Source organism: Prosopis cineraria, unplaced genomic scaffold (genome assembly GCF_029017545.1).
Source record: "Prosopis cineraria cultivar Desert tree isolate PC_DT_omini unplaced genomic scaffold, ASM2901754v1 PC4, whole genome shotgun sequence".
In the NCBI taxonomy this organism is placed as follows: Eukaryota; Viridiplantae; Streptophyta; class Magnoliopsida; order Fabales; family Fabaceae; genus Prosopis; species Prosopis cineraria.
In genome coordinates, this window is record NW_026555335.1 from 38,922,567 (window position 1) to 39,065,735 (window position 143,169).

A 143,169-nucleotide genomic window follows, 5' to 3' on the forward strand; every position below is an offset into this window, starting at 1 on the left:
TGCCGAACTTCAGCCGAGTTTTGAGAGAGACATCTGAGAACCTGGGTTCATGTGTTTATTATTTTCTTGATTTTGTCTGTATCCAAGTGTGATGATTGATGAATGGGCCTAAATGTCACACCAGACCAAAAAAAATTGATTTTCAAGTGAGAGAAAAAATAAAACTTAGAACAATTTGACACATGATGGAAATATATTAAAGAAGTTATGGATTGCAGAAGAAAGTGACAGTTTAAAAAATGACGGGGACTTTTCAGGAACTCACTTGTTGCCCTTCTCAAGCTCCCACGTGTATCCTTCCACTGCTATGGCTCACCCTGCTGCTTGGAACGCAGAAGTTAGGCTCCACCACAACCCTCATCATCAACTCCATCACTTAATTGATCATAAACAGGACCTCTTTCTGGGATCTTCATCGTCGTCCTATTCAGAAGCAAGTAATAATGATAACAGCATTAATACTAACAAGCAGCAGCTAGCTTGCTTGCAAGGTGACAACTCAGCATCAATGGAGAACAACCAGAGTAACAATCAGCAAGCTCTACCACCACCTGCTTCTGTGTGTCCAACGTTTCTGAGACCCACACCATTGCCGGCAGCTCCACTTTACGGCGGGGACCACCATGACTCTCACTGTGCTCTCTCTCTCTGTCATCCCCACAGACGAGGCACACAAGTGGGAATGGTTTGAGCCAAGTGGTGCAGTCTCATCAGCATCAACAAGCCATGTCGATTCTGCAGCAGCAGCAGAACCAACCCTTGGGACTGAGCCTGCACGATCATAGCCTGGAGGCGATGGACCCGGTCTTGGGTCACCATTGTCCGACCATGTATAACATGAATGAGACCCCTCCCCACCTCCACCGTTTCTTTTCATTGGGAATAATAGAATCGCGAGGATTATTAATTCATCTTGTATCTCCAAAATTCTGTAGAACTTCACGGACTATTTGATTGTTGCTTTTTCGTTTGAATGAAGAGGAGAATTAATGAACAAACCAAAATTGGAAGCATATAGATTCCGTGGTTATATCTGCGTCCGTGTATCGTATGTCAAAAATATAAAAAAGTGTGATGATCTGATTTGTCCTAAGCAAAATAGTTACTTAAATGCAGTTTTAGGTGTTGTGAGTTTAGTACTCAATGTTGTATATTGATTGTCTTTTAAAAAATTTATGTTGTAATTCAATTTTTTTGTTTTTGCATCACTTATCACTTCACTGAAATATTTTTTTTGTTATTATTTAAAATCAGACTGATAACGGCGTAAGATTTAATTTAAATGAGTTCCTCTGATTTCCATAAAATAATTGCAAATGACTCATATAAGATTGATTGATGTAACTAAAAGTAGAGTTTCATCGGTTCACTTCACTGAAATATTTTTTTGTTATTATTTAAAATCAAACCGATAACAGTGTAAGATTTAATTTAAATGAATTTTGCAGCATTGTCTATTTTGATTTAGTACTTTATATTTTTGGTTAGTACAAATATATTTAAAAAAATTAAATCGAGTATTTTGTTCGATGGAGTCTCTCATTTTTTGTTGTTTTTTAGCATTTATTGCAGAATACCTTTTTTTTTTTTTACATTTGTATTCTGATTGACTTCGAAGGGGGGGGGGGGAGCACCTCTGCTCTAAATATTTAGAGTACTGTCCTCTTCGGTTCTTTGTATAAGTAACTTCAAATTGGTAGTCTTTTTTATAATTATAAGTAACTGCATAAAATGATAAATAATTAATTATTTTATTCCAATTTTATGAGTAGTGTAAAAAGTTAGGTGAAAAAGTAAATTGACCTGTATTAAACTATATATTTAAGAATATTTAAAATTTTAAACTAAATTTTGGTACACAATTTCCTTTTAATTTTTTAAAACGATGCAATCTAACTCTTATTATTAATAAAAGTTAATTTTAACTGTTAGCTGACAAGAAAGTAATAAAAAATGACCTTAAAAATTACATAAAATGATCAAAAAATTACACTAAATAATTTAAAAGTTACAGATAAGGACATAAAAATTACAAAAAATGATCAAAAATTTTTTAGTTTTTTTTTGTAATTTTTAAAATTTTTGTTTATTATTTTCTGATAAACTAACGGTTAAAGTTAATTTTTGTTAATAATAGAAGCTAGATTAGACCGTTTTCAAAAATTTAAAAAAAATATTGAATCAAAAATGAATTTAGGGTATTTTTTTAGATAAAATTAATAATTAAACTACTTTCCCTCATTTCCATAAAATAATTGCAAATGACTCATATATATAACATCGATTGATGTAACTAAAAGTAGAGTTTCATTGGTTCACTTCATTTTTTTTATTGTTATTATTCAAAATGAACAAGGATGCTTCGGTTGCCACCGTGGAAGGGGGGATACAAGAAGAAAGGAAAAATTAATATCGAATTTGAGACAGTAAAAATTTCTGCCTATTAGTTTTTTGACCTCACAGCTGATTAGTTGAAGGCTTAATTATTCAAAACAATATGTCAGAAAAAAAAACTTATTATGACTCTACAAATAACGAATTAAATTAGCACATTAATTAATTAACTTCTTGATGTATCTATAAATTATAATTGGATTGAATGGAATAGATTCAATATAGGAAAGGTTTTGTAGTCAAACATTATGTATGAAAAAAAATTATGTATCTATAAATTAATTATGGAAGAATTATATTACGCTTATATTTCAGTTTGAACCTTTATAACACTTGAATTTGAATTGATTGTTAGTATTAGATACTCCCTTCTTAGAAAAATATTAGATATGTTTAACATAATTACACTCATCAATAAATTAATTAATTATCTTTAAAGTGATATTCCCTCCATTTCTATTTATAGGAGAAAAATATATCACAAGTTTTAAGAAAATTAGTTAACTATATTAATTATTTCTGAAAATAAAAGAATTAGACTACAATGCCCCATATTAATCGTGTTAATCAAGCTTTCATTAATTATTTTTATGATTATGAATGATAAAATTATGAGAGGTAATTTAGAAAATTTGCAATAAATGCCTATTAAAAAATATAATTTTGCTTATATAAAAAATAAACTAAAAATAATAGTTTTTCCAATAGATAAAAATGGTGAGAATGCTATTTTTTAATAGTTGCCCTTATTTAATAAGGCATCTCACTCAATTGTGATGGATTGAGGAGTTTATTCATTAATTGTATTTTTGAAAAAATATTAATTATTTATTGAACAACTAGATATATCTTTTATTTTTTAATATCTAAACTTAGAATAAATGCCTAACATTTTTAATAGAAGGAGTATTTAAAAAATAAAAAGTAATTTTGGGCTATTCATTGATTTAATTAATGTTAAATTGACCATTTTTAGTTGTTATATTGAATTTTGAATAAATTGGCTGGCTTTGAACTGTATTTGTCTCGGACTAGATTTGAGAGTCAAATAAATTGATTGTCAAGCTAATTCATGGAACCTATACCTCAATCTTAATTCATGATGTATGTTCATGAGACAAAAATTATTCATTACTATTATTACATTATAATAAAAATAAGTAGACAAACTCATGTGAATGATATCCATAGTCATTACTCATTACTTGATTCTGTATCTAAATTGAATGAATGATTAACACGATTCAAATATAATTAGTTGATTCTATTTACGTTTATGATTTTACAATACTCAATTCTTATAAAAGTAGCTTAATGCTATGCGTGCGTGTTGAAGAGTGGATAATCATCATGGATCCCTCAAATTTTCTGCTTGACCGTGTACTAAAGAATTGACTTCATATTATCAACTGGTGTTAATGATAATAGAATGGGCCATGACTCTTTAAATACGAGATTTCGGATTGAGTTCATGTAAATGAAAAACAATATTTTTTAAAAAAATTTTCAATTAAACTAAAAAATTTAAAATATGACACAATCAAAATAATCATATAAAAAAATTAACTTCAAAATTTTTTTTTTTTGGGAAAAACGTCTAAATTTCCAGACCAAAATGAAGAACCCGAGATGTAGTGCAATTAAATGCATTTGACCAACCCAAAAAATGACGAGAGGTGTGATTTTAAAATACGCCTGAGGAAAGGAACAAAACATCCAAAACATTAAATGGAGAATCCCAAGGGAAATCTGAAATGCAGGAGTTTCTTAAATCTCATTTACAGCTAATTAAAGTTAGGAAGCGTTAGGAATCTCAAGTCATAATGATAAGATTTAAATATCCCCTTTGAACAGTGACGCGACGTCACTGCCCGCGAGACCGTTACCCTCAAAAAATGCTATTTATATAAACTCATCTTCCTCCTCTCTCGTCAGCCGTATCAGAGGAACACCAGACATGGAGAGCAGAGGAACAACAGCCCCGATCAATGGCTGTAAAGACGACATTCTTCACAACATTCTGGGCAGATTACCTGCCTCGACCTTTGCAAATGCCGCTTGTGTCAGCAAAACTTGGTATAGAATCTGCTCTCAAATCCTCTCACGTCCCATGCTAGCCTCAGCTCTTTCACTCAATCCTTCTCTTCTCGTAAGTTCTTCTGCTTCTCATACGTACCCTTCTGTTCATTTATTACAATTACGACCCTTCATTCTTGATTTTGATTTTGATGACATGCAGGGTGCAGTTGAAGAGGTTATCGAGAAGGTTCTGAGCAAACCCATTCGTCCACACTTTGCCATAGCTTGCATCAGTGAACAATTCGGCTTGAGAGGGGCTCACCTTCTTGTATATATATAATCTCTGTCTTGCTTTCTTCATGATTTATATGTGCTGTTTATCATGATTTGGCTTTGCGGGATTGCAGCTGAGTCAAAGGCTAGGAACCAAGACTCCTCTAGTCACTCATATTGGGAGTGGAGTGATGGGCATGGAAGCTCTCACAAATCAACTACGAGAAGTGATTCGTTTTTCTATGCCGTGTATCGTCTTCTTTTATTCAGCTTCCTGTTCTGCAGACACGTGATTCAGATCAGTATATTTTTGAGAAACTGCAGGTGAAATGGGATTACTTTGATTACCAAGGCCCTCATCCTCGCGAGGCTAATGGATTTAGCGACTTTAACCGAGGGATTGTTTTGGTTGTTGGATATGTTCCTGGCCTCAAAGTGGATGCAATACCATTGATCCACCCAAAGAATGTAAGCTAGATTCATCATTTGTTTACCAGCTCTCATGAAATTTTCATCAATAAATTCGACGGTGAACAGAACATTTATGTGATATGATCAGAATCCTGTAATCAACATGGTTGATGAATTCGTGAGAAGTATTAAGACCTACACATGCTCTGTTTCTGGACATCGTTCACCTGCTGCTGTCATAATATTTGGAGTGAGATTTTTTTTTTCCTGAAAAAAACAATTACCATGATTTGCAGTTTTTGGAGTTACTAACACTACTTTTCCCGTCACTTAGGACCGTAGGAGTGACATGAACGACATTGTGGCAACAATGGGTGAGTCATCATCACCTGCATGTTTGGGGGAATCTGGTAATATGATTTACGACATAACATTGTTTTTTTTAACAAGTACTATAATGTCACGTTACAGATCATGCAATGGGAAAGGAAACAGTGATGGTCGGGGATAGTGGAGGCTGCTTTCTGTTCACCAGTGGGAATTACACAATCAGTCTTCCTCCTGATTTATACGTGCTCGATGCTGTTGCCCTCGTCTTCGCCAGAGACAAACACAAGTCTCCTGGTAATCAACACTCCTGATTTCAATTTCACCGTAGCTTTTTACCAGCCCAGTTTTATGTATATGCTTCATTCGGAAATTGAACAGACGTAGGAGAGACTAGGTTTCATGTAGCCATGGCAGGAGGTTTAGTCCCGTTTGGGCCGAGGTTTGAGGTGATCGACGTCATAGTGAAAGGTGATGTAAGATGGACCTGCCTCTCCGCTCTCGTGGAAGGATTCGATATGATCTTGAATTTCGAGGCCGTCATAGAAACTCTCCTTGAAACGGTATCTATCTATCTATAAATATTCAAACACTCTTAGCAGTGCATTTACTGATCCATTACGTGATGCAGGTGAGTGATAGGCGTCCTGATTTGTACATAGGAGTGTCACATCGAAGAAGATATTACACCAGCAATGGAAGACTGATGAACCCAGACAGAATAGCAGCATGCACCTCCTTCCATCAAGTTCTTGGGTGAGATCATAGACCTGAGTCTTTTTAGTAATCTTTCAATTCCGTTGCTAACGTGTGTGTGTGATGTGGAATGAAACAGGGGAGAGGGGGAGTACTTTGTGGTGGACGGAGTAGGGGTGAGACCTGGGGACAAATTTCTGTTCTACCACAGAGACCTGGAAACTGCGAGGGCCACGAGTGAGGATGTGTTTGATAATCTGAGGAGGATGAAGCAGAGCTTAATGGAGAGTGAAGAAGAAGCAGTGTTTGGAGGGTTAGTATTTGTTTGTGCGTCTCGAGGTCAATCTTACTTTGGAAGACCTCATGTTGACATCTACCCATTTTGTGGCAACTTCCCACGCGTTCCGTTCGCCGGAATATTCTGCAAAGGAGAGATTGGTCGCATTTCTTCTTCTTCTTCTTCTTCCTCAAGCCTTGGGAGAGACCAAGAATGGCAAGAGCAAGCCCCTCCTCATTGCTCTGTTCATGCCTCTAGTGCTGTGTATTTGGCCATGTCCTATCTTCCACCTCCACACACACAACTCACACACAACACCACTCCGTGATACAAGTTATCAGCTCGCAATTGCAATCTTTTAATCTTGTACTGCCATATTCTTAGGCTTAATTACTCTATTTGTGCCATTTATTTGCAAGAAAATACAAGACAATGTTCCATTATTTATTTTTCAAATAGATATAGATATTACCTTGAAAATTAACCAAATTACATAATCTCTAACCATGGCGTTTGCACAACTAGAATGTGTGTGTGTGTGTGTGTGTGTGTGTGTGTGTGACGAAAATGACAGTCAATTGGAAGGGGAAAGGGATTATATAAACGAATAACCTATGAGTTAAACTCATTTTAGTGTCTATTTCATAAAGTTTGAGGAATGTAAGCTAGATTCATCATTTGTTTACCAGCTCTCATGAAATTTTCATCAATAAATTCGACGGTGAACAGAACATTTATGTGATATGATCAGAATCCTGTAATCAACATGGTTGATGAATTCGTGAGAAGTATTAAGACCTACACATGCTCTGTTTCTGGACATCGTTCACCTGCTGCTGTCATAATATTTGGAGTGAGATTTTTTTTTTCCTGAAAAAAACAATTACCATGATTTGCAGTTTTTGGAGTTACTAACACTACTTTTCCCGTCACTTAGGACCGTAGGAGTGACATGAACGACATTGTGGCAACAATGGGTGAGTCATCATCACCTGCATGTTTGGGGGAATCTGGTAATATGATTTACGACATAACATTGTTTTTTTTAACAAGTACTATAATGTCACGTTACAGATCATGCAATGGGAAAGGAAACAGTGATGGTCGGGGATAGTGGAGGCTGCTTTCTGTTCACCAGTGGGAATTACACAATCAGTCTTCCTCCTGATTTATACGTGCTCGATGCTGTTGCCCTCGTCTTCGCCAGAGACAAACACAAGTCTCCTGGTAATCAACACTCCTGATTTCAATTTCACCGTAGCTTTTTACCAGCCCAGTTTTATGTATATGCTTCATTCGGAAATTGAACAGACGTAGGAGACACTAGGTTTCATGTAGCCATGGCAGGAGGTTTAGTCCCGTTTGGGCCGAGGTTTGAGGTGATCGACGTCATAGTGAAAGGTGATGTAAGATGGACCTGCCTCTCCGCTCTCGTGGAAGGATTCGATATGATCTTGAATTTCGAGGCCGTCATAGAAACTCTCCTTGAAACGGTATCTATCTATCTATAAATATTCAAACACTCTTAGCAGTGCATTTACTGATCCATTACGTGATGCAGGTGAGTGATAGGCGTCCTGATTTGTACATAGGAGTGTCACATCGAAGAAGATATTACACCAGCAATGGAAGACTGATGAACCCAGACAGAATAGCAGCATGCACCTCCTTCCATCAAGTTCTTGGGTGAGATCATAGACCTGAGTCTTTTTAGTAATCTTTCAATTCCGTTGCTAACGTGTGTGTGTGATGTGGAATGAAACAGGGGAGAGGGGGAGTACTTTGTGGTGGACGGAGTAGGGGTGAGACCTGGGGACAAATTTCTGTTCTACCACAGAGACCTGGAAACTGCGAGGGCCACGAGTGAGGATGTGTTTGATAATCTGAGGAGGATGAAGCAGAGCTTAATGGAGAGTGAAGAAGAAGCAGTGTTTGGAGGGTTAGTATTTGTTTGTGCGTCTCGAGGTCAATCTTACTTTGGAAGACCTCATGTTGACATCTACCCATTTTGTGGCAACTTCCCACGCGTTCCGTTCGCCGGAATATTCTGCAAAGGAGAGATTGGTCGCATTTCTTCTTCTTCTTCTTCTTCCTCAAGCCTTGGGAGAGACCAAGAATGGCAAGAGCAAGCCCCTCCTCATTGCTCTGTTCATGCCTCTAGTGCTGTGTATTTGGCCATGTCCTATCTTCCACCTCCACACACACAACTCACACACAACACCACTCCGTGATACAAGTTATCAGCTCGCAATTGCAATCTTTTAATCTTGTACTGCCATATTCTTAGGCTTAATTACTCTATTTGTGCCATTTATTTGCAAGAAAATACAAGACAATGTTCCATTATTTATTTTTCAAATAGATATAGATATTACCTTGAAAATTAACCAAATTACATAATCTCTAACCATGGCGTTTGCACAACTAGAATGTGTGTGTGTGTGTGTGTGTGTGTGTGTGTGTGACGAAAATGACAGTCAATTGGAAGGGGAAAGGGATTATATAAACGAATAACCTATGAGTTAAACTCATTTTAGTGTCTATTTCATAAAGTTTGAGGAATGATTTGTATTACGAATAGATTGTTTTATTACACCTTTTTTATGTATTGGCAATGGCAATTATGGTTATATTTTTGTCAGACAAGAATTTAATTTAATAAAAAAAATTTACGACATTAAATCGCTCAAAATTTCAATTTTTATTGCTTCCTCATAACTTAGGAACCGATAGTTGGCAGTGAAAAAGTGCACGTGAACACAGATAGGATTTCTTCCAATCACATGCTAACGAGTAAAGAGGCTTCGACCAGTGCAAATGTATGAATAGTTGAATACAAAAGGCAGGGTGCACGCAATGCCAAAAGGGGGAAAACTGAATGCACAATGGTAGAAAAATAAATATTATTATTGTTACTGTTATATAGAAAACAATGATTTTCCAGTATATGTAAGGCAACACTATAGTTTTTACCACACAAACAAATATTGATTATTAAATTCAGACGAGTGCCTGCGATAAAGGCTTTTCCCTTATTATAATAAAAAAAAATTAGGCTCTCAAATTTGTCTTAATTAACATTTTAATTTTTATTAATTAATCCCTTATCTTTTCTTAAATCATCATGTTTTAAAATACAAGTTAACCTCAAATTAATATAATGCATAAAATATATTAATAACTTGATAAATATATATATGATGATAAATGAGAATAAATTAACTCTAAAATTTGTTTAATTTACATCAAAATAATCTCTTACGCTATATTTTGTTCTTTTTTAAAAAAATAAATTCCATATCATTTTTTACATAGATAATTACATTTGACTGATATACATGTTGTCAATTCAATATTTAGTTATTTATATTAGCAAATTTTAACGATATTACCTCGTCTTGAAATAATAAAGACTTGATTGGATAGCTACAATAAAAATCTAAAGAACTAAATTAATAAAAAAATAAATTAAAGGGACGAAATTAATAAGTTAAGTAAATGGACTGAGAATTTCATTATCATTTGATTTATATTCAATGAAAAAAAAAATTGAAATTGCAAATTAATACTCAAGACTGTCTCAGTAAGGACGTGTTACGATGCAAATAGTGCTAAAGGTTCACACTCTTGATGCAAATAAAAAAAAAAAAAGTGGCAATATTTGTGCAATTAATAAAAATATTTGTCGAAAAAAGAGGGTGATCAAAAGCTAGGCTGCGATATTGGCACGGCTCAATCAAATTAAAGGACCCAACCCTTAGGGAGATTTGATTTGATTGAGCCGTCCCAACATCCCAATCTTCTCCCCCATTCCAACAAATCATTCATTACTCTTAACACTGAGACAGAATCAGATCACTACCTCTACAGCAGAATTCAGCCTTGCTTAGCTTCTTGGTTTGCCCTCTCTCTCTCTCCCTCCACGCAAGACGAAGAATAATGGAGCTTAGCTTCAAGTAGGCTCACTGTCCCAGAGAAGAAAGCAGTGGCAATTTATAGAAGAAAATCTGTCTGCAGAAGGTTACAATGGTTGAGACGTCTAAGTCTATATTTTCTTTCATTATTCCACATATTCCTCATCATCACTATTCCCAAGCTCACGTCTCCTTTTCCTTCCTCCCCAATTTTTCAATTTTTCTCTCTCTAATCCAGATAATGAGATTAACAATTATTGCTCAACTCTACTTCACCAAAGACAACGAAATAACTACATTATATTACTTCTGATCTTCTCGGTCAGACTCACATTTTCCCCAACAACTTCGAAGTTATTTATGGTGGCAAATCCTTTTTCATCATATTTATAATACTATACCACTTGAACTGCTTTTGCACCACCTCCTAATTCCTCATTATGTAAATGTTTAATGCATGAGTTTATTTTTTTTAAAAAAAGTGTAATGTCATGAAATGGTCCAGAGCTGCCACTGAAGTACTATAAACTTTGTCAGCAATAAGGGAAAGAGAGGTACAGAGAATATCCAAATAATCGAGATTTGATCAATAATTTATAAGATCCTGATTTTAAATCTTAATATTGATATAAGGATGATTTATAAATATTTTTATAAGTATTTTTTAAATCTGGTGGTATATTCTAACCCTGATACATAAGACTGCGAAATTAACTCACCTAAACTCTTATTGCATAAAAAAATACAGAGAAAGTGGCATCTAAACTATACCCACTCGAATCAGGGCCAGTGACGTGCCAGTATTCACATTTGTGGAGTCACACGAGACTTCTCAATATGTTGCAAGGTCACCAACATTATTTCCCACCGTATGCTTATTAGAATAAATAATTAAGCAGACCGAGAAGAACTTCGTACAAAATGATATAGTTTTTTTCATTTAATATGCTATCCGTATTACTACTATTATTTAATTTAAAGATATCCCTCTTGTTTTTTTTTTTAAATCTAAAGGGGAATATTATGATATTCTCCACCACATTTTCCATCTTTTTTATCTTATCCTAAAAATTTTAGGTATCAAACCTACCCGGCGACCAATATTAGGTTGTGTTAGCCACACAATTGATTTTTTTTTTTATATAACTATTTGATAGAATCAGTTTCAAGTACTATTGGTTCAATTAAAAATAATTTTTTTAAAAATATTTTCCGTATTTAAAATAGCTCAAATTCAAGCTCAAAATTTAGCGTTTATATTTTCCTAACTTATTTTATTAGACCAGTATTTAAAGTTAATAACATACAAATGAATGACTTTGGGGGTGGTGGGAAGCCTCTTGACATGGGCTTGGGCCCGTCGGTACCGACCCACCAAATTGTGGGGTCTACAATGAGACTAAAGAATGCCTTCTTTTGACCGGCAACTAAAGAATGCCTTGCCCCCTAAGTATAGACTATTAATTTTAATATGGAAAACTTTCATTTACAACCCTTGATCATACTTAATCAAAAAGAAGGTCCCTTAATCTTAAAACTTTACTTTAAACCAAAAGCCATGAAATAAAATTAAAATGTTGAGAAAAATTTTCTTATTATCTTTAGTTGTTTATCTGTATATTCGCTTTTAAAAAATTTGACAAGTCATTTTTTCTTGTTATTTCCCTTATTGGCTCCTATCTCACCAATCCACTTTCTTTTTTCTCTAGTTTTCTGACCAGCTTATCAATTAAAGCTTAGACATTCATTCATTGACTTATTGCTAACCCACTATCTATTCCCTTTTCTTCCTCCTTTTTGATAAAGTTTTCCCTAATTCTAGCCTTTTGTTTGCAGTTTCAAGTAGAAAGAATGAGCCTTCTGCTCTCTACTATCATCTCCAAAATCCTAACAAGAATAATCCCATTTTCATTGCTTGAGACTTCATTGTTTTCACTTCCTTTTGCTAGTTGTCCAACATTTCCACTCTCAATTGTCGATAATTGCACATCTTGGAACTTCTTAGTTCAAGGATGAGTTCTCATTTACCAAGAATTGTCTTTTCTTGGCTTTGAATAGATATGCAATGTTTTAGTTTAACTCTGAAGCATATCCTCAATTCAATTAGATCAATTTCCTCTAGCATGGTTCATTGAGGAGGACTAATTATTCAAAATGTTCTTGAACAATAAGCTCAAAGTAGTCCATACCACTAAATGAGAAAGAAATCAATCAAGCAGGTGATATCTTGAACTCTAAGAGTGAAGATGATGCTGGCATCAAAACAATAACTAATAATCACAAATAATTCCTATAGAAAAAAATAACTACTTCAACATGAGCAATGAACAATTATAAAGTTTTATATATTCTTAGTATTGTTATCAAGGCAAAAATAATTACAAATTTCTTATATTAAAGTTGTTCATTTTTCATATTGAAATAATTAATTTTCTTATAGAAGTTGTTAGTGCATATTACTTCACTTGTTTTTATTTAGAAAAAAATGTTAATAAAATCCTAGCGAAATATATAAATGAGAATCATATCCCTCAAAAAACTATAATTCTCTAAATACATTTATGATATTAATGATTTTAGGCTAAATGACTGAATTATCCATTGTTTTAAGTAAAAATAATAAGTATGGCTTCATTTTCTCAATCACAACTTTTGTTTAAGTAATCATAACTTTTGTTCTATGAATCATAAAAATTGAATAAGAAATTACAACTTTCAATATGAAATTTCTCTTATGATTGACAAACAACTTTTGAAAACAACTAGTTCTAATCACAACTTTAATTATGTGAATCATAAAAATGCAACAAGAGATCATAACTTTTCACATGAAACTTCTTTGATCATTGAAGCCCAAATTCTTAAAAAAAAAAACAAATAACAATTTTTGGTTGAGAGATTATAACTTTTATTATTTAAATTGCAAGAATTAAACAAAAAATCATAATTTTTCATGTGAAATTTCTATTATCATTAAAATTTAAGTTCTAAAAAATTTAGTTATAACTTTTATTTAAGCAATTACAACTTTATTCTATAAATTATAAGACTTTAAATAAGAAATTACAACTTTCTATATAAACATGTTATTTTTTTATGTTAAACAAGGAGTTATTTAGTCATTTAACAGTTAGAAAGGTAATTAAAGACTTTTGAAGAATTATAACATTTTAAGGAACTTGATTGTCATTTATATATTTCGATAAAATTTTATTATCATTTTCTCTTTATTCAAATTGCGGTAGGGAAATGGATAACTTTTACATTTTAACAATGAATAACTCATTTTATCATAATTACGATACTTAAAATAAAATTAATATTCAATAATGGTACAAATAACTCTTTGAAATTAATGAACAACTTTATATAAGAAAATGAACAATTTCAATTGAAAATTAGAGAGGATAAGGGACAATGAATTAATTTTACTCTGTATTTTAATTTCACTTCAATACCCTTGGTTTGAAGTGAATTTTTAGAATTTAGAAGGCCTTCTTTCATAGTAAGTATGGTTAGGGGCCTTAAATGGAATTTTCCCTTTCAATATTGATTGCATTAGAAAATTGACTTTGGGCACCGTTTCGTGCAACTTGTTCTTTATTTGATGCCCACCAAACGCCTCTCCTCCAATCCTTCTATACTGATTTAGATGCTTCTATTTCCCCCCGTTTTTGGTTAAACTTATCACTTTTCATGCCATGATCTTCACAACTTAGCTGATAAATTGAATTTCATTTTGAGTGATGAGAAGGCAAGGGACTTGGAAAGTGACAGCTGGATAGTTGATTGTTTAAGATCCTAAAGAGATTAAAAGCACACTCTGGTTCAAATCATTTTGTGAACAAGTAAAAGTTCAATGCAGTGCTCCAAGGAGTATGTAAGACGCTTCTCCCGATTGATTACTTGAAATCTGATTCTTGAAAGAGGGGAACAATTTTCAGAAAGCAATCCAGAGAAAGGAACAAAAGCTTAGCTTGCTGTGTGTGTGTGTTTGGGATTCTTATTTCTTGCAAGCAATATCTTGTCTCTATTTACAAGCAAAACTCCAAGCACTTGTTCAACTCCTCAACTTCCAAAACATACTCTGGAATATCTAATGAATTTCTTCAATGTAATTACCAGGAATTGTTCTGATCTCTGTTGGAAACTCCCTGAAGAGTAAACACTTACCACGCTACTTTCCGTACAAGTTCAAACAAGTTCCCAAGGAAACTCAACCAACAACAGTAAAACCAAATGAAAGATCGAGAAACTCAGATTCAGTGGCTTGGGCCTCACAGCAACTAGACTTCAAAATAAAATTATACGAACCCCCGGGCTTTAAACAGACTGAAACTGAATGATGACAAGTGAGCGAGTAACCATCCCTGTCATGGCTCAGATAACTGGCCCTAACAAGTATTGCTCACCCCTGAAAATGAATAATTATGGCTCATGTTACGAGATCTCTGGTCAAACTCACGTTAGTGGCAGGGTACGATTTTAATTTTTTCATGATAATATATTACTTGAACTACTGTTAGACAATGTCCCACGAATCCCTCATTAATTAGAAGTTCAATGCAAGAAATGGCCCAGTGCAGCCATTAAAACAGTATAGAACTTTATCTGCAGCTGAGGGAGGCAGAAGTATAGAGACAACATCTAAATTATATTTGCTTGGGCTTGTACCAAATTTGAAAGAAATATATATTTCCTTCACATTTGGTGGAGTCATAAGCAGCGCGGGAGCCCCATGGCCCCTCGCTTGTAAAAAAAAAAATATATATATATATATTTATGTATTTTGGGTAAAAGTTTTCTTTTTTCGGCCAAAGTACGGTAAAAGTTTCACATTTTCCACTTTCTCATCTTAATATTTTAAATTTCAATCGGATTTAAATTCTTTATAATTGGTATTGGTGAATTTTTGTAAAGTTTTACTTTTTTTAAAAAGGGAGAGAATATTTTATATTTTAATTTATAAAAAATGATTAAATGAGAGAAAATATTAAAAAAAACAACTTCACAGAAATTCATCATCCCCGACTTGAGAGAACTTAAATCCACTTCAATCTCATTTGATTCTTAAATAACAATAAATTATTCAATAATTCTATGAAAACATGATAGAGAACATTTACAGGATTTTTGATTATTAGTTAGTTATTTTTTAATCATTGTCACATATTCATCAACATAAATGCATTTTTTTCACATGTTCCAACACCATTAAAAGGATTCTCATATCACCAATCTATTTATTCATATCAAACATAACTTCGTAACTCTTAAAATACCAAAGCAATAGTTTTGATTCCCCATAAGAGGCTTTTCTTCTGAACTCATTTTTTGGGTACAAGATGAATCAAAGCCCAAAATAGAAAACTAGCTAAACAAGCAAGCTAAAAGCAGCAGAAACAAAGAAACACCCAAAAGACCACACTTATCTGGTGAGTGGGAAAGTCCCACCCGCTTCAACCATGTCATGCCACACATGGAATTGTAAGATAATTTTATCTTAAAATATAAGATAATTTAAAACAATAAAATTTTATTAATAATATTTTGTTAATATTACCTTTTAAATGGAGAGATAATTAAAATAATATTGTAGCATAATGATTAATTATGTGAAGATATTTTTAAAATTTTATAGTTCTATTTTGATAAAGCAAGTTAAAAAAGTGTTAATATCGTGCTTTATTGATATGAATAAGTTTATCTCATATTATCCTATAATTTGAGATGAAATGAATGTTTAAATTAGCCAAAAAATTAGCACATTTATTCACTTAAAGAGCCACATGACCCACCTGAACTTGCCAATCCCTCCTCACCTAAGCTATAAACCATTTGCAAAAGCATACTTATCCCTACCATCAAATTCTGGATTTTGAACCTGCTGTACCAAATCTAATGAATCCAGTTCCACTTCTCCTTTCCCAGTCTCTGCCTCCCAACACTGCTCAAGACCAATCGGTAAGTCCCAGAGGTCAACATTCATAGCATTGCAGTGGCCAATATACTTGGGGAATCCCAGTGCCCAATTACCCTCCTCATCCCTTATTACTCCACACCTTGCCAACACAAGATTTTCCCTTGCTCACGCCATCCATGGTGAGCTTAACCCAGCCCAACTTTGGCAGTTTCCATCTCACAACCTCATTAACTTTTGCTAACCTCAAGCATACCGCATACTGTATCAGTAGCCTCCTTCATCTTATAGCAAAAATCCCCCTTTCCACACAACCAGCTTCAAACAACATTCTATTCCCCTCTCTCTATAAACTCCACGCCAATCCAAATCCCTCCTCTTACCTCCCTCCTGTCCTACAAAGATTGCATAAACTAATTAATTATGAATATAATTGATTATGTTATGTGATAATTTGATTAATAAGATTGATTATAAGTATAATCTGAAAACAAAATTTAAAATAAAGTGAAATTATGATTTTCTTAAAGATATTTAAGCATTCGTATGTACATAAATTAAAAATATTTAAACCCAAAAATTTAGCGTATCAGCCTTGCAATGTGTAACTTTTCAAGCCAATTTAAAAATTCTCTGCTTTCTTACAAAACCACCCAATTGTTGTAGCCTTGCATAGGGGAACAAAGTTTCCAAGTTATGAATATCTATAAAATAGGAAGAATTTCAATAATGATCCTTTGATTACACTTGTTTAAACTTAAAGTCCCTGAATTTTTGAAATTTTATTGTAGTTTAAGGATATTCATTTGATATTAAATTTTTGAAAAAAATAACAAAATTATCTTTCATTTAAATTAATATCAAAACTGTTATACTTCACTCATTAATTACCATATTTTATTTGTTAATTTAATTACAAAATATTATCAACTGTGCTACTCCACTTGTTTATTTTTTTTAGAATGAAATTAAGTGAAGGTCTAGCAGTGAATTAGTGAAGTAGGTCAATAAACAACAGTTCGTAAGTAAATAAACAACATACAGTATATAAATCAATAAATTATCTTAAGATAATTTAAATCTCTAAAATAAAAATAAGTTAAATAAGGTAATTAATGACACTTCATAAGTAAATTAACAAATAAAGTAGAATAATGGACAAGAGAAGTAAGAAAATTTTGATATTAATTTGAATTAAATGTAATTTTATCATTTTTTTAAAAATTTAATATTAAATCATTATCTCTGAACTACAGCATAATTTTAAAAATTTAAATACTTTAAATTTAAATAAGCATGATTAAGAGTTTTTATTGAAATTCTTCCCTGAAAACAAACGAGTGTAGTCCAAGTTTTGAGATGGGGGTATCCCTTCATGCGGCTCTTGGATCACTGCAAATGTCAGCCATCCATCTCTTGTGCGAATTTTGGATAGACTATCACGCTCACTCCCAGACCCAAAACCAGATTCTCCTGATTACACATTCACAGACAACTCCAATTTTATTAAAATTATATAATTAAAAAATTTATAAAATTCATTCATATTTCAAATACGGTTTAAAATGTCGTTTGGCCATAAACTTTGATAACATGTTAAATTTATTCCCTTCTCTTTCATATTTCCATTTATCGAAGAGTAGTTTAAGTTGCTCGAAAAGCTTAAAATTGTATGCAAAGCTTATCTAATTCACTCCATATATTTTATATATTTTTATTCAATCAAATTAAGATAAGTAAATTTTAACATATTAATAATATTAATAATTAATAATAAAAATTTATTATGAAACAAGTAATATATAAAAAAATTTACGTGCTTTTATCCAATGAGAAAAAAAGTATTGTTGAATTACCATATTTCTCTTAAACATTGAGTTAGCTATAATATAAAAAGATCACCAAAAGAAAAAAAAAAAAAAAAACCCTGCCATATGTGAGGCTTCGGAAACTTATTGCATTGTGACGATCTGGTGACAGATTGTTATTGTTAATTTAATTAATAACCAAGTGCAACTGTTAATTTGAACTTTGGAGTTACTTTTCTTCTTCACACTCGGAACTGCTTACGTGGACTCCTATTATTGCTATTTGCTCCCGTTTACTCGGATTGATTTTTCTCGCTCCTCAATTCCTGTTTTGTAGGGCTCCTTTCTTTCTTTCCCTCGTTCTCTTTTCTCCTTGTTCCCGCTCGCCGCCCGGCCGGTGTGATTCTCCGGGAATCTTTTGCCGTCGAGGTTCCCGAGAGCCATTGTTCCCATTTCTAGATTCACCCCAATTCAATACCTCTCTCATTCTCTCTATTTTTGCTTGGCTTCCCCCACTTTGCAGCTCAAAATCTTCATCGATATCTTTTGAATTAACTTCTCCCGGGATTGAGCTGTATTGTCTGTTGTTTTGTTCTTCCTTTTTTTTTTGTTGCCCCCGATACAGAAGCCTAGGATTATAGTTCCAGGTGAGTTTCTTTCTCTTGGGTTGTCTCGGATTTTTATTCTGCTGCATCGCGCCCTTTGAATTCACTGGAGCGCACCGAGATCGATATATAACTATCGACAGCGGGGATGTCTTTTTTTCTTCTTTTGGGAGAAGAAAATCAAATTTCTTCCCCCCTTGAAATACTTTTTCTTCATCTAATATAAAATTTGATTATGTATTTTGATGTTGTTTGTTTGTTTGTTTTTTGCAGGAACAGATGGCTAGTCAAAGCAGTTCTTCTCGAAGGAGTCTGTCGTCGGTGCAGGGGAGGAAAAAATCCTCTCAGAATGGAGCGTCTGAGTCTAATTCTCGAAAATCTCTATCCTCTGCGCGCCCCCCGTACGTTCTTTAGTCGCTATCTTATTGAGTTTCCTACCATTTTTGCCCCGAAAGTGAATTTTGGTTCTCTATTTTACGCTTATGGTTTCACGAAGAGAGGGTCCTCGTTGTTCAATCTTCTCTCCTTTCTTTATTATCGTTGGTTTCCTTTAACTTCCTTGCCTTAGCTCTCGTTTGGTGAGATATGGATTCGGAGAATCAATTTTTTTTTTATCGTCGTTATCATCTGAATAATGTTTTTGAAACTATAGAGAAATTTAAAATGGAAACTTTCTTAAATATATACATAGTCTGCAATATGACATTATCTGTCATCTTGATCGTATGACTTTCGAAGTTAGCTTTTTGCTTATTAGAATAGAAACAGATATTCAGGTTGGCAGTGAAAATATCAGACTTTTCAATATGTCAGTGCTCAGCAAAATAATAAATTTGACTTTATATTGCCTTGTCTCATTAATTGGTTCGATTTTATTAATTCCAATCACTTCATAACACCTTCCTCTGTTTGGACTTTGATTATCAGATTAACAGGAGAGCGTACAGTGAAATCATTACGACTATCAAAGGCTTTGACAGTACCTGACACAACCACTGTGTCTGAAGCTTGCCGTCGGATGGCTGCCCGCCGAGTTGATGCTCTGTTATTAACCGACTCTAATGCTTTGCTTTGTGGAATACTTACAGACAAGGTACGAGTCATATTTATCTTTGTTTCACTTTGAAGAAACTACATAGAACATATGGGTTTTGCACCTGGTTTTGTAGGCTAACAAATATTAGTTCCTCTTTGTGGTTAAAGGATATAGCAACAAGAGTTATTGCCCATGAGCTTAATCTTGAAGAGACACCCGTTTCAAAGGTTATGACGAGAAATCCAGTATTCGTCCTCTCTGATACTCTTGCTGTGGAAGCCCTCCAGAAGATGGTACAAGGTTGATATTGTGCTTGGAATGTTGCTATTTGAAATCTCACTGTTTGAATACAGAGCTGAAAGCTGATCTTTTTTGCAGGGAAATTCAGACATTTACCAGTGGTGGATAATGGAGAAGTTGTTGCCTTGCTTGACATAGCAAAGTGTTTGCATGATGCTATTGCCCGCATGGAAAGGGCAGCTGAGAAAGGAAATGCCATTGCTGCTGCTGTTGAAGGTGTTGAAAAACATTGGGGGACATCTGCTTCTGGTTTGTTCAACATTCTCTGTTTTACTCTTTGCCTCTTTGGTTTCTGATCGGGTCATTATTGGAAAAATCTTAATTGTAGTTAGGCTCTCACTTCTTAGTAGCTGAGTTTAATTTTTGGTTATTGTGTAGGCCCTAACACATTCATTGAGACTCTTCGGGAGCGGATGTTCAAGCCCTCTTTGTCTACAATCATTTCTGAGAATTCAAAGTAGGTAATACTTTCTCTTTGTTTAGATTTTAGAAGAATAACCTTGTTTGCATGTCTGCAACTGCTGTACTGGCTATTTTTAACAGGCTCATGAACTTTTCAGAATTGTGACGGTTTCACCAACAGAATCAGTTTTGACAACAACTAAAAAGATGCTTGAACTTCGTGCAAGCTGTGCAATTGTGACAGTTGATGGAAAATCTCGTGGCATTCTAACGTAATTTTTGTGCCCTTAAAATTGCCACCCTCCTCTTTTTTAATGATAGACTATATTTTGACTTTTTTTTTGGCACCCTTGTAATTTCAGAATAATTTTCTTTTGTGGTCATTTATGTATCATTTTGTTAATTTAAACGCTTTGGCATTTAAGTTCAAAGGATATCTTGATGCGGGTAATTTCACAAAATCTTCATCCAGAATCAACTCTTGTTGAGAAGGTATTTCTTCCTTTCATTTCTGGTTTGACCATTATTGGATTTTGCTATATGTATTACTATGATAATATGTGCAACCACTTCACTCTTCTCATGTACTTGAAGAAAGGAGTGGTCATTCTGTAGTTAATTGGTTTCATTTTTCTGTTTTTTTTTTTAAGACAATTCAATATACTCTGCAGGTCATGACTCCCAATCCAGAATGTGCAACGATTGATACTCCAATTGTTGATGCACTTCACACTATGCATGATGGAAAATTTTTACATCTTCCTGTGGTTGATAGAGGTAGCACACTGATATATGTGATTCTAAAGAGGGTTTTTCTTTGGCTAAAATGTTGAAGACGTTTATAGATGAGTATTTCTTATTTGGCTTGTTGAAACAGATGGCAATGTAGTTTCTGTAGTTGATGTGATTCATGTTACTCATGCTGCTGTGGCAACAGCTAGTCAGGTGTGTTATCATAGACTGTGATGTCCAGTGATATCATTTTAGTCTCTTTGGAATACAAGTTGCTTCAATTTAGATGAGTTGATTGATTTTCTAGAAATTTCAGTGATGATTGAGCAGTCCAGAGATACCTAGATGTTCTCTGGTGCTTTTATTTTGTTAACTTCCAAAAGAATCAGATTACAATCTTCAAGATAACATCGTCCAAGGTCTTCTAAGATAATGGGAATGTAAATCCCTTGTTTCTAGGAGTCTAGAACAGTAAAATAATTATTAAATAAATAACCTAAAAGCAGATTTAAAGTAATCTATATCAGATATCTCATCTTGTAAATTTCTTGTCTGTGAAATTGTGATTATTCACGTCCTTGCTTTGGCCTTTATGCTAAAGTTAAACTTATGCTTTTGATATCACTTGTGAGTTGAGGATCATATCCCAGCATATCTGGCTAACTGGCTATTAATGATTGATAAGAAGCTCTGCATTCTGCATTAAGGTCATCAACCTTGCAGAAGGTTGATGCTATTCTGCAGTATCAAAAGATTAATCAAGATAATAAACTAATTTAAAATTTTGTTTTCCTTTTAAATTTTTCTTAATTTGCAGGTATGAGTTTTTCAAGGGCATAGCCTGAGCATGTCTCCTTTTTGCCTCTTCTATATCATGTTTTTACACAGCTTAAAGCGAGCTCTAGAGATTTTAAATTCTGCTGCTCCCTTTTCCTAATCCATCCAAACTACAGTAAAATTTAAGAAGCATGAAGCTTTTTTTTTAGGGGATATATGTATTAATTTTGAGGTGATTTTGGATGTTTGTTCCTTCAGTTTTGTGGTCAATATATGTACTAATATGTTTTCGTTGCATATTTTTGTTTTCCAGACAAATCAATCAATTAGTGTGTGTGTATATTCCATTTATCTTAGCTCGAATACAGGCAAATGTTACTATTTATTGAAGTTGTCTTTTTCCTAAATTTCAAGTAAATGTTCAAGCTCTAGTTTAGTGAACAAGTAGGAAAAAAAAAACTCTTGTTCGTTCTAATATTTTCTGTCATTAATTTATCACTTTCTTTTCTGGGAATGTTAATTTATTACTATAATAGCATGTGACAACTATTTTTCTCCACAGCTTTTGTGATGTACTGTAAAATTAACTCCCAACCCCCTCCCCCCCCCCCCAAAAAAAAAAAAAAGACGAGGCTGTCCCTGTCATTGTTTTTGTGATCAAGTTTCTCAGTATGTCACCAAAATTGTTTTTTTGGTTCATGTTTCTGTAATATTATGATATGACGCTTTTTCATTTTGCTTTTTAAGCAGGTTGGAAATACTGGCAGCTTTAACACTGAGGCTGCAAGCACCCTGATGCAAAAATTTTGGGATTCAGCCATGGCATTAACTCCAAATGATGACGACGACGATACCAGAAGGTTATATATGCATTGATGTTGCTACATTCCAATTTTTAAAGCACTTGTTAGTACTTACGCATTATTAATAACGTGCCAGTGATGGTTCCTTGAAATTGGCTTCCGATGGAGGAGATACTGCAAAGTCTCTTCCTTATCTTTCGTCAACCATGACAAATACTTTTTCCTTCAAAATACAAGATAAGAAGGGGCGAATGCATCGATTCACATGTGGTATGCATTATTGTGTTACAGATTAGAGCTTTGATTCAAATGTGATCTTCCTGTTATCTTTGACAGCATTTAGGTGGTGGCTTCAACCTTTTGTTTATTCGTTCCCTGTGGTTCTTTCATGAGTCTCACTCTTTCTTGAATATGACTTAATCATATTTCCCTGATAATTTGATTCATAGATGTATTTCTTGTTATGTTTATAGTTCTGACTTTTGTAATTCACTAACGGTAGGACAGTACTGTTGTAGTAAGTTACCTCTTCTCTTTTGAGGGATCTGACTGACTAATCTGCCTGCACTTGTAATTTTTATAGTTGATTGTTTAAGTAATTATTGTTTGATTAACTTTATATGGTTGCTTGCAAGTTCAGATACTCGGAATTTGACAGAGGTTATAACTGCTATCATTCAGAGAGTTGGTAATGAAATTGATCCGAACAACCTACCCCAAATTCTGGTATCTCTCAGCCTTTCAAGATGTAGTATTTACTATTGTAAGGTTGGGCCAATTTGTTTTTTCCCCTCTGATGTTAGCCGGTCAAATTTTTGTTTGTAGTATGAAGATGAAGATCATGACAAAGTTATATTGGCTTCAGATAGCGATCTTGCTGCAGCTGTTGACCATGCAAGGTCTACTGGCATGAAGGTATGCTGGTTCTGACTGCTGTCCTTGTTCTGAATGGATTGTTGTTCGGAAGGATGGTTCGATTTTGACTAAACCAAGAAAGATTCAGAGATTGCTCCGCCCTGACCCTCCAAAAAAAGAGAAAGAAACGAATTGGACGTAGGATAGTTGGTGCATGCTTCAATAGAGTGTTGACTTTGGATAGATGAATTTTTGCAGGGATTGAGATTGCATTTGGACTACTCAGGAACAACTGCTGGTCGTAGGCGGGGTTCTGGTTCGGGAAGCTTGGATTACGCTAGAAGTTCAGATGCATGGGCTTCAGCATACAGCGCTGTTGCAGCCGGAGCTGCAATCGTTGCCGGCTTAGGCTTATTAACATACTTGAAGCGTGCTTCATGAGAATGAGGAGCGTAACAGAATCTGGATTTGTATTCTAGCAGTGGTCAAAACGAAGTTAGATTGGGATCTACGGAGTGACGCACTCCTTGCGCTTGCCAATCTGTATGTGCTGGATTTTTGAGAGAGTGCATGTGTTTATATGTGAAAAATCCAAATATATTTGTCATTATTTTGCTTCCGCTGCTGGTTATTGCGCCGTCTGGGATGCATCATCGTTGGATGCTTTGTTTGTATATTTATGAAAATAAAGCTTGTGCAGCTTCAAGATTGCTCGGGATTGTGTCCTAGAAACAAGGATACAATCCATTAAGCGTACGGCTATTTTTCTGCCATTGTGGGCTCTCAAAGAATCACGTGTAGTTTTTTGAGTTGATTGGAATTATTTTTTTTATATAAAAAATTGCCCTTATGGTTAAAGCATCTACCAGTTTGGAATAAAAATTTTATGTGCAACAGTGCAGGCATTGTCAATGAAGGTGGACTTTTCTTGTTTTTTTTTTTTTTTTTTAAAGTGGGAACTCATATGCGGGGGCCTTTGAGCTAAACTTTGGGCTTTGTTTAAGCTGATTGAAAGCCTGTTCGGTTGAAAGAAACGAAATAAATGGAAAATGTTTGTGATCTTGAAAAGAATGAGAATATGTTTGGTTAAATATTAATAAAATTAAATTACAAAAAAGGAAGTCATGAAAAAAAAAATATTGCATCTCTCTTTTGTGTCTGTGGACCTGAATAACAAGAGTTTTTGTTCCCCCAAAAGAAAACTATGAATGAATTATTTTTGTGATCTTGAAAAGAATGAGGATATGTTTGATTAAATTTGAATAAAATTAAATTTCAAAAAAGTCAGTCATGAAATGACAAAAAACCAACTCTCTTGTATGCGTGTAGGCCTGATGGCTCATTTCTTCTCTTATAAATTGTACATGATCTTTAATTGTCTAACCAGTTTGGGTTTTCGGGGGAAAAAAATGGAATCAAACTGCAGGTCACGGTCAGAGCACTAGCACGAAATGAAATAAAGTGCGGAGATTGAATCAAAAATATTAATGATTTATGATTCTCATGATCCAATTAATTGGACTTATGATAGGATAGATAATATAATAATTAAATTAAAAAATTATTATCTATATAATAATATAAATGTAATAAATAAATGTAAAATTGTTACATAACTTAAAAATAAAGTTAAATATTTTAAGTTTATTACTCATTCATAAATCTCATGATATAACATAATATTAAATGATTTAATACAAACGTTCACAACAGATATCTCTATACCAATTTAGATTTTTTGACTTGAATATTTATTCAAATTAAGATATATAAAAAAAATAAAAATGATTTATAAAAAAGCTATCCCAAAAAAATGAGGGTATTATTTTGATATAGGGTTAAAATTAGAACAAAATGCACAAACCAAATTTGTTTTCACCTTCTCAAGGTATATGAAAGTGACAGATATTTTCTTTAAAGTTAAAATTCAAACAAAATAAAAAATAAAATAAAATTGAGCCATTCAGTTTTTATAAAATTGCTTCGATTTGTGGTTTTTTAATGGTCCCTGGTCTAACAACGATTTAGAGCAACCTAACCTCATTCAAAAGCTAAAATAATTTTGTAATTCAAATCGAGCTGAAACAAAGATTGGTTGGCAGTTCAACCGATTGAATTGTCCTATTCGGTTCAGTCTAACTTTAAAATCATTGTCAATAGATTTAATTTGAGGAGGGTATTTTTGAATTATTATATTGTAGTATAGACAGATTAGTCACAATGCAATAAAATTATAGCCCTCCCTTCCTCATCCCCTATTTTCACATCCTAAACAAATGGCCTCCCCTCCCCGTGAACTAACCAAAGTGTCAAAGTCAAGAAATCTTATTTCTTTTAATTTTTATTATAAGACACTTTCAAACATTTTGTATATATTAAAAAAAATTTATTGATATCATGAAAAAAATGATATGTATTTTTATTTTTATCTTTAATTTTAAATAATAATATAATTATATTAAATATCTTTACACAAATTAAGAAGGAATAAAATTTAAAAAAGTTATTTAATTATTACAAAATTTTTTATATTTTAAATAAAAATTACTTATAAAAAATGCCTTATAAATAGAATAAGAAAGAGTATTTATTCTTATCCCATCTAATTGATGGGTGTTGGTTAAGGGTTTACATTATACTGCGAAGAGCAGTCTTCAAAGTCCATACCACGGACCAAATCCAAAACTCCTTGACATTTATTATTTCCAATAAATATTATTTTTCAAAATTTATGCAAAGGGTTCGAATGCTCTCGCAATATAACTGGTTTCAGTCTGCTTGTGTTTAGCCTTGGGTACTGTGCATAATTGCAGATGACGATTTTATATTATATTTTGCAGCCTATCTATAACCTTTTGTTGCTTTTTCATTGACTTGTGAAATGATCAAATCTGTCGATAATTTTTTATGACAGGATACTGTCATTTTTTTTTGTCATATGAGATGATACTGTCATAGTACTCTCGCCATTAACAGTGTACCAAAGAACAATACTCTTGGAAGAAAATAACTGGCAATTTCCATACCTTATATTACATTAGACCCGTCAATAAAATCTAGACCGAACAGAAATTATGCTCTGATCCTATAAATCTAAATTGAGGACAAAATCATGATCTAAAACTTATCACCCTCTAAAGTTCTTCAATTACTACATAAATAAAAAAATAACTCGAATAGAGATTTTGCCACCTTATCTCTGTTGGCAGCAGTGAAGGACAAACCTGCAAAAGGACACAAGATTTCATGGACAGCACCAGAAGATTACATCTCTGAATAAGGCAATCAGAGATCGTGAAGCTGTTAAAACTGCCTTCTCATAGCAACGCTTCTGTCATGAGCTACACTCCAAACAAAGGAAAAAAAATTAAATAACATAAACCCCATTGTAGAGAACAATAGAGTTCCGGTATATGCCACGTCATTGGCGAAGAAATTGGATCAGTCTCACATACAGGCCTAAACCCTAATTTGGGCTTTAGTCCATCTCTGTTCAGTTGAAAGTTTCTCTCTGTAAGGGCAGGGGCCGATGGCCATTTTTTTTTTTTGAAGAAAAACATTTGCATGATTGGTTGTCTTTATCAATTAATTCAGTTTGTTTCTGAATTAAAAGAAAAAAAATGATTGCCTCAGTGGGTAAGATTTTCTTTGACAACGAGCACCGACAGGACAGCATGTCACGTAACTAGGGCTTTTAAGTGAGAAAGTATTGTTTGGCCAATGTTCATTTTCAATGTGGTGAGCAAAATTCGTGTTAATTAGTTTATAAGCCACTACAAATATTCAACATTCGGGTTAAAATGAGATTCAATCCATATGCCGCGCATGATCTGATCCAAAAAAAAAAAAAAGCCAATAAAAATGTTGTCTAATTTGGAAAACGCACATTGTCATATTGATACAGATAACAGGTGTTACCATTTTAATGGGAGTTCAGGTTGATTCAAATCAAGTCAAGACATGACTTTTTTGTATGGAAGCTTTATCATTAACATCAAAGATGTACCTACATGCAATATAGAGGGGACAAGTGCTCCCACAAAAGGAAAAAAAAAAAAAAATCACTTTGCTCAATTTTATATGTACAATGTGTATAAATGATTTAATTTTCAAGATTTAATAATATTAGTTCTAACGCCGCTATAAAATATATGTATGTATACATTGCCTCCATAACAATAACAAGTATTATTACACTATATGTATATGTATATAATGCATATTGCCTCTACATTCTAAAATTTCTAGGCTATCACTGATTAACTTTGTTGTATTTTTAGAATTTGACCTCGTTAAAAAATGTATATAGATGTTACTTTCGCAAATCCATAGGAATGCATAAAACCCACGGTAAACGAATCCAAATCATACCCAAAAGTTCACGTGAAAAATAAAACCATTCCAAGCTTCACATGCATGCGTTGCCACTTATGCATTGGGCCCACCAGACTCGTCCACGTTGACAGTTTGTTAACTTTACTCCATTAACCTCCTCAAGTTTTTATTGATAGTAATACATGTATGGGAGCATAAAGCCGCAGATTCAGTGCCTTAGTCCATTGTTCCCCAAAAATAAAATAATATAAACAAGTTGAGAGTGAGATAGAGTTCAATTCTTTTACAGCTTTAGTTTACCATCTGACTGTAAGTATCAATATGGGTCCAAAGAACAGTAAGTATAATTAAACCCAAAAAAGGCAGGGTTCGACAATGGAGGACGTGAGCTATAAACGTTAAAGTTACTTTCCGTTCTCGTTTCATCATTAACTACTTCTCCTTATCTGCAGCCACCATTGATGGTAGTGCCGCCATACACGCAGTAACTTGCACAACCACAAGCTTCTCCCCACTTCCCTGCTTTTTATTCTCTATATTTCACACCAACGAAGTGCAGATCTTGCACCATCGAGAAAACTTTGCACTGTGTCTGAATTCACCTCGGGTTCCTTTTCTTCCTCGCTCGCTGGCGTTAACTGGAACCAGAATCCGGAAAACCCCAGTTCTCAAAATCTGTCTTTTCGAGGGACAATGGGAGGTACCAAACCCAGATTACTTCACGCAATTCGCTCCATTCTCTTTCTCCTTCTCACTCTGCCATGTCTGCTTCCATCGACCCGCTATGTGTCTGCTACCTCGCAGCAGCAGCAACCCATCAAGACTATTGTAGTTTTGGTTATGGAGAACCGCTCGTTCGATCACATGCTGGGATGGATGAAGAAAGCCGTCAATTCAGTGATCAATGGGGTTACGGGTGAAGAATGCAATCCGGTATCCACAAAAAGTCCGAAACCAGAAGCAATTTGCTTCACGGACGATGCGCAGTTCGTGGACCCGGATCCGGCGCATTCGTTTGAAGCAGTGGAACAACAGGTATTCGGCTCTGCTTCCTTTCCTTCCATGACTGGATTTGTGGAACAAGCATTATCTGTGTCTCAAAACCTCTCTGAGACAGTCATGAAAGGCTTTAGACCTGAATCTCTGCCCGTTTATGCCGCTCTAGTCCGAGAATTCGCTGTATTTGATAGGTGGTTTTCTTCAATTCCGGGCCCTACTCAGCCAAATAGGCTTTTTGTGTACTCTGCTACTTCTCATGGTTCAATAAGCCATATCGCCAAGCAATTAGCAAAAGGGTATCCACAGAAAACCATTTTCGACTCTCTCCATGAGAATGACATAGACTTTGGGATATATTTCCAGAACATTCCCACAACCCTGTTCTTTAGAAATCTAAGGAGATTGAAATACATATTCAAGTTCCATCAGTATGATCTGAAGTTCAAAAAGGATGCTAGAAATGGGAACCTTCCTCCCTTGACAGTGATCGAGCCTAGGTACTTCGATTTGATAGGCTTCCCTGCCAATGATGATCACCCATCTCATGATGTTGCAAATGGACAGAAGCTTGTGAAAGAGGTGTATGAGACTCTGAGAGCAAGCCCTCAATGGAATGAGACTCTTCTGGTGATTACATATGATGAACATGGTGGGTTTTATGATCATGTGAAGACTCCTTTTGTCAGTATTCCTAGTCCAGATGGGAATACAGGACCTGCTCCATATTTTTTCAAGTTTGATCGGTTAGGTGTTCGCGTGCCCACTATTATGATCTCACCCTGGATTAAGAAAGGAGCTGGTAAGCTCAAATGATGTTCCACGACATAATGGGATTGAGAATACTAGGTTGAGTAAAGAACTCGTAATGGTTATGCATTATATAATCTTGATCAATTCAGCTGTATTTCTGGTTGGTTTACATTGTCTACCAGTCTACTTATTGATGTGGTCTGTTTTGCAGTTGTAAGTAGCCCCAAAGGACCAGCTCAAAACTCAGAGTTTGAGCACTCTTCTATCCCTGCCACCATTAAGAAGATGTTCAACCTTTCCTCTAATTTCTTAACTCACAGAGATGCATGGGCTGGCACATTTGAGAGTATTGTTTCAGAGTTAAACTCACCCAGAGCGGATTGCCCAGGTATTCATTTCCTTACTTTTGGATGTCTATTCGGTTAAAATTATTCACGTTTAGGTAGATTCTAGAAACATATACCTGAACATGAATTCTAAATTAACAAAGGAATATAACCTGTAAGCTATTGCAAGCAAGAAGTGGGGAAAAAGACACATCTTCTTTGACTGAATGATGAGAAATTACTGGTGAGGCGAATTATTTGTCAGACAATCACCATTATGAACATAAACTGATGAAAGCTTGAAATTTCGTGCTGCAGAGACTTTGCCAGAAGTTACGCCTCTAAGTAGGAGTGAAGCAAAGGAAGATGCAGGGTTATCAGAGTTTCAGAGTGAGCTGGTCCAATTGGCTGCTGTTCTGAATGGGGACCATTTCTTGAGCAGTTTCCCAGAAGAAATGAGCAAGAAGAAGAGCGTAAAGGAAGCTGATGGATATGTTAAAGGAGCTGTTTCAAGATTCATAAGAGCCAGCAAAGAAGCTATCAAGCTAGGGGCAGATGAGTCTGCTATTGTAGATATGAGATCATCCCTCACCACCAGATCTTCACCTCACAATTAAAAAGAAAGAGAATAATAGATTATTGCAGTGTGGTTTGTGCCTGCCTTTGTAATGTATCTAGTTAAGAACGGGTCATGTAGTTAAGTAATCCTTTTAGGGTTGATACTTGAAAGATGTAGAAGAGAAGTGTGCGATGCTGAAATTCTGTTCTTTACAATTGAAAGAGGAAAAGGAATAACACTAAATTTAAGTGATTGCAGCAAATTAGCAATCACTTTATTCTTTCTGCTTTTGTAGTTATCATTCCCCCTGTTTTCGCTAAGAGTGCTTTATAAATATATATGGCCTGATGAACTTCGCAAGGAGAGTTTGTCATCCATCTTTGGCTATCATTGCATATGAGAAAAGTGTAGTCTTCGTCAGAGTCACCAATGGTTGACCCATATACAGGGAGTTCGGTTTGCACTTGAGCAAAATTTAAAGATGTAAATCCGACATACAACCACCAAAACATAGAGATACGAATCCATCTTACACGTTTATTTGGGCCAACAACTTGCAATTTACTTTGTTCTGTAGCTTCTCTGTTTCGATAAAGGTAAGCAGCGGCATACTCATAGATGCCTAAAATGACTCTTCTCAGAGCCAATTGTGCTCAAAAGAAAATGCAGCATTGGATATTCAACATGCAAAAAATATCCTTACCAATCTTTGATCAAAAACAGGTTCAGAGGACGTAGTGCATACTGCGAATAATACTCTCTCTCTTTTTTCTTTTTGGTTTTCCGGGGGGTAAACAGAGTCTCAAGCAGTTAAGCAAGAACAGAGACTACGAGCGTGCTAAATTGTGACCTGTCTTTCACAATCTGGGCAGAGAACAAAATCTAGCCAGAATTCCACTGAAAAAATGATGCACTGCTGCCATAGAACAATGAAAGCGGATTGTCAGGCCATGGATCGGAAACTGAAACTTGGGAAAGCATATTAAAAATATTCCTTATCCATCGAATGAACATACACGAGATTAGGTAATATGATAACCAGATACAGAAGTTCAATGCTCCCACATTGGATTCAAAGAGGGGAAAAACAAATGGGTCGGTTAAGAACATAGTTTTAACTTTTGATCAATTAATGCAACTTCAAGTGTTAAAAGTATCAAGAATCATTATGAGCACTTACAGGTACCAAGACCCAACTTTTCCATTGCAATGCACCACCTTCACAATGAATGTATTATCGCTCAAACTTCAGACTGAACAAGGACTTTGCCAAGTGGATATATCCTTTATAAGATCCCGCAATTGATCCATGAGAATCTTCAGGTGCATATTCTTGTTGGCAAGCTCCTGTATTTATTTATAAACAAAAGCAGTTTAACACAGTGTAATATTGTTCTCTTTTTCTCTGTGTTTTTTCCCCTCCAAACAAAACAATGACAGACTGTTAACATATTGAGTTTGGAACTGAAAGGCAATAATAGCATCCGCCAAAGCTAAGGGATTCCAGCTTCAGCTTTAAAAACCTTTTTGAAAGAACAATGTTAGATTCAATTGAGACTAGATAACCTTGCATGGATTCCAATGTTCATACAATAAAAAATAATGTGACAGCGTGCAGAATTAAAATTTATACTGCTATTTCCAACCAACCTTCCTTAGACAAGAGGCTCGCTCTTCCAAGTTCTCAATTTCAGCTTGATCCGAAGGGCTAGCAGCTAAGCCACTGTCAGATGCTTTGGCCTATTATATGCCAAAAGAATGAGTTAACCGGGAAAACAAAAGATTTACTACTTTGCTATTGTGCAATTATATATATATATATATATATATATTTAAGAAACGTGAAATATTGTGCAACGATATTCTTTAATGTCATGAAACCACAATCTTACACCGCATGATTTCTGAATTCCAAGCAGGTCAGACATTGTGACCAAATTTTTCATTGGCCGCTAATATCCTTCTGGAATTACTTTCATTCATAGAGTAGAGTGTTCGATGGGGAAAAACAAAGGGTAGTATTGCAGTATCTGCTAAGTACGAACGACTTCCAATTCCTTATACAGTTAATTTAAAGAAAAAAACTTAATTCAATGTTTGAAGAATTAACAATAAATGACTAAAATGTACTTCCAGAACAACGCAAATAGAGTGTTAATTTAAAGGCAAACTAGGGTTCGTAATTGTACCTTCTGAGCGTTGGGAATAGCAGCAAGAATGGCACGTAGTGCGGCCACAGAATTCTTATACCGAAAGCGAGCATCCTCCAGAGCACCGCCAGTAGCGCCACCACCAACGGTATTCTCAGCGTTATCAGTAGGTGAATCCGCCGGTACGACGCCGTTTGGGACCGAAGAAGGAGAAATGGGTGAGCGATTAGACCACAGGGCGGCATTGCAGAGCTCGCGGTTGATGGAAGAAAGGATCTGGAAAGCGTAGTCGATGGTGTCTTGCAGATGCTTCTGGCCCTCCAACGCCAGCTCCTGAGTCGTTTTGGAGCTTGAACCATTGCCGCTTATCGACTCGTCTTCTCCCATTTCCATCCTCACTGGTTCAGAAATAGTAGTATCCTCTTCCCTTCCTTGAATCCTTCCCTCGCCAACTCCGATTATCATTCAATAAACAACGCAATTTTTCCTTAAACCTTGAAAAGTAAATAAATAAATAAATAAAATTGAAAAGTAAATATGATCCTTTCTTTTTTGCGTGAAAAATTTAATCCTTTCTTATTAAAATCCAAAACGATTTTCCATTTTTTGTCTATTAAATATTTATCCCGAAACACATCTTAATAGCATGTAAATGTTAGAAATATAATATGGCAAAAAATGTTATAAAGATAGTATGTATATATTTATTATTATGCTAAAATACATAAAAAAAATTTAAATTTTGAAACAATTGCATAATATTTCTTTACATTTTAAAAATAACTTCTCTAACCTTTATTTTTATTTTTCTAAACCCCTACATATTATTTATTAATTAATATTTGAGGTAAACTCTGTTACTAATATAACAGAGTTAAAAGTAAAATACTTTCACCTTTTCTCTATTTTATCTTAACTATAAATGCTTTTATTTTATTTTTAAAACCTATACAAATCTCATAGATACAAAACACAAACACTTTTTTTATTTTTAAGTTTTCATTTTCATCACAAAATACAAATACTCTCTCTATTTTTAAGTTTTTATTTTCATCCATCAAATTATTACTTAACCATAAGTTATATTTGTCAAATCAAAATACCCTTGTTTAAGTACAACTGAATTTATTTATTTATTTATTTATTTTGCTAGCAACAAAATAATCATTTGATATAATAAATTTCTTAGCATATGTTATATTTATTTTTAAAATTTTATTAATTTTAACACAAAATTTTAAACTTATTTATTTACATATCTATATACTTAATTATTATTTTTTTTAAAATTAGGAGAGAGAGTAGAAAATTAAATTTAAGGGAAAATTAATAATTTCAAAATTTTTAACATAATTACAAATAAAAAATTAAGTATTTTAAAATCTTAAACGAAATGTTTATAAGGGTGTTAATAATTGGATTAAAGTGCATGTTTTAAAAATAAATGAGAGGTCATTATAATTTCAAAAAAATGGAATAGAGGTCACTATATTTTATTGTAGAGTTAATTAACTGTAAGGGGTTTGAAAAACAAAAATACAGGTTGGGGGTTAATTTTAAATGTTTATGTTTGGCAAAAACAAAAAATAGGTGTCATAAGGCGTGCCAAAAATGTGGGATCTCAAAAGGACGGAAGAATCTAACTTTTAATTGAACGGGGAGAGCCTAAGCTCTCTTACCATAGTTCACTTGAATGTGAGAATGAAAAGTGAAGAAATTAATATAGATACAGGGAAGTAACGATACATTGATTAAATAAAAAGGTGATTGGCTATGTTAGCCGTATAAAAAAAATTAAAGACTAAAACTACATGATAAAAAATTAAAATAAAATAAAGTAGTAGATGTGGAGTTTGAAAATTTGACTAATAGTTTGTTGATGCTGATGATGATTATTATTGAGAGAGGGCTCCTCTATTTATAAATAATTCTAACTTGGTATCCAAGCCTTATGATCGCCACTTTCCTTGAACTTAAGAAGCACTTTCTTTATTGTGGCTACCTTCTCAACTTCCATAACTCAAGCATCATGGGTAGAGATGATAGCCTAGACCTAATCTTAATTTAGTGGCTAAGGTTTCATGAATATATTTTTAATTATTTTAAGGTTGATTAAATTGAGTTGAGCCTATGCTTTTAAATTCACAATTTAGGTACTAATAATGTCCCTCACATACCAATTAGCTAGAGCCTTCGTAGGCCAATTTTGTACAGATATTTCCATTGGCCCTACTTCTAAGCGTTGCGTGAGTAGTATGTTTTGGAGGATTGGCTCATTCTCATTTTGATTAATAGTTGATCTGGTACTTTCCTTGGAGGACACTATTGTGGTTGAGGATCAGGGGCCACTTGATCTAGCTTAGGATCAAGTTTCTTAAGGTTTGGGACCTCAAGAGATGGTTTCAAAATTGGGCCTTTAAGTTTTAGGACCTCAAGAGCTGGTTTTGCAAAATCCAGTTGCTGTAGGGCTCAACTTTATGACTTTTACCCTTGTAGAGAGAGCCCTTAGGGGAGAGCTCCTTTAGAGAGGGCCCTTGCAGAGCTCACCTTTCTGACTTTAGGCCTTGTGGTGTTCCTTGTGGAATTGGTGGCTTAGGATCCAATCTTTTAAAATATGACTCCTTTATATTAAAGTCATTTGAGTTTGATAAACTAGGGGCTATAGGAAATGAAGCTCAAGTACTGGGGCTGCAACAAGTGACATCCCAAGACTTAATGATTATGACAAGCCAAGCTCCATGGTTTCAAGAATTGACAGTCTAATTAGGGTTGCAGCAATTATTAGCCTAAGATCTTACTCATCTCTTTTTTAGAGCCTTGAGTTTTTTACAGACTTTCGAGTTTCTTCCCATATCCTAGGTAAAGTTGTCAACTTCTCCTTAACCTAGAAATTGGCCTGGAAAGACACTTTAGAGATGGAGTCTTCTTAGTGAGCCCATACAAATTGCCCTTGAGCTTTTTAATGATGACTTGACTTATAGGCTCGACTTTAGCCTTGAAATCTCTTTGTATTTCTTGGAGAGACTTGTTGAGACCATTAGCTGAGTGGTGCCACTTATGAAGAGCTTTTATGAAAGGTGCCTTAATGGTACTATCGTTCTTCCTCATAATGTCTTGCCCTTTGTCCTCCCTAGTGACTGAACGAGCCTACCATTGGTTAAATCCATCATTTCTCCTTTGAGGGATGAACAATCCTCATAATTGATCTTCTAGTCGAAGGGCACGTTGGGAGACTACCCCTGAGTCTATCTATTCTCTAAATGTGCTAGCCAATTGGAGCTTGATCTTGTGATGGTTTAGACAACATAGTGAAAATGTTCCTTAGCTTATCCTTCAGAGCTTGCAACAAGGCTTTTTGCCTCTCATCAGCCTGGCATTCCAACTTCTCCAAAGCTTTAGTTTGCTTTTGTAGCTTTTTTAAATGTTGTCTCTCGAGTTCCTCTACAAATGCTTGTGAGGTCATTGGTTGCTTATCAATACAGTTCTGCATCATTATCATAAACAAAGCTTGAACATCATTGGACACAATAATAAGAGGTTTACTTGAGCAAGAGGATTTGAGACTCTCGTCTCAAGCTAGTGAGCATGGCATTCCTTGAGGAGGTGTTACCTATCACCCCATAGTCACTATAATATGAGAGGCTTGTACTTTATGTTTTACGTATGTAGCCACATTCTCTGGGTCATAAGACTTAAGTCCATTCTTTCCAATAACATTTTGATCCTTACGCATCCTAGGCATTCCATTCACATTTGTCCTACCAAACATGCCAAAAATTGTTCAGCAAAAATGAAAAGCAGTGTCACGAGGTATGCTAGAGATGCATGGTCTCAAAAGGATGGAAGAATCTAACTTTTAATCAAACATGGAGGATCCAAGCTCCTTTACCATAGTTCACTTGGATGTGAGAATGTGAAGTGAAAAAAATTAATGTAAATGCAGGGAAGCATAAATATATTAATTAAAGAAAGAGGTGGCGGGCTATGCCGGCCATACAATAGAAAAGTAAAGACTAAATCTACATGATAAAAGAAAAAATAAAATAAAGTAGCAGACGTAGAGTCTAAAAATTTAACTAGTAGTTTTTTAATGCTGATAATGATTCTTATTGAGAGAATGATTCTCTATTTATAAATGATCTTGACTTAGTGCCTAAGTCCTATAATTGTCACTTTTTTCTACTATGGCCACTTTCCCACCATCTATAATTCAAGTATCATTAGTAGAGATTTGACCTAGACCCGATCTTAACTTAGTGGCTAAGGCTTCATAAATATTCTTTTTTAATTATTTTAAGGTCAATTAAGTTAAGTAGAGCATGGGCCTTTAAATTCATAATTAAAGTGCAAACAGTTTAAATGTGAAAGGTTCATATGTAATTGCCTCAAAGTTTAGAAGAGTTTTATATATTTTAGCCTTATAGTTATAATATTGAAAGAAACAGCTGAGATTCAAGAATAAACTATCATTGTGTGATGTATTGTTACTTGTGGAATGGGATAAGACCCATTAAGTATAAAGTTCTAGATTCAAGTTCGTGTGAATGTAAAAAATATTTTAAATAGATTTATTTTTAATTGGATCCATTTGAAAATATAATTTAATTAAATAATCATATAAAAAAATGAGCTGTGAAAAAAATGGTAATATCCTTTGAAAAAGGAAATGCCCATATAACACGTTATTAGTGGAATGAGTTATTGCCAGTCAAGCACGAGATCCCATATTTAAATGGGGCTTTTGCACACATAACTCATATTATAAAATCAAGTAAAAGAAATAGCCCATTATTTCTTAAATTTTAAAAATGAATTTTTTAATATTTAGTTTATATTTAATTTACAAAACCACTCTTTTAATATATGCTTTTTGCAAATACCAAAAGATTTAAAATCTAATAAATCTCTAAAAATAAACGCAATGAATGTGAGATATATAGTTTAAAATGACCTTTTTTAGAGATGAATGTGAGAGAGAAGACAGAATATTTAAGAGAGACGAATGTGAGATAGCAGAACAGTGTAAGTAAGCCATAGTCATGATTGCGATAGACAAATGCAAAGTGAGATACATTGACGATGCTCGATGGAATGGAGCACGTCGGTGGGGAAATGGAGCAACAGATTCATGATTTTTTATTTTATTAATTTGAGTATTTGACTCTCTATGATAAACTAAGAGTCCAAAATTTTTTATGGACTGTGTTTGATCCGTTTTAGACGAATGATTATGTATATTTTGTCTTACTGATTCGTGATATTATATCATTGATATACTATTATATATCACTGATATACTATCACAGATCAACATAACTAGATAATTAGACAAAAACTTAGTTATCATTTATATATATATATATATATATGTATATCAATGATGTAGTATTGCATATCAATAATACAAAAAATGCATAACCATTTGCACAAAATGAATCAAATATAGTCCGTAAAAAATTCACTGTTTCCGAGAGATGTGAAGATGGTGAAAATCTGATGATAAATAATAGATTCTAGTCTACTCTTCTGCTCTAGAAATGAAGATTCTTCTTCAATATCTAATGTCCTTTTCATAGTATTCTTTAGGAAAACAAAGAAAGAAAGAGAAGGAAAGCTTTGCGATAAAGAAATGCATTGGTAGTTTTATATTCAGAGAAAAAAAGGAAGGATTAAGAGAAGAAAAGGAAAGATTCAATCAATAAAGGATTAGTTATAATAGATATATTATGTTTTAATAATAAATTTAATTTGAGGATAAAAAAATAAAATATATTTAATTGATTTTATGAATGGATCACATTTCAAAATATTCAAAAATCTCATTCATAATTTCTAGGAGCTGTATTTTTTTAGACTATTAAGCTAATTTTTTTATTTAAATTTGTGTAAATGTAAAAAATATTTTTACAAGAGTTATTTTTAACTAGACTTAGAATATGACCCAATTAAATAATCATATCAAAAAATGAAGGGAGAATGACAGCTAGGTTTTAAAAAAGTGAATTAATTTTTTTTGGCCAAACAGAAAGGTGAATTAATAATAGTCAAGTTTTAAATGAAATTTTCTACAAAATAAATAATAAATATTAATTCAAATAATTATAAACAAAAATTTTTATTACAATCTATAAACGTTATATTTGATACTTAAATATTTATTTATAATTAAAACTCTTAAATTTATAATTATTCAATATTTTTAACTTATTTTTTAAAAATTATTGAAAATTTAATTGTAATTAATTTAATATTTTCGGATTTAACTGTCATTTTTTTATAACCATGAAAATTCTAGCATCCATTGAAAAAGGAAATATCCTGAAACCAAAACAAACAAAAAAGAGAGGAGACAGCAGACGACCACAGTGGGAGTCGAACCCACGACCTTCTGATCCGAAGTCAGACGCGCTAATCCACTGCGCTATGCGGTCTTGAAGGACCGTGTTTCAAATAATGTTAATAATATTAAAAAAAAAGATGCATTTACTTGATATGGTTTGGTCCCAATGAAGAAATACGCAATGAATAGAGGTGTTAGCTAATTATAAAATAAAACTCAACATTAAGGTCACAAAGATCATTTTTCTCAGTAGTTCTCATTGCTAACTAACGGTCGGATTTGATTTTGAAGAGAGAGATTGCTTCAAACATGCCAAGATTCATATTTGTCAAATTTGGGGCTCCAAAAGTGTTTTTTTCCTTTTAACTCTGGATTTTGTTGATAATAAATGATTTAGTTGGATTTTTAATGCAACCCAAAATGTCCATTTTCCAAAATAGTATAGTGACATTAATGTTACAAAGAAAAAAAAATGTTGCATAAACAAGAGGACTGCAAGAGTCTTCTCCCCCTCATAAAACTAGTCAGATTACAGTTCGTCTCCATTCATTCTTGGGCATGGCTTTCCTATCTTACGTATCAGCGAATAAAAGAGGAAAACAGATTTCATTTTGAGCTGTTGATAGCACACAAGCTTTGGCTTAACTTTTACCTACTGTTTCGGTCTTGTTCCAGCAGCTTATGTTGGGACTCTTGCAAGTTGACAATTTGCTTGATGTGAACGCTCCATATATATATATAGTTGCACTCTGTTGCCAAGAAGCAGGCATATTCTCAGTGAGGTTTGAAGGTGACAAACCTCCTGAAATGGATTATCTTCAATTCTATCATCAGAAGACCAAAAAGGATGGAATAAGGAAGAGTTAACGTCATTCAGGATTATATTTGATCACGTAGAAGAGAACATGTCACCTGCAAGCAAGCCTGGTTAAGACCGAGTTTGAGTTTTTAACCTTTATATTCTTGTCTCTGACACAGGATGTATATTTGTCTTGCATGTCCACAATGCATCAGAAAATTTTCTATTGAAGATTACCGACAGTGGCTACAATTAAGGTCAATTAAGAAGGCATATTGACCTTTCTATGCTTTGACAAGAACAATAACCTTTTGCTTTTGCGAGTGCTTCTCACTGGGAAATCGTTCTAGTTTCAGTTTCAAAATTATTTGGTTTTAGGTATTTCGAAGAAATACTTGTGTATGAAGTATATAAATGTACATATATGGAGCAATCCAGGTAAGATCAAAGTTTAGACCATTGCATGTAAGAAAGCAGCGTGTATACATAGAAATTTTCAGTTTTGAGATCTTCTAGATGTTCTTGTTCTAGCTCTTCCCATTTCTAGCAGTACACATGATTATTTTGCTGAGAAGCAATCCAGTCTCAGCTGACTTATTTTTGGGATATTGTCACGACTTAACATTGTGGCAATTATGCTGCGTTATATATATATATATATATAAGCAAGAGAACTTTTTTGCTTCATCAAGGTTTGAATCTTGTTCATTATCCTGACTAGACTGAGGTAGTTAATATTTGGGGAGTTTAAGCCTAACTGTATGTGAAATCTTGTTCACTATCCATTAAATAAGTTCTCTCACTGATTATGCATGAACCCCGGTGAGCCCTGTGCTTAAGAAATCTCTAAGATTTTCTCCATGTGTAAAGTTTCCTGGAGAGACAAGTCGGAAAGCAAACTCCACCTTTGCTTGATTTGGTCGTTTTCATAACATTGCTCTGAACTTGTCTAGCCTGTTGCGAGGTATATCTGACAATGGAGGAACATTAGTTTGTGATTATGTAATCCATCTGGTTTCTTTGTGTTGGCAACTTCAAGTGTCTTTGACTTTTACTATCGTTTCTCATAAATGATTCCATTACAATATAAAAATAAAATGAAATTCACCGAAGCGAAAAAATCCTAATGACAGTACAACAAAGGAGAGCTCCTTTATCTCCTGAGGCGAGAGTAATGAGAGAGTATAATATAATTTACTCAAAAACTTTTCAGATTAAATGATATTAATTGCATCGGTGAAAATGAGCATGTCATAGCAAGAGCATGAATTTCATTGCAGAAGCATCTTATATGTAAGAGCCTGGGAGGTCAATAGTACAGAGGTCTCTGGAACAAAAAAAGGAGGGCAAGATCAGCGAAGCACTCTCACAATGGCAACCACATTGTGGATTTCTCACAATGGCAACACTTGTTTGCTTCAATGGAAAATGATCAGAATCTCTAACTTGTCTCTGTGATACGTACATGTCAAAAAAAACTGATGCTCCAATGCTGGTAAGTTGCATGAAAAGATTAAGGTGCAGTGCATAGAAAGATCACAATGTTAACGTCAAGATCTGACAGTTATTGCTGATCTTTCAACTATTGAGGCGAAAAGTTGTGTCTGCTGGCAAATTTGCAGAGCATTATTGAATATTGACTCATTCATGTATGTCTGGTCACAATCTTTTCAAAAAAGGCCAAAATTCTCAAAAGTAGTCATAGAAAGAAGTAAAGAACATAAATAAGGGTACGAAGCTTCTTTCTCAACAAGACTGAAAAGGAAAAACACTTGGTGACCTTCAAATACATTTCAAAACAGTATGTCGTCAAAAGATTCCCATCACAATTTTTACGTTTAAATTTAAAAAGTTTTCATATCCAGACTGATTTACTGTAATCATTGGCAATCTAAATGAATAACAGAACAAAATCCTGCCGTGTCAAGCACTGCAAAGGAAACTAAATGATCAGAAACAAGAATAGATGGATACACTGTACCATATATTCCCAGGGGAATATCATTTTAATATTCTTGGATGTCCTTAAATGCCCCTCATATATTGGCATATTGGCATGAAAATGCATGTATAGGGTTGCAACAAATATGATGTATATTTTCCCATAACGAGAATATATAAATATTTTCAATTAAAATAATGGAATTAGCACACAAATGATTTAATGTTTTACAAATAGGATTTTGACATAATTTTAAATAAGATGAATAAGCATTAAATATATGCATCTTTGAAATTCCCCCCACTATCCTTGCCTAATGTAGGGAACTAGAGACTGTTACAATGCCGGTTACCATAGTTAAAATATAACTATAGTTAGGTTTTTGACTGTGGCAAAAAAATATTATAAAATTAGAATTTATAAGGAATTGCCATGCTATAAATACTAGATACATCCTAATGCATTTTTTTGCTTATTTTACAGGGCATATCTTTCTCCTGCTCAGGGTTAAAGGGATTTCAGTTTTTCACAAAGAAGCACTCGAAAGTTGGGTTTTTTAATATATGAGGGTGATCTCGGCGGTGTAAGCGGGCGCAAAATCAGAATTGTGATTAAAGCTTATCAATGGCATTACTGCACATCAAATCGCCGATAACAGGTAAATTTTTGTATCCCTCTTTACATTAACTCTCTGTTAGAATGGATTATCGTCGCTATTATTGCTGTACGGTTATGAAGTTTGCTGGTGATATATATTATCTAGGGTTTAAAGTCAAAGACACTCAAATTGGGCATATTCAACGTAAAATCTATAATGTTGCGCAGACCTGGTTGAATTTTAAAATAAAGATAGTAGATTTGCATCCTTAAGATACTCTTCAAAGAATGTTGGCTAAAAACACACTCTTCAATGAACTTATTTATTTGAGATGTTTATTTGATCCTTTTCCTTGATACTTTGTTCATTGGAACAGAAGAATGACCGAGCGTTCGCTTCAAACAGAAGCAAGCTCTGAATTGTATCCCAAATATAAAGCAAATCAACAAAAACTGTTGTTTTTATCCCACATTTTGAAAATTGACCATACTTAAAGTTTTTCCTTGCAGTAAAACATGCAAGTTAAGATTTTAATTCATCAAAAAGTGTTTAGTTTGATCGTTCTATAGTTTGTGATTGAACGGCATCCAGGAAGTAAAAAATCCATGCAGAATCTGTTATGATTGTTGAAATTTAGTAGTAGTAGTCGAATAATATGTGTTTACTTGATCATTTAGCGGTTCCATAGTGCTTTTGTATCAATGAACGAAAGAAGCATTGCACATAATTTTGGTGTTAATTGATCATTGTTTATGTTATTCAACTGATTAAAAGGCCTTTGGTCATACAGCTAAAGGTTTTAATTGATTACAAAGGGTTTGGTTTGGTTGTTCTATAGTTTGAAATTGATAGGAATCCAGATGTGAAAATCCATGGGAAATCTCTCATCATGAAATGTGTTATGATTATTGTCGAAATTCAGTGTTTTATGGCTGAATATGTTAAATATCTAGTTTACCTGATCATTTAGTCATTTACATAATGGCTCTGCATTTATGAATCAAAAGAAGCATTAGACATATAACATATGTTAGTTTTCTTTAATTGTTATTTTTGTTATTCAATCGATTAAATGGACTTTGTTCCATCGTCTGTTTAATTTTTCTTTCCTTTGTTGCTGCTAAAGTGGGTCTATTTATTTTATTTATTAGGCTTCTATATTTGAAGAAAGTACTTCTATTCTGCATGTGGAATTTTGGTCACTTTGAGCAACAAATTAGCAAGCATGGAATGCAATAGAGATGATGCCCTTAGGGCTAAGGAACTTGCAGAGAAGAAGTTTTTAGAGATGGACCTTGCTGGTGCCAAAAGACTTGCCTTGAAAGCTCAAGAGTTATATCCAGGTCTTGATGGTCTTTCTCAACTGCTGGCAACTCTTGAGGTGTATGCCTCTGCTGAGAAAAGAATAAATGGAGAAATTGATTGGTACAAGGTCCTTGGAGTGGATCCCTCGGCTGATGATGAAACAATTCGAAGGCATTATAGGAAAATGGCTCTTACTCTGCACCCTGATAAAAACAAATCGGTTGGTTCTGATGGGGCTTTTAAACTTATCTCTCAGGCATGGAGTTTGTTTTCTGATAAAGGCAAGAGAATGTTCTATGACCAAAGATGCAACTTAAGGGGTTCATTTCAAGAAGTTTCAAATGGGAAGCCTTCTGTACCAGCAAGTCAAAATGGTTTCTTTAATATCTTCAATACTGCTAACTGGAAGGCTAGGGACCATACAACTGCCGTTCATCCAAATCCTACTCCAGCATCTCCTGTGCCATTGAAGCAATCGTTCTGGACCATTTGCAGTGCTTGCAGAACACAGTTTGAGTACCCTACAGTTTATCTCAACTGCAACCTTATGTGTAACTGTTGTCATAAGCCCTTTTTGGCCAGAGAGATACCACAACCACCTATATACCGCAATGCTTCGTGTGCAGAGACACAGACAAAGAAATTTAAATCAACAAGAATGGAAGAAAACAGTTATGTTTCTGGAAGGACACCAACTTCTTCCATTAACTCATTAGAACACTTATATCGGTCCAGACCTTTCACCATGCCTGCTGGTACTGCTAATGTTCTGAGATCAGCTTCTTCTACTGCTGAAGCTCCTAGTGATTTTGGGGTCACATCTAAGAATTTGAAGAGAGGACGTGAGGATACATCACCTCCTACCATGATGGGAAAAGCCCATTGTGGGAAAACTCATGCGACTGAGACAACTGCTTACAATCCAGCCTCTCAATCTCCTTCCTTTGGTTTAAATACAGTCCTCAAAGAAGATAGGCCAAGGAAAAAAAGGAGCATTGATGAACATAGAGATGATAGTGATAAAAGAGAGGCGGAAACCAAAACGGCATCTCAAACCAATGGAATAACGTTGGCTGGTGAATGTGGATTTTTGAAGGGTAATATAGGGACTGGAAGGGTTAACCCTGGAGGAAACTATAAACGTAATGGTATGAGAGATATGTCCCAGCAGAAACTAAAGATGGTGTTGATGGAAAAGGCTAGGAATGATATTCGTAGTAAGCTTAAAGAATTGAATTTTGCTTATGTGCCAAGGAAGATAGACAATTCAAAAACACCTGATAAGAAAGTCAAGGAAAAGGACAATGAAAGGTCTAGGAATGGTGTGGAAAAACCTCAAGGATTTGTTGATTCTGAGACCACAACCAAAAAGTCTTCCTCTGTTGATCCTGATATGTCTACTTTGAAAGTGGCTGATTCTCTATCTATGAGTGTTCCAGACCCAGACTTCCATAATTTTGATAATGACCGAACAGAGAAGTCATTTCAGGAGAACCAGGTCTGGGCTGCTTATGATGATGACGATGGCATGCCTCGCTACTATGCTATGATTCATAGTGTGATATCCCGCAAACCATTCAAAATGAGGATGAGTTGGCTTAACTCTAAAAGCAATGATGAATTGGCCCCAATAAAGTGGGTCAGTTATGGGTTTCCAAAGACTTCTGGGGACTTCTGGATAGGCAAGCATGAATTGAATGGCTCACTTAATTCCTTCTCTCACAGGGTAAAGTGGACCAAAGGCACTAGAGGGGTGATACAAATATATCCCAAGAAGGGTGATGTTTGGGCTTTATATAGAAATTGGTCCCTTGAATGGAATGAACTCACTCCCGATGAAATTGTACAAAAATATGACATGGTGGAAGTGCTTGAAGACTACAATGAGGAGAAAGGTGTGAATGTTGTTCCACTTGTTAAAGTTGCTGGTTTCAAGACAGTATTTCGCCGGCATGCAGATTCAAGGAAGATCAAGAATGTTCCAAGAGAGGAGATGTTTCGTTTCTCACACCAGGTTCCATGCTACTCACTTACTGGTCAAGATGGTCATAATGCCCCTCCAGGTTGCTTGGAGCTTGATCCTGCTTCTGTGCCTATGGAACTTCTTCAGGTAGTAACAGAAGATCTGGAGACAGTAACAACAGTTGAAAATTCTTCAGAAGATAGATTGGGGGTTAGAGAGATTCCGAGGGATGGTGATTTGATCGAGAGCTGCCAGCTGACTAAGGAAGGAGACATTCCAGAAAAGGTGATGGCTGAAACAATGAGAAAGGAGAGCAGGCTGGAGAACTTGATTGTATATAGGCGGAAACGAGTAAGGGAAAAGAGAGTGATTCAAGTGGCAAGTAATTGCTAATTACTGAACTGACTTGAGGAGATTCATAGTTCCATTGATAGTCAGAAAGTTGCAAAGATAGAAGTTTATTTGACAAATCGTTAGATTACAATAACCAATTCTATGTAAATCAATGATTTGAACTTTCTATATTCTTTATTTGCTTTTTGCTTCTAGTGGAGAAAACAAAGGAGGATTTAGATACAGGTTTAGAGATTGATAAAGCAGCTTTTTCTATCTGCATATTAGTTGTGGAGTTGCCCTTGAGACTAATTTGAGATGAATGTGTGGCTTGAGGGCAGTCTAGAAAGCTGATGTACATGACTTACCCTTGCTTTCATCAATCAAGATTCAGTTGCGGGACTTTACCTTTTCTTTTCTGATAGTTCTTAGACAATCCACTGCTTACCCTATCTTTATCATTGGTCAAATCCTGCACGTATACTACAGATTTCTTGTTACTTTCCTAAATCATAATACTTCATAACTTTCTTGGATGTCGTGATTAAGTTTCATTATCAATCTATCATTGTCTCCTATCTTTTCTCTCTAATTCACACTTGCTCAAAAGCTGCTACTTTTGCTATATCAGTTAGGCTGAGTTCGCCCCTGGAAGATGGTTACTTGATTGACACTAAGCCTTTTCTTTTTTCCAGTTTGAGGGAATTGCAATATGGTTGTGGATTTTATTTTGTTTCAGTTTTGGAAGATCTAAATTTCAAAACCAACACACATGTATTAAAGAGATGTAAATGCTCCTGTGAAGTTTCATAGGTTAAGACAGTAGGGCAATAACAGTGATCACATTGGAAGCAAATACGTGGAACACTTGTTTGTTTCAAGTATCTAGGTGCTTGTTGGGCTGTTATTGTGGTGGTTTGGGTGTTTAACAAAAAGATACCCGAAAGAGATAGCAAAAGCTTTACTCAAATTGGCTTGGTTAGTGGATTTGTTTTATCATGACATCTGGTACTTGCATTTGCATGCCCCCTTGTTCTTATTACCTAAGCTAATTCACGTCAAAGCTATACATTTATTATCATCACAAATGTATTATATGCATGTGGTTTTGTGATGAATTAAAGATGTGAGTTGATGCGTGATGTCTGTGTTAGGAGCACAATGGCTGTATAAGGTGAACAGATGTACGATGTGCTTATAGGAAATGCCCTGGTTTAGTTCACAAGTGCTCTGCTGGTTGGTTCCCCTCCTCCAAGTTCTCATTAATCATTTAATTTAATAATTTGCTCTGAATCACCATTATTACTTTGTTTTATAATCACGTATTAGTAAGTACACGGTGATAAGTGATGATGGAGTTAAAATCCAACATCCCTGTTAAAAAACAACACTTTATTGATTTTTTTGGCCAATAAAAAAAGGCATTTTTTTGGCCCGAAAACAGGCCTAACAAATTATGCGTCCCTATTAATTTAATGTCAGCGTGTAATCTTTTCTTTATTGATTTGGCTCCCGAGGGTGCATTCAGAAAGGGAATAAATTATGCGTCCATATTGATGTAGTAATGCCATCAACATCAACTAGATATGTTTCTCCCATCTAAAAGGCTTTAATCCATTAGAGATACAGTGATGGTTTGTCTAAAATTAAAAAATCCTCTCTCTATTTAAAAATATAAGACATTTTAATTGAATCTCACCCTCAATAAAGTAGTTATTTAATTTCAAATTAACCTTATCTTTTTATATTTACCTTTACTAAACACCCTATAATAAATATAAAATCATTCATCAATAGGAATACTTTTGAAAAAAAAGACAATGATTATACATTGAAAGACTAAAAATACCTTATATTTTTTAATGGAGGGAATAAGTAATTTTTAAATAGTTTAAAAAATTTAAGAAAAGAAATTTATTTTATAAAAATTTTATAAAAAGAAAATATTATTTTATATTTGATTACAATAATTAAAAATAATTATTGGTTAGTTATTTAAAATTTTATGTTGTCTTCCTTATTTTGTTTTATAAATTGATTTGTTATTTTAAAATTTTATGATATTTTTGCATATCTCATCTTTTTAAAATATTTTATATCATATATCGTATTAGATTATTTTCAAAAACTACTCAAAGTAGCTCTTACAAATAATAAAAAAATTTAGAATCTAATTATTTTCAAAAATCTAAACAAACATTATAAAAATTCATAAAATAGGTTTTTTTTCCAAAAAAATAAGTTAATTTTTTTATAAAATAAGCTGAAACAAGTAGGCCTATAATAATTTAAAAATTATTAAAAGTCGTATCCGTACCACATTTTTTAAACATTTAATTTAAACATTTATGAAACAAATAAAGAAAAATTGAAAAAAAAATTAATACACACACAAATGACGCAAAAAGCCTAATAAAATGCTGTATTAAGAAAGATTTTAATAAGAGAAAGACTATGAATGCTCAATCCTCTGTGGGTGATATGCTAAACAGATAAATAGCTTGAATGCCTATCTATTTCATAATTTATACATGTTATATGTTGTAATTTGTTGATATCAACGTATCAATGTTAATTAATATCAAAAAAGAAATATAAAATTATAAAAATATATAATTTACAAGTAGTTTTATTGTTTATAAATAATAAATAATATAATTTTTTAGGTTTCATGTAAATTTTTTTAGGGTTAAAATGCATTTTTCTCATGTACTTTCTTATGAGGAATGCTAGGCACTTGTATTAATAAATGAGGTATTTTTTTTAATTATTTTCTTAAGAAGCAACATTCCCCCACAAATTAGAGCGTGCATGTTTGAAATAAAAAAATCTACAATTGAGATTAGAAATCAACTGAAATTAGTAAATTGATGTTAAAAAAAAGTTATTAATTGCAACATAATTTATGTTTGGATACATTTTTTTAAAAGTCAGTTAGATAAATTAAAATTTATTTGGATGATTTAATTCAAAACCTGGTTAAGATGTATCATGACAAAAATGAATACTCCCTTCGTTAAAAAATATAAGATATTTTTAATCAAATTTTACTGCCCAATAAAGTAGTTTCCTACTTTTAAACTAACCCTATCTTTTTATATTTGTCCTTATTAAATGCCCTACAATAAATTTAAAGTCATTCACTAATTAGGGCACTTTTGGGGAAAAAAAAGCAATGATTACACCTCGAAAGACTAAAAATACTTTATGTTTTTTAACATCCAACTCTTTAAAAAATGCCTTACATTTTTGAATGGAGAGAGTATGGGTTTTGTTATATACATTTTTGTGACTAATTTGATTTTTTTAGAAAAATATTAAACTTAAAATTATAGTTTTTTTAAAAAAAGTAGATTAAAAATATAAATACATTCATAAATCAAAAAATCTTAATTTTTAAAAAGATAGAATTAAATGATGAAATTCAAAATATTCAATTAGGAAAAGCTAAAATAGATTCATAAATTACAAAATATTTAATTTATATGATATATAATTTGATCTTAGATTGCAAACTTCGGTTCATTCTAATCTTTTTTGATAAGATTTTATCATGCTTATTTTAATATTAAACTTTCCTCCTTATTATATTTTCTCTCTCTATTTAATGTTTCATAAATAAAATTATATTAAATAGAGGGTATTTTTAGAATTTATATTTATGTTTTAAAAGAATAATATTATAGAGTATATTTGATGAATTTTATTGATATATATAATTTTATTTAAAATTATCTTATAAATGGAGAAATTAGAAATCGTAAAATATTAAATTATAAAAATTAACATAAATTAATAAATTATAATTATAATTAAATATGAAATAATGAAAAACAATCAACTTGTCTCTCATCCATACCTATGCTTCCTCTTTTCTTTCTCTTAATTTTTTTTAATCGCGCTTTACATAATTCATTGTCAAAAGGATAAGAAGCTGCTTGTTCTTCACCCCTTATTATCTCCCTCTCCCCACCACCAAATAATCTTTCCCACCCCTTCTTGCCTGCATCTCCTTCCTACCAACAACACATCCGTCATCTCCCTCTCTACTTTAAGGGATAAAGGAAATCAACCAATATGGAGCAAACATGATAACCCTTAACCTTCATAAATAGTGGTTGCAGTTAGCGACGGCAATACTGGAGGTGGCAATTGATGCTTATTGAAGTAAAGATTGTGAGATTAGGTGATGTGAGAGTATCATGAGAGGAATCTAATAACAAATGCACCACCAACATTCTTAACACGCGTCAAAAAGCTCCCACATTTGGCTTCAACATCGACGCTCATTCTGCTTTTAATGTTGGTTTGGAATTTTTTCACCTAAATAAGATTTTAGATCTTATAATGAGCTTTTTATCCTTTAAATAAGGTTTGGATCTCTCCAAACCTTAGTTAGAGGGTAATCCAAACACATACTTAGCTGTGAACTCATATATTATCTGATGACATAGTAGTGATAGGTAGGATTCGTTTGAAATTTTACCCCTTTGTTAACTCTGCAATGTGGCTTATCTTTATCTTTAAAAGTGAGAAGTCCTTCATGATAGCTTTGAGCTCAACATACAAGAATCGTTTTGGGTCACCAGCAAAAAAGAACTTGAGTCTGGTAGCCATTTTTTGGGGTCGATTATCACTATAGTTGCTAGTAAGAAAAGCATTACTTTGCACAATCATCTTGCCGAGGGCGTCTATGCTTATCAATGGGCATAGGATGTTATAGTAATTGGCAAAGGTGGAATAGAGAGTTAGATTTATGAAATTGATGAATTTGAAGAGTTTGTTTTTCAAATGAAGCTCAATTCCTGTGACATTTTAGTTCAGGAGAGTGGTGTTCATTGGACTAGTGAAGCTATTCTAGTCTCCAAAAATAAAGTTACCATGGTCACTTAGGTTGAGAAAGGGTAATGTGGAATTATAAGTAGACGAAGCATTTACCAAAAAGGTATTATTGAAAAGAAGCTTACCTTTAGAGGTGATGATGAGGAAAGCAAGGCTAGTGATCAGTAAATGAAGTTCACAGACCATATGTATTTAGGAAAATTTAACCTAAAATTAGCTAAGTAAATTAGGGTAATTAAGTAAATTTATGTGGTGTGCAGTTACAGAATGCTAACAGATATTTTGGGTTGTGATTTTGTAACAATCCTCACCCCACCCCACTGGGGGTCTTTTGGACTAAGCCAACCCACCTCACAACAGCAAAGCCAGCTTTCCTACTGATATTATTATGGTTATTCCTCACCCCACCCTCATAGGGGTCTTTTAGAGCCTTCGTAGACCTAAACCTCTAACCTCTATCACTTTAAAGAAGTTGAGGCTAAGTCTCAAACCTGTGGTTATTTATATTTTTCAGGTTCTGGCATTAGTGGTTCAAAGGAAAAAGACATAGGCTGAGTTGACACCTTTTAATAAAGCTTTTATAAGAATTTGGTGTAATGAATTTGTAGATTATTAGTTACGAACTTATGTATAAATTGCCTTAGGATTCAAAACATGTGTATAATGTGGTGAATATTATATTTTCTTGATTTTAGGTCCAAGCCCTGTGTATATGTGTGAATATGATGAAACGATAATGTGGACTAGTAGATGGAGTGTATTGTATGAAGATATGATAAACGTGTGAAATTTAAGTTAAATTTGGCCTCGTATGAGTTTGAGAACGAAAGATGAAAATTGGCTCAAGTTGTGTGATATGGGCAGTTTTTAAGCCAAATCTGTATATGTGTATTATAATGCCCATGTGATTGATCAACTAAGTGTGCATTGTCCATTTAGACGTGGTTAAGGCCTAAAAAATGACTAATGACATATGATTTTAAATTGAGATGCTCGAGTGGCAAATTTTGACTTAAAACGGTCAAAATACACTTGGGTGTCTAACTTTTAAACGGGATATCGGATTAAAACGAAATCAGTGTCATTAGTTAGGATATGAGACAAGTATTGTGTGGGTGCTTAAACACCCCAATCATACATTAGATATGAAAACGGTGCATATCCAAAGTTCATACTCAAATCTGCAATATGACAACAAATTCAGGTATATGCGTCGCAGAACATGTATCTGTATGCCACGATACAGAGAGTCACATTGTGGTCTCTGTGCCACATGCTGCGATGCATGTGGCATGAGTCACAGCGCACAGTCTTAAATTTGACTTGATAATATTGAAATGCACATGTTTTCTTATTAACCTGAAAGTACTACTGCACAATGCTCCTGTTATGTAATATTTTATTATTCATATATTTATTATTATATGATTTTGGAAATATTTTCTCAGGATCCCAAAGTTTTCAAAATAATGATTTTGGAATGATTAGTAAGATAAGTAGAAGGTTGTATGGTAATGTCAATGAGGGCATTACATGTGTGATATAACCTATAATGGTTTAAGTTTTACAACTTGTCATTTTACGCATGAGTATTACAGTGTTCCATGTGTGAATTGTCTTCTCGAATGGTTTAGGTTTGTAACAAGTCATTCCATATGTGATAGTTTGTTGGTTCCACACGAGTTTTAACACACAGATTTGGCTTTGACATTCTGCTAGCCAAATCACACATGAGAACCTAAGGGTTACATATGAGTTTTGTCACACAGAATAAGTTGCATATTCTTACCTTCTAAAACACACATGAGACACCTTAAGGTTTATGCTTGAATTGTTACATATGCATGTCTAGATAGCTCCATTTCATGCATGAAACTTCTGGTTGCACACAAGAAATGTCACCAATGGCTAGAAACACTGTTCTAACTATTTGTTAACTGTCAAAACTATATATGTGATACAATTCAAGTCTAAAACTAGAATTCTAATTTTTTGAGAGAATTATTAATTATTTGAGCATTCTAAAAAGCTTTTAAATTGTGCATAAATGTTTAGCATTCATTTATGATTTTTAATAAAATTTATGAAGAAGCTCTCACAAGTTTATATGCTTTCATTTGTAATCTATTTACTCTTCAAGAGAGTTTTTCTGTGAAAGTTTTATTCTTCAATTAAAATATTAGAAAATTATTTTTTAAGTGATTGTAGCAACTTGCTGAATTGTAGCAAAGTTTGTTATTGAATTAAGATAAGTAAAGTCTTAAGAATTATACTGTAGTAGCAAGCACCTAATGAAGCTTGCGAGTTTAGTTGGAAATTTCAAGTGTGATCTTGAGGATTGGATGTAGGCCAAGTTTGGCTGAACCAAGATAAATCTCATGTGTATTATTTCTTTCTTTCTTGCTCAAGTTTTTTTCACTCTTTAAGCTTTCAAGAAATTTTTAGTGTTATCCAATTCACCCCCTCTTGGATGCCAGCCTATCCAATATATATATATATATATATAACTACTTTATTCCTTTCAAGCATATTATTTTTTGTTGAGTTATAATTGGATTGTGGAAATAAATTTTTATGGTAGTTTAATTTTTGTCAAGTGTCCTTGGTTGCTTTAGAAATTGAAAATAATATGATTTGAACTTTTCAAGCATGCGTGTGTATTTTGAATTTTTTGTGAATGTGATGCATTTATAGGAAGTATAAGATAATATATGTTTGTGGTGGATGTATTAGAGATCTTATCGTTATTTTGGCTATATGATAAGCCGCCGTTAAGGGTCCCATAGTTACCATTTCTTGTTAGGTCCCTTTCCCTTAAGTTAAGATTGTTGGACATTAGGCAACTCCTTTTTAAAAAAGGGATTTTAGTCTTGTAGGCAATGCACTTTTGATGAGTGTATCCTCAAGCTAAACTTTTGCTAGTGAGATGGGGTGGATGAGCGGCATAAGGGGGATCGAGGATGACATCATTGTTTTATGATTATTTTTTATATACTTTTAACTTGTAAAAATAATATTTCCTTTTGTGAATTGATTTTGTAAAGATATTATCTATGTAAATTCATGTTGCAAAATGAGATTTTGAATTGGTTTGTTGGAATATTTAGAATTCTTATTTGCTACAAAAACGTTAGATCTCATTTTTTATTTCTTACAATTTTTAGTGAGGGTTTTGATAGATTATAAGGGAAAGCGTTAGAGAATTGAGTGATGAATCAATTGTTTTATAGGTATTGCAAATGTTCCATTTACACTCTGTTTATTGCCATGACTTGAGAGTGTGTATTTATGTTACTATTTTATTGATTTTGAAATGTTCAATAAATTTTGGTATTTTAGGTCCTTTGAAATTATTTAAAAATTTATTTTATTTGATTTTGAGCTAAGCCCTCTTCTTTTTACCGTAGTTGTTTTATTAGGATCCCAGTGTCTAATGCAAGTTTTTATTTTTAATATATAATAAATTTTGCTTTATAAAAATAAGAGTGTTACATATGTAGCATAAGGACTGCATTTGTCTTTGATTTTACATAGTCTAGTCAAGTGCCTCAAGAATGTCTTCGGTGGTGATGTTGAGTTCTAGGCAATGAAGAAAGTGATTATGAAGATGAAAGTGAGTCATCATTTAAAGATGAAGATGAGCGACATGGGAGGGTCAACAAAGGGTCAAATCCATGTTAGATTCTACTTGCCTTGCCATGTCATCAAATAACATTTGAGTTCATGGCTAATTCATTGAGGGAATTTTGCTCCTTAAGAAAATAATTTAAAGAAAAAATGTTCCACTTTTCAATAAAAGGTTCCAAAAGCCTCTCAGAAGAAAGCACATGGGAAAAATAATACACCTTAACCTAATTTTTTTATTCATGTGACATTTCTCCACATGTTTCATTGAATTTTATGTAACTTTCCTTTCAATTTTTTCAATGGGAAAATGTCAATTAGGCCCCACAAGCATGCTAATAGCATGCAAGGTTCAATAGATTATGAAACTCTTCTATAAGTCTAAAGATCTTAACTACAGTTAATTTTTTAGACAAATTATTAAAATGCCCTTGTTTTAGAAAGGGGTTAATGCTTCGACATCGATAGGTAGCCAATGCTTTAGATAGGGGCCAAGGATTTAGAGTTTGAATCCATGACCCTTTATTGTCCAAAATATAGGAGACTATTGAACTAATAAGCCTATTAAGTTATATAGTGTAAAATAATATACATGCCATAACTTTTAGGGTTAAATGGTAATTTAAACCTTAAATTATAAACTTAGAGGGGATTTGAACTCTGAACTTATACTTAGTATATTTTGAATTCTGAACAATTAAATTTGAAATAATTTAGCTCCCATTATTAATTCCAAATTAATCTCGATTACTTTAAGTATTGTAAGGCCCACATTTTCTCTCACCCACTCCATTTACTTTGCCCACATTTTCTGTCACCACTCTGGTATTTTATTCTCACTCCATCATTTACTCTTCTCAAGTCATGGCAAATGCATTTGCAACACCTCTCAAACTTGTTTGAAAAGTGTTGTAGAGCTTTCCACAACTAAGCTTATAAAACTCATGTTGTGCAACCATGACACTTAGGTATTGGGTTGGGAAGCAACCTTCAAGAGAAGGGACTTGCTTCGAGTTTCTCTGTCCATGCCTCTAGACTAATATGGAACTTTATTTAAGAGGGTTTACCTAAACCTTAAACACAATTTATGTCTATGTGGTCATTGTCATTGAAATGTTTGCCATTGAGGTGTAAGTTGATCCTAAAGGAGATGGTTATAATTTCACAAAGAAAGGAAATAAAAGGATGGGAAAAAGAGTCATCTCTCCAATACAACCCAAATACAACATGTAAGAAAAATTATAAATTTGTCCTAATTGGAAACCATGAGGTAGGTAAAAGAGCCATCCCTCTAATCCATGGTGACTTCATTTCTTCGGTCTTAATCTAGATTTTCTAGCAATGATAAAGAAAAAGAAAATGGGGCCAATGCTTAAAGTAACGACATTTAGTCCAAATTAATGTCGCCCCATATTTAATTGTCTAGGCTTCAAAATAAACCAAATTCAAGTTTAGAGTTCAAATTATCCTTAGGCCTATATTTTAGGATCCACATTACCATTTAACCCTAACTTTTATTTCCAAAACATTTTCATCGGTTATTATAAATTATGGACGAGTTACTGTTAATATCAAAAAAATCACTTGTCCATATTCGGCATGGCTTGTTGATGTTTAAAAAAAATTGTCAATTTTCAAATATTAATTTGTTCAATATTTTACAACTTGTTCGTTCAACTTTGATGAGTTACCAATACCATGTTAAATATAATATATATATATATATATATGTATATATGTATGTATGCATATGCATGTATATATGTATGTATGATATAAAATTATTTTCAAACATTTTCATGGGCTTTTGTCAATTATGAACAAATTACTGTTAATATCCAAACAATTACTCGTTAACATTCAAACATTACTTGTTAATATTTTTAAAAAATTGTTAATTTTTAGATACTAACTTGTTCGATTTTTTACAACTTATTTCCTCGACATTAACAAGCTATCAATATTATGTTAACTAAAAAATTGTAATAAAATTTCCATGTATTTTTATCAATAATACTTGGTTATTTTTATGAGATTTTGTTAACTATGGATGGATCACTATTAAGTTTTGAAAATTGAATTGTTATTGTTAATATTAAAGGACAAGTTGTAAAAAATAAAATAAGTTGGTCTTTGAAAATTATTTTTTTAATTATTAACAAGTGATATTTAAAAATTGACAAATAAATGTTCGGATGTTAGCAACTCGTCCATACTAGACAATTTTTTTTCAAGATGCTTGAAAAAATAAATTTATTATATATATATATATATATATATATTATTTTGTCTAATGTTGATAACTTGCCAATAAAGTGATTACAATTTGCATTTTTAGAGCTATTTTCTGGTTAAAAAATAGGATTAAATAAGTAAAATTACATAATATAAAATATAAGTTAGGCATAAATATTATAAGTGTTATATCCCTTTTTTAAATATTTATTAAAATATTAGTTATTTTTAGTTTTTAAATTTGCTTTTACAGTTTTACTTTTTATATTTGTCTATTTTAATGTTTTGTTTTTATTATTTTATATTATTAATCTTTATATTTTTATTTAATTATTTTGCCTTATTTGATTAGTTGAATTATAAAAACCGTGACCTATTAGCTTTTCAAATTCGACGTCTAATCTGACTTTCAAAATATTAATACCTAGGTGGCATATATATATATTTAACAAAATTCTATTTAAGAATTTTTTGGGTAATAGTGTAAAAGAAAAGCAAGTAATTTCTTTCAAATTGATTCCAGTTTAAGCCCAACTTAAAGGCCCGACTTGGGTCTGCAAGTCAAACTTACGTCGTTCGCTTAAAATGGAGCTACAATTTTACTTGCACGTCTTGACCTATCTCCGATGCTGTTCTCTCCAGCCCTCTCGCTGATTCTTCTCCCACATGTATTATCCCTCCGTTTCACCTCCAATTATAGGTTTCCTTATTCCTTTGTGCGCGCGCGACACACCCAAATCTCTCTTTTGATCTAATCTTTTTATTCATATTGGGTGTTTAATCATGGGTCGAAAAGATATGAGGTTTAATTTTAAATAACTATTAATATAATGAATCAAATCAACAAGCAACAATAACAATAACAATGAGTCTTTTGTTATTAGTATGTTGATGATTGACTGATATTATATATATATATATATATATATATATATTTGATAAATAAGACATAGAAGAATATTAGGAAAAAAACTGATAATCCCTTGTTCTCTCGTGTGAATTAGGTTGGATGGAACATAGAATGAACGAGCGCTTGGGGGGGGCGATGGTTGTCGGTGCAGCACGTGTAGCCGGCAACTGAGAGAGTTGACGGAGAAGAGGGAATCGTTGCAGGCGGTGACAGCGGTACCGGAGGCGAGAAAAAGTCCGTGGCCAGGACCAGTATTTGGTTGAGAGCGAATTGGGAGAGCCAGGGGCGAGGGAGCTTGGTAAGACTTTGACGTAGAAGAGGTCATCGGCGCCGGAGGTGACAGCGGTGACGGAGGCGATCGAAATTTGGCGGGTTTGAGTGCGTTGGAGGGTGAAATTTTTGCCTTCAAGGTTCGGATTCTATACACCTTGATCTCTCTTTTGATCTAACCTTTTATTGGTATGATGGTTTTTCTCTTTGGCTATTACATTTGTGTGGAGCAAAGATTTTCGTTTTGGTTAGAATGGACAATTTGCTGATCTATTGGCTGTGCGAATTTGTTGTGCTTCTTTGCAAATATTTTTGTCAATCTGTGAAAATGCTGAGAATGTACAATTTTTCTTGATTAGTCTATGCAAATACTTTTTATGTTCAGTGTATGCAAATAAATTTTTAATCTGTTCCGCTACTTCATGGGCAGCTCCGCAGATTTACCTCCCTCTCCTTTCCTGGACCCAGCTTTACCCCCACCCCTGGCACGAAACATCTCTCCTTTTGAAGGAAGCCTTCTGTCCTAGCTGCTGCCCTGTTCTCTCGCTTTGCAGAACCTAATGGGCGAGCACTGTTGTCTCTTCCTTTACCAATCGGTTCCCTAGTAGGAGCTTTTCTTTTTGGGTCCAGAATATAACTTATATAAGGGAGAAGTGAAAGGATCTCTTCATTTTTGGAAATTTTGCTGAAACAAAAACATGGCTAAGGGGTACAACCAACTGAACCCTCCTCTCATAGTTTTTCCTATCTTTTGAGGTTTAAATAACAGTTTACAGTTCCTTGAACGAAGTATAACCCATTGAAAGCAGCAGGGAGTGGTGCTTTGTGGCTTGAGATATATTTTCTGCCTGTTTAGTGATTGCTTTCATTTATCAGTGATCTCATGTGTTGTAAGAATTATGGAGATTGAGCACCTATTGAGGAAAAAATGGTAGAAAATCGGTTGAGATGGTTTGGGCATGTACAAAGAAGATCAAGGGAGGCACCAGTGAGAAGAATAGAACATATAACTTTGAGTCCGATTAAGAGGGGTAGAGGAAGGCTTAAGAGAACACTCTTGGAAGTTGTTGAACGCAATCTCTTAATTAATAATATTCCTAAAAGCTTGATAAATGATAGAGTACAATGGCGTCTTGCAATCCATGTAGCCGACTCCACCTAGTGGGATAAAGGCTTGTTGTTGTTGTTGTTGACTATTTAAGAGCAAATAAATTATGACACGAAAGAGAACAAGAAAATTTGTAAAACTACCATGTAACCTGATTACTTGAAAGACAGTTGAGGTCATGAAGGGTATTAATCTTTAACATGGAATTCTTTTTTAAGAATAAAGATATATTTAACGATTGATTGTGTGATGCACATACTTTTTATTATTATTTTTGTCCAGACCTTGGAGTCAGCACTCTATTGTGCATGTAGGGTTAAGAAATGATGTGGTTTTGACTTTCAGCATCTATTTTCTGGTTAAAATGCCAATGAACTGCCACCGAAGTTTCTTGTTGTCCTGTGGACTATTTAGTGCTGTGCTTTTGCCAAATGGAATTCCCTAAATTTTAAAAGTTGAATTCCAAACTATACTCTCCCACATCTGCGTTCTACCTTTATTTTTAAGTTTTAAAGGCTGAATTCCTTGTTTCTGCTCTGGATGTTGGTACAGGAATATTATTATTTGCTGTTTCTGTTCTTTGCCTCTTTGGTATTATTGATAGGTAGGATAAACCAATTTAATTGCTTATAAATTGTGATTTAAAGCTTATATACAAGAATAGGAAGCGCTGATACAAGAAAGAGGGGATATCCGTATTGAATATGCGTTCAATTTGATTTGCGTGCTACTTTGGCATTGTTATCATGCTTTCTTTTTGTTCAAAACATTTCAAAATGTGCCAAAACAACTCTAGTTTATACTGGATCTTAATGATGTGAATGGAAGTGATGATTTGCATTTAATTTGATTTAGAAGCTTTAGTTTTAACTTGTTTTATAATTTTATTTTGTTTATTATAGACATCTTATTTTACATTGGAAATACTTGTTTTAGATTTGATCCTTTTTTTTTTTTGCGTTTAATTGTTGTGTACTTTTCATGTGTTCATTTACTGAATACACCCACAGTCCCACACCCTACATGCTTGAATCTTAAATTCTTTAAAATTATTTTATCTTATGTATTATATCATGTCATACTCAGTGCATGCCTTATATACGTACTTCTTTGGTTGGTGAGTTATGGTTAAATACTTTTTCTTGTTCAAATAATTATATTGAGTATTTTCCTTATATACTAGATATATATACGTATTTTATATCTTATATTTCAAATTATTATTAAATTGGTATTAAAAGTATTATAATTGGATACACTTTTTGATTCATCATTCCAAATTTGGTTTCCAATAATTTGACAACTAAGGTCCATCATATCCGGACAAGCAAAAGCTGCAACATTTACATTGGAACATTACTGTTATGGGCACCATTCACTTGAATTGGTGAATAATTATAGATTGAAATGGGTAAGCTTCCTGTATGAGAATACTTGCATTGCAACATTCTTGTCACCTGTGATGGATTTTTCCCAAAAGATTTGGAAGAAGGAACTTAGAAAAGAAGGAACATCTATCGGAGATAAAGATGGATGTCCTCATGGGATCCAGAACCAGTATGAAGAATATTTTGCTAACTATGCATTATCTTGAGCAAGTTGGAGCCCCGTGGGTGCCCCTTTTGCATTGCTTTTCTCCATGTAGCCTCTCAATAAGTAGTCCACTGCTGTTGTTCTCCTTGAAATAAGTGACGTTTATTACCATGCCCTAATGAACCCTATCAATCAGAAAAGGATTGACAATTAGATTCTGAGTTCTGTTCCACGAAAGCATCATTTCTCAACACCACTGCTATGTTTTACATAACCCCTGGCTCTTGGTTAGATAAGGCTAAGGCCTCATTCTTTGGACCATCATCTAATTTTTTTTTTTTTTTTTAATGTTGTCGGGAAAACCAAGTTATTAGATATAATTTATGGTGTGGGAGATAGTTTTATGTGATTGAGATTTGAAACTCTGGGTTGTGCACGCTAGGCATTGTTAAGTTATTGAATGTAAGTTGTTTATATCAATCTCATCTGTCAATGGTAGTACCTTCTGGAGTTCAAAAGCTTGTATTTGTTCCTCTCCGTTTCTCATCATCTTCCCCCCTCACTGGACACTGATTATATCCCTTTCATGACTTATCAGACTCTGGAATGTAAGATTTTGGAGTTCAAAACATATATCCTTTTCCTTGCAGTAAGATTTTCCTCTGGAAGCTAGTGTGCTTGGCCTTCTGTATAGTATGGAGCAAGAAGGAAAGGACACTGAGAATCCTCCAGATGTATCTTCTACACCTGAGTTACTGGAAAAGGATGACAACAGGAAGGATGCTGAATCATCAGAGAAAAATCACGGCAAGAAGGATGCAGAGTCATCAGAAAAGGATGACTGCAAGAAGGATGCAGAATCATCAGACATGGATAACAACACGAAGGATGCAGAGTCGTCAGAAAAGGATAGCAGCAAGAAGGATGTAGAGTCGTCTGAAAAAGATAGCAGTAAGAAGGGGGCAGAGTCATCAGAAAAAGTTAACAAAATGAGCGATGAAGAGATTGCACCTGAAGGAACTAGTGAACCAGATTCCAGTGACAAGAATACCTCACAACAGTTAAAGGTCCAACCTAGAACTGTGAAGAAGTCTCCAGCTGGGAGATTCAAGACCAAAAAGACTAAAGGTGCTCTAGGGGATACAGGGAATATGGAGCAACAAGAAAGTAGGAAGGATGCTGAGAAATCTTCTGATGTGTCTTTTAGATCTGAGTCCTTAGAAAATGTTAACAGCAAGAAAGATGCAGAGTTGTCAGAAAAGGATAACAGCAAGGATGCAGAGTCATCAGAAGTGGATAACAGCAAGAAGGATGTTCAGTCATCAGAAAAGGATAACAGCAAGAAGGATGCATGTTCATCTGAAAAAGATAACAGTAAGAAGGATACAGAGTCGTCAAAAAAGGATAATAAAATGAAGGATGCAGAGATTACACCTGAAGGAACTAGTAAACCAGGATCATGTGACAAGATTACCCCACAACAGTTAAAGGCCCGACCTAAAATTTTGAAGAAGTCTCCGGCTGCGAGATCAAAGACCAGGAAGACTAAAGGTGCTCAAGGGGACACAGGGAATGTGGAGCAAGAAGAAAGTAGGAAGGATGCTGGGAATTCTCCAGATGTGTCTTTTAAGTCCGAGTCTTCAGAAAATGTTAACAGCAAGAAGGATTCAGAGTTGTTAGAAAAGGATAACAGCAAGGATGCAGAGTCATCAGAAAAGGATAATAGCAAGAAGGATGCAGAGTCTTCGGAAAAGGATAACAGCAAGATGGATGCATTTTTATCAGAAACGGATGACAGCAAAAAGGATGCATGTTCATCAGAAAAAGATAACAGTAAGAAGGATACAGAGTCATCAAAAAAGGATAATAAAATGAAGGATGCAGAGATTACACCTGAAGGAACTAGTAAACCAGGATCATGTGACAAGATTACCCCACAACAGTTAAAGGCCCGACCTAAAATTTTGAAGAAGTCTCCGGCTGCGAGATCAAAGACCAGAAAGACTAAAGGTGCTCAAGGGGACACAGGGAATGTGGAGCAAGAAGAAAGTAGGAAGGATGCTGAGAATTCTCCAGATGTGTCTTTTAAGTCTGAGTCTTCAGAAAATGTGAACAGCAAGAAGGATTCAGAGTTGTTAGAAAAGGATAACAGCAAGGATGCAGAGTCATCAGAAAAGGATAATAGCAAGAAGGATGCAGAGTCTTCGGAAAAGGATAACAGCAAGATGGATGCATTTTTATCAGAAACGGATGACAGCAAGAAGGATGCATTTTCATCTGAAAAAGATAACAGTAAGAAGCATATAGGGTCGCTAGAAAAAGATAACAAAATGAACGATGCAGAGGTTATACCCGAAGGAACTAGTAATCCAGGTTCATGTGACAAGAATACCCCACAACAGTTAAAGGCTCAACCTAAAATTTTGAAGAAGTCTCCAGCTGCGAGATCAAAGACCAGAAAGAATAAAGGTGCTCAAGGGGACACAGGGAATGTGGAGCAAGAAGAAAGTAGGAAGGATGCTGAGAATTCTCCAGATGTGTCTTTTAAGTTTGGGTCTTCAGAAAATGTTAACAGCAAGAAGGGTGCAGATTCATCAGAAAAAGATAGCATGAAGGATGCCGAGAATTCCTCTAGAGGATCTAGTCGACCAGGGTCAAGTGACAAGAATGACCCTCAATCATTAAAGGCTAAACCAAAAATTACCAAGAAGTCTCTGGTTAGTGGATTTAAGACCAGAATGAGTAAAGGTGTTCAAGGAGAAACTGGCAATATGGGGCAAGAAGAAAGCAGGAAGGACACTGAAAATTCTCTGAATATGTCTCCTGATTTGTCAAAAGTAGATAAAATCAAGAAAGATACAGAGTCATCAGAAACAGACTACATCAAGGATGCAGAGAATGCCCCCAATGAATCTAATCAACCAGAGGCAAGTGACAAGAATTCCCCACGACCATTAAGGGCCAAATCTAAAATTGTCAAGAAGTCTCAGGTTGGTGGATCTGGGGCCAAAAAGATTAATGGCGTTCAAGGGGACACTACAAATAAGGAGCAAGAAGAAAGGAGGAAAGACAGTGAGCATCCACCAAATGTGTCTTCTAGATCTGAGCCATCAGACAAAGAAAAGAAGGATGCTGAGAATCCTCCTGTAGGATCTAGCAAAATTGAGTCAAGTGACAAGAATACCCCACGATCATTAAAGGCCAACCCTAAAATTGTGAAGAAATCTCAGGCCAGTAAATTCAAGACCAATAAGAATAAAGTTGCTCAGAAGATTTGGGAAAAACAAAGGAGGAAGAATAAGAAATTGTTGGGAAACTCTGATAAAAGAATTTCACAAGGCATCGGGCAGAAGAGAATTCCTGATAAACTGCCTGAGAAGAGCCATAGGGATGAGAGCAATAAGGTGGACAGGCAGAATAGGAACAATGGTGACAAAATGCTTGGCAAGAAGAATAAAGGGAAACATGCAGATTTAACTATGGGTGCCATGAGTAAAAAGAGTAAAGGTAGGGATGGTGGAATTAGAAAGATTCAATCAAATGAGAAAAACAGAGAAAAGCTTGGTGGCTTAATCTTTATGTGCAATGCAAAGACTAAACCCGATTGTTTCCGTTATCATGTCATGGGTGTTTCAGCTGGTAAAAAAGATGTTGTTTTTGGAATCAAGCCAGGGCTGAAGCTTTTTCTGTATGATTTTGATCTTAAGCTGTTGTATGGGATCTACAAGGCAACATCTTCTGGTGGCATGAAACTTGAAACGAGAGCTTTTGAGGGTTTGTTTCCTGCTCAGGTTACCTTTTCCCTCCCCTGTTTATTTTGTTGCCTGGTTTTAGCTGAGATTCTTGTCTTCATTGTACGAAGTTGAGATTTACGTGCTGATGGTTCAAACCTTTTAGGTGCGATTCTCCGTTGACAAGGATTGTTATCCACTACCTGAGAGCATTTTCAAAAGGGCTATTAAGGAAAACTATAATGAAAAGAATAAGTTCAAAACAGAACTTACTGTCAGACAAGTGAGATTCAAATATTGCCTCTGTTTTGGTTTCTACCATTTTGTTGAATTCTCGTCTTTGATTATATTCAAATGTTATGATTCAGGTTAGGAAGCTAACGGAGCTATTCCGACCACTAGAAGTTCATTCTACTTTGCGCTCTGCCCGCTCCCCTCCAAAGGTGATTGTCAGGGACAGGGAAGTTCGTGATGTTGCAAGGGGATCAAGGCCACATTCCTACATGGAAAGACCTGCCAGAGAATATTTTGCCAATAGCCATGTCAGTAGTTATAATGTGCTTCCTGATGAAAGAGATCACCGGATTGGACGGAGAGAGGAAGTTACCAACCGAATTGAACGTAGAGAGGAAGCTCCTCGTGATTTATTTCTTACTGAAAGGGACTATCGAGCGTATGGTTTGCAAGGAGATAGAAGTGTTGTAAATCCTCCATCTCATGTGCATCCTAGGTTGGATCGTTATGAGAGAGATTATGAAAGGGATCACCGTCAACACCTGGGCCCTATCTACAGGGACAATGTCCCTGTACATGCTGAAACACTTCGCCCTGATCCTCCTTATTTGGATGAGATCAAATATCAAGCCTACAGTCGTGGTGCAAGACTTGACTTTGCAAATGATCCATATCATCATGCCTATCACCACGGTAGTTCGTCAAGGGACTCGTATATACCACCACCACTGAGCAGAGAGGAAATCCGTTCAAGTTCATATTTGACAGGTGAAAGAACCTTGGCTAGGGCTGAAGACCTTCGGAGGAGAGAAACTGGTCAAGATAGGCGATACTCGACTTTTGCTGCTGAAGCTGTGTCAGAATATAACAGGACTCAGCACTACAATGGGTCCAGGCGAGAGAACGCGCCAATCCCAGTTTCATCTCGTTATTCCTTCGCTGGCCCTTCCTATTCATATCGCTAACTTGAATGTGCATATTTACTTTGTCAAGATTTTCTGAAGATTATTTTCCTTGATATTCAGTACCTGTTTTGTTTCTTTGAAGATTATTGTCCTTGAAAACATTGTAGCAGTCTTAAAGATTTACTGTCAATTAGACTCGCCAAGAATCTTGTTTGTATCACTGGCTTCTTCGGTGGCTGTGAATTTTGGGAGTTTAGTCAAGGAAGATACTTGGCAACAGTGTAGTATGTGCTGGACCTTAGTTTGACCAGCTCTACTCTAAATCATAAACAATCAAATGAAAAGAAGTTAATTTTATTTAAAGATCGAAAACAAGTATCATTGTTATCCTTTATTTCTGGGTAAGCTGTATTTTGCAAAATCAATATTTCATTTTTTTTTTTGTTCTTCTTGTTGAATGAAACACTGAACCATATTAACAAGACCAATACAGGAGATCAAATGAATACAGCATGGTCTTTACTCTCCTTCAATAGTTCAAAATTTTAGATTGCTGGAGTTTCAAAAGAAAACAACCCACCTCGGACAGCGATGAGAAAGCAGTGAAATAGTCACAATATTCAGAAAGGTACATTAGACGAGTGTCTTCAGCAAAGCCATTAGAAGAATTTAAGTAAAAAAAAAAAAAAACGAAAGTTATGAATTAATACTCCATCCTAAAATACAAGTCACATTTTAAAAGATTTAAGATACTTAAAAGTTAAAATATAAGTCACCCTATAGAACGTAGTGAGTTCTTTGCAAATAAATTTAACGTTGTCTATGAAAGAGGCATTAACAGGGATCATTAACATATAAGGATACAATTTAATAAAGGTGATTTTTAAAAAGTTGGAATTATCTAACCGACTTCAACAAACTCAATTGATTATATTTTAATAATATGTTGTGTATCTATGAGATTCGTTCAGGTATGGTTTTTCTTGGCCAACTTTTTTAGGTATTTTTGGAGACCACTCGAAATATTCGAATAAAGAGGCACTTGATGGTTGAATTGGAAGTTCGAAAGCGAGAAAACTCAGCAGCAAAAGTTTCTCTGGGTGCGTCGCCCAATAGTCTCGATACGCCCTGAAAGCGAGACGCAACCATCAACGTTGAAGCCGATCGCACCATTGATCATTCATCATCGCATGGAGAATCACCAGCAGCAAGCCCCACCCTCCTCCGGCTCCGCATACCCACCTCAGCCCCCTGCTCCTCCTCCTTCCTTCCACCACCTTCTTCAACAGCAGCAGCAACAGCTTCACACATTCTGGACCTACCAGCGCCAAGACATCGAGCATGTCAACGATTTCAAGAACCACCAGCTTCCTCTCGCTCGCATCAAGAAGATCATGAAGGCCGACGAGGACGTCCGCATGATCTCCGCCGAAGCCCCCATTTTGTTCGCCAAGGCCTGCGAGCTCTTCATCCTTGAGCTCACCATTCGATCCTGGCTCCACGCCGAGGAGAACAAGAGGCGCACTCTCCAGAAGAACGATATCGCCGCCGCCATCACCCGCACTGATATTTTCGATTTCTTGGTTGATATTGTGCCCAGGGATGAGATCAAGGATGAGGCCGCCCTTGGTGTTGGTGGAATGGTGGGGCCCCCCGCCAGCGGTGTTCCTTACTACTATCCGTCTATCGGCCAACCTGCCGGTCCTCCCGGTGGCATGATGATTGGACGGCCGGCGGTGGATCCGACTGGAGTGTACGCCCAACCGCCTTCGCAAGCGTGGCAGTCAGTGTGGCAGACGGCGGCGGATGATGGGTCCTACGGCAGCGGCGGGAGCAGTGGACAGGGCAATCTTGATGGTCAGAGGTAGGAGCTTGCTTTTTCTTCCTTCGTCAAAGGAGTTCGATAAAAATATTACTACCTCTTTTCGTTGGGTACTTTGTTTAAACCTTGCTGATTCTCTTGTTTCGATTCTTTTATTCAGATGAAAAATGGGATGAAAATTCGTTGTTTCTAATTGAACGTATGACACATCTAATATGTGTTTTTAATAAATTTGAGGGACCGTAATGAAGGGTAACTTAAATGGGGTTGCACCTGTAGACGCCGGGGTCATTTTCAGACTGAAATTGAATTTGCTGGAGACTTGTGCGTTCGATAAATTTGAAGTTTGCCTTGGGGAATAAATATATTTCAAGAGTTTGTACATGTGAATAGGTGCTTTGCAAATTTATATTCGAATAGCTTATCTCAGAAGAACTGCCGGTGCTTTTTTTTTTTTTTTTGGCTATGAAAGACCTTGCACGCAGGTTGTACGTGTAGCTGTCTCTCAAGGTAGAAAATATACTTACAAATATTCAGTTGTTTCTGGCCAACGTGCAGGTGCAATAGTCAGTTTGTACATGTGAATTAGGATTGTTTTGAAATGAAATTATGGTTGATAAAAGTTTTATGATACTTTATTCATTATATATTTGTTATTTTGTTAGTGAGACTGTGATGGAATTGGAATATGTAAATTTAATGATCTTATATTGGAAAATGTTCTTCTAGAATTTGCAATTTTAATTTTATATATTGACAAGTTTATCCACTTGAGAAGGACGTAGGACACATCAGAGATGTATTGCATGCTTTTGGACACCGGAGTCATAGTTAGTCATATTTTCTGGAGATTTGCACCTTGTATAGATACGAAGTTTAGATAGGTAAATGGATAACATTTCATGATTGAAATCGAGCAAGTAGGTGATTTTGGGGAAGATTGGACAGCCTAACTCAGATTTATTTTGCAAAGAAAAATTCTGCACATTGGGAATCCTTGTAGCCTCTCTCCAGGGTAGAAAAGATACAATTAAAGGAGGTTGATGCAGATTGTTGACATTGAAAATGTTTCTTGTTTCTTCCGATATAGACATACTTTACACTTTCAAATTTTGATTTTTTCTTCAGTGTGACTGGAAATTTTAACTTTTGCATTACATATTTAATTATGCCGTCAACATGCCTTTCTTTCTATTGCGCCAGATTTGAAGAGTTGAAAGACTGATATTCTTTTTGCTTTTTACCCCCTGCGCCTTAAAAGATAGGCATTCAATGAATTTTGTTTTGTTTGTACTTTGTTGATGAGCATCAGGGCTTTTATATTTGAAAATTAGGGACGAAGTTTATGCTGCTCTTTGTTATGCTGTTGATGTTTGATTACATCTGGCACCATGAGCTTTCATTTTGTTAATTGGCATTGTATGGCCAAACTCTGTTATACTTGGATCTTCTCAAGTTCAGGATTACTTTATTCCTATTTACCAATGTTTTCAAAACTTGACCGGATATTGAATCGAAAAGGTCAGCGATTCGCACAGTCCAATCAGGTTGGACCAATGGTCGAACCGTTGACGTAATAATTAAATTTAAAAAATTATATATGTATAGAATAATTTAAATATAAGAAATAAATATGAAATTGCTATTTGATTTAAAAATAAATCAAATATTTTAAGTTTATCATGACTTAACAAGCCACATAATATAACATAACATCAAATGATTAAAAAAATTAGTCATTTTTTTAAAAAAAAATTGATAAAAATAAAAAAAGGAAAAGGGTTCTTTTTTTTTAACAGTCTGATTTTTAAAAATTGGATCAACTGCCGGTCAAAATGGTCCAATCCGGCCCAACTTTTCAAATGATTTTTTTCAGTTTGACTGAGCCGTTAGCTTAACCAGTCGACGGTCCGACCATCTGATTCGATCCAGTTTTTTAATCATTGCTATTTACTATGCTGTTTTTTTTTTTTGGGTCCATGTTGTGTGGCTTATTCTATATGTGTGGCTTACTCTATAGAGTGATAATTAATTCCCATAGTTCCTTGTTGATCAGTGCACCCAGAGTATGTCATTCCTTACGATTATTAGTTTCTTAAACTTATAATATTTCCTTTTTGAAACAGAGATAAAAGTAACTAGATGGAGTCTTTGAGTATCAAGTAGTTCAGCTAGATTGTTTCTGAGTATCTGTGCTCGTTCCCAGAATTAAAAAAATGCGTGGTTTGCTTAAATATGTTGTCTGTATAACATAATGATTCAAATGTTAATTACAGCTCAGTTGTTCCTTTTGTTGAGGGTGTAGAATGATGACGGATTTTAGTGCACTACATTGACATGTTTAAGGATGTAAACTAGTTAATATATGTCGCTTCCTTCAACTTCAACTTCACTTGCTCCAACAATGCGTGCCTTGGCGAACCTTCATCAATTGCCAAGCACTATATATTTGATCCGCTGCTACTTCAAATTTAGCATGTTTTGGTAGCTCATTGGCTTTAGCAAAATGAATGACTTTTGCGGGGATGAGAATTATATCAAAGTTTGGTTAAAATGCATTTATGATTTAGCATCTGGAGTTTATTGCATCAGCTATGTGAATTTAAATTTGTTCAAAGTAGTACAAAGAGGTATTCCATTTTGGAATGTGCTTGATTTGCGTACGTAGTTCTTTTTATCTTTTTTTCCCTGCTGTGCATACTGATGGTTGACAATGATTTCTGATTCAACCTGCGGTTTCTTTTGTGTTCTCTGCAGTTGACTCACTGAACTGAAGATGATTATTTGATGTGACAATGCAAAGATGTTGGTCTCGTGCAATGGTGCTTGGAAATTTTCTATCCCTTCTGATTTATAAATGATATGTTGACAAATCTGTTGACTTGATTCAAGAAATGAACACGAGAGGATATTTGAGTTTATGTACAAATATTTCAAACTGAACTCTGAAATCCGGTCCTTTTGGGCATTGGCCTGTCCATGCAACTGGTGCGTTTGGTTAGAGTGAAATAGACGGCTAGGATTTCTCACAACCAACGACTACGATTTGCTATGCAATCTGCGTTTTATTGCACTGGAAAATAGTAATACACTGTTTTATTTTGGTCACTGGCTGCGTTTGATAGTTGGATTTGGCACTAGTACGTAGATGTGCGCTTGGGAACGGCCAATGGGATTGACCATATTTGATTTAGATCATTTAGATCATTTATTTATTTTTTAATTTAAAGTATCTTCCAAATATCAGTTGGAAATTTTATTGATTTTATATAATAAAAAAAAGTAAGAAGATATTTAAATAATTGAAGTCAGATTTTAATGATGGATGCATAGAAAATATCTCTTGAAATAGGGGTCAAAATCCAAACTCATTTTATACTGGCATGAACGAGAAAGGATGATGAGTTTGTTGATAGTACTAATTTAATGTGATTTTGGATGTTCACTTTTTGTGATATTTTCATTTTGAAGGGAGCTCCCTTTTTGTGAAAAATATGAACCAAAAGGATTTGGACGAGTGTGAGCTGTGGAATGTTGATGATAATTGCGACAGATGCGAAGGATTTGCACCCAGGTGCAAGTGGCTGAAGCTGAATGTTGATGTCTTTGACCCAAAAAGAGTTGGTGGCTGCTACTTGATAACTTGATATGCCACATGAAATCAAACGTTGAGTGATGTATTGTTGACGAAAATATGAGTTAGAGCAAGAGAGAGAGTGTGAGAGAAAGTGTGCATGGGACTGGGACGGTTTCGGCTAGAAAACTGAAAGAATTGAAAAAAGTAAGGGTGAGCAGACAATCCACAACCTGTTAAATCTTCTTGTACTCAGTACAAAATGGGCAGGTCAAAACTCGCCCAATGACCCAAAAACACAGGCAGGTTAAATTTACAAGCCAGCTCATATTTATTGTGAACGGGAAAGACAGGCTGCGGGTTACCCTTCGGGCTGCCTGTCCCATCCTGTCATGTTGTCCAGTTATGATTAATGAGAAAACTCAATGCTGCGTTGCATTCGCTCACAGAATGTCAACAAAGAAAAGCAACTTGCTTGCTTGAAGAAAAGCCCTCATTCACTCAGGTCATTAGTTATTCTCTCTCTTCTCACTGAACAAACCTTTGGTTGCTTGGTGCTCCACTTATGATCTTGTCTCCCAGGCAGACCCAGTCCTATTCGATCTCATCGTGCTTCATCATGAGCTCATGATCCATGCAATCTCATCTCCTAAGCAGACGCAAACCCGTGTGACCTTGTTTCCCAAACAGACCCAGAGTCCTAGTGCTGGTGCTTTATTATGCTTTTGCACCGTACTTCATCATTCTCATCTCTCTTCATTGCAAGTACTCTTTTAGCTCTCAAGTCTGTCCAGATTCAGTAGTCGTTGTCATCCCTCAAGCAGCAAAGCACCTCTTGAGGCCATGCTTTTTCTCCCAAGCTATTACTGCTTCGGTCGGTCGGTGGTCTATGGCCGTGCTTCCCTCATCTCTCCTCCCTGGTCCCCAACGAATTTGAACTCCAAATCTCATATTTGAGTTTTCTTCCTTTTACTTTCCTTCTTATTTTCTATTGCCCAGAATGTTCTGATGTTCTCATTTCTCATTGCTTAGGTTCGATAAAGTTTGAAAATTTAACAAGTTTTTGGCATTTTCTGTGACCAAGTTTTCTTCCTTTTGCTTTCCTTCTTATTTTTTGTCTAGTTCTGATGTTCTCATGTCCAGACCAACTTTCCCAATCAAATTGTTCAAGGGGTGTTCTATGCTTAGGTTGCTTCTTTGATTTTGCAATTGTTTTTCTCTTTTCTTTAATAAAATTAGCTTCTTCTTGTTTTTTTTTTTTTGCTTTTTCTACCATCACTTGCTTCAATGTACTTACCATTAGACCATCTAATGATTGCAGTAAATAAAAGTAGCATTTTTTTTATTTTTCTACCATCATTTTTTTCATTTTTTTCGCATTCTCAGGGGTGCAACTCTTTGAATGAAATGGTCTCGAATTTTAACATCATAATTTGAATCATGGATGACTGTAATGTAATATGTATCCAGTGATATTTTAAGTTGTTTCTTCTTTGATTATACTTAGATGTTTATATTAAAACATCATATAAAAGTAACTTATTAATTTTTTTTAAATTGATCAATATTGTAAACGGGCTGGACTAGCCCGTTGTAACCCGCCCATGCTAGTCCAACCCGTTTTGGTATTGGCTAAATTGGGAAGATCACTGGTACGAGCTGGCCCAGCTCGTTTTAAATAAAACAGGACAGGCTACAGGCAACCCTTTGGGCTAGCCCATCCTGCCTGTTGCACAGCCCTACAAAAAGGCCTCTCTAAACAAGACGAAGATGTCACTATGAGGAACATCCGTAAGAGAGATAAAGACATCATCATGCAAGATCAAAGTGAAGATGGAAATAGTGCTAAGAAGGGTATACCTACTAGAGGTTCTGATCATCAAATGCACAATACGACAGATACAGGGAACTAAAAGGTGGTGGAACATGGAGAAGATGGTATTAGGAAACAAGCCCCTCAGTCACAGATCTCATATAAGTAGAAGTTGGTGCAAAAAGAGAATAAGAAGTTTGAGCATGACTTTGAAGAGTTAATGAAGGAATGGTTGATTGAAGAAAAGGCCATGACTCTGAAACTTACTGAAGAACAACAACGAATGATGGATAGTCTTTCAAAAATGGATGTATCTAATGACTGATTAAGACAACAGTGTTTACCATGAAAAAATGCCTTATTCTTGATAGTTTTAGGCAAAAACGTTATTATGAAGGTGCTTTATGCTAAGTTGGGATGGGTTTTGAAAACAAATGATTTTGAACTTATTGATCTACCAAATAATTATTTTTCGTTCAGATTAAATGACCAATCTCTAAGTCAGAAACTTCTTTTTGAGGGTCCTTGGCTTGTTAAAGGCCATTATTTAGCTGTGCAAAGATAGAGCCCTAATTTTAACCCTTATAGTAATACCATACGTAAAGTTACAATTTGGATAAGAGTTCTGACATTGCCTATGCATTGCTATATAGTAGACTTTATGATGGAGCTTGGAAATATGGTGGGAAAGGCTCTTAAAGTTGATATGAATACTTTAGCTTACTGTAACAGTAGTGATATTGCTCTAGAAAGAGGACGTTTCGTAAGAGTTAGCGTGGAAATTGATCTGAATCAAAGATTGCAATCTTGCTTTGTTATCAGGAATAGAATTTATAGGGTTGAATATAAAGGTTTAGATGTAATATGCTTTAACTATGGCACGTCTGGTCATCAAAAAGAGGAATGTTCATTGTTGAATACTCCTAAAGCTAGCCAAAAAACCTCAGATGTAATGGAAACTTCATCGTCGCTGGTAGAGGACATTAAGAGCATTTTTGGATTAATTTTCAACTTCACTTAGAATGGGTCAAACTGAGGTTAAAGTATAAAAAGCTCAAAAATATTGCTTGGATGAGCAAAAATTTTCAACTTAGGTTGGGGTGTAAATGAGCATTTGAAGCTATTAAATTTGGCTTTTTCCATCATGTCAGGCATTAGCGCTAATTCATTAGGAAAGCATTAGCTTTCTCTCTCCTCTCATCTATCTTCCCTTGAGCTCCAACTCTGCGTCACCTTCCTCGTGTGCGTGGTCCTTTCTTGCTCTCGTGACCTCCCTTATTTGTATTGCTCACAAGCGGCGATGTCTTCGCTAGTCGATCTCCACCGTCTTGTTCTCAGGGACTTTTAGTTGACCTCCAACTCTTTGACGTCCCTTCTTGCACCAGCATATCCCTACTCATCTCTGTCCTCACCTAACACTCCATTCTCTCCTCCACAGGTCCAAACAAAAGTTTCTGGTATTCTTGGCTTCCTTTGTGGGTCTAATAGATCCTTATGGCCCTTTCTTGCTTTGCTTCTTCTTCTTTTTTGTCTAGATCTAATCTCCTTAGACCTATCTCCTCTCTATTCTCCTCTGCCCTTTCTTTCCGTCATTCTATCTCCTTGGTCGATAACTCCTCTACTCTCACCATTGAGATCTCTCTTCCATTCAAGGTAGTTTTATAGAGCAATCCAATATTAGAAGTTGGCGATGTGGGGATCGACACACTGGGTAGTTTTACAGAGCAATCTAATATTATAATTATAAATAATACTTAATACTTAAGCTTTATTTTGTATATATTATTTTTCTAAATTTTAATTTAAAGTTTAATTTTTTTAAAAGAAGATCAAACTAGACTATTTCTTAAATTTTAATTATATATAGACTATAATTTATCATTTTTTTCATGATCTTTTTTAAAATTTTGATTTTTAAACAATTAATTTATTTTAGATATTTTAAGTCTACTTTTTTAAAAAATATAATTTAAAGTTTATGATTTTTAAAAAATATCAAATTAGTCACAAAAATATAGATAACAAAATTTATACTTATTTTTGTCATTATATATCTTAACTGACTTTTGAATCAAATTATCCAAACAATTTTCAATCTGTTCAACTGACTTCTAAAAGAAAGTATTCAAACATAAATCACGTTAAAGTCACAGACTTTTTTTTTTAATCTTAATTTGCTAAACTTAGTTGAATTCTAACCTCAGTTATAAATTTTTTTAATCCAAAGACACACTAAAAATCAATCACTGTTAGTCAGCAACCTCTTACTTCTAGCTGACGAGGAACTGGGTAGTTGGATGCAGGCAAAAAAAAAACCTTTAGAGAAAGACCCTTTCAATATGATGACAAAAGGTTACAATAATCTAAGCAGCAAACAAGAAACAAGTCAAATCTACAAGCAAATTTATCAGGCCCTATTTTGAGGTTTAGCATATTGTCAGAGATAAAAGAAGTAGTTGAAAATACAGTGGGGAGAGCAAATGACAGTTTTAAGACTAAAAATATATGCAAGAAGAAGGGTAGAAATTTTGAATGGAGAAGGAAAGAAAAAAGAGTACCTGATCAGAGTGTAAGGTCACCTCACATCCACTTAGAAGATCATGAAAATAGAAAATATGCTGACATTAGAGAGACAAGCACCGAGTTTAACAAACGAGATACAAGTGGGATTGAACATGTGCCTGGAGATTCTATAGACCAAGGAGTTTTAAAGGGACCTAAAGTGATTGTGGGGCCTCAAATAGGGGATACACTAGGAAGGAAGGAAAAAGCCCAAAATGAGTTAAAGCAAAAGCAAACAAGCCCAAAGCTATTTAGAGCCAAGATGGATGCAGCCAAGAATAAAGGATCTAAAAGAGACAAAGGTTCTAAACCTAAAGTGACTTATCCATTATTCAAGATGAAAATGAGGTACAAGAGCTCACAATGTGGTTGTTGGATCAATAAAAAAAATGGTCTCCTTTGAGCACGATTTGAATGAATTAAAGTTTAACATGGATCAAGACTAGTCAGGGAAAGAAACAAAATAGGCTAGTCAAGGAGAGACACTAAATATTAACACGGGAGCTCATTGTATGTCTTTGTACAAGGATTTCGTAAAACCCCCAGACCACCTGAACTTGTAGAAAATTTAAAGTAAGGGTGTAAGGAGTCTAAAGTAATGGAGGCTTTAGATTTATGGTTTGAAACACAGGACAAGGTTAGAGAGGATTTCATAATAGATGAAGGGGTGAAGTGGTTCACCAAATGCCTTATGATTAAGGGGGTAAGTCTTATTTAGTTTCCCTTTATGATGATTTTATCCATAAATATAGTAGCTTGGAACTATAGAGGTGTTGCCTTAAAAAATTTCTCTAGAAGATTGAAGGACCTATTAAAAGGGCAACATGTTGAGCTTCTTTTTCTATTGGAAACTTGAATTGTTAGGGCTAAGGCTAATCAAATTTGTACAAAGTTAGGCTTTAGTAACTGGATTAGAATTGAATCTACGAGATTTACAAGAGGGATTTAGGTGTTGTGGAATGAAGATCATATATTAGTTCGTTATGAATTCTCATCTACATAGTTTATCCATTTAATTTTTACTGAGCTTCATTCTTAAAAAATTATATTTTTCACGGGGGTTTATGCTAAACCAAAGTTTCATTTGTGAAAATTTCTCTAGGATGATCTTTATGTGCTTAGTCAAAGAATTGTTGGTGCCTGGGCTATTATAGGAGACTTTAATGCTTATTTAATGCCTGAAGACAAATGTTGGGGGGGTAGTAAACCAAATTTCCCTTCTATGATGAATTTTAATGATTTTATTCAGAAGGCTTGTTTGCAAATTGTTGATTATGTTAGTGAGAGATTTGCATAGGAGAGGAACCTCTTAAAGGAAAGAATAGATTAGGCCCTCATTAATAATGCCTGGGTTAATCTTTTCCCCTGTACTCTTATCCATCATTTGCTAAAATTTAGATCAGATCACAGGCCCCTTCTATTACTAATAGATTGGTCTAACTCAACTAATAGAAGTGCTCCTATTTTTCATTGTCAAGTTGTATGGTTACTTGAAGAGGGCTTTAAGGATTTAGTTAAGGAAGCTCGTCTTTAAGGGATTGGAATGATAAAATTAATAATTTCACTACTTCTGCGTCAAACTAAAATCAAATGATAGTGAAGAGTATCCCAGGAAAAAAGAGGAAGATTTTGAAAAGATTAAAGGGAGTGGAAAGAGCTAGAGGTAATAATGATAATTTATTTCTAGCACAATTGGAACAGGACCTTTGGAAGGATTACAATAAATTACTCACCCAAGAAGAACTCATCTGGTATAAAAAATCATGGTGTAATTGGCTTAAGTGGGGGGATAAAAATAGCAAGTTTTTTCATGCCTCGACAGTGGCACGTAGAAGAAGAAACATAATTGAAAGTTCAAAAAATGAACAGGGGGTGTGGATTTCTAACCAGGGTAATTTGAAGGAGCTTGTTATTGAATACTATTAGTCTCTTTTTACTTCCGAGTGTGTGCACCTTGTGGAGTTATCATCAAGTCACAACTTCCCTCTTTTAAGTGAAGATGAGATGAGGGAACTACACCGAGAGGTTAGCTGTCCAGAGATTAAAGAAGTAGCTTTTGATTTGGGGGCATTTAAGGCATTAAGACCAAATGATATATAGGCTTTCTTCTATCATGAGTTTTGGGATTCTATTGAAGATTCTGTTTGCGCTCTTGTGAAGAACATCTTTGCTAACCCATCAAAAGTGGAAGAACTCAACGCCACACACATAGTTCTTATTCCCAAGATAAAGGCCCCTGAAACTGTGAAAGATTTTCAGCCGATTTCATTATGTAATGTTAGCTACAAAATTCTCTCTAAAGTCCTCAGCAATAGACTAAGGAAAGTCATGAACAAACTAGTTGGGAGACACCAATGCAATTTTATTGGGGATAGATAAAGTAGTGACAGCATTATCATCGCTCAAGAAGTAATCCACACTATGAAACTGAACAAGAGAAAGAAAGGGATGATGGCAATTAAGGTAGATCTTGAAAAAGCGTACGATAGGTTGGAGTGAGATTTTATTGATAACACCTTAAATAACATAGGGATCTTGCCGGGCCTTAGAAGTATCTTTATGGCTTGTATTTGTAGCTCTTCTCTACAAATACTGTGGAATAGTTTTCCAACTGATAGATTCAAACCAACAAGAGGTATAAGGCAGGGGGACCCTATTTCCCCTTGCCTCTTTACTTTATGCATGGAACAGCTTAGTCATGTTATAAAAGATATGGTAGATGGCTAACTTTGGTACCCCATTCAACTTGCTAGGGGTTGTCCCCCTATACCCTATTTGTTCTTTATGAATGATTTAATCCTATTTAGTAAAGCTAATACTATGCAACTGGAGGTGATGTTGTCATGCCTTGATCGTTTTTGTGAAGTTTTCGAACAAAAAATGAATAGGGTAAAAACCAAAGTATGCTTCTCAAGAAATGTTCATTTCTCAAGATCTTTTAAGCTTAATCATAGATTGGATATGGGGTTGATTGCAAACCTAGGAAAATATCTTGGGATCCCTCTTATTCATGATAAAGTTTCATAGTGAATGTTTGTTCCCTTATTGAATAAGACTCGCGAGAAGCTATCTAGTTGGAAGGGAAGATTTCTCAATTTTGTAGGAAGAACAACACTAGTTAAATCAGTTTTATTTGCTCTACCAACCTACCAAATGCAATCTATGATTCTCTCAAAAATAGTTCTAACTGATTTGGAAAGGAAGAGTCATACTTTCATATGAGGAGGAGACTGTGAAAATAGAAAAATTCATCTTGTGTCTTGGGACAACATCACTAGAGATAAGAATCAAGGAGGCTTAGGTATAGAGAATCTCAAGAGACAAAATTAGGCGTTTGTTCTGAAGCTATGTTGGAACTTGATATGTAATGATGAAGCACTTTGGGTAAAAATCTTGAAAAACAAATACAAGTGTAGTAGTAGTAGTATGCCTCAAGTAAACAAAAGGCACAACTCATCTTTCACTTGGAGAGGTTTGTGTGAAGTTTGGGATTGGTTTAAGGATGGTTTGGGAAAGAAATTGGGGAACGATCAGTCTACTTACTTCTGGTTTGGAATTGGTCCTTATTAGATGTCCCACTTATTGAGTTGGTCATTGGGAGAGAGGGTTTAGTAGATAAAAATGAGAAAGTCTTTGATTATGTGGACTAAAATAGATATTGGTATGCAAAAACTTAATCAATGGTTCCTGCTGAATACCGTTGCTTATTTGACTCATGCATACCCAACTTGTGAGGAGAGAGAAGGGGATAAGCACTTTTGGAAACCTTCTACTGATGGATACTTTTCTATTAAACCTGCCTATTCTTTTCTTACTGTAGGTACTCAAAGGAATGTGGATAGCATTTGAAAAATGATTTGGAGACTACCAGTGGTGGAGAAAATTAAATATTTTATATGGCTATTTGTGCAAGGGAGAGTGCATACCTATGATTTGAGAAAAAGAAGAGGTTTATCAATGGAGAGCAATTGCCCTTTTGGATGCAAGACTATGGAGGACTCAATGCTTCTAATTAGAGATTGTCGAAATGCACTAAAAAGACAGAAGAATGTTGTTCAAAAGGATCATTGGAACACCTTTACTTCTCAAGTTGGGACAAATTAGATCAAATGGAACTTAAAGCATGAAGCAGGTAAGGGATTTATGAAAAATGTACAATATGTAATGTTATTTAATTATATTTGCTGGGATATCTGGGTGGATCGGTGTAAACGTGTCTTTAATGAGGATGTGCAACAGGAACAAGTCCCAATAAATTCTAGCTTTTTTAGAGCTTGCTCAGATTTAGATCTTATCAGGCTAGCCCCTTCTTTGTCCTTTGAGACCAAACACTCACAAGTAATGTTCTTGAATAGACATAATGACTATAAATTGAAAGTAGATAGTTCTGTTATCATGAATGGCAGTAGTGGCTGTGGAGGATATATTAGTAATGCTCATGATAATTGGATTAAGGGGTTTAGTGTGAAACTTATCAATGTACCAACTGCAGTTGCAGAGCTCCTTGCACTTATCAATAGGTTAAACCTTTGATGGGCTAAAGGCATATGTTTTGTGGACATTTTTTGTGACTATATTGAGGCTATTTTATTTATGACCAAAGGATGTGAGTTTTCTTACCCTTTTAAGGATATTGTTGATGATGCTCGTTTGTTATATCATAAGAATTTGAGTGTCTCTATCCACCATATTGATAGAAAATTCAATATCTATTTTGACCTTTTAGTGAAATAGGCTCATAGCTTAGAGGTTAATTTTTACATCTTTGATCATCCTCTGCCTCTTATACAAGTGGAGGTAGCTAATGAGAGAATCCTTTTAGATGTTTTTTTTAATGGAAAGGCAAGCTTGAGGCTTGGAGAAATTACAACAAACTAAGTAATGTTTGAGCTATCCTCACGCCACATTGCATGCAAATTAGGTGGTATTACATGAAAGAATTCAACTGTTGTATCAGTCTAATGGCTATGTTTTTCCAAATAATCAGCACATTGTAGCACTTCTCGGTAAGCATGGTGAATCTCCACCTCTCTATTACTGTAGATGAGATCTCGTATATCATTGATATCAGTCCTCCAAGAATGATCTACTACATAGTCTCGTAGTATCATGTTAATAGCATTCAATGAGTAAGAGTATAGAATGATTTTGCTAAATCCAAGTTGGAAGGCGACCTCAAGTCCAGTTTTGATAGCCATCATTTTTGCAAGTACGATCTCCCACTCCACGTGTAAATCCATAGATCCATTCACCTTTGTTGTTCCAAATCAAACCACCACATGAGGCATTCTTCCAAAGCGATATTGAAGTATCCACATCAACTCTTACGATATGTTCTGGTGGTGGCATCCAAGTATTCTCCATTACAATGAGATTGGGAAAAACAACATGTTTGAGATTTTCGAAAGCTACATGTTCATGAATGTGAAAGAGGCAGCTATGAACTAGCTTTTTGGCAGTGAGTCTTGCTCCTTCAAAAATGGCTTTACACCTGTTTTTCCACAGTAGCCAGCATCCCAGTCTAAATATTCTCGTCCAAGGCCATTTAGAGAAGGTATTGTTGGTCAGATTGTACTTGGAGTTCCAATTGAATCAAACCTACAAATTGCATTGCAAAAAACTAAAGTAATGATCAGTTGAAATCAAGTGTTTTCAGAAATCCTGGGCAATTTGGCAATCGTGAATAATGTGTATGACACTCTCCTCACTATGACACTCAAAGGGGTATTCACCAATGGGTGAAAGCTCAAGATTGGCTCTGAGTTAGTTAGTATTTAATCTCTCATGAAATGCTTGCTAAAGGAAGAATTTGATTTTCTCTGAGATCTGCCATTTCCAAATCTTTTTCTAAATGGATTCTCCCACAGGTTCATTGTTATGATATATAAACTTATAAGCGGATTTTACACTGAACCTGCCATCTGCAGAAGGTCTCCAACAATAAAAATCTTCATTAGTGGAACAAATCCTTTTAGATGTTACTTCTCTGATGTAATCACTTTTTAGTAATGTTTGCTCTTTTCAGTTGGAAAAAAAAAAAAAAAAACTTGATATGCCACATAACATGTTCGCTGGTGGCCAAGGAAAAAAACAAAACATGAAAAACATGTTCGCTGGAATAAACAAGCAGGCAAAACAAAATGGCAAACATTTTCATTCTCCCTATTTACCATTTTACCCTTTCATTGGTCCTCCACCCTATACCTACTTAATTTCGTTATGATAATTTTTTAAACATTTAAATAGACATTTCACATAAAAAAAATCAGGAAATGAGTTAATTTTTCTAAAGTTCTTTAATAAAATTGCTCATCTTTAAGATAAAAACAAATCTTATCAGAGAATTATTAATAAACTTATAAACTAATAGAACAAATTTAAAAAAATTACTTGTTATTGATTAAGTGTTTTTTTTCGTTATTCACTAATACAAAATATTTATTGTCTTAACTATTATAATCATTCAGCTTAAGGGATCAAAAAACTTGCAGGTTAATAAAATAAATTTGAAGAAATTAATTGTCACTGGTTAAGTGTTTTTTGTCATGTGGCGAAACAAAGTAAGCACTGCTAACCATTATACTCATCATTCGTAAAAACAAAGTAGTCATGAAGCTGAAAAACTATAATGTTTAAGTTAATGAATTATAAATGACTAATTGAATTAATAAAAATGACCTTTTTCTTTCAATGAATAACAAACTTCACTTAATTATCAATAACTAATTTCTCTAAATTCATTCTATCGGTCTACAAATTTATTAATATGTTTTTAAGAACTAGAGTTCTAGCCATAGCTCTAGCAATCAATGGTAGTGGGATTTTTTTTCTTTTAAAGATGGGAGAATGACATTTTAGTCCCAACAGACTAATTTAGTGTCATCAAAGTCCCAAGAAATTGAAAAATGTAGATAGAGTCCCACGTTACATTGATCGAAAATGAAAAGACGAAATCACCCCTCGCTGTATAGCAACAGTTGATGTAACGGTTGAAAAATCATTTCTCCACGTCTATCAATTACCCTCAAAACTCTATCTTCCTTTCTCCCTTTCCCAAACAAAATCCAAAATTCAAGCCTCTAATGTTTAAACAAAATTCTTAAAGAAATAAAAATAAATAAAATTTATGATTGAAATATTTATCAATTATAATGGTTATATTTTTTTAAAAAATATTTCACAGGTTATAACTTCTAAGTTTTAATATAATATAACAAATAAATTACTAATAAATTTGCACCGAAATTTTTATTCAAATTACTAATAATGTATTATATTAAAATTATTACGTTAAACTAATTTTACAATATTAAAAATTTAAAATTTTTTTATTTTAATATATTTTGATTTTTTAATTATATGTTTCATTTTTATATAGAAATAATAACTAATAGTACATGTTTTATATTAAAATTCGTAGGTTAAATTACATTTTTTAAATGACAAATTACTTGCAGCAGTAGTTGGATTTCGGTAAGATTTATTTTGATTTGTTATATTATATTAAAATGCATTCCTTTCTACCACAACATAAGTCATTACCAATTAATTTATATTTTAAAATTTTTTCTTAAAATATTAATTTTCTAAACATTCACATATATACATTTATATCCTTGAGTATAACAAATATAACTTTTGAATTATTCAAAACATTCTCATTAATTATTCAATAAAGTAAAGATGTACACCTTCCGTTAAAAATATAAATTATTTTTAATCAAATTTTATTTTTTAATAAAGTAATTATTAGTTCTCAAACTAATACCATATTTTTTATTTTTCCTTATTTAATAGGTTTTTTTGGGTGAAAATTTAATACCATGTTTCACTTTAAAATAAATATAGGTGATTTATTTATTAAGAGTATTTTTAAAAAAATGTAATAATTATACTTTGAAATATTAAAAATGTCTTATATTTTTTAACATTCAACTATTTAAAAAATATCTTATATTTTTTAATAGAGGAAGTAATTAAAAATATACACACACACACAAAATATCTACTAATTATGTTATATTTTGGACTAAATAAAACTTTTAAAAAATAATTTATATTGTGCTTCAATATAAATCTTATCTTGAAAAATATTTTTTAAGAAAATGTTAGTCACTATAGTTGATAAGAATTTCTGTTCATAAATTTTTTTATTTTTTATTTTTTAAGCATTTTCTTCAGAAATTAGAAGCTAGAGTTTTGGATTTTGTTTGGGGACGAGCGAGAAGGAGACAGAGTTTTGAGGACCATCGTTAAACTAGTTTTGAGGACCATGGATAAATGATTTTTCAAAGTCACATCACCTGCTGCTTCACAGAGATAGGGGGATGATTTCGTCTTTTCCTTGTTGATCAATGTACTTTGGGACTTTATCAACATTTTCCAATTTCTTGGGACTTTACTGGCATTAAATTAGTCTTTTGGGATTTGAAATGTCATTCTTCCTTTTAATATTTGGGATCCTCACATGTCATTCTCTCATGAAAATTTCGGACTTTAAATGTTTTTTTTTTATGTTTCACGTTTATTATTTTTTATTCCATTGGTTTTTGCCATCCTCTGCGCCTCTCTCTCTCTCTCTCTCTCTCTCTCTCTCTCTCTCTCTCTCTCTCTCTCTCTCTGAGCCACATTTTAACTCAACTGAACTGAGCACCACCCATTGCTGTATTGTTGTTGAGTTCCTCACTGCATGTCTAAGATGGCGGCCGCTTGTCCCAATGCATCGTTCTCTGCATTGTCCTCTCCTTTCTCTTCTTCTTCTTCCTCCTCCTCTCCTGAATCTCTCTTCCCCAAGCGCATCCACCTGTTAGCTCTCCCTCTCTCACATTTTCCCCACAAATCCATTCATCCCCATTACTTCCGGGTCTCTAGTTCCCTCTCTAATCCTAACCCCACCCCCAAACCACCTTCTGTTTCCATTTCCCCCCTCGCCGCCCCCACCCCCGCCAGCGCCTCTGAACTTTTTGTTCCGCGATTTGCTCCCGACGAACCTAGAAAAGGAGCCGACATACTCGTAGAAGCCCTTGAGAGGCAAGGTGTCACCAATGTCTTCGCCTATCCCGGCGGCGCGTCCATGGAGATCCATCAGGCCCTCACGCGCTCCAACATCATCCGTAACGTCCTTCCTCGTCATGAGCAGGGCGGCATCTTCGCCGCCGAGGGCTACGCTCGATCCTCTGGCCTTCCTGGTGTATGCATTGCGACCTCCGGTCCTGGCGCTACCAATCTCGTCAGCGGCCTCGCCGACGCGCTGCTCGACAGCGTGCCCCTCGTTGCCATCACCGGCCAGGTCCCGCGAAGAATGATCGGTACCGATGCGTTCCAGGAGACTCCGATTGTTGAGGTAACAAGATCTATCACAAAGCACAATTATCTCGTCATGGATGTAGAGGATATTCCTAGAATTGTAAGTGAGGCTTTTGTCTTAGCAACTTCCGGGCGACCCGGCCCCGTTCTAATTGATATTCCAAAGGATGTACAACAGCAGCTTGCCGTTCCGAATTGGGGCCATCCAATTAAGCTTACTGGTTACAGTTCCAGGTTACCCAAGCCTCCAGATGAGATCCATCTGCAACAAATTGTGAGGTTGATAATGGACTCGAAGAAACCAGTATTGTATGCTGGAGGTGGTTGTGTGAACTCAAGTGAGGATTTAAGGCGTTTTGTTGAGCTCACTGGAATTCCCGTTGCTAGTACTTTGATGGGTTTAGGGGCATATCCTGTTAGTGATGAATATTCCCTTCAGATGCTTGGGATGCATGGTACTGTTTATGCTAATTATGCTGTAGATCAAAGTGACTTGTTGCTTGCATTTGGAGTGAGGTTCGATGATCGTGTGACTGGAAAGCTCGAGGCGTTCGCTAGCCGAGCAAAAATTGTGCATATTGACATTGATTCAGCTGAAATAGGAAAGAATAAGCTGCCTCATGTATCAATTTGTGCAGATATAAAGGTGGCCTTGAAAAGGCTTAATCAGATGTTGGAAAGCAGGGAAGTTAGGGGTAAACTGGATTTTCAAACTTGGAGAGAAGAGTTGAGTGAGCAGAAGAGCAAATTCCCTTTGACTTACAAGACATTCGAAGAAGGTATATCTCCACAGTATGCTATTCAGATTCTTGATGAACTAACTAGTGGAGATGCCATCATAAGTACAGGAGTTGGACAGCACCAGATGTGGGCTGCTCAGTTCTACAAGTACAAGAGACCCCGTCAGTGGTTGACATCGGGAGGTCTCGGAGCCATGGGATTCGGGCTGCCTGCAGCCATAGGTGCTGCTGTGGCAAACCCAGATGCAGTTGTGGTTGACATTGACGGTGATGGTAGTTTTATTATGAATGTGCAAGAGCTTGCAACTATTAAAGTAGAGAATCTCCCTGTGAAGATATTGTTGCTGAATAATCAGCATTTAGGTATGGTTGTTCAATGGGAAGATCGGTTCTACAAATCGAACAGAGCTCATACATATCTGGGAGATCCATCTAGGGAGACTGAGATTTTCCCAAATATGTTGAAGTTTGCAGAAGCCTGTGGGGTTCCAGCAGCTCGTGTGACGAAGAAGGAAGAGCTCAGGGAAGCAATCCAGAAAATGTTGGACACTCCAGGACCTTACCTTCTTGATGTGATTGTGCCTCATCAAGAACATGTGTTGCCAATGATTCCCAGTAATGGAACCTTCAAGGATGTGATAACAGAAGGAGATGGCAGAACGAGTCAGTGATTCCCACGGCAATCTATAGCGTCTGATCATGGTTGTGTTGCAAGTATGTTATGCCACCATGGTTCTAAGTTGTTGCTTTTAATCTTTACTTAAAAGTAGAACTAGAATCCTGTAGCTGCTCTGTCTCTCTGTCCTAAATATTGTAATCCTTATCTTTCCCACCCTCTAGTACTAATATATTTTCTTGGCGAGCATGTTCTTGTTTGATTTGGAGACTGAGTTTTTATAGTATTTAATCGAGATAGCACTAAAGATCGAATAAACTTAAAACTGTTGTTAAAAGTTAAAACTTAAAACTGAGAGTAAATAAAATCAAGAGCACTTAAGCTCCACGTGTTGTTGAGGCATGTCAAATCGCTGATGGGGATGCGGACGTGCATTAGTTTCTTAAGCACTCAACTTAAATTTAAATTGAGAAATATTCTAATATCTATAAGGAGCAACCTAAGTCAAATCTACAGTGAAATTAGTTAAAAATTAACACCTTAGTAATTTAAATTTATCAAGAACAATAATAATTTGATTGGGTTTGATTGATTAAGAATTAAAGAAACAAAAATTAAATGAAATTTTTTTTTTGGTATGTTCAAGATTATGGACATATTTGAAAAATAATTTAAATGTGTGATTAAAATAAAAATTGATGATCTTTTTAGGCACATGAATTTTCTCTCATATCCTTGCTCTATTTAATTAATTTTCTATTAACCCCAATTGGTTTGAAATTCATCCTAATAACTGCTAGGAATTTAATACTTTTAGGTTCTTTAAATTAATTAAGACCCTAAATTAACCTTTAGAAAATATGCTTAAAAATGACCTATTGATTATGAAACTAATTTTCAATTCCAACGCTTGCCTTAAACAAAGGAGACCTCAAATTGATTAAGAAATGATTAACTAAACCCAAATCTACTTAATACACTACCGTGATTCACAAGCTCACAAAAGATTATAGAAATCAAATGCAACAAATGATTGAATAAAATAAAGATTTGGATAGCACTAAAATCACTACGACAATACCTCAATTGGCAAATAAACAACATAATAATCTCATATAATACTTGACCAAGTATCATAAAGTTCAATTTCAACAGCCATTATCATTATAATGTCATAAGCATCACAATTAAAGGAATTAAACAAGAGGTAAAAGATAAGAGAATCTCCCAAAATTCAATAGCTCAAAGAGAGTTCATCTATGCATCCTAAGAAGAGAAAACAAGTCTAACCATTCCTCATTAACATCCTCATAGCTTCTCTTTATTAACCAACCTTGAGATTTGGCTAAGATGAAAATAGAGTAGATGATAGATTTGTTCAGTAGGTTATTATGTTAATTGTTAGGGGAGTTAAATGGTGGGTTTGAATGATGAAATGGAGGGTTTTAAAGTGGAGAAGTGATGGAATGGAGGCTAGGGATCATGAGTGTTCTTGAGAGAAAATATAAAGATGAAAGGAGGTGAAAGATAAGTGAAAAATGTGAATGAGGAGGCTGTTAATGTGGAGCAGGCAATTTTCATGTTTTGGGGGTGTTTAAGGCTCATGTAGATCAATTTAATGACCATGAATCGTGCTAAGTGCCCTAAAGTGATATGAGCCTTGTGTGCATTTAAGGGTCCTTTCACATGCTTCATGAGTGGTCATGAATTTTGGGAATAAGTTATTTAAATGATAGTAAATAGAAATGAAAGGCATCTAATAATATGAAAATGGATGAGGAAATTCAAAGATAACATAATAGGGATGATGGAAAAATGCATAACAAAAAAAAGAAAAAAGGGAATTAATTTTAAAGGATGAAATTGTCATAACTATCCTTGTGCTTTCTTGAGATTTCATCAATCATTTGTGATCTTTTAATCATTAAAATAGCTTATCCAAAGGCTCTAATTTCATGCAAGGGGCTGCCATCATCATCCAAAAGCTTCCCATGAAATACATAATGACCTCAATAAATAGTAAGTTGTGCACATACAATTTTGTGTTTTATGAATTTATCCAACTTAGGTGTAAATTATGAAAATGTAGTGGAGTGAATTAAAGTGATAAAATGAAAGATTAGGAGATGAATTTAGTTATGAGAATTTCTGTAGAAATTCTTGATTACAAAAACTAAACCTAATGCACTTTTAAAGTTTATGAAAAGTACAATTAAAATACAAAAAGTTTGTACTTTAAATTTTAAAGGATGTTTTAGTAAATAATTCATAATTTAAATTGAATTAACTCAAATTAAACTCATGAGATTAATAAAGAACTAAAAATTAACAAATGATGAATTTTTTTTATTTTTCTAAATTAATTTTCAAAAATTACAATTTTGCCCTGAACTTTCAAAAATTTGCACCTTGCCCCAAAAGTTCTAAAAACTACAAAAATGACCTAGATGATTTAAAATGCTTCTTATATGCACAAAATATCTCTAAAAATGTCAAAAGCTAGGAAAAATAATATGAAAATGATATTAAAAAAATGATAGTTATCAGATGTCATGGTAAGGGCAACGTTAATATTAAAATATTCAATGTTTCAACAAATATATATTATTTTAGTCAAATAATGGATAATTTAATGGTAGGTGGGTTATTTGCATAGGTATAAAAGTTTGGAGAATTTATTATATTTTTAAGGGTTAATTGGTAAACATATCCAAAAAAAAATTTTGTGAGGTACGTGTGATATCCTTAAGTCAATAAAGAGATATGTTTTGGCGAATATGAGTATCTGTGAACTCTTTTTAATGGCGGAATTCTTCCCTGGATCGTTACATTTCACCAACATTCATTAACATTGATCTTTAAAAAAAAAAAAAACACAAAGCAAATATAAAGTGTAAAAATACTCCAAAAAAAAATTCTCTAAGAGCTTTTGATATTATTAAATCAATAATAGTGTATGAATACTTATTAACTTTATAAATAAGTCAACGTTTTTCAATTTGTTAAGTTTTATTATTAAAACTTAATAGTAAATGTGAAGTTATTTTATCATATTAGGGAAGGTTAAAGTTGATAATTTAGGCAAGTCCAATAAACCAACCCATATAAGCCTGAAAAATATCAAGGCTGGGCTTGAGGGTTTAAAAAATTTTCTTTACTTCAAACTTATTTGAGCAGCCAATAAGTCTAAAGAAATTCGGGCTAAGCCTAAGCCTTGAATGATTTTGCCCAAATAGCTTAATTCTTTTTTATAATTAATAAAATTAAATTCAAATCAGGTAATAATTGAAAATCTTAAATTTTTAAGATAAAAAGTAAAATTGACTAAAAAAGGAAAAATAAAATAGTCCTTAATAATTTAGGTATTAGGGGTAATCCAAATTACCAGCTATAAAAGGTGGGCCTCTTTTATAAATTTCATGGGCATCTATGCATCATTGGTAACTTAAGGATATTAGAAATTCTTAGAAAAAAGTTTTGGGTATTTTTACTCTTTATACTTGCTTCCTTTTTTTAATGGTGATTAATATTAATGGACATTAGTCAAATTTAATAATTTGGGAAAGTACCCTCATCAAAAAAAAAAATTATGGGTACTTCCACAACTTTGTTGAATTAAGGGTACTGGACATTCTTAGCTAAAACATTCTGTAAAATTATAAGTATAACATAGTTTGATTTACTCTCTTGGACTATAATATATGCTACTCTCTTTGTTTAAAAATGTAAGGTACTTTTTGAGGAATTGAATGTTAAAAAATATAAGGCATTTTTAGTCTTTCGAGGTATAATTATTGCTTTTTTAAAAAAAAGTGTTCCTCTTGATGAATAATTTTATATTTATTATAAGATATTTAATAAAGATGAATATGAAAAGAAAGGATTAGTTTGAAAGTAAATAACTATTTTATTGTGGATGAAATTCAGTAAAAAATACCTTACATTTTTTAACAGAAAGAATATTGACTATTTATAAAAAAAATGTTAGTTGAAACTTTATTTTTTAAAAATGTCGATGTTTTTCTATTTATATCCTTTCAAGAGTTCCTAGTAACACTTATATGGTCTTTGAATATGACACATTAAAAAAATGAATTAAAAAGGCAAGGGTATACATGAAAAAAAATACATAAAAATTTTTTAATGCTTTATATTTTAAATGAAAGGATGCTTCTAGAAAGTAACTTAGTTCTTGCTTAGGATTCCATTTAATTGGCTTAAACTATAATTTGTAAGCTTAAAAGCTAGTTAGAGATTAAAAAAAAAAAGTTTGGATAAAAATAGCTGATAAGTGAGCTTTTTTGTTTCTGTTAGGTCAATAATTGGATTTTAAAGCTTTTACGTTAGTTACATCGAAAACTCATCGTTAGCAGCATTTTAGTATATTTTAAAATTATCAAATAACTTATTTATCTTTCTACATTTCCTTTTGACACTTGATGTTTTTATTGTTTATAAATTTAATATTTTTATTACTTGTAATATATATATATATATATTCATTCTTAAATAGATTTAATTAAGTTTTTTAGTATTTAGAAACATTTTCTACATTAACATTAACTCTTTTGTTTTTATAATTATAATTATAATTTTAATATTTTTTGTTAAATTTATCAAATTGCATAATATATATGTATGAGAGAGACATACAACTCATGTTGTTTTTAGTTTTTTAGGGAGAATGACCGACAGATTCCATTGAAATAGGAAAATAATAATTTAATTTTGTAAAATGTAATAATTACATTGACATCCCAATGAACTTGTTTAAAATTAAATTTTTCTGTAAAATAACTTTAGTACCTTTATGCACTTTTGAAAGTTGTAATTTTTTAAATTGTTTTAACAATTAGTGAAACTAAATTTACGAATACTTATACCAAACTTATAAATGATATAAAATTAATTGAACTTTATTGATTGAGAAAAACTGCTGATAGAAAGTTATAATTTTTTAAATTATTTTAATTATTGATAGAACTAAAGTTGTAAATACTTATATCAAACTTGTAACTGATATAAAATTAGTTGGACTTTATTGATTGAGAAAAATTACTGATAAAAAGTTATAATTTTTTAAATCATTTTAATTATTGGTGAAACTAAATTTATGAATACTTATATCAAGCTTATAAACTATATAAAATTAGTTGCAAGAAGGTACTAAAACAATTTTACACAAAAATTTAATTTTAAAAAAATTCTTTGAGACTTGAGTGTGATTACTACATTTCGTGAGACCAAATTATTATTTTTTTATTTTAAATAAATTTATCCACCACTCTCCCTTTTTTTGACTAGCCCATGTCGGTTTTAGTTATTATATATTTAAATTTGCATTTTAATTATACCATTCAAAAAAGTTTCAGTTGGTTAAATTATTTTTTAATAGAGTATTTAAATAAAAATTACATTACAATAACTAACTTTTTACCTTACTTTAATTTGTAAATTGTACTTTATATAAAATAGAGCTATGTAAACATTGATCTAAACAAGTTTTTATATTTTGATTTAGAGGGAGTACTTATGTAGATACTTCCTCTTCTAAACGGCCCATTATCTCATATAGAAGCCTCTCTTTGATTGAGCCATGGAGAATATAAGAAATAGGGTCTGTGCACGTGACATGTGCTTTGGCTGGCTGATTAGTTTGGCCTTGCTTGAACTAGTCAAGACACTCACATTAGGCGAGGATCACACTACACCCAGCTAAAGCCGCGAGCGTGCGCGCACACTTTTTTTGTGTGGGAACTAATTGTTTTATAGTATTATTTTTCTTGGTATTGTTCATGCATTATATTGTTTATAATCTCTTTTAAAGTTTTCAATTTATTTTTTAAACTTTATATCATGTACAAATAATATATATTTATTAACTCTAAATAATTTTAAAAATGATTGCTTTGATCCTAATATTGTTTTATAAGAAATGTATTTTAAATTATGATAATTATTATTTTACATATTTTTTAAAACTTTTTTTTTTTTGGATTGAGCCAAAATCCAGCTTAAACATTTAGGTAGCTTAATGTTCGAATTGTACATTTGACCATGCACTAAGCTAGAGTGATTCCATGCCCACTTACACCCCTAAAGGAGGAGGTTCACTTTTTATAAGATTTATTATTTTAATTAGTCATTGTAATGACCTAATAACCAGTTTGAAAAATAGGGCGATCTTTAATTAATATATTGTAAATGGATAGTATTTGAATTCTAGCTGAGAGAAGTACCCATATTAAATATGTGAAACTCCTAATAGAAGGATACATGTGAGCAATAAATAATAAATAAATTAGTCCATTAGCCCAAAAAAAAATCTTGTATCCAAAAAATATGGATCAAGTTTTTAAAAAATTTAAGAGTATAACTAGTTCACATTAATATACAAAGTGTTTATTATTGATATACAAAGCGTTTATCATTAAAAATTTAAAAATTTATAAAAGGTTTATTATTAATATACAACAACATATCATTGACATATAATAAATTAGTTATAATATAAAATATAATAAATATCGGACTGTTTATTTGGTTTGGTCCTATAATATAAGGTATATTGACAAAAGCCCCTAAAAAAATGAGGCCATCATTAATATATTGTAAATGAATAAACAACTATCAAAATATCATTAAATCATAATAGTTTACAAAAATTACTATCATTATTTGTCAGAATTTTTATATTATATACAAATATATGGATTCTTTTTCATAAATACAAGCTGCCATTGTTTTCTCACAATTATCACCTTCCTATCAAGTCATTCTTGAAGGAACTACTTTTTCTTGACCATGGAATTCTTGTAAAAATTAAAGAGAGCTTCTCTTGATTAGAGTGGATACCAATCTAAACCTTATCTTATTTTTCAAAAAAGCGTGATTAAAAACAAAGATAAGGTAAGTCTGGGAATGAAAAATCATTGTCCACAGAAAGAAGCCCATATTATGAAACTATGCTGGAACTTATTCACATGCAAAGTTTGGGATGAATTCAGAGTGTTAGATCATAGATGGAGACTTTCAAAGGCAATAATGATATGTGCAATTTAGTCATTTCATTCTCTCAATTTATTCTCCATCAGGACCTTGGTCCTTATAATTTTTTTTTAAAAAAAAGTTAGTCCTTTTTTGCCAATTGTTCTTCTGAGTTTTGACCAATTTACCCATAGGTAAAATGAATGGACATGATTCACATGAAGCGCCAAAGGACGATTAGCCAATAGCACGGTCGAACATGTTTTTAGGCTTCACAAAGGACGTGCGATGATTAAAGGATTCTAAATTGGCATTAGACCAACAAAAAAAAAAAACTAAAATGCATAAAACCTCATAAATTTTGAAACAGTTACATACAAAATCTTCTTTATTTTTAAAAGTTTAAATTTAACCTATTAACTTTTAATTTTGTTTTTTAAAATTCTCTATTATTAATTATGTTATTTTTTTATAAAGATTAAAATGTCATTCAACTAAAAAATGTTATTAAAAAAAATATTATATTGTATGACTACTTATAATCAATTTTTTATATTTTTTAGATAATTGATACATTGATAACAAAAAAAAATGTTATTATCACTATCTAAATTTTAAATATTTATGCTTATATTAGTTTTTTTATTTTTTTTTTTGTCATCAATGGTGCATGATTTTATTGTTTTAAAAGATAAATTTTAATTTATATTTTTGTGTTAGATTAATGTAATATACACGGTTAAAATATTTAAAATTTTAAATATTATCATGTTAGAATAATTTATCTTTTAATATTAGAAAACTATGCATCATTGATAACAAAAAAAATAGATAAAACTAACATAAAAGTAAATATTTAAAATTTTATATGATGATAATAAACATTTATTTTGGGTATTATCAATGCTTCAACTATTCAAAAAATATAAGAAATTAATTAGCCATAATTTTACAATATAATATCTTGTTTAATAACATTTTTTAGTTAAATGATATTTAATCCTCATGAAAAAATAATATAATTAACAATAGAGGTTTTTAAAAAATAAAATTAAAAGTTAGGGGGTTAATTTTAAACTTTTAAAGGTGAGGGAGTTTATATGCAACTATTTTAAAATTTAAGGAACTGTTATATATTTTAGCCAAAAAAAGGGCATCAGAAACAAACCTATGTCGCCCACAACCCATTGTCTTAACTTTCAGTTAAAATTATTAGGCTAGTATGGTGTTGCCATAAATTGGAGTGGGTTTTTCCTTACTGTCCTTTCCCCCCACTACTCCTTCATTGTAAATTTGAACAATTTAAATTAAATTTATATTTTAAAAAAATTATTAAATTCAATTTAATAATCTAAATTTGCAGTGATTCCTCCTCTTTTCTCTTATGTAGGGGAGAAAAGCCAATTCCCCAAAAATTAGGCCAATAGGCTACTTAGTTTCAAACCTAATACTCAGATTAGACCTTTTTAAATTGGTCAATATTAATTTTTATTTGATCCGCCAATTTTCGATCACTCAAAATAATTGCCCATTCTTCCGCAGGCATCAAGAACTTTTCATCGACAAAACTAAAATAAAAAAAAATCAATCAATAACATTCAGCCAAAAAAAAAAATACCGCATTCAAAATAAACAGATAAAAAAAAAGTTACTTTGGAATGAAATCTCTTCCCTTTAAACATTTGTACTTCAAATTGCTTTAGATATCCATATTGATATTTTACCTATACCGATATTTCTTCAATATATATATGTAGATTATCAAAATATTATTTTTAATTTAAAATTAATTTTTAATATGTATTCCATACTTTATATTATGAGTTGATACTATAAAATTGATACTTCAAAGTTGTTTTTAAGAAATTAAATTTTGTTAAATATTATGATATTAATCTTTTTTATTCCTAACATATTTTTGTGATTTGCTTTTAAATTTAAAGATTACATTTTTCTTAAAAAAATAAGTTTTATATATAATAAAAAAATTAAAATTATATTTTTTAATTATAAGAACTTAGGAATATAATGTTTTGGCATATAAACCCTAAATAGATAACTATTAGCAAAGATTAAGTGGTAATTAATTATGTATAAATAAAATAAAAGTATAATTAATAATTATGTTTTATTTGATATTACTATAAAGGACTATACAAATATATTATTTTAGATATTTTATGAATTAAAATTATACTTTTAATATTTTTTATGTATTTTTTTATAAATATACATGTACATATCAAGTATGTGATGTATCTTATACTACTCCGTTTTTATTTGTAAGAAAAATTATCACTTTTTATATTTTTTTTATATAAATAAAATCATATATTTCAATAAGAATTTATTACACATTTTCTAAATCGCCTCTTATAATTTACATGGCCCCAAGGGCGCCATATTCTAGGAGCCCAAACTATCTTATACTACTCCGTTTTTATTTGTAAGAAAAATTATCACTTTTTATATTTTTTTATATAAATAAAATCATATATTTCAATAAGAATTTATTACACATTTTCTAAATCGTCTCTTATAATTTATATTAACGAGAAATAATAAATACATATTGATTAATATAAGGCATTTTAGTTTAATTTTTTATTTTTAAATATAATTATTATGATTAATTAATTTTTTAAACTATATAATACTGTTTTTTTTATATATAAAAATGGAGGAAATACTTTTTTTAAAATGAAAGCATTGATGTGTGAGATGCGTGTTGTAAGTTGTAACCAATTCACATATTGTAAATGTGCATCATAGGGGTGAACCACATGGCAATAGATCCAGCCAAAGGGCCTGGCAACAAGTACCAGAGAACTAGACAGCCAATTAATACACATAAGCCACTTCATAGGAGTCACAATCACATGTGATGTGACTGTTTAAGCTTCATTCGTTTCTAGATTTAAGAAATAATAGAATTTTTAATCTCATAAATCTATCTCAATTATTATTGATTCAATCCTTACACTTTATTTTTTATTAATCAAGTCTTTAAAATTTTATAATCATACACAATTTGTCCCTGTAGTGTTATTTTTCCTTTAAACCCTAGGAACTAATTGCATATGACTCAGAAGTTTCATTATCATATATGTTCAAAAGAATATAGAATATCATATAAAAGTATTATTACCTGGCGTGTTATCAATTTTTTATTTTAAGTGAAATAATTAAAAGAAAAAACGTGTTTTAGCTTTTAAATTCAGCATCCAGGAGTTCAAAAGGCACATAAATTCCCATGCCCCAATTCACTGCATTTGTTCGCTTAACTTTTGTTTCATGCGAGTTGTTGCATAGGATAGATTGGGCTAGATCCAGCCCACATTTAATTATGTAGTTTTCTTTATGTCTGGCCGTTATTTGTTTATGTTATAAACTCGGAGTCAAACAAAATAAAAAAATCCTTTCAAACAAAAACCAAAAATTCAACCACATTGATCTTCGTTCACTCACACTCTTGCAATCACGGGAGAAGCTAAAAGACCTACACGAATTGGTGAACCGAGTGAAGACCTACACGAATTGCTGAAACTAAAATACTTCCTCATAAAACTAAACTTTGCAGAGAAATGGTGCGACACATAAAAGGGTCACATAAACATTTAAAGGATTAAAAACTTAATCAAATAGAAGGGTCACCTGATAAAGAATTCAACCTCGAATAGAAGTGTAACTCGCAAGTTCAGAAGCTATTAAAATTGTTGGTGAGTTTGGCTTTGTTCCTTTGACGAGATGAGAGAGATCTTGACAATGCCACTTCGATACCAAGTTTTGTGAAGGTGGATCCAGACCCAGATGCCCATACCCAGTGTCTATTTGTAATTCCATAAACCCAGACCCAAGCCGAGACAAATGGCACAATTAAATATCCTCTCAAGGTCCGGGTGGTGTTGGCGATGTGATGTTTAAAATTTTAAGCTCAAATTAATAGGCTCAAGTAATGTTGGCTATTTTGAGCCATCTGTCACAGTGAACTTGTGATACTATGGGATTTTAAATCCCAATTTTGTAATTTGAATAGGCAAAAAAGAGTGAGGTTTGAGAGTGAGGATGTGTGAAGAAACAATGCTCTACTAGGGTTTAGTTGTGGTGCATGTTTGGTAGCTTTGGAGCTTTTAAATTATTGGATAAGTCATATCTACTCTTCTTCTACTTCCATTTGTACATTTTCTATTGTCCTTAAGATTTGGGAGTGAAGGTCGAAACTTAGGACCAAGGTTCAACCATTATAATAAGAGGTATTTAAGTGTTTTATCCCTAATTTTTGGTAGTTAGCATCATTGAATGTCATTAATGAGAGGTTTACAATTAACCTTAATGCTAAGTAAGTTAGTTTAAAATAATAGAGCTAGTAAGTGATGTTCATTAAGTTTAATGAAAGTTAAATAAGTTAATGAAAGCGAGCTTTGAGATTAGTTATGCTTAGGGTATTAGGCTTTAATTGTGACTAAAGATTGATTAATGACATTTAGTCATCAACGATATTTGTTAACCTCAATTTGTAGAGTAATCACATGGAGCTTGCCAAGTTGTAGGGTGATAAACCTTAGAGTTGAGGTAATTGGGCATTTAATTTTAGCATATGATTGTGCTTGCCAAATGAAATTTTATATTGTTATTGATGACATGATATGATGTTGGAATCATGAGTTTGTATATGTATGCCTTATTGGTTGATATATGAGCAATGAAAATTGACTCTTGTTATTGAAGTTATGATTGGTGGTTGTATAAGTCACATGATTTCATGATTATGGACTTGATGAGTTAAAGTGCCCATATAATGATAATGTGTTCATGCAATTTTTTATTTTATGGTTGGGCATTGTTATGAAATGCATGCAAGTTCTCAAGCTGTGTAAATGAGTATGCCATGTTTATGTGATTGCATGAAATGTTGAGAAGCATGAATATATTGGCATATATTTAATGAACTTGCATGATCATGATAAATGAGAATTCACCCTAATACAATAGAGGGTATTATTGGGAAAATTCATATAGTATAGCCTTCATTAAGTTTGCACATATTAGTTAGCAAATTTTTATCTAATATACATGTTTAGTATTGCTACTAACCTTCAAGTATGAAATGGGTCAAGCATGATGCTTAGTATCACTAATATTTATGGGGGCAGTGTGGGTTAGGTAACTATAACACCTTAAAATTCAAATAACGAGAATCCATAGTCTCAAAGTAAGTATGAGAGCCTTTAGTTGGGTAACCCCTCACAATTAGAGAGCAAGACTAGGCCAATGACATAAGTTAGACTTATATGAATTAGTAACTAATGGATTTAGTTAAATGATATAAGGAATGGTATAAGATGATTACATTCATCATGTGGATTGTGGCATAATGATGCATTGTAATAAATGTGTGAATTGCCTTGTGTAATACTTATGCTTGATTTTATGAATGTCACACTTTTATATGTTTTAATTAAATTATTTAGTTACTAAGATTGTTTAATTTCACTCTCATTCATTAACATCTTTCTAGGAGACAACAAAGCAAAAGGCAAAGAGAAAGCCGTGTTATAATGTCTTTAACAGCTTAGTGATGATAATGGATTATACATATTTTGCCAACTCTAGGATTTGTTTGTTGAAGGGATTAATTATCATTTGCATGTAGTCATATTTGTTGACTTGAGCATTTGTTTGTTTGGCCTTATGGTTTTAGAAAAGGCTAACCGTGCAAATATGTTTAAATGATTGATGATTTATACTTTTAGATATATGATGATAAATATTAGTATAATTTATGCAAAGATGAGTTTTATGAATGTGGAGTATAATTGTAATGGCTTGTGGAGGGAGACACTTTTTTTAAACATAAATGCTAAGTTTGGCATTGAGTGTTCCAAGATCCTTGCTGGGTACCAAATTGGGATGAAACCAAGACCATTAGATAAATCTATTAATTATTTGTTAGTGGATGCTTGGATCATTTTAATTGGAAGTCTGAACAGTAAAGTAGGTTTGGAATTTTAAATTTCCTATTGTCATAACTATGTTGTTTTTAGATGTGCACCTTAGCAAATTGTACTTATGGTTGTGGCGGATTGCTTTGCTTGGGTTGGCCGTGGTGAATCATATTGTTGATTACAATAAGTAGCTTCTGTGCTGCAAGCTACGACGGATGTATCCAGAATTTTTGAAACGTCTATTTTACCCATCTTTAAACCTGTTTTGAGTGCTCAACCTAATTTTATATTTCCACAATCTTTTCTACTCTAATTTTAAGCGTTTTCAAGGACTTATACTTTATGGTTCACTTTTGAATAAGTTTTGGATCCCATTACTCCAACTGTTTTCAAAGTCAATTATTTAAAGTTAACCTTAGCCAATTGATAATAACTTATACTAATTGGTTTAGTTAGTTGAGTTTAAATTTAAGTTTGGTTAATGACAAAGGTCATTATATGTGCATGCAAAATCTTTAGTCATATGCAAAATGTTTCCTTCAGATGCACAAGTGTCTCTCACAATTTTCAAATATCTTTCATAGATGCAACATATCTTCTCTAAGATGTAATAATTTTATAATTAACAAAAAAAGGCAATCTGACGGGAAGTGCAAATTATCTTCCATGATATGTAACTTGTCTTCCAGTAGAGGTAAAAGTCTTCCATGTGTGCAAGTTAACAATTTTCATGAATATATTTCATTTTAAGCCACTTGAGGCAATTTGATCATTCTACAGTTTCATGAAAAATATCCGTTGATTTTTTATTTTTTATTTAGAAAGGGTAATTTAGTCAGTTTACATTTTCATGAAATTTTTTAATTTTTTTTATTCAAAAAGGCAATTTGGTCATTTTATTCCTATACAGGACCTAGATCCCTAAAAAATGTGAGATCCTTTTAGACAATAAATTTCTTAAATAAGGACTTCTGGACAATATATTATTAACCAAATGCTCCTTTGATCTTTTTTTTTTTAATCAAATAACCCTTTTAAACTTTGAGGTATCTATTATTTTAGTGAAATAATGGACAATTTAATGGTAAGTGGATTATTTGCATAAATATAAAACTTTAGATAATTTATTATAGAGTTTTAAAAGTTTTATTACCAGAGTTCATATATAAGTATAACCCTTTTTTTTTTTTTTCAATTGATAAAAAATTTTACATTCCGAATGGGTTTGATTTGCTTGTTACTCCCTCTGTCTTTATAGGGCCCATAATTTCAGATAGAAGTAGACTCCCTACAGTCTCCATGCGACTCCTCCTTAAGTTATGGAGAATATAAATTGGTCAATATTAATTTTTAATTGGTCTGCCAATTTTTGGTCACTGGAAAAAATTGCCCTTTCTTCGAGAACATTCCATCAACAAAACTTCAATTAAAAAAAAAAATCAATCAATCTACAACATTCAGCCAAAAAAAAAAAAAATACTGCATTCACCATAAACAGATTTAAAAAAAAAATCGTTGTATGCGAGGGAGACAACTTTGGAATGAAATCTCTACTAGGGGAAGGGTTCAGTCATGGTAAAACTTGTCATTGGAAACATAGGTTTAGCAACAAGTACCAATCCTGGATAGCTAATTAATACATCTAAGCCGCTTCAATTCAACTAACATTTAAGAAGAGTGGCCATCACATCTCTGCATTGTATGTGTGTGTTAAGCTTCATTCATTCATTTATTCAAGGGATGATGAAACTTTTTTTGTTACTCAAGTTTGATCTAATTATCAATTTAGCCCTTGAAATTTAATTTTTATCAATCAAGTCCTTAAATTTTCACAACCATACACAATTAGTCATCATGATGTTATTTCCCCTTTAAACCATAAGGACTAATTGCGTATATGGGTATGAAACTTTAGGGACATGATGGATAAAGATTAGACTTCGATGACCAAATTGATAACTCAAGTAAACTTGAGGATCAAAAGTTTCATTATCCCTTTGTTCATTCTACAAAGTAAGGCAAGCAGAATTCATGCCCTTTTTTTAAGCCACATCATCAAAGACCATCATAATCAACATGCAAGAAGATAACAATCATGGGTTCAATCACCATCCTGGGATGAAGCAAGAGATGTGTCAAATGACTTCTTCCTGACCAAGAGACATGTGATTCTGGAAGGATTTGAATGAGTATTTTCAAGGCTACACACCACAAAGTCAGGCCTGTGAAGTGCAAGGTGAAGCCTATCTTTTCCAACCACTAAAGCAGAAGCATCAAGCAGCACGTGCCATGAGTTCCTATGAGCTTCTGAAACCCAATGCATTGTCCCATTCACATCTGCTGGGTAAGAGAATAGCCCCTTTGGACTGATCTTACACTTCCTTCTGAAATTCTGGCTCAGCTGGGACCCACTGATCCTCAAATCCAACCATGTCTTAGGTGCTGGAATCACCTTGGATTCCTTAAAAGAAGCGAATTCTCTGATGTAATCCTCTTCTTCCTTAAGAATGGTCATGTAATAGCTTCCTTTGACAAAAGGGTAGCTTTCACCCACCAACATCATGGCATCCTTGTAACTAGGTATGAAGAGTACGAGGTATTCATCATCAGGCAATCCACAATGCTTCAAGACCTTGTTGTGAGCTTGGATTTCTGGGATGGAGATGAAGCTTCCAGGAAATGAGGACTTCTTGGTGAGAATGTCCAGCAGTCTTGATGGCTCTAATTGGGTTCTGTCCAATTCACGAAGGTTGCTCCCAAAAAATTGTGGAGAAGATTCTCTGAAACCTCCTCTTGGCGATTTTCTTCGATCATCAGACAGGGGTTCTGAAGGCTCCTCGTTGATGATGAAGTTAGACAGATCAATACCATCACCTTCAATGAGTCCTGCATATTCTGGGTATTTTGCCAGAACATACTCTTCAACATATTCTATTTCTTTCTGGGTGATAGGACCAGACCATCTAAGGTCAATATCACGTATTATTGACATGGCTTCTGCTATGATGTGAGCTGGAATCACCTTATGTGGTTTCTGTTTGGATTTAAGCCCATAAGTTGGGAATCAAAGATAATAATACTAAATAAGGAAAAAAAAAATGCATCTTGTGATCCTTGAATCTAAGAAAGTCCACCATGATCAATTAGAAAGACTAGTCAAATGTAAACATGTTTATATCTTCAAAGTGGAAACTATGTAAGGTATGGTAAAATACCTTCACAACCATACTGTTAGATTTGGAAGAATTTTCTGCAATCAATTTCTGTACAGGATGATTCGGTATCTTCGTCTCTTTAATCTCACCTTCCACCATGCCTTGATATGTAACCTAAGACAAAGTCAACAAAAATTAAAGCTGTGGTCGTTGGAGCAGAACAAAAAACAAACATCTATTAAACATGGTCATATATAGTCTGAAATGATCTCACCTCAGATCCTCCGTGCGAAACAACTTGCTCCTCACTGTTAGTTCCCATGGTGATATATATTATATATATCTCAATATAATATCACTCACAGAAACATAAGACAGATGTAACTCAAAGTGCGGAACCAGAGAAAATCTAGGAAGAAGAGACAAATTAATCTTGAAAAGAAGACCAAACCTTCCTCTTTTTGCAGAAAAGGTTTAAGAAAGATGAAGCAGTGAAGCAAAGATCAGAAAACCCACTTCACCAAAAAGATCATGTAACTGATTCATATGGGGTTTTAAGAGATGAAGAGAAAAATTAGATCAGAAGAGATGAGAAGACCCAGGAAAACCCACTAAGATGTCAATTCCTTGACTAAGTTGTGTATGAAATGGACACGTGATAAGGAAATTTAAAAACTCAGATGATTATGCCGACTAAGACAACAGCGAAGGCTGTTGATGATCACAGGGCAAGTCACAAAGAAATGACGATATGGTGATCTAGACTTAACCGTGGTTCAACATAACGATTCTGCAGAACCCTAAATTTGGTGCATCTTCTGGGGTTTGATTAAAAAAATTGAGCTTGGTTTTGATTCTTAAAAGTATCAAGGGCAAGATTTTAGAGGTGAAGGTTTCAAATGGCAACACCATCACTCTGCATTTGTTAATTGGAAATGCAACGTCACTCAGAATTTTATATTTACATTTGAAAATGACCACTTCAGAACTTTGGCGCAATGTCAACACACCCATTGTCTCATGTCTGATTTCAACAAAACTGCTCCACTGAATCAATTTCTTATGCCGAGCATTTCGTTGAGTCCTTTCTCCTATTTTCCTTTCAGTATCCAATGTAAGTTTTGTTTTGTTTTTTTTTTTTTTAACATCAAACACACATTAATTTGATTGGTGTCATCTCAACTATTAGCTCTGTCACAGATTCTATAATTGTTACTAAAAAATGGTTCTTCATGCATGCTTTCATGTTTTTTTTTTTTGGATAGAAATGATTTCATGTTGTTTTTACTGGTGCATGTAACTATATAGACGAAATTATCAGTAAGCATCATGGTTTAATAAATAAGATTACATGCTATTAGTTGTCACTAACAGTGATTGGATATATGTTGACAAAAATAAATTTTTTATAAGAAAAATCTCATATTTGAGTTCTGGTTTCATTCAAATCTACTAACAGTCAACTTTGTAATAGCTGACATTACCATGTTGATAATTATTATGAAAAATGATTAAATTAAGCATTAGATGAAAGTGCTTATAAATAAGTATTTTTTTTAAAAAATGGAAAGTTTACTCTTGAACTAATAATTCCCCAGTTTCTTTAGGAATATTAAAGTTTTGCAAACACTATTCAATAAGACTACATATGTATATTTCCGGGAAAACAGCAACCGGTTGATTGGGCCTTGAAGGGATTCATATTTCTCACTCCACAACATCATTCCAATAACAATGTTCTCAAAATAAAATACTACGAATCCCAATAACAATCTTCTGGAATTAAAAATATTATTAAATCCTCCCTTGAATACAATCATGACTTGTTAATTAAAGACATAGAAAGGCATTATGCCTTTTGAAGATGCCTTAATGAGATCATTAGATAAGGACAAGGTCATCCCAACAATTCATTTTATATTATATATACAGAGAGAGAGAGAACTAAACAAGTGCATCATCCTAACATATAAAATAATGACCAAGCGGAACTGCACGATTGGAAGATATATTAGCGCATGAAATGTTAAGAATAAGAATAACTCCCTTCCTTTTTTTTTTTTTTTGTCGAACCTTTCCTTAATTTGATTGGTGGCTAATTAACTAATCTTACCATAATTGGATGACACTAAATAACAGGGCCTATTTAATCAATTTCCAACTAAAGTTGGCTTTCATCCTAAAAATAATATGATTTATTAGTACACTACTAGTTTAAGACTCAGTCAAATCCATAAATTGTATCAATTTAGTATCAACTTAAAAAGTTTTCAAACATATAAACAAATTAATATATTCCGCATACAATTGCAAGTAATTACTAAAATTACATGTTACCTATATTATTATTTTTTATAGATCTATTGTCTCTCCTGTTATTCTTCATCGAGGCCCTCTCATAAAAGAGGTCATTGATTCTGTAATGTGATGTGTTGCTCTTTCTGCGAATATCTCGTTGGAGAGAGAGAGAGAGGAGATCTTGTGGTTGGGTCGTTGTCAATAGAATATTGAAATTGAATTTCTATCTCCATCGATCCTTCTTTTTCTCCAATTAAAGCTGTTGATTACTCCATAATCACAAATCTTAATTTGAGCAAGCCTTGATTTACTCGGTTCTTGGTTGGACTGCAACAATACATATAAGGTTGAGTACTTGAGTTATTTGTTATGACACTGGACGTGGAACAGTCAAACAGTGATAATTTTTGTCTTTGTGCGTTACATGTACTCGCAAGCTTTCAAGCTTTCTATGACATATAATAATAGTTAACTTTAACTAACATATCTAATGTTACTAAATGTGAAAAGTCCTACATGAGATAAAATTGAATCTAATAAGGATATACAAGTTAAAAACGCTCGCAAATTTATTATTCTAAAATTTCAAGTCATTGTGCGTTACTGTTTCCACTCGACAGCATTCATGCATGACTCGTTTTAGGCCTAAACTAAATAAGCTCGTGAGCAGAAGAAAATCTCTGTGGCATAATCACCCCTCGTGAAAAATAAGAGTCGGTCACATGTAACGTCTTTGTTACAAAAGAAACAAAAATAATAAGGAACACATCTGAGGATGGGGAAAATGAAGTGGGAAGTGGTTTGGAAGATGAGAATTAATTAAATACTAGGTAAATGTGAAACGAAAGTACAAGTAGGAAAATAAGTCATGGTCATTTGAGAGGGAGGCCACTTTTGTGTCCACTCTTCATTTTATGTTTTATTGCGTTCATTCTTCTATATATATCATTATATTGTGCACTATAACTAGCATCGTTTACCATCAATTACTACTAATCGATACTCATATATTTCTGCTTAATTACAACTTCAAATTTATTGGATGGACTCATATAGGGCTATTTGGCTTGAAGGAAAAGCTCGCCTCTGCCTTAATGGGAGGTGCAAGACAGTCAATTCTCGTCTTGTCTCTGCCGCTTTTGCAACAAGAAGACTAGCTCTTGACTTGCGTAATTCACTCACATGTTCATCTTTATATAAAGTTCATATTTTCTTTTCCCTGAAGATTAAAGGGCCAGCTTGAAAAGCACCCTGAATCTCTGATCACTAAAACGGGATTAGTACATTTCTGTGAAGAACCGAAAACGAATTACAAAACCCCATCACATCATGCCTAGTAATGTTTGAAGCCTTCTAGATCTCACTCTTATATTAGATATGCAATTCTGCTATCTGACCTATGTTTTAAGGGGGCAAAATTTGCATCTGCATATCAGATATTGAGGGTTTTGATAAACGTCATCCTGTATGTGAGGAGCGAGAAAAATCTCTCAATCCTCTTCATCATCGTGGTTGTTCGGGTGATTGTGTTTTTGAGCAGAATACATTTCAGCAACCTGAAAATGAGTCAAAATCTTTAGCTTAATAAGCTAAGGCAAGAGCCGAACATGACTGAAGAATTCATGGCTCTTGTTTCAATCTTCCATCATGAATAAATAATTATTCAGATTAGAAGTTTTTTCTTTACCATCTCAGATGATGAGGCTTGTTCAGGAGCTTTGTCATCCCGAACTCGAACCAGACGAGGGAATCGAAGAGATATGCCCTTTATCAAGAAAGACATCAATAAAAAGTAAAAGCAAGTAAATGATCAACCAATGATAACAGGTACGAATCTACTATAAATGCATTGTTTGTACCTTATCCGAATCTACTATGCCTACTGCAGCACGGTGAACGGGGCTAATGGTCAAGTCTGCTGCTTTCACCTCCCACACCTGTAAGAAACAAAACAGCACATAAGTGATAGCAAAAAGATTTGCATTAATGAAGATGCATTCAAGTGCTCTTGCCAATGGATTTCTTCCTGAAGTGTTAGATTTCTCGTTATTATGGAAGGGAAACTTCATAGAAGATGCCGTGTTGTGTGTCCATGTCTGAAACTTGTATCAAACAGTAAGCAAGGCTTCAAATTGTGCCAAGACAAATTAGTTGAATCACCACTTTGGTGTTTGCGTCCATGTCGTGTAAATGTCCATGCTTCTTGGGTTCTTCTCAGTATTATTAAAACAAAAGAATTTGTAAATATAATTGCATAACTTCTGTCGCCTTCACCTATACCTGATAGTTAAATTACCATAGTAGGCGTCTATTAAGGAAAATAAAAAAGAAAGGCCATTGTATGAAATGCATCATCCAAGGTCCCAAAGATAATTAAAAGGAAAGATGAACACAAAACTGCATTCATTATCCCATATATTATGATTAGCGTTTGGAAAAACGCACCATGGACTCAGAAACCAGAAAACAATATACCACCAAATTGGAGAACTTGATCATGTGGAATCAGATCATTGTAGCATCAACCACAGAATGGAGATGCTTTCAGATCTTTCACTTGAGCAATAACAAATTAAAAACAAGCGCACACAATGCCAGAAAAAGTAGGCAGACAACCGTGTGGAATAGTACATCAAGTGAAAGGGAATTAAGAAAACAGATGCAGATTACCAAGCGAAGTTAAAACTATGCACCTCAGAGGCTTCAAACCATACATCAGGATTGATTGTCTCTGCATATCGATAATAAGGCTGCAATTAAGAAGTGAGTTTAAAACATCAAACATTATTAATCACAACATAAATAAACCAGGCTCAGAGAGATTGAACAAGAGAAACAGAGACCTTTGGTTTCGGAATCACTTTAGTACGAAGACTAGCAGAACGTTCTTCAAGTGTTGCCTCTGAGAATCCCGTGCCTAATCAGCATAACATTTAAGTTATGAAGCAGAACTCATTCTAATATACACAAAGGGTGGAGACTTGAAATGATAGAACTGACCTATTTTACAAATGCTTTGAAATTCTTCATTATTGCTGTCATAGCAAGCAAGGAGAAAAGCTCCATAGACCCCTACAGAGTAGTCATCATGACCATAATTCCTTTATTACAGCTGTAACCGAAAAGCATGCGACAGAAGTACTAGAGTACAAGGGTTAGCCAAGGCTGGCCTCATTTTAACATGAGGCAGAACACTGGAGACCACTTTCTTAAAAATGAGAAAGAAAGAACACAACAAGCATCTCCTCATTAAAAGAATAAACTAAAAGATCACCTGTACGTTTTCCACGACCATGAAATGCAGCAATAGGTACCAAATCCAGTGAGTCCCCTATACTGAAAATTAGAGCCAGTGAATAAAACAAAAAAATATTAATAATTAATAAAGTGCATATGAAAGAGGAAATGAATATCACATCCCTTACTTTTCAAGATAATCTTTCTTCAGTTTTAGCCAGTTCAGTGACCGCTTGGAAGGTTCATACGTCGCGTCTTCATACAATGTTTTGATAATTAAACCCTCACAACTACAAAATGGGAAATACCAAAATATAACAATAAATATATTAAAGGCCAAATAAATTGCATAATCAACTGCCTTTAGTAATAGTAACAATTCAACCACAAAATATCTTTCACAGAATATATAAAAGGATGAACTTTCCATCTACTTGACTTTCAAGTAACTATGAATGATACCTAGCATCAACAGCTGCATCGAGAAACTTTTGTATTTCCTCAACATCATTTGATGTTATTGCTGTTGCAAACTGAAAAAATCCAGGTTCTTCCTCAAAAGAGGCATAGAGATGCTGCAGGGATAAAATGAAGAGCACAATCAGCAAATCAACATATCATTCTGACTCATAAAACCGACAGCTACTAGGACATGACAAGTTCATAACAAACCCATGATTCTCAATGATTCATATTGAAATTTAACCGATGGATATAAGTGGGCAACGGTACTCTAGGATGGCCCCAAGAAACCCTGCCCCTTTAGGCCTTAACATGGAACTATCCTGTTCCTATTTTGAATATCCCCCCTCAACTCAGTCAATCTTATAATTCTATGTCCACCTTTACATTGTCTTTAACAGCAGAGCAGCTTCAGTAAAGCTTATGCACTTCAGACAATTGTAAGACTTCCTAATTCAAGTATTTACATAAAATAATGGCAAAAGAAGATAACGCTGGTACCTCTCTCCGAATTTTCAGGTTTTCCTGAAGTAGTGGCTTGCCGTTGAGATACAAGATATCAAATGCAAATATGCATACATCGACTTTAATATCACTCATAGATACATTTTTGCGAGCTCGGGTACTGAGAACCTGTCATAACACTTTGCATTTAATAAAAGTACAAGAATTACTCTGTATGCAATATATCAATAACTTATCAGCTACATTGCCAGCATAGCTAAAATACTAGCGTAAAAAAGACAAGACAATTTGCTAAGCACATGACTGATTTGTTATTCATAATTATTAAACATAACCAACTCATTATAATCACATGAACTATTTCCTTCATTTCTTACCTGAAAAGGAAGAATTTTCTTTTTCTCCCGGTCATATGCAACAAGTTCACAATCAAGAACAAATGATGATACAGACGATTTCTTTACCCTGTTGACCAGCAGCAAATATTAGGAACCTAAGTTGACTTAAGTATTGGGAAGAACCTGGTGTGCTTATCACAAAATGAAGCGAAAATCTCAAAACAGTGAATTTCTCTGTATTTGATTTCCTGATCTTAAGGAAGTCTTGATTACAAAGACAAAAAGATGCCATGCCTCAAATATAATGATTCAAATTTACCTTGAAATAGCAGCAACAACATCAGGAAACTTTCCCGTATTCCGTTCAGCATTTCTACTGTAAATCTCAACTGATCCATTGTCCATGTAATGTACCTGTTTCAACAAAGCTGTTGTTACAGTAATAAATATCATGAGCAGTATATTTCTGGAGGTGGGTTTGACCAAACCATATCACCTGGGCACGCTCTCCATCATATTTGTATTCACAAGTAAACTCTGCATCCTGGAATTTATTTAGAACTTCAGATACACCCTTAGTTGCTTTAGACAACATAGGTCCAACTGGAACACCAAGAGTAAAGTGACATGTCTCTGGAAGTTTCCATACACCACCACTAAGCAATGCAGGAATTATTTTGTCATACACAGGAAGAACTGAATATACTTGTTTAACAATCTTTGCAGCCTGATGCAAAATCAAATCACGATATCAATTGTTAATTATTATTTTTTACAAAATAAATAAGAAATTTAGTCAATCATTATTCATTACAACAACAACAACAACAAGCCTTTATCCCACTCAATCATTATTCATTACTGTCCATAATCTCATAAAAGGCAGAACAAGTAAGGAAAAAATGGCTGGTATCTTCACTAGGAAGCACAGGCATTCACACCAAAGACATATTCCAGTTGAACTCATAATCATCCTCCCCCCTCTCAGCTTTTATACAAAAAGCCTATTTCAGTTGGACTCATAAACCATCACTTGTTTAACAATATTAGCAGCCTAGTGTAAAAATCAGGCCACTATTAGTTTTTTAATTTTTTTACAATATAAAAAAGAAACTTAAGTAAGCTTTATTCATCAATGTCCATAGTTTTATAAAATGCAGAACAACTAAGGGAAAAATGGCTGGTATCTTCACCCAGAAGTACTGGCATTCGCACCAAAGACCCATTTCATATTTCAGTTGGGCTCAAATCATCCTCCCCCCCCCCCCCTCCCTCTCAACTTTCACACAAAAACTATTTCAGTTGGACTCACAAATCATCCTCCCCCCTCACTCAACTTAAACTGCTACCATTTACTCCAAAAGTTTTTAAACCAAATAACAGCATTACCTTCTCCACTGTCTCAGGGAGAATGAGACATTAGGTTCACTCTACATATCATATTTTGAAAACTCAAGGGCGTTAAGTTACCTCCTCTAAGGGGGACTGAACTTTAGGAGGTGGTATAGAATGTCCTTCAGTGTATACCGCAGCTTGGCCCAGTGCAGCTAAGAGAGTTTGCTCAGCATACCCAATCCGCAACTTTGACTGCAAATAGTAATGATCATAATATTAATACTAATAATGTTGAGAAGAACGCCGGCCACACTATTTCAATAAATACACCATGATTGCAACCTGAAGCAGACGAATTAGATATTGAGGTTCACAGTCAGTTGCAGCAACAAGAAGTCCCTTGATGTGATTCTTTTTCTTCTCGTGGCTGTCTTTACCAGATTCCTGTACACATTTAGAGATATGGGGCGAATTAGTAGTAGACTCTAGCACATGGCAACACTAAGTCATCAATAAAAAATGTTTTGATTCCCAATAAATTCCTCTTTTCTTGTCTCGTTTCAGTATTCAACAAACCAAACTAATTCTTAAGGTCAAATAACACATACAGACACACTCTTTTCCAGACAACAAAAAATGCCTGTGACATAGAAAAGCAATAAAAAAAAATTCCTGCAGATGCGATATAAAAATTGGGTACACCATATTCAAAATTTAATAAAAATTAAGACCATTTTCAATCAACAAGTGAACGGCAGATTATATCATTAAAATGGACCAAAATATGATTTATCTGAGACAAATAAATCATCTCTAGACAGTACTAAACTCCAATCCATTACAAAAACTACAACAGCGAAACCTCAAATCCATGCTGCCCAGCCCCTCAGAGGAAGTGCTTTAAATATACAAAATACAAAATCGATTCATTGTACCTTGGCAATAAGACGAAAGGTGTTGAAAACCTTCCTAATAGTTAATGGATCAGGTTTCCGCATCATTGCTTGAGACGAGCGGCTTGCCTTGGCAACAAGGCCCAAATCACCTTTTTCCTGCCAATAATAACGACAAAAGAAAGTCCATCAGGATATTTGAACTTATTTGATCAAATCTCATTTCAAAAGGAATTATTATAGACTACAAAAGAGGCTTTACACTTCATACATTAAGGAAAGCAATATTTTAATGTCTCATAAAGTGCCCCATGATGCCGAATCTAACAGAATGCATTTGCATGCGTGCGCATACTAGAGGATAAGCCATTATAACTTCCAGGCTCCTGTTCCATAATAACATTATCAACGAACGTAAGGAAAGTCCTTGTATTTATCATATGTGGAAAAGAAAAAGGACCAACATTTTGGCCCTTCAATCGCTAGCCAAGAACATGAAACAAGCAGTGGGCATACTTTCCCTTTTGCTGGGATAAAAATTGTTCGTATTCATCTTAAGATACACGTATATCCCAGACAAGAAGCAACAGCAAAATCCAAAATTTATGTTAAAACAAGACGACAACAATGCAGAATTCATGCAGTGTAAACTATAAAATGTATGGCAAAAAGCTAAAACCCCATGAGTATCACCTTATACTGATTTTTTATCTGCACCTCAGTCCTTCCACATGCCTCTGCAAGCGCCTTGATAATTGAAGCATCCCCTATTCCCAATTCCAACCCTTCATGTGCAGTGGCAATCTTATTTGCGGAAAGATAAACAACAGCCACCAGATCCTCGGGTGTAGTGTTCATAACAGTCCTCAGCATATTGCACACTATATCTGTAATCACAATGCGTCCTGTTTCTTCTGCAATCATATCAAATGCCAAACCGAGAAACAGAAAGGGCACAGGTTCACCCTTCTCCCAACAAGACATGGAACTAGGGTCAAAATCTGTAGGTTTCTTCTTCAAAAGAGAAACTTTTTTCTTCAGCTCTGTAATCTTCTCCTGGGAACCAACGACGCGCATTCTCTTCGCCGCAAGTGCACCCTCAGACCCTGTCAGCCCCCCGTTGCTCAAGTGTTCTTTGGTCGGTTCTTGTGCCTTCTCGGAATCTTTAATGTCAGTGGACTTAGTATCGTTACTGGGTTCCAAAGACTGACCAGTACTTTCCGTGCATTTGAGGGTTTTAGGGTTTTGGGTTGAATTAGAATCCGGGGCTTTTCGTTTCCCGGGCGATGATGATTGGGGCTTTTTCTTGGCAGCGGCACGAGCCCCAGACATGAGAGCATCAAAGGCAGACGGTCGTGACGACATGTTGCCACAGCGATTATGAGCTGAAAGGAAGATGGGCTTGAACAAGAAAGTTTTAGGGGGTGTGAGAGAAAATTCGAGACGAAAGAGAGACTTGACGGGGTGAAAGAATGGGGGAGAGAAGCAAGAACGAAATGAGAGCATGAAATATAATTGAAGAGGACTGTTCCCCGGTTTGCAGAAAATCGTGCAAAAAGAAAACCGAAAGAAACAAAATTGATGAAGCAGATAATTCTAGCACAAATTTTGAGGAGTGTGGAGCTCTAGCTTCTCTCTAGTCTCCTAGTGAGAAGCTCTTGCCTCTCCTTTGCATGATCACTCAAAGTATCCCCTCTGCTCAGTTTCGTCCTCAACTAGCTTTCTTGGGATCCTTTAAACGTAACTCAATTCTGGTCTTGCCTGTCTTCACACTCCAAGAACGTGGAGTTCTACTTCTTGTTTTCAAAGCGCAGCCTCCTGCTTCAAAAGAAGAAGAATATTTTATTAACAGAAGCACAATCAAGCTTGATGAAAACGATTACACTACAAGATTCATAGTCAAATTAAAATGAAAAATTTAAAACAAAGCAAGAAACAATGCGGTTGACAACCACGCAGGGAACAGATGACGCCAGGAAAAAATTCAAATATAGATTCAAAACCAGATTGGACAAATCAATCTCACCGGATTCTGGGAGTAGACTAAGGTTTAAAACCACTCCAATGCTTGCCAGAGAACTACTCAACAACCACGTAGGGCTGACAACGATGGACGGCGTCCAACGGCGAGCGACCAAGTGCGGAATGGCAATGCAATGTCGACGAAGAAAAATGGTTCCGCTACCTCTTGCAGGACGAGACGGGGGCGGAACTCGACCCGACCCGGGGGAACCTTCTTTGGCCCAAAGAAGCATATGCTGTTACTGTTAGTTTGTTTTTATTAATTTAATTAAAATTAAAATAAGTAATATTATTGTTAAAATAATTTTATATTACAGAAAATAATAAAATTATTTTTATAAAATTTGAAAAATCACATAAAAGATCTCATATATGGATTCTAGTTCACAAAAAGTCTCATAAAATGCAACAAGGACAATAAAATCCCATGAATTTTGATTATAATTAATTTGTATGTACATTTATTAAAAAACTCTTTTTTTTATCACCTTGTTAAAAAAATGATAATAATTTTTTTAAATATATAAATAATAATTTGATCGCTCAAAATATTATAATTTTTTTAAAACTTATTAAGACTTTTTTATTATTAATAAATTTATATAAATTATTAAATTATCTTCATTAAAAATAAATAATTTATAATTTTTTTTTATATTTACAATTTTTTTTAAATTTATAATAGTGTAACAATAAATCACAATTTCATACATTAAATTTCTTACTTATTTTGCATTGTTGTGAATGTGAAAAAAAAGTTATAAATATAAAAAAAAGTTATAAATTATTATTTTTAATTAAAATAATTTAATAATTTATATAAATTCATTAATGATAGAAAAATTTTTAAAAATTATGTATTTTGAGATATTAAATTATTATTTATATATTTTAAAAAGATTTTATTATCATTATTTTTGTTAAACTACTTTTTAAAAATTTAAAAATTATCTCATCGTCCACGCTACAGCCGCCACCATCGACTGGTTGCGATGACCAGAGATCAAGATCTCCAGTGACGGCGCGCGAATTTTTCGTGACGATTTATCAAAATACAATAGCTTCTTTATATATATATATATATATATAACAGGTTGCATTTGTTATGCATTTGTTATCGAATGGGTTCGATATAATAATATAATGTTGGAATTTCCCGGGCTAGCGCGCCAAAATGCACCTTTCCCTGGCTTTTTTCCCTCTAGAAGACTAAAATTTAAACAGCAATGGGGCCATATACCGCTCGCCAGACAAAAATTTCCAGGAATTAGCCTAGTGAATTGCACTCCTCTTAATTGTTATATATCCACTTAAAATATCCGATTTCCAATACAATAATTATTCTTCAATCTAAAATCTAAATAAAGTTAACAGAATTTAAATCTTCAATAACTTTCTCATTTTAGCCTCCACGAAGGAATGCTCCTAAAGATAATTCACAAATTTGGCGAGAGGAAGAACAGAGGTTCACAAATTTACGAGAGAAAGAACAGAGCAGATACATACAGATGTGTAAATTGTAATGTGTTCTCACAAATTGCAGAAAAAATCCAACAACAAAAAACAGAAAGCAAGGAAGAACCTGAACCTGAAGCCTGAAGCGCGCGCTGACTGAATCGAGGAACGGAGGGAGTCGAGCGACACAGCGAATCTGCGACAGAGAGGGACTGAGTGAGGGATCTCCGGCCGAGCTCCACGCGACCTGCGAAGGACACTTGAGGAGACCAGATGTCGATTCGATTACAGGGGGACGAGGGTTTTAATTGGGGACGCGTTGTCTGAGGGTACTGAGACAGAGAGAAGAAAGAAAATATCGAGGGAGGGAGGACACAGGATAGGCGAAACCGAACGAGGGGGCATTTTCTAAATAAAAAATTTTTAAAAAAGAAAAAGGGGAATTGAGTTAATGGGCCTATTTCTCAAACAAATTTATGTCTGGGTCCTTTTCAGCAACTCCCCCTGTAATTTTATATAGCTACCAATTCATTATCCTTATCTAGTCTTCTTCAGCTGGCTTCGTTGTGTGATGGACACATGATCATGTGCAGCAGTAAATATGCAGACGAAGGGCATGCTGATTGCTGCATCATTCAAGGTGTTTTTCTACCTGCTATCTGCATCACCACTAAAATTACTCAAAGCATCACCACAAGAGAGAAAAAGTCTTCTTGGAATGAAGCTTATAAAGCTCACAGATCTGGAAAAACATGCCATGCTAGTTTGGGCCAGAACACTTATGTGCCTGCAGAATATGTATGCATGTATGTATGGAACTCTTTGCCTGCCTCTTTCTTCATTGATTAATTGATTTCATAAATAAAGCATCCTCATGCAAAATCTGACATGGTGTGACTCTACCATAGTTTTGGCCAGGCAGGATCTGATCATAAATACAAAGAAATATATTACCTAACAAACTCAACTTGAATTCTCAACAGAGTCAACATTCCCACCATTTTCTGGTCTCTCCTTCCCAAAATCCAACGTTGAATACTTGTTCAATGTGGACTGTCTTGTAGTTAAGCCTCCATGAATAAAAGCAGGTTATCTCATTTTATGATAGAAAGAAAGAAAAAATCACTGTATTGAACTACATAATGACCCATGCATGCATGTAAGCTTCAGATACAGGACTGTGCTAGCTCCAAGATCTCATTAAGGAACAGTGTTGCTCGATCTATCCGTTCATGCAAGGACAACCTGAAAAGGACAAAAGAAGTTAAGGTTCTGTCATGATGACCATTGACGTCTGGGCGAAAAGGCCGTGCATCTTTATCATGATCTCTCTATTTTCCGAAAGTAATTGATCGTCATTTCGTTTCTATGATTGAAACCCAATAAAAGATAGAAGATAATGTCACTGCGATCAACTTTTCCACATGTCGGACGGAGTACGATTATCATGATAAAGGTAACCGCGGTAACGAAGTTGAATTTCAAAAACCATTGTTGTTTAATTAATTTGGTGGTTCAAGCTAAAACTTGCAGTAATTAGCTTATTGAATACTTTATTAGAACACCACCACAAGTGAACTTAAGTTGACAAAGTACACTCATAATATCTCATGACTCATGAGACGTAGTGCTCTTTTTCACCTATCTTTTTCTTACTGATTTTTCAATCTCATTTAAACAAAGTTGAAGCGCTGGCAAACAAACCATCTGATTGTGACGAAAATTACTTCCGAATTTACAGTAAAGAAATTAGTGGGGTCAGCGTGTGGCATTTACAGAGGAATGACCTAAAAGTACTGGTTTTTGAGTTTTGACTCTGATTTTAATTTTTACCTTGTAGTCTTCACTAAGTCGTCCCAAGGAGCAGGAATAATTTCTATAACTTGAGAATCACATAACGGTTCTTTAAACGAAGTTCAGCTATGTATGTAATTTGAATATAAAATTGAGTTCATTAATATTTCTTCAATTCATCAGTTACTGTTGCTAAGAGGGACATTATAACAGCCCTCTGGGTCACCACTGCCTCTCCAGGGTCTTTTCCCAACGCTGGACAACACACATATCACCACACAATTGCCGACTTTCCCACTGGTGGTACAGTGGTTATTCCTCACCCCACCCTCACGGGGGTCTTTTGAAACTTCCCCAAACTCGAACCTCCAACCTCTACCACCTTAACGAAGTTGAGGCGAAGTCTGGTACCATTGAGTTAAGTTGACTCAATGGTACCAGACTTCGCCAGATGGCTATTATATAACAGCCCTCCGCTCACCCCGCCCACCCGAGGTCTTTTGCGGCGCTAGACACTCTCCCCTCAAGCCCCACAATAGGGCGATCCCACCTCTTACGGTGAGCATCAGGAGACAAAGGCTTCCCCGCAGTAGTGTGCAGGATTATTCCCCTTGCGGAGAGCCTCCCCAGGTTCGATCCTCCAACCTCTCCTACATAACAAAGTTGAGGTTGAACCTGGTACCACTGAGTCCAGGTTCAGCCTCAACTTTGTTATGTAGGAGAGGTTGGAGGATCGAACCTGGGGAGGCTCTCCGCAAGGGGAATAATCCTGCACACTACTGCGGGAAAAACTTTGTCTCCTGATGCTCACCATAAGGGGTGGGGTCGCCCTGTTGTAGGACCTGGGGGGAAAGTGTCCAGCGCCGCAAAAGACCTCGGGTGGGCGGAGTGAGCGGAAGGCTGTTACAGACATTCACCAGCTGCAATGCACTCAGAGTTGAAAAGATCGCTTCTTAAGAAGAACCTGTATTATATGATGCAAAGACCAAGCAAAATAAGAAGTAATATTTAGATGTTCTCATCATTGGATTTTTCTATTAAAAATGGAATAATATAAGTTTTAAATTATTGATTTAATCCTTGATCTTTAACTCAATACAACTCGATCCTCATAATTTAATAGATTAAAAAATTATAGGGGCTAAATTATATTATTGAGTCAAAGTTAAGAATTGAATCAATAACATAATTGAGAATAAATTTAAAACCCAAAAGTTATAATTTTTTTTTTTAAAAAAATGTTCTAAATTTAGGACTGAGAACTTATAATTCAACGAGCCTGCCATGGGGTTCGTGGAATGTTGCTTTCAAGAAGTCAATGAAATATGGCAACTTGATATCATCATTTTGAGGTTGATAATAGAATCAAAGTGAGTGAATTATTTAGCCACCCTCTTGACCCATAATCTGAATCTGAGTACTATTATGTTTAGAGGTTGCGGACAGAACAAGCTAACTCCATTCTGGCAACATCTTTGAAAAAGCAGCACTATATACCTATAACCTACTGTTCACTGCTGATCGGATTGATACATTTAGTCGGTAATCCCTTCCGTCCCCTTCAAAAAAAATATGTAACTTTAATTTCTACTTGGAACCCCGACAATGATTTGGACATGCTTGGTTTTGTGATGAGCAAAAGAGGTTAAATACAAGTGGATACAGCTATATATATCATGTCTTTTTATTTGTGCTACTATGCTTTTTGTTGTGATTCATTTGTACTGTAAGGCATCTAACTCCCCCACTTGACCTTGTTTTATCAAAATCTGTTTGTGCATTATTCTTTATCAGCTTCAATATAGTCTGCTCCACGTACTAGCCGGTTAGACGCTGGGGATAAGCATTGCAAGAGTTGGTGTCCCACTATTCTGTGTTCAATTGTCTGTCCTATGGAATCTAAATTAGTTGCAAATTAAAATGAAGCCCCCTCCATATAAGCATGTGAAAAATATAAATCAAGGTTTCTAACGGTTGCTCAATTCTTTATTTTGTATGCGTAATCCATTAATCCATATCATAACTTTGTAGTTTGTTCATCAATTGGCCGAAATTATAAACCAAGGTATGTCACGATCAGATTGCTTATAAACAAAATATTTCATGAAACCAGTTAAAGCACTAAGTAAATGGCTAATCGGTTAAACAGTCAGGTTGGCACAGATTTCAATGCTACGCTGGTAAACTTTTTCCTTGTTCTTGACTCGGAGCTATGTTTATTGCTTAATAAATATTATATGATGTTCTTGTATTCAAGAGAAATGGAAAGCAAGCAAAATTTAAAGTCAGCAAGTGAACACTCATTTGTATTTAATTCAAATCAAGCACTGCTGAATTGATCAGTAGAAGTTGTGAACGGAGGTTGAAGCGAGCAAAGAGTAATTTCAAGGCCTGAACCTTCGCCTGCAAGATTGGCAGGTGATCTCCATGCACGAAGAGCCAATGTGATTAACGGTGGCTCTCTCTTTCATTCTCTCGGCTCTCTGCACCTCCTCCCTCGCTCTCTCCCACACGTGCCTCGCACGTGTGAACTCCGACTGCGCCATCTCTATCTCCCTCCTCGTCAGCTCCCTCACTCTCTCCGCGTACGCCTTCTCCATCGCCGCCAGACGAATCTGCTCCGCCGATTGCCACTTCATCGCCTCTACGCTCAATCCACTACCGCTGTCGCCGCACTTGTATTCGCAATCCGGAGGCGGCTGTATTGGCCTTAGGCTGATTGACAACTGTAAGTCCAGTGAGGGCGTGCGCGGCGCACCTTCAGTAGAGGACGACGACGACGACGACGTCGACAGCGCGGATCGGAATTGTAAGAAAGGAGAATCGGACGACGCCATGAGAGATGAAGGTAGAAGCTGAAGCTCCTTGTGGCCTGACTCCTCCATTTGAAAACAGAGAACGAGAGAAAAGGAACGTGTTTGTGCTTTGTAGATGGGCGAGTCTTAGATCAAGCCCCCTTGGCATATATAAACAGGGCAGGCTTTTCCGAATTTACCATTCTACCCCTGATTGTGCTTGGCGAGGGTGAGGGATTTGTGCGGTGGGAAATTCCGTTATAAGAAGAAGCAACCAAATGGGAAAACAACGGATCACTCTATAGAATGATTTGGGTCCTTATGCAAGGTGAGCGTTCCCAATTGTCAGTGCACATTCTTTGGATTTGGAATGTGTAGGATATATAAATCTCAATCCACACCATTCAAAATGAAACGTTTATCTCAATCTTGTGAGTTGTTTTATATTTTTTTAGTTACATTTTAAGTATTTAAATTTCTTAGCCTCTCTCTTTTTTTCCATGAATTAGAAAGGTAGGTAATAACTTTTGAGATTATAAATAAGATCAAGCTTGTGACCTTCCACTTATATAGGACCACACTTAAATTATATGGCCATTAGAAATTCTTAGAGCCTCTCTCTAACACTACATTCCTTTTATTTTTATTACTAACTATACATATTTACATAAAATGCATTAGGAATAAGTTATATTATTCACAATTTGTTATAGAATTTACACTAACATTAATGATATTATTGTAATGAAAGTTTTCCCAAAACATGGGTTAATTTTAACTTTTTTTATTACTTTTAGGTATCTTCTTATTAAAAACAATTCTATTTTAAAGCATAGTTCAACACTAAATATAAATAAAAATTTAAATATTGATTTAACACATTTTAAGAAACTAATTCCTTTTCTTAAACCTAATCCCCACCTTGTTAGTGGGTTGGTCTTGATTTGAATTATAATTAAACTTTATTTTAAACTCTTGCAGGGACTATATTTTATACTTAAACATGTCAACTCTCATTTGGATGTGATTCAAGTATTTTTAAAAAGCACATGTTATTCATTATTTATATATATTTTTTCAAATGGAGAGGTGCGTTTGTAATTTTTTTTCTTTTTCCAAGAGGGGGCTGCACATGTCCCTCTCTTGGTGTAAACAAATCTAAATGTAAAAGACATGGACACTAGCATGACAAGTTGAGTAAATTTATAATCACGACGAAAAGCACCTATTGCATTGCCTGCTTTCAAAATTGAACCAACACACCAATTTTTGAATGGAGGCAGGCGCGCCTTCATTTGTATGTAAATGAGGAATGGGAAACTACATGGAGGTTGGCAAAAACCATGGGTACACAGCACAAGAGTGCAGTGCATGTAATAAATAGTGGGAACTATTTTCTACGACACAATGATTTAAACTATCTTGACTACATATTCTGATGATGATGATGATGATGATCTCATTGTCATTTATTAATCAAACAATGATAGAATAATGCAGAGAAATGACAAATAACCGATTCCTCCCACCTTCCTTTCTCCCACCCTCATAAGTACTCTTTTGAACTTTCCACCACTCCAGTATTCCACTGCTTCATTCATACTTCCATATATGCACGCTTTCATATATATGCATACCGGTTCTGAATGTATGTATGTATGTACTTCGATTATTTAGTTTGGTTAATTATTTCTCGTCAGAAATGAGAGATAATTGTCTACTATCAGCGCATGCAAAAGGATAAGGATACACATATACTTTGGCTTTATGGGTCCTAAAAGTCATCACTATCAATTGTATATATCATGATCCAGATTAACAATGTTGGGACCCAGGAGGAGAAGGGTGGGAAGGAATGGGAGAGGAGGAGCTTAGTTGGAGAGCATGATATTGATAAATGAATGATTGTACAAAAGTGGCCTCTCCATCACTCCCTCAATTACTGAATCTCTCTCGTTTATCCTCCTAAACCTCATCCTCTTATTAAAATTAGTTTTTCTTCCTGCTTTTTTTTTATTAATAATTTAAGTAAAGTACATGGCACTTCATAGTAATTTTGTTAATTTTATAGGACTTTTTTAAATATTGTTAATTTACTGATCACATTCAATATTATCTAACCCAATTAAAAGTAATCCCTTTAAAAATATTTTTTTTATATTCAAACTCAAACTCGAGATCTTATGTTTAAACAACTATATATAATCTAGTTTACTAGGACCAATGCTTATTGATCATAGGACTTTTATGCATTTAGATTGTTTGTACAGAATTTGAAAATAATTTTCTCATATATTTTTTTGGGTAAATGCTTTTTTTAAATTTGATGAACAGGTTCTTTATCACTTAGTTTCTCTGAAGCTCACTAAATATAGGATCTTGTCCCCGGCCACTTGCCTCGTTTCACAGAGCCAAACTATCCAATGGCCTGAAAAGATAGAGCCCAAAATATCCAGTTGCAAAACAGTTATTTTGCTTCTTGTACATTTTTTCCGATAAAAAAATCAAATGATTTTATTAATGATAAGTCAATAATTACATACTAAAGGTGGCTATACAAAAAGACATGTAAAAAAAAGAGTCAACAAACAGAAGAGAAGAATTAAGCCTAGCGACCGAAACTAAACAGAAATCCTTGGAGCAAGAGATGTCACAAGATCCCCTATTTTTTGCTCAGCTGGTCGAATATAGCTACTAGTTGATATAACAGCGTGGAATTTCGCACATAAGCCTGGATCCAGAACAGGATCGATCTCTTGCATGCAGGCCCGAATTGGTGTGGATCTATCTGATTGGATTTTGTGATCAAGATGCGCTGCAACTCTTCATCATTTAGTTACATAATAGGTACACAACTTAACAAGTCCTCGCTTTTTGAACTTGGTGATGTATATTTCCCAGTCAAGAGTTGATGTAGCTAGCTTGACCCAGTATTGAGATTTGAACGGTGCTTCAATGCTGTGTGTGTTGATGTCGGATTTGGGTATTGTACATTAATGTTTTTCCATTAGAAGCAATTAGAATATTAATATTAATATCATCAATGTAATCATTTTAAAATATCAAACTTGCACCAGCTGCACGCACCATTTACAATTCGTGACAAGGGAAAACTGTTTTTTTTACATTTTATTTAATGCATGCAAATTAAAAATGTATTTTTTTAAATAAATAATTCATGTCAAGTGAAAAACTACTTTTATTTCAAATTATTGACATACATGCATATAGAAAGCTATGATATTGTAAGTAAACGACTTCATATTAAAGTTTTTTTAGTCGTATCATTTATAACTATAGCAGGAAAAATTACTTCCAAGCATCTCACAACAATTATAATGACTTTAAAATTTCACCAATTGCTAAAATTAGTGTGAAGTTCCAGGATCCTTATATCCTTCTCTATAGATAACATGGTAAAGAAAATGACCTATTTTCCTCCAAGCACTCTCTTCTTTCATTCATCGCAATCTCTCCTTCAAAACCCCCCTCTCTTGCTGACAACACCAACTCAAGCTTAGTTAGGAAGGATTTAAGATCATAAATTGAAGCTCGAGTTTGATTTATCTTGGAAGCTTCAAGATTTGTAATTTTTTGAAAGAAACTCTAACTATTGTCTTTTAGAGCCGTCTGGATGGGAGAAGAGATAAGGTCATAGGTGATGGCGAGCATGATCTTCTTCATTTGTGACTTGAACTTGCCCTTGTTGATAGTGTTATTGTTGTAGATGTTGAACTTCTTGAAAATGGAGTTATAGAGTTGAGTTAGCTCATTTGGGAGTGGCCACATCGATATAAATATCTTTGTCAATTCACAACAATAGGCCATCCCCATCGTCGCTATCAATATTATTTGGTTACTTTAAAGGTGTTTAGTCCTACCAACATATGATCCTACCTGAGCCGACCAATGCGACTCATCTCAGTCTTCCAGGGCTTCCTCCTCCCTTCTTCTCCCTTCTTTCATCCTTCTCTATAGAAATCTAACTTCACTAAACACAATTAATAAATAAAACTCATGGTAATTAAGGATTAACCCAAAGAGTGATTACCAAGGTTTAATTCAAAAACAAAGGATCCTAAGTTTTCTAAATAACAATGAGTTTAAATCAATTAAAATCTTTCATATCAGAGTAAAAATAAGTTTCAAAAGTATGGGATAATTCAGAGGAGTGAAAAGAGTAAAAAACTATTGAAAACAAAACTTGTAATATGTTACAGGGCAATGCGCTGTGGTGTGTTGCTCACTGTGCCACGCGCCGCAACTCAGGCACCATGCTATGTATGTTGTACGAAATTTTAATTGATTCTACTATTATTTAACAACAGAATCGAGAAACTTTCGACAAGCCCCAATTCTTTATTCAACATCTGGTTACATGATTTAGGTGTATACAAAAGGCTTTTAACATAAACTAACTAGTGACACGGGTTTCGTTTTCAAAATAAGTCACACTAGAAAGTTGAACATCCAAACATATTTTAACCATTTTTCACAACTTTCACACAAAATGTGTGTCCAAAACACTCAACATGTGCCAAAAGCTTTTCCAAACACCTGAACCATGTTCATTGGACTCACGACTACCAGTGTAACACGTCACATACATTGAATCATTGTATAACAGAAATTCACTTCTCAATTCCTTTTTACTAAAAATAAAAGGGGAGGTAAATTGGCATTATTTTACTCCCAAAACAATCAAAACATGCTCAATTGTCTATTCCTACACTTGCACTAGTATTTTGACCTTATTGATAAATATATATATATATATATATCAACATACATAAAGACGCAGGGCCTAAAATACAAGTCTAATATTTGCAATAATAAAATAATGCAAGTGTGAAGACATACATCCTAAAATCAGCCAACATATACTATTACACAAAATAAACTAAGCTAGAGGCATACGAAAAGGAATATGCTAATTCATAACCTCTTGAGCCTTCTCTCTCTCTGCACCAGAGCTAGAGTCTAAAAAGTATTAAATGGAAGAGGTGAGTCTAACCACTCAATAATCAAGGTAAAACTTACCCTATATAGTTATATATCAATCATAAAATAAGTACATGCATAAGAACCAAGTATGTAAAACATGCTCACATGTATCATAACTTGTCATTTATTATTAAATAACTTCTTTATCTCACATAGATTAGGTGCATTATCACCATATTCTCATATATGTGACCATGACCTATTATTCACGTGATTTGCCATAATTTAACACGTGCGACACGTCATATATTTACTTAGGTAATGATTAACCAACTTTATTTTCTCTTTATTTCCTCATATTGAAATTGTGGGCTATAACATTGATTAGGGTTCCGTTTGTATGACTGGACTACCCAAACTCACCAATCGTGAGGTGTGATCTGACCAAAGATCACATAACTCATGCTCAGACCACAGCTTCCCCCATTCTTGAATCTCTGGGGTGTCTCATACTTTAAATTATTCTCCTCATTGAACTAATGGAGATAACTAGGTTTTAGTCCTTCAATAAATTATGGGACAGTCTCTTGACAAACTGTGGGACAAGGCTATATCCTCGTGCATCAAAGAACAGCCTAAATATCATATAGATTTTTCTCTACTCCCACTCCCTAAGCAAGTTCCCGCCACTAATTATGCCATAATTAATACTCACTTATTTTAAAAATTTCATTTTCGTTTACTCATTATCACAATAATCACATTGAGCTCACGACCATACGCTACCCAAGTATGTATTTTCATCATTTTCTCAAAATTCATTTCTCATTAACACACGTCTATCTCACATAATCATCACATTCATTTTTCTAAAGACATATGCATGTTCATATTTGAAAATATCTTAATTAGGCTTTTGCATTTCAAGCCACAATAACCTTATGCATATTCAATTTTTTTTTCATGTGCTCGTAAAAACTAACACATGCTTTTCACATTAAAAATCAACCCATGCATTCCACATTCACAATAAAATTTAATTTACAATTCATTAACATATAACTACCTAAAGTAGAGTTTTTCTTAATTATCTCAAACTTTTAAGAGGTTAAAGGTTTACCCCTTAATCTACTGGCTTTCAAACTTGAATTTCCAATCCAAAAGGTGACCAAGAGCCAAACACTACAATTAACCAAGTTGAATTTCATCAATATGACCAACTCAAGTATTTAAACCTTCAATTTCCACTTCTAAATTGTCCAACATTCACTTCACAAGTATTTGAGCCTATCCCTTGGATTTATTAATTATGTTTAGTCCCTAATAACATTAATGAATCATAAATCCCCATTAATGATGTCACAATCTTCCAACCACCCATATTAAATGCAAATTTGAATATTTATGTTGCCCAACAACCTAAAACATCAAAACTCATTATACTTGGGTTTTGATACTCTAATCTACTCCTATTAACTTCATTTAAATCAATAAATTCAAACTCATAACCTATATGGACCGAAATTTCACTTTCACTATCAAACCCTAATCATAAACTCATAAATGTGGAAGAGGTGAAGAGATTAAAGAGTATGGTACTTATCTTGAGTATTTGTACCCTCCAAAATACTCTCAATGTCGTCTACTAGCAAACCCTTGCAGAGCTTGGTGCGTCCTCTTCGTTCTCTTCTTTCTTTTCTCTCTTTTCTGTCTCAGGTTCGTATCTGATAAATTACAGAAAATGGCCATGCGCTGCAACGGACGCACAATGCGCCGCGACGCATGGCACAGAGAGGTCCTCCTTGACATCAGAAGTGTCTATGCACCGTGGTGGACAATCTCTATGCTGCAGCGTGTGGCACAACAACATCAACTCTTCCTTTTCTTCTCCTATTTGATACCTAGGTGGCCCGCCTTGGCACCGGACCCACAAATAGGGCTAAAATACAATTAAATATGCTTATTAGACCACCCCAGCCACACACCACTTCAACTTACTTAATTACTTTAATTAGGTTTAATTAATCAGGTGATTAAAAATTAAAATGTTACATTCTCCATCCCGCTTGAGGGTTCAATTCACTGCTCATTGCAAAATTCCTTTTGACTTGACTCTCTCATGGTTTACCCAATGTGTCAACCTTTCTTGAAAAATTGCATCATCCATGCTAGAGGTGGTGGAGGGGAGCTTATACACGAGGGATTTGTGGGAGGGATCTGGTCAACGAAAGAAGAAAATGCTAGGAAGTAAGTGAGTCATTTTCTTCACAAGGTTATTTATAGTTAAGGATCTTGAGAATCTATGCTAATTTCAACAATTGATGTCACCTTAGGTTATTGCAATTGCTGCGAGGGAATTAGGATTGTAAGGTGCTGAATGATATTTTTTTATATAAAAGTTTTTTTTTGGGGGGCCAAAGATATTTTTTTAATAAAATCGAGGGACAAGAGTATTTTTAATTCCAAATTATATGAAGCCAGATAGTAACATTTTAAAGAAATAAAATACCACGTGCACGCGGCAACGCTGGTTGTACTTCTCCTGCGCGCTTCCACAGCACCCCTCCTCAGTCTGTTCATCTCCAATTTCCCGCGTCCGTTTTTTTTTTTTTTTTTTTTTGCTCATTGTGGACTGTGAACGTTGGTAGATAATATACGCTTGGATGTGGCAATATCAAACTGAAAGCTTTCCCAGAAAACGGCTTAGTTCACTGCGGTTGTAGTTGAACTCCATGAACTCTCGCGAGGTTGCTGCACTCTCCTCCGCTGCCGTTTTCGGTGTTCTGGCATCCGCAATTGCCTTCCGCTTCTTCTTCTTTCCGAAACAGCATCAATCCAAGACCAATTCTTCGCAAATCGGAACAGTTTTGAAGAACTGCTCTACCCGAGACCCTTTCGATCCCTCCAAACGCAAAGGGTTAGTAATTCGCTTGCTTTGCCTAGTAGGGTTTGAGGGCTTTCCCTTCTTTGAAGTTATGGTAGCCTTATTAGCTGTTTTGAACTTGCATTTTCATAAAAAAATTTCAGTAATTCCCTTGGAAATGGTTTGTGATTGTGTTGAATTGACTAGCAGGCTTTAATGGTTTTTCACTTACTGAAATTATTGTAGTCTTGTTAGTTCTTTTGAACTAAGATCCCTTTTAGTGTTGATGGGTAAATTTTCTTTTTTGATCGGTTGTTGATGGCAGATACTTGTCCTGGGATGATTACTTCATGGCCATTGCTTTTTTGTCAGCTGAAAGATCAAAAGATCCGAACAGACAGGTCATATTGCGACTCTTGGCATTAGTAAATGATACTCTTTAATTTCGGAGTAATTTATGCCACAAATGCAGTAAGACGGCACAAGTATTCAAATTTATTTGGCGGGTTAAAACTGATTGATGAGGGCTTGTCTATGCAATGATCCTGTAGGTGGGGGCATGCTTGGTGAGTCGAGAGGGTATAATTCTTGGTAAGTTCATCCGGTTCAGCTATCAAATACTTGGTATCCATTCCTTCATCCTTAAAGACAGAGTAACAGTAGAAAAGTAGTTCATTTTTTTCGCAAGTCTGAAAATCAGGACTGATGAATAAAGATGTTTCATTGAAATATAGCTAACAGAAACTAATGATTGTGCTAAAAATCCACCTTTATTCTGATTTCTGAGTAGACAGTCTGAGTTGCAGGAAATAATATTACTATCTAGTACTATCTACTCCAATTTTTCCGTAACTAAATATATTGCAGCTAAGATGAGAATTTATTTCCTCTTATCTGCTAATAAATCATTTTTATTAAATATTGTGAATTTAGATGTCAAATGCCAACTAAATTATTCATGCTTGAGGCCTACTTTGCTATCTTTGTGTCAGGGATTGGCTACAACGGATTTCCAAGAGGTTGTTCAGATGACAAGCTGCCTTGGGCAAAGGTAGGTATAAGGGAAAAAAGAATGAACGAAAAAATTGCTGAAAATTTTCAAGTATATAATAAGACTGAAAAAATCTCCATGTTTCAGAAATCCAGGACTGGGAATCCTTTGGAGACAAAGTACCCGTGAGTCTTTTGCTTTCAAATTTTTAATCTGATTGCAGCCTTCATTATACTCAGAAATCTGCTTAAAAATACATTGTTTAGAATAGGATGCATTTTGTCTTGAATCCTGTATGTGGTTTAATATTGTTCATGCTACAACCATTTAATGATATATTCAATTTATGATTTCCTTGCTTTACTTTAATTCTTATCTATTTAGATCTCATCACACTGCTCATCAAATCTCGCTAAATTTCAATATCTCCATTGTAGTTATGTTTGTCATGCAGAAGTAAATGCTATCCTTAACACGAATCATGCCTCTGCTGCTGGACAGGTATGCTCAACTGAACTCTCAGTTCTTTATATTTTGTGTCTTATTTGATTGTACGTATCAGCTTGCAGAAATTACTTTGCTTTTGTTTTCTTTGTTCTTTCATTCCTTAACCTTTGCTTGGACTACGTTAACACACACGGGAAATGCTTACACTGATTAGCACATAAGGAAATTTCTTCATTAGCATTGCTCTGGATCCTTTACCACCTGTGCTTAGAGAACTCACACTTTAGTTTTTCTTGTTGAATCCTTGCAGCGCCTATATGTGACCATGTTTCCTTGCAATGAATGTGCTAAGATTATAATCCAGGTTGGTGGCCTTGTTCCTTGTGGCGCATAATGAACTCTTTTGCTGATGACGTCTTTTGTTTTGTTTTTAGTTTCAACCCCCATCTAAAAGTTAATGAAAATGCAGCAATAGCACTTATTCCTCCTGCCTCTGTTTGCTAGTAAATTAGAATAGATCTCCTCCTTTTGGCTATTTCTTTCTCCTCTAAGACCTTTTTAGATGCTGGATCAATTTGATCTAGTGAAAAATCCAATTTTTGTCTTTGATCAATCCTGCTGTGGAATGTAACTTACGGGGGAAGAGCGGACAAGTTGGATGGCAGTCTGAGGTAATGCTTTACCCATGTGATCAAGCTAACAATGCATTGCGTTAGCTGAATTGGAAAATTTTATCCAGTTGTGATTGATAGTCACTTTGAAGATTTGATAGGATTCAAGATAGGTAGAGATAAAGAAGGAAGATAAATCTCTATTAACATATGAAATCGAAATCTAACTTCATAATATTAATAAGAGAGCATAGAATTGATAGAAAGAAATAAAAATAATAAATCTATCAAGATGATATAGAACAAGAATATTGTTTTATAATTCTCTCAATAGCCACACTTAGGAGAATCTCCAAAGGCTCAAAAGTCTTTTTTATTCACGATATGCCTGCTTTTGAGTTGCTAAGTATATTTATGATGTTAAATATAATCTAAAATAATGAATAAAATCTAGATAATTAGATAATTAAATAAAATTGAATAAAATCTTCTAGAATCTATATCTATATAAAATAATGAATAAAATTTAAAGAACTAAATATCTGAATAAAATTTAAACAACTAGATATTTGAATAAATATCTAAATATCTAAATAAAATTTGGATAACTAAATAAAATCTAAACAATATTATTAAATAGAAAATATCTAAAATAAATAAGTTAACAATAGTATTTGTTCATAATATCTCTTCCCAAATCATCCATTATCTCGAAACTCTATCAATACTCCCTCCTTGAGATTCACCTTGTTCTCAAGGCGAGACATAGGCAATAGCTTTCTTTTATAACTGGAGGTTAAGATGGGAGTGATAGATAAGTAGCAGCATCTCCAATGTGGATACCAAAAGGTCGAACAAGAGGCTGCATGGGAACTTCAATGATAAAATTGCAGTTAGACCAACTATTCACCAAGTTAAGGACCTGGCAACCAAAGAAGCTCCTTTAAAGCTTCATACTAGGTCTGTTGTTGCTATCCAGAATAGCATTGAGGGAAATTTCAACCCTACTAGGTTCCATCTCCATAGTTTTGTCCTCTTCAAGGGAAGGAACAATTTCTTTGCCCTCCTCTGTAATTTCCAGCACCGAAAAAGATCCCTTGCAGCAATGCCCAGGTTTGATAGTCTCACTACAGCTGAAACACAGTCCCATCTCTTGTTGTTGCTGCTGTTTGGCTTCCATGGAAGCCAATCTAGATGCTGGGTTGTGAGGAAATGAGGTTGAAGTTTCTTGCCGAAGGGAGTTTGAAGTCAATGCTGATGTCTCTTTGAAGTCATGTGCTATTTGATAAGGGACTGAGGGAAACAAAGGCTGGGCAGTTTTGAGGCCGTAAGAGTTTTGGGCTTTTAACTTAAATTCAAGGGCCAAACTAGCAGCCTGTAAACTGTCTTAGGTTTATAAATTCGGACATCAGATTTGAGCTTTTTCTTAAGGCCTTTGATGAAGACTCCCAAGAGGCAATGTTCCGGCCAATTCTTCACATGAGCAGAGTGCCTAACAAATTCCAAACAATACTCCTGCACGGAGCCAGTTTGTTTGATGCTACATAAGAACTCATCTAGGTTCTGATATTCCAAAGACTCATAATTTTCTAGTAATACCTCTACTAATTCTTTCTAATAGAGGATCGTACGTTCCATGTTAATAGAAGTGAAGAAATCACAAGCGTCTTCCTCTAAATGCCTCAATGCATTATCAACTTTGAAGTCTTCAAAAGTGTGATAGTATCGAAAATTTGAAGTCTTCAAAAGTGTAATAGTATCGAAAATAATTTTTTGCCTCTAAAATCCATGGTTGTAGATCTCTACCATCAGACTTGGGAAAATGTATTCTAGAAGATGGATGGTGAAAATGTGAGTTTGTGAAAAAGGCTTGTGGAATAAGTAGGTACCATCTTTGGATTGAATGGCTCTGATGCCAAATGATAGGATTCAAGATAGGTAGAGAGAAATAAGAAAGATAAATCTATATTAGCATATGAAATTAGAATCTAACTTCATAACATTAATAAGAAAATATAGAATTGATAGAAGGAAATAAAAAGAATAAATCTATCAAGATAATATAGAAAAAGAATCTTATTTTATAATTCTCTCAATATTCATGCTTAAGAGAATCTTCAAAGGGTCAAAAGCTTCAAAAGTCTATTTTATTCATGGCATGTCTGCTTTTAAGTTGCTAAGCTTATTTATAATGCTAAATACAATTTAAAATATTGAATAAAATCTATACAATTAGATAATTAAATAAAATTGAATAAAATCTAAAGAACTAGATATCTGAATAAATGTCTAAATATCTACATAAAATTTAGATAACTAAATACCTAAATAAAATCTAAACAGTATTGTTAAATAGAAAATATCTAAAATAAATTGACAATAGTATTTATTCATAATATCTCTATTCCTAGATCATCTATTATCTCGAAACTCTATCAAGATTCTTCAGCTTTAACATAGAAATGGGATTTAAAGATGAGCCGAGGCCAATTTTATGAGTTTCTGGTGGAATTAGTTTCTCATTGATCTGCAGGTCAATCTGTCTAAAATGACAATAAATGAAATGGAAAACTCCTGCATTCCTAACGTCCAATTTTTACATTTTCCCTCTTATTACTTGTAAGCTATTCCGTTATGCATAATATGTCTAAATTCCTTCTCCCAGTCGGGAGTTTCTGAAGTTATTTATTTCGTGGAGAAGAGATTCGAAAATTCAGATGCTGCATATGTCGCCTCTCACAAGCTACTTACACTGGCTGGTGTAAAAGTAAGCTTCCAAATTTTTGGTAGAATTCTGTAAAATGGCTTTGCTCATTTCAGCTGACCTTGAGGATTATCACTGTTCAAAACTATATGTAACTGCCTTCTTTATATAGTTCCTTGTGTAGATTTCATGTTCCTGGTCAATGTAGATTAGAGCTTTAAATAAAAGCAGTGTGTTGAGCACTTCCTTGATCTGCAGGTTAGGAAGCATCAAGCACAGATGAGTGAAATCCATATTAAGTTCGATGAACACTAGATTTTGATGCCTAGTCCTCTGGTTAAGCTTGACACTACACATGCGACTTGTCTATTATCATTGTCTTGAAAACTTATTGCATGATAATGACTGCTGTGTGTTATGGAATTCCACAACCTTGTCATAAGGGCATAAGATTTGTCCTTCACAAGGTGGTGAGGCAGATAGTTTGGCATACGAAGTGAATGAATTGAGTGCGTTCAAAGTCATAATCTGGCAACTGTAGAAAGAAAGTGTAGCCCAAGATAGATCTGGCAGCGTGCAAGATTTTACCTGATTCTCTCCATTGTATTTGTCTGAGTTACAAATGGCGCGTTTAATTCGCCCGACTCTAACTCAAATCTAGAGTGTCACCTAATTGAACCAATTATGAGTTTTTCTCGTGATCTTATCCTTTGTGATTGTGAGTATATCCAACTGTTTACAAGACCAGTTTACACGACAAGACATGATTGATTTCACCACGAAAGATTTCGCTTTAATAGCTCAAATCAGCACGATATTGTCGAATGCCTTTCCTGTGTTCTGTAGTATTTCATGGAGCCTGGTGAAAATGCACAGTCCCAATCTCTTATTCTTGTTTGGGTAGGAGGGAAAATGAGGATGAGAGAATATTAGAAATTTTTAAAAACAATAATAAAAAAAAAGTTTTCCATTTTTTGGAGTTTTTTCCCAGTATTCTTCTCTCTAGTATTTTGGAGTTATTTAGAGCAAATTATCAACCTTATTCTATCAATATAGTCCCTCTCTTCTAAATGCGGGAGTTACCTGGGGGTTTGTTTTAGTTTTAAATATAAAATTTCAATCTCCTTTTATCTCATTTACTATTTTTCTTCTAAGTCATTCCTATAATTAGATTAGGGTTAAGAGTTATTTTTGTCTCTAAATTATACATGAAAGATCACAAACGTACCTAAATTTAATTATGGGTTAATTTTATTTTTCAATTTTAAAAATTCATTCCATCATACCTTAGTTGTTTTCTTACTATTAGTGGGTCTCACATTATTTTTTTTAATATTTTTATTGTAAATATTTGAATAAAGATGTAAAAATGACCTTTTAAATGAAAGTTGTGAAGTAAAAATGATTCTTAACCTAATAAAAATATTAAAAAAATAGTGGGATTCATTGATAAATAATGGGGTTAAGTGTTTTTAATGTTATGATGATAATAACAAAAAAAGTTTTTAGAGTCGAGAAATAAAATTAACTCATAGTTAAATTTAAGAACATTTACAACCTTTCGTATACGGTTTAGGAATAAAATTGACCCTTAATTCATTAGATTATGGTATGACACCTAAGCTATGTTGATTATTCTTTAATGTAAATGATTAAAAGGAGGAGCATTTAATAAAAATGACACATTTTTTATAAATAAATAACTAACTTATTTAATTCCATTAACCTGTATAAATTAGTTAATTAGCTTTTACTAGGAGGAAGTACAAATTAATAACCCATACAAATGTCCCAAAGGCCAAAAAAAAAAAAAAGCATACAAATTATACAGAATTGCATTATAAGCGCTTCTGTATTAATCCTATAAAGGAGGGTTTTTTAATATGAAATGTTTCTAAATTATTATCTTGTGCGTTGCCGAAAGCCCAAAAGAAAGGAAGAAAGGAAGAAACGCGGATCCAATGAAGCGAAACTTGTAACGAACTCATCTCACTCAGCAAATCAAAATCACTCTTATTTGTCCCGCAAAGCAAAGAGAGCGATGGCGGAAGGTCCAATCAGGTTGAAAAACTTGCTTTTTTTGCCCTGATGGTTACAAATTGCAATGAACATAAGAAATGTAATTGAGCCAAAATCTATACATTTACATATATTCCAGATGTCTAGTTTTGGACATGAACTGATTTCTTACCGGTGCTGGCGCGCCAAACAAAGTAAATAATGGGTACGATATTTTAAAATTTTATTTTATTTTATTTGGAAAGCAAAAGCAGTAGAAACATGACAGAACTTGATCTGATCTTAAACATTACTTGCGCCAACAATTGTACCGTACAACAAAACACAAGACAGACACAAAAGAAGCTACCACGACAACTGTGGTAGTTTGGCAGGAACTATCTGTCAGAAGCTAAGCTGTGCTGACCAAATAGGATTGCTGATTTACAGATCGACAAATATCTGTAACAGTAAAATACGCAACTTCAAATAGTCTTACCTCTGACTAATCTGCTACAAGAAACTTGTTTCATGGCCAGAAGTAAAGTCTTTGATCATCGACAACACAATACACCAACTAATATGTGCTTGTAATTGTGCCTGTAATTGTGCCGTAATATCTGGGCTTCCATTACTTTCTGCAATCACACACCCTAATGAATATTCAACACACAAAACTAGAGTGTGAATTTAGAACAAAACAAGAGAACCACCGGATATCTAGTTTCAATTAGTAAGAACATCGTGCCAGCTTAATTAAAGGTTACAAGTTCTAATCTTTTTTTCTTTTGACCAACTGCAAGTTCTAATCTTGAAAATGTAACACCGTTGCTGGTAGAGTATTTATTCATAAAAATCTCATCCCGTCTAAATTAGTCTAAATTCTTGTTAAGTCTTCTCGGCTCGACATGGCACTGGTTCAAGATACTGAGTATGGAATCCCACATACACTGAAAGAAGGAAGAGAAAAGTTATGAGCACACGCAACGGAAGACACGAAAGTTGAAGGTAGTGTGAGTGGTTCAGAGGAGATTGAGAGAAAAGAAAGGAAAGGAAAAGATGTAATCCCACGAAAATCAGCATCATATAATGTGGACCATCAAAATTGGTGGGCAATCTGATTAAAAATTTCCATTTTATAGATTAGCAAGAAAAAAAAAGTACGATTGAAAAAAATCAAAAGGATAGATATGAGACAGAGTTTTTGGAGCCGACAAGTATGAGTGTGGTGATATAAGAATGAATAAATAATGGAGTCCACATCAGTGATATGGTTTCTTGAATGATGGAGGAAACAGATATATGAATTGAAAGCAGACAACTAGAAACGTCATGTATCTGCCTTCTGCCACCCATCCATTTTTCTTTTCCTCCAAACACTCTCTACGCTACCTCCTTTTCAATTCAAGTTTCCACACACACACGCACACATATTCAAGTCTTCAATTATTTCAGCACCTTCCTTATAATATCTTTCACCTTAATTTTAGTTTAAATCATATGCAAATAATGTTAGTAGTCAAACAATAATAAGTAAATCAAGGCTAATCTAATTGGAAAAGATGATTCATACTCTATAGAAGTGATAGTTTAAATTCCGCAATTAATGTGACAACCTCATTGTAAATAATGATGTGAGGGCAATCGTAATTTCATATACTCCTCCAATCCTATTTATAAAGTAAAAAAGAAAAAAATTAATTTTGATCCTATTTACAAAACACTTCATCCTATTTGTCTTTATTAAGATATAAAGGTAAAACTTATTAAATTTTAAGATAAAATTAATAAAATTTAAATTTTTTCTTTATTCTAATAAAACATAGTGAAAAAGTTATTTATAATTAGAATCAGAGGGAATATTAAAGACTCAAATCTAAGTTATACTTTATATAAATATTTTTTTAATTAAATGTTGGATTATCCATGTATGAACGGACTTGAACTGATGTAAGAAGTCATACATCAAATAAAATTAGCTTAATAATTGATACACCATGAAAGAGAATAACCCATAAACTTGCATTTTTAGAGTTTGAGTTAATATGTAGTGTTTTTTCATTATTCTTGCCCATCTGATCTCTCCTCTCATTTTAAGGTAATTATTTTTATTTCTAACAAGTCGTAGATCTCGACTGAGATCTAAACATGTATTGCGTGCATGTGTAAAGTCCAAAATGAGATTGCCTACCCATTCCTAACATTAGGAAATAGTAACATAATAATTGTACCATATTATTTCATATATCAACTTCCTTAATGTTGGTTATGCACTTAAAAATAAATGGGAGAATGACGATTAAGTTTTAAATATTCAATTAATGATAATTAAATTATCAACAAATCTTTTTTTAAAAAATAAGTTATTAATATCAATTTAAATACTTACAAACAAGAATCTCATATATATTTTAAAAGTTACGTTTAAAATTTAAATGTTTTTCCTACAAACTCCTTAATGTGTAATTGTTTAATTAAATTGATATTTTTAACTAATTTTTAAAAAAAATTTGTTGAAAACTTAACTGTTATTAATATAGTATTTTGATACTTAAGACTCTAAATAATTCTGCAAAAGTGGACCCTTTTGCATACAGAGTGTTTTATTAATAAAATAACATACAAATTAGTAATGGGTGTACAAACTAAAAAATTTATGAACAAGTTTTATACATAGAGTTACACATACAATACACGGCTAATTAATTAAACTATCATGTATCTTTCTAATATTTTTATGTAAATTTATTAATATTCTTGTGGGCGTTGATTCCGACTTAATTCATTGGGACCAGTTTCGGGACGACCATAATTGAATGGACGAAACTATTATTGTTGGGTGGTGTTTTCTTTTTTATAATGTGGCACTTGAACTTTGCGAAAGGTCATAGAATTATTCATATATATCATTTTCAATATTAATATCACCATGCTTTTGATTCTGTAATACGGAAGTGACATTATTTTTCATTTCTTCGTCATCTTAAAAATGACATCTTTGTGAGAAATTTCAAATTTCAAATTTCAAATCCTTTATGGACGGTTCACGAGATTGGGTAGTGTACTTCACTCAAACGGGTTACATTGTTTACAGTGCTACATCAATTTGACACCAACGTGGAACAAACACTTTAAAGTTTCGGTTCAATCACCGTATTTATTTATTGTTTTGATTTTGATGTGCTAATTTATTTATTTATTTATTTTTATACTAAATTTTTCTAGTTCTTATCACGTGTAATGATACCTTTTTCTTTATTGGATTGAGATTTATCAACTATCTGTGTGGATAGAAATGACCAGTAAGAGTGCATGCTATACAAGTTAGTTCAAGAGTGAAAGAAATATTGAAGAGATCAATTAAGTTAACTAAACATTAACTTTAATTAGTTGGTGAAGCGTAGTTTTATTTTAATCATCAAGTTTATGGTAATTGAAGTCTAACTCAATTTATGATTAATTTAATATTAGGTTGAGCCGAGTTATTTTTGTTTTTAAATATAGATCTTACCTTTTTTAGCAAAATATTGAATTAGAAAAAAAAAAAAGGAAAGTGTGGTCAATTAGTTGAGCCGGATTGCCCCTTTTTTAAATTATGTACATATGAATATTAAAGTATTGTGGGGAAAATATATCTAATTTAGAGGAATAAAAAGCTTGATTTGTCAAAACGGCAGGCTCTCCAATCTCTGGACCCAATATGGGTGCTCATCATTGTAATAAAATTTGAACTATTCAAACCATTTATATATTACATTTTTTAAAAAAATTATAAACATTATAAATTAATTTTAATAATTTTTATTTTTAATATAATCTAAATTTAATTCAAAAGTCTAAATTAATATTAAAATATTTATAATTGATGTATATTAAAATTAATATTAATTTAGACTGTGCAAAGTATATATAAATAGTCAATATATGATAATTATAAAAATTTTAATATTAAATTAGACTTTTTAAATTAAATCTAAACAATATTAAAAATAAAAAAATTATTAAAATTATTTTATAATATTTATAAATTTTTATTTTAAAAAATATAATATATAATAATGATTTAAATTTGAATCATTGATATTAAAATTAAATAATTCAGATCTTATTATAGTAATAAACATCATGAGCACCTAATCCAAACGGCCCAATCTGCATAACCAAATCCTTTTCTGACCTATCACAAAAAAAAAAAAAAAAAAACTCTTCTGATAATTAAAAGCCACAAAGAAGCTAGCCGGCTAGGAACGAGGTATCAGCATTTTCCCCTGGCAACATATTAATTTAAAAACATGACTCGGTCCCGAAATCACTTATAAAAAAACACGAGATTATATTCCAGCATGATCAGGCATATATCAATTGATGAATAGTTCCCCCAATTCTTTTTTTTTTACATTTACATGGATTTAAATAATGTAAATTATTTAATACTCCTTTAATTCAAAAATATAAAACATTTTTTGAGAAATTAGATGTTAAATAATATAAATTATTTTTAATCTTTTGAGATATAGTCATTATCTTGTTTTTTTTAAATTGCTCCTATTAATAAATGATTTTATATTTATTGTAAAATGTTTAATAAGAGTAAATATTAATAGATATAGTTAGTTTGAAAGTAAGTAACTATTTTATTAGGAGGTAAAATTTTATTAAAAATACCTTACACTTTTTAATGGAGAGAGTATCACATTTCAGTATGACCAGCATAGTCATCATAACTCATAAGCACTATTTAATTTTAGAGGAGAAAAGATGAAAAAAAATAAAAGACAAACAAAGAATCAAAGATGCCATACTGACAATGGCGGAGGCACATGATGGTATGGGGCAAATGCACTTCATTTTGGAACATTTATAAGTTTAATGTTTAAATTTTAGTATTTGAACTGACCAAAAATAAAAATCAGTATTTGAAATTCATACTTTTAAAAATTTTAAACTGCTTGTCCTCAATCCCTCACTATACATCCGTATTTCATACTCCCTTGTATGAAAAAAAAATACAAAAAGAAAATTCTAAATATATTTTTTAAAATTTTAACCTTAACCTAACCCTTTGTCAAAGAAAAGAGAAACATATCAACACTAGTTTCAAAGTTAAGACCCAGAGGTGATGCTGCCATTGGGACAAATAGATTGGGAAAAAAGACTTAAACATGTGAAGTAATTAACGCGTGAAAGAGAATGTCTAAGTCAACGAAGCTTGTAGTGGTATGCATAGGGATTTTGCTTGGATACTTTAGTAAAATTAATTATGAGGTCCAAAGTCATGATTAAAAAAAAAAAAGTCATCCAAACGCTTTCTAATTTTTCCAAACTCTATTTGACTCCTTAAATTCCATTTTGTAGAAGTTAATTTTTCCTTTATTTGGTAAAATCGATTTTTAAAAAATTATTATATCTAAACATCATCAAATTTTGTTAATCAATTTTTTTATAGTCAATTTTTCCTGTTGAAATCCAGACATACTGATAGAAGGCTGAAGGCCAAGGGTGCGTGTAAGGTGAAATGGAAGCAAGTGATTGTTGTGCAGTTTGCATGACAAACAACAGGCAATTGCTGCTTCTGTGTGTGAGAGAGATGATGATGATTCATTCACACACACACACACGTATGCCAGAAGAAGCAGTAGTGAGTAGTATACATTAAAAAGGTCGCTGTTCAATCTTACGAAAGTTATACCTTGTTTAGTTGGACAAGCAATATATATAAAGTCACTTAAAATATACTAAATGGAACAAACAACCTTTGTTTTGTTTCATGCGGTGGTGGATCAACTTCACTCCACGCCCTCCCGTAAATGTCCAATCCTTGCATTTGCCTCACCGTCCTATTCACCTTGCTTTTCCTCATACATTTCCAACGCAAAATTTGGCATCATCAGCATTCCAAAATATATATATATATATATGAAATATTCGGCACCAACCATGAATCCTCATACTATGTAAAATGAGATCATCCAAGTTTTTGAATAAAAGCTATGCTCTCTTACTAATTAATATTATTTAGTGTTGCAATTTGCATAAAATCTGCTTGCAATGAGCCATTAGAACGATGTGACATAAATTCGATAATGATGAATTGATCGACATCTAAAATTAATTTGACTAATTTCTGATCAAATTTTAAAAAGAAAAGTAATAATCCACAACAATGATGATCATTCTAACTAATTTATTCTCTCTATAATGAAACAATGAATTACTAATTAGATTTTTTTTTTTTTAAGGTGGCCTCTCTCTACTATATATAATAGCTGGTTTGGTAGCATGGAAGAATTTTTGATGAAAGTAGAAGTGGAGGTGAAAGTAAAAATGGAAGTGAAAGTGAGTTCAAATTAAAAATCTGTTTGGTATGTCCATGGGGTGTGATATAACTTTTAATCAAAATATTTATTTATAATGTAAAATTACCAGTATATCCTCCACTGTAAAAACCATGCCCACCACAAAAACAACCTCAAATCAGAAACATCCATTTGCCACCATAGAAGCAACCACCGCCTACCATAGAGATACCAGCAACCCCAGAAAGAACCAAAATTTACCATTTTAATTTTGTGCAAATATCAACCATCAAAATAACTAAAAAAACAACAAAAAATAGACACTGTTGGAAATTGCAAACTTTGGAGGAGGCCACATCCATTTTGTCGGAAAAAACAATCTTTGCTAGAAAATACAGAAAAATCTGAACAACACAGTTAAACCCAAAAGTTTTCCTATCAATGTTGCTCCATCGAAGCAAATCCAGAAGCTTCCATTTCTTCGATGACAATGACGTTATGTTCTTTGAGAGGATAGAGACAGAGACGGCGGAGAATCGAGAAGCAAGAACACCACGAGAGACGATGGAGACAGACGATTGATAATGCTAAGGAATTGAGTTCTCTAAGAGGGTGGCACAGTCTGAGGTCTGAGGAGAGGGAAATAGATGACTGATGACTAAGGAGTCAACATGGGACGAGTTCGAAGTTGGTAGAGTTAGTGACAGCAGCAAAGGCGAGGTCATGGCAAAAGGATCACTCACAGGCAACATAGTCGACTAAAGAAGAGGGTGGGTGACTGCTTAGCACAGACAAGTGAGGGTTTAGGGTGAAAATGAGGAGAGTAAAGTTGTCAATAAATTAAATTATTATGGGTATAACGGTCCAAAAAAATTCAATTCCATGAAAGTGAACTAGTTCCCAGGGTAGTGTGATGGAACCGAGTTCCACCAGATTTGATGGAACTAGGTTCCTCCAGGAACTAAGATCTTGCATACCAAACATCCTAAAAAATGGATCCCATTTCTATGTCCACTTTCCTACTCCTGGTTCCATGCTACCAAGCAAAGCATAAATAGAGACAGGTGGCTAGAGATAAAACACGTCCCAAAATGAACAATTATTTAGTTCATTCTTCCTCTTCACTTCTTTCTCTCTTCAGTATTGTACATTATAATTTAAACTCTAGTAGTTTATACTGATGTGAGTAATTAGATGGACTCAGGTACGTCCAAATTTGGCAGACTCTCACCTGACTTCTTATTTTGCTATATTATTTATGTTTAATATCCCTTTATATATGTTCATACAAAATAGAATATAATAAGTGTACATCATGTGCGCGCGCACATGGCAGATATATGCAAACACACACAAAATTTTGATAAATAATAGTTGAAGATCATGAAAGTCGACAAATATTATTATTGTTCACGCATCTTTATCAACCTTTGATGCAGGACATTCACAAGATTGCTAGCTAGTTCCTTTAGTTGTTTTATTTTCAATGTATCTCAGAATTATTGTCTTTTCTGTCCTCCTTTTTCTTTGATTTTCGTGGATACTTTAATACTGTAATGTTTGTTTTCCTTTAATAGTAATATTGATCTTTTCATTATGGAAAAAAGAAAGAAAGAAATGAAATGAAATGATGAAATGAACACATGCGATGTTCAAAAGGAATAAATCTACGTGGATGACAAAGCATATATATGGCTTGCCGCCCAAGATTATCATTGTAAAATAAAAGGTGGAGCTAGCTAGGGGCGGACAACTCACGTACGTAACACGCAATTTGGACCACAATCATAACTTAATACGCAGGACTCATCAACTTCTACTTTACACATATAAATATAAATATAATTCTGTTCACACTTACTCTTATCCATTTATCATGTGTTAATCTTCCTCGTTAACAACGACAAGACAGAGTCTGATGATGAACTTATTTTGTAAATTCAATTATTACTACATATATATATCAACTACCATTGCTGTGTGTGTGAAATCAACATGAAAATGACAACCCAAACATGAACATTTTAAGATTAGGGCAGAAAAATCACCAGCCTAGCTATCACACACACACACAAACAAAGATTACGTCCGTGACTTCCAATATTTCTGTGGGTGTGACCTCTTCATGTTGTTCATTTTTCTATATACGAAAGTCTATATATATGTACAGTCATTTTCAAAAGAGTTGGCTTTAATTTCTCCCTGTGATTTAAATGATGGAGATCAAATCAATTCCTTCGATTTCAAGTTTAGAGTTATTCAACGTAACTGATGAGCCCCATTCAAATGGATGAATAATCTTATGTGGTGTTTAATTTGAATTAATAGGGATTTCAATTTTGATTTGCCTTTGACTCAATTCTCTCGCTTAGAAAAATTTATAAATTTTAATTTAATTCAAATCTAAATTCCCTTCTTATTATAATTAATTTATAATTTCAATTTTTCTTTGTATCTTATCCTAATCATTTCATTCTCTTTACCTTTACATTGTTTGATATGTATTTTATTTTGAATCTCACCTGTTCGTCTGTTTTTTTTTTACATTATTTGAATAAAGAATTTTAAATTTAAGATTTCAAATATAAAATCTAACTCTAAATTCATCCATCAAAATGCTACCTTAATTTATTTTTCCAACATCTGCGAATAAATTAACTTTGGTTGATTCTAGTTATTAGATATTGTTTTTATACATGTTATGTGATAGCAGCAAGCTGATTATGATAAATGATCTGGCAATTGGTGTTGTTCTTAGTTAATGTCGGGATATATAAATATATATATATATATATATATATAATCTACTGGGTTATAATATGAATATTTACTATGTCATTGCATATCAAAAAATTAGTACTCATCGTATAATCTTTAGATGACTGCAACAATTTTTGGCCAAAAAATACCACAACGCATTTAAAATAATGACAAAAACGCATAAAATGAAATTGAATTTTAACGACAGAGCAGATTCAACTCTCTGAACTAACCAGTGGCCTAATATTGGCAAACTTTTATATGTATGTGTGTATGATTTTTTAGCAACTTTGTTGGAAAGAACGTATTTTTTTAGTTATTTTGATTAAATTAAGTTTTCAGTAATTTTTTTTAAAAAAAAAACATGAATAGGCAATAGACGATCTTTTTGATGCCAAATCATGAAAACTACAGTATAATTATTAATTTCACCTACCATTTTTTATTACCCATCCTGTGAAATAAAAAAATCTTTAAAAGTAGCTTTCAAAGACTACAGGGATAACAAAACTTTTAATCTCTTAAATTTATTTTAATTATTAATTTAATTTTTCAAGTTTAATTTTAATTGATTTGGTCCTTTACATTTTTTTTTAAATTA

General features: G+C 33.8%; 13 protein-coding genes and 1 non-coding gene across 26 annotated transcripts in view; 9 read left to right on the top strand and 5 right to left on the bottom strand.

Moving 5' to 3' along the window:
- Positions 1-835, top strand: part of LOC129309597 (squamosa promoter-binding-like protein 13A) — a 2,420-nt gene extending 1,585 nt beyond the window's left edge. The window contains 1 exon segment of the mRNA XM_054951224.1: positions 258-835. Coding sequence (XP_054807199.1) covers positions 258-691 — 434 coding nt within the window. The 3' untranslated portion in view covers positions 692-835.
- A 3,409-nt stretch (positions 836-4,244) lies between these two features.
- LOC129309015 (F-box/LRR-repeat protein At5g63520-like) lies at positions 4,245-8,878 on the top strand. The gene is made up of 17 exons (XM_054950362.1): positions 4,245-4,543; positions 4,634-4,741; positions 4,821-4,913; positions 5,011-5,154; positions 5,246-5,347; positions 5,432-5,471; positions 5,569-5,721; positions 5,806-5,987; positions 6,056-6,180; positions 6,260-6,721; positions 7,048-7,057; positions 7,149-7,250; positions 7,335-7,410; positions 7,472-7,624; positions 7,709-7,890; positions 7,959-8,083; positions 8,163-8,878. Exons 1-17 carry the CDS (start codon positions 4,352-4,354, stop codon positions 8,626-8,628), a joined length of 2,715 nt encoding a protein of 904 aa, XP_054806337.1. The 5' UTR covers positions 4,245-4,351; the 3' UTR covers positions 8,629-8,878.
- Positions 8,879-18,351: 9,473 nt separating this feature from the next.
- LOC129309453 (CBS domain-containing protein CBSCBSPB1-like) lies at positions 18,352-24,322 on the top strand. Its single transcript, XM_054951035.1, has 15 exons — positions 18,352-18,686; positions 18,918-19,045; positions 19,572-19,737; positions 19,848-19,980; positions 20,059-20,229; positions 20,359-20,437; positions 20,541-20,654; positions 20,808-20,874; positions 21,054-21,159; positions 21,260-21,327; positions 22,642-22,751; positions 22,831-22,964; positions 23,335-23,420; positions 23,520-23,609; positions 23,808-24,322. Exons 2-15 carry the CDS (start codon positions 18,924-18,926, stop codon positions 23,988-23,990), a joined length of 1,629 nt encoding a protein of 542 aa, XP_054807010.1. The 5' UTR covers positions 18,352-18,686; positions 18,918-18,923; the 3' UTR covers positions 23,991-24,322.
- A 4,255-nt stretch (positions 24,323-28,577) lies between these two features.
- Positions 28,578-30,803, top strand: LOC129309605 (non-specific phospholipase C6-like). The gene is made up of 3 exons (XM_054951238.1): positions 28,578-29,682; positions 29,845-30,021; positions 30,278-30,803. The coding sequence occupies exons 1-3, from the start codon at positions 28,578-28,580 to the stop codon at positions 30,574-30,576; spliced, it is 1,581 nt and encodes a 526-aa protein (XP_054807213.1). The 3' UTR covers positions 30,577-30,803.
- On the bottom strand, positions 29,135-33,126 carry LOC129309606 (mediator of RNA polymerase II transcription subunit 30-like). Of its 3 annotated transcripts, XM_054951240.1 has the most exons (5): positions 32,708-33,126; positions 32,169-32,258; positions 31,699-31,865; positions 31,222-31,434; positions 29,135-29,662 (listed from the first exon to the last, which is right to left on the bottom strand). In XM_054951240.1, the coding sequence occupies exons 1-3, from the start codon at positions 33,059-33,061 to the stop codon at positions 31,767-31,769; spliced, it is 543 nt and encodes a 180-aa protein (XP_054807215.1). In that variant the 5' UTR covers positions 33,062-33,126; the 3' UTR covers positions 29,135-29,662; positions 31,222-31,434; positions 31,699-31,766. The 3 variants fall into 3 exon arrangements, with proteins under 3 accessions (XP_054807215.1, XP_054807216.1, XP_054807214.1); XM_054951241.1 differs by lacking the exon at positions 29,135-29,662 and having other exon boundaries at positions 31,079-31,431; XM_054951239.1 differs by lacking the exon at positions 29,135-29,662 and having other exon boundaries at positions 31,079-31,434.
- A 5,899-nt stretch (positions 33,127-39,025) lies between these two features.
- TRNAR-UCG (transfer RNA arginine (anticodon UCG)) lies at positions 39,026-39,099 on the bottom strand. The gene has a single exon. It is a non-coding gene; the product is annotated as a tRNA-Arg (tRNA).
- A 3,144-nt stretch (positions 39,100-42,243) lies between these two features.
- LOC129308256 (uncharacterized) lies at positions 42,244-46,465 on the top strand. Its single transcript, XM_054949318.1, has 2 exons — positions 42,244-42,407; positions 43,499-46,465. Exon 2 carries the CDS (start codon positions 43,573-43,575, stop codon positions 46,006-46,008), a length of 2,436 nt encoding a protein of 811 aa, XP_054805293.1. The 5' UTR covers positions 42,244-42,407; positions 43,499-43,572; the 3' UTR covers positions 46,009-46,465.
- Positions 46,466-57,209: 10,744 nt separating this feature from the next.
- Positions 57,210-65,619, top strand: LOC129309219 (uncharacterized). Of its 4 annotated transcripts, none has more exons than XM_054950662.1 (5): positions 57,210-57,317; positions 57,654-57,969; positions 61,121-64,261; positions 64,368-64,484; positions 64,570-65,619. In XM_054950662.1, the coding sequence occupies exons 3-5, from the start codon at positions 61,166-61,168 to the stop codon at positions 65,398-65,400; spliced, it is 4,044 nt and encodes a 1,347-aa protein (XP_054806637.1). In that variant the 5' UTR covers positions 57,210-57,317; positions 57,654-57,969; positions 61,121-61,165; the 3' UTR covers positions 65,401-65,619. The 4 variants fall into 4 exon arrangements, 3 of the variants coding, with proteins under 3 accessions (XP_054806637.1, XP_054806638.1, XP_054806635.1); XR_008592872.1 differs by having other exon boundaries at positions 57,266-57,452; positions 61,121-64,244; positions 64,570-64,712; XM_054950663.1 differs by having other exon boundaries at positions 57,273-57,452; positions 61,069-64,261.
- Positions 65,620-66,368: 749 nt separating this feature from the next.
- On the top strand, positions 66,369-70,270 carry LOC129309220 (nuclear transcription factor Y subunit C-1-like). Of its 2 annotated transcripts, none has more exons than XM_054950664.1 (2): positions 66,369-67,204; positions 69,920-70,270. In XM_054950664.1, the coding sequence occupies exons 1-2, from the start codon at positions 66,531-66,533 to the stop codon at positions 69,921-69,923; spliced, it is 678 nt and encodes a 225-aa protein (XP_054806639.1). In that variant the 5' UTR covers positions 66,369-66,530; the 3' UTR covers positions 69,924-70,270. The 2 variants fall into 2 exon arrangements, with proteins under 2 accessions (XP_054806639.1, XP_054806640.1); XM_054950665.1 differs by lacking the exon at positions 69,920-70,270 and adding an exon at positions 67,323-69,906 and having other exon boundaries at positions 66,377-67,204.
- A 13,449-nt stretch (positions 70,271-83,719) lies between these two features.
- Positions 83,720-86,022, top strand: LOC129307706 (acetolactate synthase 3, chloroplastic-like). Its single transcript, XM_054948572.1, has one exon. The coding sequence runs from the start codon at positions 83,801-83,803 to the stop codon at positions 85,826-85,828; it is 2,028 nt and encodes a 675-aa protein (XP_054804547.1). The 5' UTR covers positions 83,720-83,800; the 3' UTR covers positions 85,829-86,022.
- Positions 86,023-100,256: 14,234 nt separating this feature from the next.
- Positions 100,257-102,747, bottom strand: LOC129309565 (uncharacterized). The gene is made up of 3 exons (XM_054951177.1): positions 102,135-102,747; positions 101,921-102,034; positions 100,257-101,739 (listed from the first exon to the last, which is right to left on the bottom strand). Exons 1-3 carry the CDS (start codon positions 102,180-102,182, stop codon positions 100,807-100,809), a joined length of 1,095 nt encoding a protein of 364 aa, XP_054807152.1. The 5' UTR covers positions 102,183-102,747; the 3' UTR covers positions 100,257-100,806.
- Positions 102,748-105,318: 2,571 nt separating this feature from the next.
- On the bottom strand, positions 105,319-114,729 carry LOC129308769 (DNA ligase 1). 7 transcript variants are annotated; one of them, XM_054950118.1, is made up of 19 exons: positions 114,499-114,724; positions 112,915-113,124; positions 111,582-112,706; positions 110,931-111,047; positions 110,338-110,439; positions 110,131-110,247; positions 109,157-109,387; positions 108,980-109,074; positions 108,700-108,787; positions 108,359-108,490; positions 107,858-107,970; positions 107,584-107,685; positions 107,433-107,494; positions 107,159-107,230; positions 107,002-107,075; positions 106,852-106,908; positions 106,018-106,095; positions 105,846-105,923; positions 105,319-105,714 (listed from the first exon to the last, which is right to left on the bottom strand). In XM_054950118.1, exons 3-19 carry the CDS (start codon positions 112,392-112,394, stop codon positions 105,649-105,651), a joined length of 2,397 nt encoding a protein of 798 aa, XP_054806093.1. In that variant the 5' UTR covers positions 112,395-112,706; positions 112,915-113,124; positions 114,499-114,724; the 3' UTR covers positions 105,319-105,648. The 7 variants fall into 7 exon arrangements, 4 of the variants coding, with proteins under 4 accessions (XP_054806093.1, XP_054806095.1, XP_054806094.1 ...); XM_054950120.1 differs by having other exon boundaries at positions 111,582-112,709; XR_008592727.1 differs by having other exon boundaries at positions 105,653-105,714; positions 106,829-106,889; positions 114,499-114,729.
- Positions 114,730-118,437: 3,708 nt separating this feature from the next.
- On the bottom strand, positions 118,438-119,114 carry LOC129310068 (protein indeterminate-domain 14-like). Its single transcript, XM_054951906.1, has one exon. The coding sequence runs from the start codon at positions 119,042-119,044 to the stop codon at positions 118,544-118,546; it is 501 nt and encodes a 166-aa protein (XP_054807881.1). The 5' UTR covers positions 119,045-119,114; the 3' UTR covers positions 118,438-118,543.
- A 7,316-nt stretch (positions 119,115-126,430) lies between these two features.
- Positions 126,431-132,215, top strand: LOC129309916 (uncharacterized). Its single transcript, XM_054951676.1, has 9 exons — positions 126,431-126,815; positions 127,087-127,162; positions 127,313-127,352; positions 127,754-127,812; positions 127,900-127,937; positions 128,190-128,253; positions 128,510-128,563; positions 131,476-131,577; positions 131,773-132,215. Exons 1-9 carry the CDS (start codon positions 126,631-126,633, stop codon positions 131,827-131,829), a joined length of 675 nt encoding a protein of 224 aa, XP_054807651.1. The 5' UTR covers positions 126,431-126,630; the 3' UTR covers positions 131,830-132,215.
- The last annotated feature ends 10,954 nt before the right edge of the window (positions 132,216-143,169 follow it).

Excerpts from the sequence above, each read along its gene's own strand:
- LOC129309453 (XM_054951035.1), top strand. The coding sequence starts at position 18,924 with ATGGCTAGTCAAAGCAGTTCTTCTCGAAGGAGTCTGTCGTCGGTGCAG. Across the intron at positions 19,046-19,571 it reads CTATCCTCTGCGCGCCCCCC|ATTAACAGGAGAGCGTACAG; the intron begins GTACGTTCTTTA and ends TTTGATTATCAG. Across the intron at positions 22,965-23,334 it reads AATGCATCGATTCACATGTG|ATACTCGGAATTTGACAGAG; the intron begins GTATGCATTATT and ends TTGCAAGTTCAG.
- LOC129309916 (XM_054951676.1), top strand. The coding sequence starts at position 126,631 with ATGAACTCTCGCGAGGTTGCTGCACTCTCCTCCGCTGCCGTTTTCGGT. Across the intron at positions 127,813-127,899 it reads ACAAGCTGCCTTGGGCAAAG|AAATCCAGGACTGGGAATCC; the intron begins GTAGGTATAAGG and ends TCCATGTTTCAG. Across the intron at positions 131,578-131,772 it reads TTACACTGGCTGGTGTAAAA|GTTAGGAAGCATCAAGCACA; the intron begins GTAAGCTTCCAA and ends CTTGATCTGCAG.
- LOC129308769 (XM_054950119.1), bottom strand. The coding sequence starts at position 112,394 with ATGCTCTCATTTCGTTCTTGCTTCTCTCCCCCATTCTTTCACCCCGTC. Across the intron at positions 109,388-110,130 it reads TTCAGTCCCCCTTAGAGGAG|GCTGCAAAGATTGTTAAACA; the intron begins GTAACTTAACGC and ends ATTTTGCATCAG. Across the intron at positions 109,075-109,156 it reads ATGATGGAGAGCGTGCCCAG|GTACATTACATGGACAATGG; the intron begins GTGATATGGTTT and ends TTGTTGAAACAG.
- LOC129309219 (XM_054950662.1), top strand. The coding sequence starts at position 61,166 with ATGGAGCAAGAAGGAAAGGACACTGAGAATCCTCCAGATGTATCTTCT. Across the intron at positions 64,262-64,367 it reads AGGGTTTGTTTCCTGCTCAG|GTGCGATTCTCCGTTGACAA; the intron begins GTTACCTTTTCC and ends CAAACCTTTTAG. Across the intron at positions 64,485-64,569 it reads CAGAACTTACTGTCAGACAA|GTTAGGAAGCTAACGGAGCT; the intron begins GTGAGATTCAAA and ends GTTATGATTCAG.
- LOC129309565 (XM_054951177.1), bottom strand. The coding sequence starts at position 102,182 with ATGGGAACTAACAGTGAGGAGCAAGTTGTTTCGCACGGAGGATCTGAG. Across the intron at positions 102,035-102,134 it reads TTTCGCACGGAGGATCTGAG|GTTACATATCAAGGCATGGT; the intron begins GTGAGATCATTT and ends ACTTTGTCTTAG. Across the intron at positions 101,740-101,920 it reads CTAACAGTATGGTTGTGAAG|AAACCACATAAGGTGATTCC; the intron begins GTATTTTACCAT and ends AAATCCAAACAG.
- LOC129309605 (XM_054951238.1), top strand. The coding sequence starts at position 28,578 with ATGGGAGGTACCAAACCCAGATTACTTCACGCAATTCGCTCCATTCTC. Across the intron at positions 29,683-29,844 it reads CTGGATTAAGAAAGGAGCTG|TTGTAAGTAGCCCCAAAGGA; the intron begins GTAAGCTCAAAT and ends TCTGTTTTGCAG. Across the intron at positions 30,022-30,277 it reads ACCCAGAGCGGATTGCCCAG|AGACTTTGCCAGAAGTTACG; the intron begins GTATTCATTTCC and ends TTCGTGCTGCAG.
- LOC129309015 (XM_054950362.1), top strand. The coding sequence starts at position 4,352 with ATGGAGAGCAGAGGAACAACAGCCCCGATCAATGGCTGTAAAGACGAC. Across the intron at positions 4,914-5,010 it reads TCACAAATCAACTACGAGAA|GTGAAATGGGATTACTTTGA; the intron begins GTGATTCGTTTT and ends GAGAAACTGCAG. Across the intron at positions 5,988-6,055 it reads TAGAAACTCTCCTTGAAACG|GTGAGTGATAGGCGTCCTGA; the intron begins GTATCTATCTAT and ends TACGTGATGCAG.
- LOC129309220 (XM_054950664.1), top strand. The coding sequence starts at position 66,531 with ATGGAGAATCACCAGCAGCAAGCCCCACCCTCCTCCGGCTCCGCATAC.
- LOC129309606 (XM_054951240.1), bottom strand. The coding sequence starts at position 33,061 with ATGGAAATGGGAGAAGACGAGTCGATAAGCGGCAATGGTTCAAGCTCC. Across the intron at positions 32,259-32,707 it reads CTATTCCCAACGCTCAGAAG|GCCAAAGCATCTGACAGTGG; the intron begins GTACAATTACGA and ends GGCATATAATAG. Across the intron at positions 31,866-32,168 it reads GAGCCTCTTGTCTAAGGAAG|GAGCTTGCCAACAAGAATAT; the intron begins GTTGGTTGGAAA and ends AAATAAATACAG.
- LOC129308256 (XM_054949318.1), top strand. The coding sequence starts at position 43,573 with ATGGAATGCAATAGAGATGATGCCCTTAGGGCTAAGGAACTTGCAGAG.
- LOC129307706 (XM_054948572.1), top strand. The coding sequence starts at position 83,801 with ATGTCTAAGATGGCGGCCGCTTGTCCCAATGCATCGTTCTCTGCATTG.
- LOC129310068 (XM_054951906.1), bottom strand. The coding sequence starts at position 119,044 with ATGGAGGAGTCAGGCCACAAGGAGCTTCAGCTTCTACCTTCATCTCTC.